General features: G+C 42.8%; 3 long non-coding RNA genes across 6 annotated transcripts in view, besides 11 other annotated features; 1 reads left to right on the top strand and 2 right to left on the bottom strand.

Moving 5' to 3' along the window:
* Positions 1–6,036, bottom strand: part of LOC124902794 (uncharacterized) — an 11,257-nt gene extending 5,221 nt beyond the window's left edge. Inside the window, exon 1 of the long non-coding RNA XR_007062956.1 lies at positions 5,846–6,036. This is a non-coding gene — a long non-coding RNA (uncharacterized LOC124902794). The remainder of the gene's footprint in view (positions 1–5,845) is intronic.
* Positions 35,943–36,480: an enhancer, noted in NCBI's record as "H3K27ac-H3K4me1 hESC enhancer chr11:131130939-131131476 (GRCh37/hg19 assembly coordinates)". NCBI's record gives its function as "activates a minimal SCP1, AML or CMV promoter by ChIP-STARR-seq in primed H9 embryonic stem cells {active_cell/tissue: H9 hESC(primed)}" and the evidence as "EXISTENCE:reporter gene assay evidence [ECO:0000049][PMID:30033119]".
* Positions 36,481–37,020: an enhancer, noted in NCBI's record as "H3K27ac-H3K4me1 hESC enhancer chr11:131130399-131130938 (GRCh37/hg19 assembly coordinates)". NCBI's record gives its function as "activates a minimal SCP1, AML or CMV promoter by ChIP-STARR-seq in primed H9 embryonic stem cells {active_cell/tissue: H9 hESC(primed)}" and the evidence as "EXISTENCE:reporter gene assay evidence [ECO:0000049][PMID:30033119]".
* Positions 40,535–41,034: an enhancer, noted in NCBI's record as "H3K27ac hESC enhancer chr11:131126385-131126884 (GRCh37/hg19 assembly coordinates)". NCBI's record gives its function as "activates a minimal SCP1, AML or CMV promoter by ChIP-STARR-seq in primed H9 embryonic stem cells {active_cell/tissue: H9 hESC(primed)}" and the evidence as "EXISTENCE:reporter gene assay evidence [ECO:0000049][PMID:30033119]".
* Positions 42,541–43,041: an enhancer, noted in NCBI's record as "OCT4-NANOG-H3K27ac hESC enhancer chr11:131124378-131124878 (GRCh37/hg19 assembly coordinates)". NCBI's record gives its function as "activates a minimal SCP1, AML or CMV promoter by ChIP-STARR-seq in primed H9 embryonic stem cells {active_cell/tissue: H9 hESC(primed)}" and the evidence as "EXISTENCE:reporter gene assay evidence [ECO:0000049][PMID:30033119]".
* Positions 43,544–44,044: an enhancer, noted in NCBI's record as "OCT4-NANOG-H3K27ac hESC enhancer chr11:131123375-131123875 (GRCh37/hg19 assembly coordinates)". NCBI's record gives its function as "activates a minimal SCP1, AML or CMV promoter by ChIP-STARR-seq in naive and primed H9 embryonic stem cells {active_cell/tissue: H9 hESC(naive and primed)}" and the evidence as "EXISTENCE:reporter gene assay evidence [ECO:0000049][PMID:30033119]".
* Positions 44,045–44,547: an enhancer, noted in NCBI's record as "OCT4-NANOG-H3K27ac hESC enhancer chr11:131122872-131123374 (GRCh37/hg19 assembly coordinates)". NCBI's record gives its function as "activates a minimal SCP1, AML or CMV promoter by ChIP-STARR-seq in naive H9 embryonic stem cells {active_cell/tissue: H9 hESC(naive)}" and the evidence as "EXISTENCE:reporter gene assay evidence [ECO:0000049][PMID:30033119]".
* Positions 50,831–51,476: an enhancer, noted in NCBI's record as "NANOG-H3K4me1 hESC enhancer chr11:131115943-131116588 (GRCh37/hg19 assembly coordinates)". NCBI's record gives its function as "activates a minimal SCP1, AML or CMV promoter by ChIP-STARR-seq in naive H9 embryonic stem cells {active_cell/tissue: H9 hESC(naive)}" and the evidence as "EXISTENCE:reporter gene assay evidence [ECO:0000049][PMID:30033119]".
* Positions 60,925–61,578: an enhancer, noted in NCBI's record as "H3K4me1 hESC enhancer chr11:131105841-131106494 (GRCh37/hg19 assembly coordinates)". NCBI's record gives its function as "activates a minimal SCP1, AML or CMV promoter by ChIP-STARR-seq in naive and primed H9 embryonic stem cells {active_cell/tissue: H9 hESC(naive and primed)}" and the evidence as "EXISTENCE:reporter gene assay evidence [ECO:0000049][PMID:30033119]".
* On the bottom strand, positions 65,280–110,714 carry LOC107984412 (uncharacterized). Of its 2 annotated transcripts, none has more exons than XR_001748463.2 (4): positions 110,397–110,714; positions 104,723–104,880; positions 67,050–67,191; positions 65,280–65,466 (listed from the first exon to the last, which is right to left on the bottom strand). It is a non-coding gene; the product is annotated as an uncharacterized LOC107984412 (long non-coding RNA). The 2 variants fall into 2 exon arrangements; XR_001748464.2 differs by lacking the exon at positions 65,280–65,466 and adding an exon at positions 65,552–65,711.
* Positions 73,938–74,439: an enhancer, noted in NCBI's record as "NANOG hESC enhancer chr11:131092980-131093481 (GRCh37/hg19 assembly coordinates)". NCBI's record gives its function as "activates a minimal SCP1, AML or CMV promoter by ChIP-STARR-seq in primed H9 embryonic stem cells {active_cell/tissue: H9 hESC(primed)}" and the evidence as "EXISTENCE:reporter gene assay evidence [ECO:0000049][PMID:30033119]".
* Positions 75,589–76,090: an enhancer, noted in NCBI's record as "H3K4me1 hESC enhancer chr11:131091329-131091830 (GRCh37/hg19 assembly coordinates)". NCBI's record gives its function as "activates a minimal SCP1, AML or CMV promoter by ChIP-STARR-seq in naive H9 embryonic stem cells {active_cell/tissue: H9 hESC(naive)}" and the evidence as "EXISTENCE:reporter gene assay evidence [ECO:0000049][PMID:30033119]".
* Positions 110,646–110,875: an enhancer, noted in NCBI's record as "active region_5758". NCBI's record gives its function as "activates an Ori minimal core promoter by ATAC-STARR-seq in GM12878 lymphoblastoid cells {active_cell/tissue: GM12878}" and the evidence as "EXISTENCE:reporter gene assay evidence [ECO:0000049][PMID:35858748]".
* LOC105369578 (uncharacterized) lies at positions 110,803–121,981 on the top strand. Of its 3 annotated transcripts, XR_948201.3 has the most exons (5): positions 110,803–110,893; positions 111,071–111,177; positions 118,135–118,172; positions 119,072–119,522; positions 119,722–121,981. It is a non-coding gene; the product is annotated as an uncharacterized LOC105369578 (long non-coding RNA). The 3 variants fall into 3 exon arrangements; XR_001748462.2 differs by having other exon boundaries at positions 119,072–121,981; XR_948202.3 differs by lacking the exons at positions 118,135–118,172; positions 119,072–119,522; positions 119,722–121,981 and adding an exon at positions 111,399–111,698.
* Positions 121,982–144,179: the final 22,198 nt, after the last annotated feature.

Below are 144,179 nucleotides of genomic sequence, written 5' to 3'. Positions count from 1 at the left end.
GGCGAATGCTGGTAAGGAGCCTGGATTTTATTCCAAGCATAATGCAAAGCCAAAAGAGGGCTGCAAGAGATAAAAGGTACGAAGCTAGTGCAGTTCCTCAAAAATGTGCTGGCTGGACTCTGGTTATTGGAGGCAGGGTGAGAAAGAACAGAAATAGGGACGCCGACTGGGAGGATGTTGCAGGAGCCCAGGTCATGGTGGAGGTGACTGTGGCCAGGCTGGTAACAGCTCTGATTCTGGGTAGGGCTGGGAAACGTGGGTGGTAGTTTAGAGACGTATATCTAATCCCACAATGCTGTGAGGTAAGTATTAGAAATCCCGTTTGCCAGATGAGAAAACTGAGGTCCAAAGAATTTCAGAAACTTATTCCTACTCTCAAAGCTTCCAAACCAGCTTCCCTCCAGATAACAATTCCCACAATATCTTCCCTACAGCCCTGAAAGGAGCATTTGTTTGGTAGGAGGGGCTGGACAGAGATGACCAAGGAAATAGGGGTAAATGTCTGTGTAAAAAGAGCCAAAAATAATCTAAACCTCCTTCTTAACCATCCGTACCTAACACATTGATCTTCTCTCTGCAAATGTATTTCCTGTATTCTTCCCTTTCTGACTTAAGCTTTATTGTTTATTACCGAAGTCTTTGAAATACCTTGAAGAGCAGAGAAAAAAGCTTCTCCCCTCAGGCTGTCAGAGGGGGAGCCCAAAGCAACGCACAGCAGAAAGAAAGTTTTGGGAAGTTACCTGTTTTATCTGAAAGATTTATATGAATGTTGTACTCTGCTCACAATGCAACTCTGCTTATTTCAATGTTTAAAACTATGTTTTAAATTGCAGCCAGGTATCACAGGATTAAACAGAAGGTTTACCTTCCCGAATCATGCATGGTAATATAATGAGTACTTTGTATTGCCGCTTACTGTGTACCAGGCACTAGTCTGAGTGTGTCAGATGCATTGCTTCACTGTGAACGTGGGTCTCGTTATGTCATTTGCAGTTGAGGAATTGAGGGCTCAGAAAAGGAAGTGACTTGCCTGAGGACACTGCCTGTGCAGACTCAGGACTCGAATCCAGTTATGTCTGTCCCAGCACCTGTGCATGTGGCCATATTCCTCAGGTATGGTAGCCCAGGGTATTACAGAAAGCTTGGCTCTAAATGTATCTGAAAGTTCATGCACGAAGATATGATTTCTCATGGTTCAGGTGGATTAGCTACAGAGCAAGCTCAGGCTTTTAGTTTTGGGGGCTCTGTAGAAAGAGGACGACAAAGGCTGACAGGAAGAAGTTCATGTGATTCTGGTAGCTGGCAGCTCAGCTGTCCTGTCCGTGTGCCCAACATAGGCACTGGTGGCACGTGCTCAGGATGACAATAGCAACTGGGCTTTCTGGGCACAGGGATCATCCACTCACAATGGGACCTAGCTCAGGGCTAAAGAATGAAGCCCGTTTCAGCCCTTGCTGGAGGAGGTTGGTAAGAAAGAGTAGGTGCAAAGCCCAGATAAACAGATCCTGGTTCTAAAATGAACACTAGCTCTGAATGTAAAAACCAGGAAATCCACCCTCCAGATTGAACACCGTGTAGGAATTGTTGGGAAGAGGGAGAGGAGGCTGAAATTTGGTGGGTATCTGGAGTTGCTGGTCTATCCCAAGCTCATCATTGCAGTTTCTTCTCCACCACCCAATGGGCCTGAGCTTGCCATTCCACTGCTGTTTCTAGCCAAGAGGTAGGGAGGGAGGAATACACTCAGATTAGGAAGCGTGAGTGGCTATAGCTAAGGGATGCTAAGAAAGACAATGATTGACATTACATAATAACTCTACTGTTTTAGGCCGGGCCCGGTAGCTCACACCTGTAATCCCAGCACTTTGGGAGGCTGAGGCGGGCGGATCACCTGAAGTCAGGAGTTCAAGACCAGCCTGGCCAACATGGCGAAACCCTGTTTCTACTAAAAATACAAAAATTAGCCGGCATGGTGGTGGGTGCCTGTAATCCCAGCACTTTGGGAGGCTGAGGCAGGCAGATCACCTGAGGTCAGGAGTTCAAGGCCAGCCTGGCCGACATGGTGAAACCCTGTTTCTACTAAACATACAAAAATTAGCCGGCATGGTGGCAGGCGCCTGTAATCCCAGCTACTCGGAAGGCTGAGGCAGGAGAATCGCTTGAACCCGGGAGGCAGAGGTTGCAGTGAGCCGGGATCGCACCATTGCACTCTGCACTCCGCACTCCAGCCTGGGTGACAGAGTGAGACTCTGTCTCAAAATAACAATAATAATAATAAAATCTCTCCCGTTTTATAGCAGAGGAGGGGTATGTGCAGCCTCTTTTTTAACCCATCCAGGGTTAAAACCCCTGTTCCATGGACCAGCCCTCCTGCAATTCTACCTTAAATTACAGTGTGCTCCTGTTGTAATTCAATGACTGTTTATATTTCTAATGAAGAAAACCAGCTTCAGACAAGTCTTCAAACAACAGCCTTCACATGTAAAACATTGTTTTAAGATGAAAAGAATTATGCCAAAAATCCTAAGGCAATTGGCAACCTTCTTCCTTTTCTCCCAGAATTCTAAAACATCTTCATGCAGGTATAATAGGGACTGACACAGGATAGAGGGGCCCATATCTGAGGGTCTCCCTTCTCCTGACAGGCCTCTTGACATTTTGTCATGTCTTATTCCCTGCTGTCCTCCAAGCCAGTTGAAAACAAAGCTAGGGCCATTTTCACTCAGTAAGTAACAAGGGGCCAAGATTCAGGCAAAGAGAGGAATGAGTTCATTTGCAACCTCAGGGCTGAAAACAGAGTCTCCTTGTAAATCCAAAACAAATCAAGAGACAGGAGGCAAAGACTGAGAGTAGATTGTCAATAACCATCCTGGGAAAAGATTAATCTGGAGCTTGGGGTAACTAATGTGAGTGTTGAGATAATTCAGGACATGTTCAATATGTTAAAAGGCCGTCACTACCCTGAGACACGGAACACCTGGCTCTAGAAGGGATGGAGGAAGCATTAAAGGGAGGAGAAATTTCTAGTAAATCACGTAATGACTGCTATTTGTTAATTAACATTTATTAAGTTCATCTCCAATGCCAGCCACTGTGCTAAGTGTTCTTTTGTATATATTTCAAGTGATGTAATACCTCAAAAGCATTGTGAGGCAGGAATTATTTCTGTTTTACAGATGAGGAAAGTAAGACTCAGAAAATAAGTGAATTGCCCAAGATCACACAACTCAGATGTGCTGAAATTGGGACTTCAACTCGGATATGTGTAACTATGAATCTCTTAACCATTATATTTTATTGTTCCTTTTTACTGCTTTTAATAACTTTACTATTGTTGTCTTGAGTTGATAGCTAAACCTTAGATTACTCCAAATTTTGCATATGAATAGCTTGGGTTTTCTATCTAGTTATGAGTCACGTTAGGAAGAGACAGTTTTATGCTTTTTAAATATCCCAAGTGAAAAAAATGCCCTAGATGTAATAATTTGCTTTTCCACAGTATGTTACAATCTTCGAAACATTTCTGCATATGTATATTTTCTCACTCCATCCCTGTGAGAGGAATAGGCTATTATTATCCCTAATTTATAGGTGAGCGCAAAGAGGCATAAGGAGTTTTACAATGTGCCTCAGTTAGCAAATGGAAGAAAAAGACCTGACTTTTGTTCATTTTACTTCTAGGCCAACGTCCTTTTGTGTCAGGTACTGCTAATTGCCTCCCCAAAACCTGGTTCTTCTTGCTAACAGGCAGAATTTTGCCCCATATTTATTTAGGAGTCAGAGGGGATCTTTTGATCTTAGGAAACATAGCTCAGCCCATTAATCCTATTTTAGGCAATAAGATGGAAATAGGAAGGGTTTTCCTCCCTGAGAGAAGAATACTCTGTGCCATGCTTCCTAACTGGAATGCAGGACATGATTTCTGGCACTGCTGCAGCCATTTTATGACCATGAAAAGGTCACTAGCATTGCAGACATACTGACCTTGAGCCCTGACATTATTAAGCTGCTAAATCTACATAAGCCACTACCAACCAGCACATCTTTGTTATAATAAAACATAAAATGAACCTCTGTTACCTGTCACTGAAAGATTTCCTGCTGATTTAACTTTGTACTGCACCAATGAAATAGCACTCTGTTGATGTGAGTTTGGAAGAAGGTGATCTACAAATATACTTTGTACAGCATGGTCAGTCAATGAAAGCCCTACATGAATGCAAGTGTCATTATTATTGTTACTATGTTATATTAAACACTCTTTGATATGATTTTATATTTGCATTTAGATTTCTGGAACTCAACTCCCCACAATGGAGAGTGAATGTCCTTGACTGAGAGTAAAGGCAGCTCTGATCAATTGTCACCGAGCCAAGTGCTAGGCCTGTGCTTTGAACTGTTATGAAATCATACCAAAGGCCAGTCTTTCTCTGCCTCAGTTTTGCTTTCTGTACACTAGCATAACAACTTTCATTCTCTCTGCTCGGAGTATAGAGTCAACAGGAAATAGAGATGGGAGAGAAAAGTAAGGGAACAGCAAGAAAGGATTTCAACACTTTCAAAATTGATTATTATGCTTGGGCATTGCGTTTGGCATTGTACTGGAGCAGGCTCACTAACCGACAGCTTTGCAAGGTAAGTATTGTCCTCTCTGAACACTGAGGGACACGCCTGGGGCATGATGGGGAAACTGAGATGTCTTGATGAATCCCACGCCCACCAAGAATTTGAGGTGCATTATTTGGGTCCTCTACCCTTCCCTGCCACCCGCAAGAGCTGCAGAATATAAAAGCAGTGTGAGGAGGACCTCTCTGAGGCGAGGGTGCTAGCTCACAAAAAACAGTCAATGGAATTGATTTCCTGGATGGAACAAATGGGGGTCTTTGAATCCTTACAGTGACAGTGTATTGAATTACAGGCATAAGAGGAACTTTGGGGGAAAATGAGCTCAGCCCCTCAGTTCTGTACAGTCAACAGTTACATCAAAACCAGAATCTCCCTTTCTCTCTTCTAAAGACAACAACGTTTGATCAGAGGAAGCTACAAAATTTGCAGGCACAAGCAGGGAAAGGATTGTTCAAAGTGCAGGGAGAAGAAAAAGAATTTAGAAAAAACAAGATGAATGTGGAACCACCTTCCAGAGCCCTTGCAATAAAGGAAGTAGTTCAATTAGGAGCTCCACACCCAGCCTTCCACACTCACTCCTCTCAGATACTACGTGGCTTTGAATCAATCCCTGGACCATTGAAAGAATTGCGTTTAAACCTTCCTCAGAGACTAGTACAGATTTGATATATAGATGAAGAAAGCATGGCCCCGTCCTCAAAGTGCTCAGTGTCTACTATGGGCAAACCCTTTAATATCCAATGTGACAAGCATGGCATTGCCTCAATGATTTGTAGCTGGAGGCTCTGACCTTTGCTTACTCCTTTATTAGTAAGGTCTTTGTAACAGACTGAGATATCGTTTCATTTGGATGAGAGATAGAAACATGAAGTTCTTCAAATAGGGCATACTATCACTGAAATTTAGGTAAGGCATAGAAAAGCATAGAAAGCATTGAATGCTTGCCTATTGCATAGTAAGAAGGTGATTGGTTTTCAAAAGTTCAGGCTCTGGAACCAGAGTGACTGGGTTGAATCCTGCCTCTTCCACTTACTAGCTATATGGCCATAGTCAAGTGCTCTGTGCACCTTAATTTTTTTATCTGTAAAATGGGATAATAATTGAACCTATCAAAGTGTCATAGACAGGACTAAATGAGTTAACACACGTAACGTTCTTAAAATATGCCTGGCACATAGTAAGTGCTCAGTGAATTTTAGCCATTAATACAAACTGCTCTTACCTGGCAAATAGTTGCAGTAGTAGTAGGAGTAAGCTGGAGTTGAAAAAGCAGACACAGATGCAACTGGTAGGTGATTCATTATCCGTCTGGAAGACCCAGAAAGTGAGAAGTGTCACAAGCTCCAGAAGCACTGTTTTGTCAAGGGAAATGTCTACGATTTGATGAAGCTTGAAAAATTCGTAAATGCCTGATGCTACTCAAATTTACTCCTGGCTATGGCAGCAGATCACTGTGCTTCCAACAAACTCAACAACAACAACAACAGAGAGGTGAAAAGGAAAAAGAAAAGGAAACCATTACGGAGCCACAATTTACTGAATCTTTTCAATCACAAAATTAAGGTGAATTTGGGATAGGGACAAGTATTCTGATGTAATCTGAAATGACTTTTCTGTTTGATATAAAGCCATAGGGAATGCACGGGGACAGTTTAAAGCACCAGCAAGGTGAGTGAGCTGCATTAAAATGGAAATGAAAAATAACCCAGAAAATGCTATTTATTGTAAAAACTGCCGGCATGCTTAGAGCTGCTTTGATCATCTTTGCCTCAAAGAAAGCAGAGCCAACAAAGTGAAGTTTCAGAAAAGGGCAGCGAAATGATCAGAGACATAATGGGTGAAAGGAGGTCTTTATCCAGAGAAGGAAAGAAACAATTGCAGAAAAATTCTTTGGCTTAATAGAGATCTATTGGATAATGAATGGCGAGGAGCGGCCATTCAGGTGCTGCCCTCTCCCCCGTCCCAAATCACAAGAATGAGAAGGAATTTGAAAGGACTGAAAATAGATAAATGGACATCATATGTTTAAAGCCTCAACTGGGGAAACTGGCAGCCTTGGGTCATTTTTGAAGCAAACAATAGAGAGCCTTTCTAAGAAGATCAAACGTTCTGTGCTTGCCCAATTGCAGCTCATCCTCCAGGGGTGTTTGCTGAAAAACAGAGGGGCAACGCTGTGCTAGACCCTCTGGAACACACAGAGCCCTCCCCCATGCTGTCCACAGGGGCAGTCTGTTGAGACGGAGGCAGAGAGGGGAAAAAAAAAAGACTAAATTTATTACCCCTTAAGGATTTAGAAAATGCAATAGGGTAGGACTAGAAAGAAACTTTCGGATTTTAGTTGATGTGAGGCAAATTTTCCTACCCTCCATTCCCCCCACCCCATTCCTGAAGAAAGAAAGAATTCCCTCTTGGCCTTGGGCAGTCAGAGGTGATCCAGGACCAGTGACGCCATCCTCCCCACAGAGTGTGTTAAAAATGTAGACTCTCAGCCCATCCCAGATCCCAGAATCTGCATTGTAATAAAACTCACAGGCACATCAAAGTTGAGGGATTTACTACAGTCTCTCTGCAAGCAGGAAAATAGAGAAAAGACTGGGTGTGCCTCCCTCACAGCTGTGCCATTAACCTCCTGTGGGGACAGTCAGTGTAGTACCTCCAAAGCCTCCATATCTTCATCCAAAAACAAGGAATCAAATTCCCGTGAGTATTACATTAGACGATTCATTTAAAGCATTTGGAAATGTATTAATATCTGACATACAGTAAGAATTTAAAGGCATTAGTGTAGGTTACAATGACTGATATGGATAATGACCCAACCACCAAGAAATGGAAAGAAAGATCCACTCAAATAATGAGCCATAATGGAGAACAGAGAAGCTGTACAAGCAGTAAGAAAAAGGGACAAGGACACCGACTCTGAACCTACCAGCCTGTGAATGACATGTGTAAGAGATGGAGCAGGGGACAATGGAAGCTTGCTACCCAGCTCCAGAGTATATAGATGGCTTTATAGAAAGCCCAGCTGTGAGCAGTCTTGAGCGACAGGTAAACGGGTTACAAGTTAATTAAGAAAGACAATGCATAGCTCATGTGTGTTTTCCTTGGCCATTTATCAAACATTTTGGTATTGTTTGATTTGTTCTTGTGGTAGTTAATTAAGGTACATTTTTTTATTTTATATTCTTCTAAAGAAGTATTATTTTACTTTTTAATTAAAAAAAAATACTGCAAGGTGGGCCGGGCGCGGTGGCTCACGCCTGTAATCCCAGCACTTTGGGAGGCCGAGGCAGGTGGATCACAAGGTCAGGAGATCGAGACCATCCTGGCTAACATGGTAAAACCCCATCTCTACTAAAAATAGAAAAAAAAATAGCTGGGCATGGTGTCAGGCGCCTGTAGTCCCAGCTACTTGGGAGGCTGAGGCAGGAGAATGGCGTGAACCCGGGAGGCAGAGCTTGCAGTGAGCCAAGATTGTGACTCTGCACTCCAGCCTGGGTAACAGAGTGAGACTCCATCTCAAAAATAAGAATAAAAAAAATAAAAATACTACAAGGTAATTTCTCACTTACTTTACCAAAATTCAACCTGAGACTCAAGTTATTCCTATAATAGATATTCTGTCCTGACAATGAAGAAGAAATAACTCAGCACTGGTGAAGTATGTTAGAGAAAGGCATACATTTAGGAGATCCAAATACCCAAAATACTGGTAAGGATACGTCACAATAGTAGAAATGATACAAGTTGCTTTAAGAGTTCACTTTATGTGGAATTCTGGGAGAAGATGCAATTTGAGTTTAGGGGTAGGGCATTCAGGTGACGTAAGGTCTCTTGTTATGTCTGTGCCCATAGCAGAACAGGAGCAGCTGATATCCCATCTATGAAAGAGTCACTGCAACCTCTTAGCTCATGCTCTCGGCCATTTAGACACTCTTTGGAGCATGCACCCCACCCCATCTTTAATCTTAGTCTAATTAATAGCTTGGGTGATAAACAGAGACCTATTATTCACAGACAGGTGTATACCCTTGTCAAAGGTCTTGGCTAAATCATGCTGATTGTCTATAATAACAATGTTAATGACCCTCTGCATTAGCTTTACATTGTAAAACATCTTTCCTTGATGTTTGTTCAATAATTTCATGAGAATTAGAAACATCTATTACAAACCCTAGGACACTAAAGGGCTCCTGAAACACGGGGCTGTAATTCATGTTGGAGTCTTAGCGGAAACGACAATTACTTGGAGCCCTGCTCTAGCAACTCTCAGAAAGAGAGAAATGTGGTTCTGGGCTACCATTAGACTACCTAGAATATTTTCCACAGAAAATATAAAGGCCCACAATTGGAAATCATGAATTTAAATAAATTTAAATGGTTCAATAACTTTCAACACAATGTTTACCATGCCACATAGGTGAGTTTTGTGGCCAAACTGCATATTCTGGTACTGAATTATGTATTTGATTAACATGTAGATGTGCAGTAAGGCAAATATAAGAACAATTAAGGTGATCAGGAATGTGGACTAATCAAGACCTTAAAAAAATACCCAAGAGCTTATGTAGGGAGTACTGAGGAAGCAATAAAGTGATTTCTTTTATTTAAAAAATGTTTCCTTTTACCATGCTTAGTGGTCCTGGGACTGAGGGATCCAGGAGGGTAAGCAGGGAAGACAGCCCCTTAAGGGGTTTCCTCTCAGAATAATGAACAAATATCTTCTGCTTGTTCATTCAAAGTCTCTTTGAACTTAGAAGGGAACTCAAGTCATAGCTGGACTTTTCAAAAGGCAGAACTTTCAAGTTTTAATTTTTGTTTTCATTTGGTCCAAATTTCCTCTTGCTATATCCACAAATGTCATTCTAAACAGCTGGCATATCTATATAAACTTATAAAATTGGCCCACTCTGTAACTTTCAGGCTGGGGGTAACTTGACATCTTTCTCTCTTTCAGTTCAGAGCACTGATTCATATCCCATATATTTAGCCATCTACCATAAGTCTGCAGTTAGATTATCTGATATCACCCAATGTTATCTAGCTGAAAATGGTACTCATATTCTGCCTTATTTCCTCCCTCGAACTGTCTTCATTCCAAATACCTCCATTATGCTTCCAGTGACTGACTCTGCTATCAGTAGTACGAGTACTCACAGGCTAGAAACTTTTTACCATGGGTGATCCCTCCTCTCCTTTATTCTTGAACCATATTTATCACTTGGAAATGTTTATTTTCTCATCGTTCTTTTCAGAGTTACCCTCCTCCTTTATTACCAACATTCATTTACTTATTCATTCATTTAATAATGTGTTGGAGGCACTTGCTATATTCTGGATCTCAGTCAGTATCTTTGAAGGGCTAGATCCTAGGAGTAAGAAAGACCCAGAGGTGGCTTTGCAGTGGGGAACCTTGCCTTTGTTAGCTCACTTTGTGATTGGATTGATGTGTTTTGTTTCTATTCTAATGGCTGTCAGAGAGTAAAGTAAACTGCTCTGTAGAAAGACAACATTAGCCAGAGCCATTTAATTATTTATATGAAATGTCTGATATTTTTTTAAAATACCAAACATATTAATTGACAAAATAAAAATAAAAATAGTAACAGAAAAAAGTCACATATGATACAGATTGGGCTTTTCAAAACTGAACGTAAAATAGTTGTAATTAATATGTTCAGTAAAATGAATGACAAGATGAAGAATTTCACTGGAGAATGCAATTTCTACACCTATCTCTAACAGAAATTCTTGAACTGGAAAATAAACTCTGAAATTATAAACCCAATAAATGTGTTACACAGCAGATTGAACTTAATTAGTTTTATCAGGCCAACATAACTTTCTTATCAAAACATGACCCAAATATTATAAAAGAGATAAAAGTACATGCCTTCTTTCTCAAAATCAGTTTCACAAATCTAAAACAAAATAATATAATTGAGCACATTGTACACTAAATAAAAGATATTATTTCCTTAGATGCAAAAGACTTGATGGCATTCAACACCATTTATGATATAAAATGACACAAAACTCTTACGAAAATAGAAATATAGGAGAGCTTTCTTAATTTGATGACAATTATCAACAACAACAACAAAAAAAAAACAACTATGGCACTAACATGTAATGGAATTTTGAAAACTTTCCTATGAGTCTAAGAACAAGACAAAGATACCCATTCTCACCATCTTTATTCAAGACTGTACTGAAAATTACAGACTATGAAATAGGCAGGGAAAAAAAGGGCATCATAATCGGAATGAAAGAAATAAAACCATCATTATTCACAGGTAGCATGATGAGGAGCCTAGAAAACATAAAATGATCTACAAAAAGCAAGTATTATAATTAATACACAGGTATAGCAAATCAATAATTACCAGATTAATTACACAAAAATAGTTATATTTCTACATACCACCAATAATGAGATTTTTATAATACTATATTGTTTATATACCATCAAACACTAGGAATAAACTTAACAAAAAGATGTACAATATTTATACAAGAAAACTATAAATTTTTACTAAGAGAAATTAAAGAAAATCTGAATATATGGTGAAATAGACCACGTTATTTATTGGTGACTTAATGATTTAATATTTTAAAGCTGCCAATTCTTCTTTAATTAATGCATAGATTCCATGCAGTATGAATCAATATCTCTGCAGTAGGTTTTGGTGGAAATTGACCAGTTGATACTTACATTATGAGAATACAAAGGGCTAAAAATAACCAAAGCTATCTGGAAAAAGAAGAACAATGTTAGGAGACTTAACTTGCTAAATACCATGACTCATTCACTGCAGCTATAAAGGTACACTAATTAAGAAAGTGCAGTGTGTGCAGTGATTGGACAGAGAGCCCAGAAATAAGTCTACATAAATACAGTCACTTGGTTTATGAAAAAGTTGGTACTGTGGCAGAGTAAAGGAAGGATAATCTTTCCAATAAATGGTGCTGAATGAATTTAATATCAACGTTGGAAAGAATAAAATTTTGCTCTCTACTTCATGTCATATACAAAAGTAAATTTCAGATGGATTTTAGTTTCTAATGTAAAAGGAAAACAAAATAAATTTTCTAGGAGATAGAAAGAACACTATTTACATAACCTTGATTTATGTAAATTTTTGAAAGGATATAAACAATACTATCGTAGAGAAAAATGGACTGTATTAAAATTAAAAATGTATGTTTTCACACACTCAAAAGTAAAAATCAAAGCCATAGAGTGGAAAGAAATATTTGCAATATATATAACTGATAAAGAACTCATATCCAGAATATATTCATTACGCCTTTACATCCATAGAAAAAGACATAATTTTGATTTAAAAAGTGAGCAAAATTTTAATTTTAAAAAGTGAGCAAATGTTAGATAACATTGGGTGATATCAGATAATCTAATTCTAACTTTCTGAAAGTTCTGTCTAAAAAGATTTGAATAGGACTTTCACAAAATAAGAACTCTAAATACCAAATAATCATAAAGTGCTTAGTTTCATTAGCAATCACAGAACTATGACTTAAAATAATGAAATATGACTACATCTTACATCAAAAAGACCAATACCAAGTGTCATTGAAGAGACGGAGCAACTGGAACTGTCATACACTGATTGTGGGAGTATAAGTTGTCACAACCACTCTGGAACATGATTTTGCAGTATGTACAATATGTACTGAAGGTAGATGTATGACCCAGAAATTTCTCTTCTAGGTAGATGACCAAAAGAAATGTGTGCATATAGGCACCAAAAAATATGCATGATGGTTTTCATAAAAGTAGGATTCATAGTAGACACAAATTGGAAATAACCCAAATGTCTATTAACACTGCAATGCTCCATTAAATTTTATCTATGGAATGAAATACTACACAAGAATAAACAAACTACAGCTATATGCAAAACATGGATGAATCCTACAGACCTACTATTTAGCACTGCAAGCCAGAAACAAAAGAATACACAATATGTGATCCCATTTTTGTAGAGCACTCAAACTGGCCAAGTCAACTGATGGCGTTAGAGATCGGGCTAGCAGTTACCTTTGGAGACGTGGCAGGTGAACAGGAAATGATATGAGGGGACTCCTGTGGTGTTGGCAGTGTCTTATTTCCTTGGTGGTGGTTCCATGCATATTCTGACCTTATGAAAACTAATTTATATATACACTTCTAATTTGTGCATTTTCCTGTATCTATATGTATATATTACACTTGAGTCAAAAACTTACTTGAAGACCAGTTTCAAAAAGAAGAAAGTGAATGACAATGCCCAAAATATTAAAGAATTAAATAAACTGAAGACAGTCAATGTATATGATCTTTTTTTTTTTAGTGGAGTTATTGCTAATCTTGACAAGAACAATTCTAGTTTTCTCATACTAGCTAAGTATCTGAGCTCTTTTAACTTATTTCGCCATTGATACCAGCTGGAAAATTCTCCCTACTTATAGAAGAGCTCCGGGAAGTGTGATTTTTTCCCCCTTTTCTCTTCTACTTTCAGAATACTTCTCTCTTATACACTTACACACCAGACTGCAACAAGAGAAACTCCCTCAACGGGCTCACTAAACAGGGCAAGGCAAAACCCTTTGCTGGGTCAGAGGTATGATGAGCATGTCAGTGAGTGAGCACCTGCCCGAGGGCACTCATGCCTGTCACTGTTCACCATGCTGTGGGTCTGGAAATTCTGCCCGCCTCCCAACTCACCCTACTATGGGTCTGAAAGCTCTGCCTGCCTCCCAGCTTGGAGCCTCCCTCCTGTCTACTCTTCCTGAAGCACCTCCAGGAGGCACCAAGGTAAAGCTCTTTGCTTCCCACGTGGCTGCCCTCTCTGCGACACAGACACAAAGATGCTACTGGAGATGTAACCCATTAATGAGCAGGCTTGAAACCAGGCTCCTGGCTGCAGGCAGCTCCCAATCTGGCATCTATTAGTAGTGGGATGCCCCAGACTTCCACATCAAACCTAAACAGGAGACAGCTGAGGAACCAGCAGATGTGAGCAGAAAACAGAAGGACGCAGCATAGAGAGTCCAGTTCCAAAAAAGCATTGTTCTCCTCGCTGTCCTGCCCTGCGACCAGGAAATCCACCAGTGTTCAAAAGAGTGAGTCTCTTTGCCGGAATGCCCTTCTGTTCACAGACCCCGAAGTGATATGCACCTCTTGGCAAATGTGATATAGAATGATCCTCTGCAGGCATTTGAACACAGCTCTGTGACCTGTTTGCCAGGCCCTGGGTGACCAGTCTTCCCTCCAAATGTGTGTCCCCTCCCCACCTCTAGCTGGACTCTGGGATTGACTCCCCACACTGTGTCCTTTCCAGCACAACACAGGCGGTCAATGGAGCATGTGCTATTGTGGCAGAGTGGCAGAGAACCTTGGAGTGGAATTGTATATAAATGAGGAAGTCACAAGGACGCAGCCTCGTGTTGTTCAAATCTGTTTGGCATGGCTTTCATCCTGCATGGAGCCTGGACAGCTCCTGGGAACCTCCTGTCTATTTCTTTCTCACCTCAGCCCCCAGTAGCCTGGAGCTCTTTCTCTTGGCCTCTTTGGCACTGAGAAGCTCAGCCCATCCTGCCTATGGCATAGGCCACTCTTTGTTATTCTCAGGTTAAATTGTTTTTCTAATTTTTAAATCACTCAAGGCCTAATTCAGGGTCATCACTAAGTTTTTGCTACAGAACTAGCATGAATTAAATTCATTTTCCTCTAGATCGCAGCCTAGAATAAGAGGTCCAATTAAGTTTCCTCTCCACAGGGCTCATTCTCACCACAACCCATGCACATCTCTGCTCAGCCTCTCCCCGCTTTCTCTCAAAGCAGTTTTGTTTTCTTTACAATTCTATAAAATAGCTCATGAGAGGACTACTTATTTCCAAGTTAATGTCTTCTCAAGTCAAATTTCAATAAAATTCACTTATCTTGGATCGAAAAAGGATTAAACAATTTTAGAATGTTCGTTGACAGTTTCTTCTAGAATAAATTGAATTTATGACTTGGATGATATATGTTAAGCATGACCATTTATGTTTTGTTCAACAACTGTAAGAGAAGGGGGACACTTTTCAAAGAGTAAAAAGAAAAAAATGAGAGAAAGGTTTGTTATTTTCTCCTGGGACAAACAATTTACAAATTAATATATATTAGAGTTCTCCAAAGCAGCAGAACTAATATGGGGTGTGTGTGTGTGTGTGTGTGAGTGTGTGTGTGTGTGTGTGTGTGTGTGTGTGTAGAGAGAAAGAGAGAAATTGGCTCACATGATTCTACAAGCTAAGAAGTCCCAAAATCTTCAGCCAGCAAGCTGGAGACCCAGGAGAACCAATGTGTAGCTCCAGCCCAAAAGCCAGGAGGCTCAAGACCCAAGGCGACTAGTGTTTCCGTCTGAATCTGAAGGCTGGAGTAAAAGCAATGTCCTGGCTCAAGTCATCAGGCAGGAGGAGTTCCTTCTTACTCAGCAGTCTTGTTCCATATTCAGTGGCTTGGATGAGGCCTACTTCTATGGTTTGGATATGCCACCGTTTCATGTTGAAATGTGATCCCCAGTGTTGGAGGTGGGCCTGATCAGGTGTGTTTGGGTCATGGGGGAGGATCTCTCATGAAGGTTTAGTGCAGTCTTCCTGGTGATGGCTGAGTTCTCTTCTCACTATATTAGTCTCCAAAAGAATTATAGTTGTTAAAAAGCACCTGACACCTTCCACCCCTTTCTCTCACTTACTGCCATATAATCTCTCCATGTCAGCTTCTATTCAACTTCCACCATGAGTGGAAGCTTCCAGAGGCCCTCACCAGAAGCAGATGCTGGCGCCATGCTTCCTGTACAGCCTACAGACCCATGGACCAAGTCAGACCCTTTTCTTTATAAATGATCCAGCCTCAGGTATTCTTTCATAGCAACACAAAAATTGACAAGGCACCCACCCACAATAGGGAGGGCCATTTGCTTCACTCCATCCACCAATTTAAGTGTTAATCCCACACAAAACACCCTCACAGGCACAACTAGAATGTGTGACCAGATGTCTGGGCACACTGGTCAAGTTGACGGACAAAGTTAGCCATCACAACAGGATTATTGGGACTATTATGGGCCTGCTCATTCAAAATGAACAGGGCAAGAGACATAGCCACCCCAGTAGGCTATGAGGAGAATGCAAAATTAATTGACCAGAGGGTCATAATAATGAGAGGAATCCTTGAATCTGAAGATGAGAAGAAAGGGCAGAAGGGTAGCCGTCGGGGGCCTCTGCTGTTCTTGACGGGGTCAAGTTAGCCAGGGGTGGGTGTAGTCAGTGTGCTTAATTTGGTCAGCACAAGCAGAACATGTGGTTAGGGAGGTGGACAACTGCATAGCCAGAGCAGAGTCCCTTAACATTCCAGGAAGTTCAAAACCTAAGTTTAGGAGGCAGATGACTAAAGGGAGATTGCAGGATTGAGAAGTGGGTGCAAACAGCCCACAGAAAGGTCATACAGCTCACTGTCAGTGGAGGTCAGGGAAAGCTGTCACCAGCATGGATCAATGCTATGCCTCAAGTACACAGCACAGCAGATTAAAGTAAAGTTGCTTTTCCTAACAAGACTGAAGCAAATGTCTCACACCCACAGTGCCCTGCAATGTGTGGATATACAAAGGCAAAAATAGAGGAATAGCTGAAAGACATAATAAACACTACTAATAATAACAGCATAACAGTAGCAGCGGCAGCTTTTAAAAGAAAATGGCTGAAACAACATAAATTTGACTTTAATTAGTTAAGAGGGATATTACAGAGCACTGGTAGCCAACATTCTCTAGAGACATTATTATCACTAAGATGATGACCAGGCTGCAGGGACAAATATGAAGCCCCAGGAGAAACCTGTACAAGATAGGACCAACTCTGAGACTTTGCCTGTAGTTGTCCATAGCTGCAGGAATCTGCTAATCCCTTTGTGAGATAGCATCACACCTGTATTATAAATATTTCAATCATTTATATACGTGACTAGGTTAACTATTTAATAAAACTCTGTCTAATTTAACCATAATCCCTGTAAGTTTTTCTAAATTAATTCTTTAGTATTTAAATTCCCTATTATATAATGAAGTTATTGCTGGGTTACATGGCTTTGGTATCCAAGCAGGATCAACTTCAAGTCATCCTAACAATTCTCCTCTCCCCAACAAAATACTACAACTTACTGATCTTAACTTGTGTATCAGTTAGCTTTTGCTGCCTAACAAATTGCCCCCAACCTGTGGCTTTGAACAACAAACATTTCTTATTTTTCATGAATGCTGGTAGGGTGCCTGGACAGTTTTGGGCAGTTTGTCTGGAATGGCTTGGTTGATCACTGTGACCGGCTGGTGGCTCAAACGAGGCCATGTGTTCTAGGATGCCTTCCCTCATTTGGTGGTTGGGGAAGTCTGCTGGGGCAATAAAGGTGACTTGTTCCTATGTCTCACATTATCCACAGGTTAGCCTGAGCTCCTTCTCATGGTGGTGTTCCCAGGATCCACCAGAGCAGCCAAAAAGGGCAAACCACAAAACATGAGAAATGTTCAGGCTGTTGGGTATGCCCGATTTGCTATTGTCTTATCAGCCATCAGAAATTGCATGGGCAGACCCAGAGTCAGTGTGGGAGGGGATTAACCAAGGAAAGTTATCACTGTGTTTTTGTAAATAGTACACTACAACTGGGTGTTGCCAGGCACTGCTGCTATTCCACTGGCATAGCTGCCACCACACTGCAACTCAATTATGACAGCCTCAATAACCAATCCGTATGAATTTTCAACAACAGCTTATGTATACCATCTTCAACTTTCCATGTCAGAGAATGCTGTCACCCCAATATAACACAGGGTGACTGCTACAAATGTATGAAAATTCCAGTCACTTTAGTACAGCCCCTTTACCTATTAACAGGGCTCTTCTTTTTGGTTACATAAAATTTGATTATGTGAAAACTTACATCCAAAGTCTTCCTTTCTGCTTCAGGCCCTTTGATGACTCAGCAGTATGTGGCTAATACACATAAGGGAAGAACAACTTAATATGCAAAATTCCAAACTTATAAAACAGATAAATCAGAAAGTAGAGAGTGATTCATCCCATCACAATAGAATTATTCGCTCTTACATCAGGAGTCTTTAAAATAGCCAACTCCCCTAGGGCCTCTAAAATAAAACTCATCTCCAAACTTACTTTACTAATAGATTCTCAGGACTACACCTTGACATAGGGTAAGTTGTGACTGATGATTCTCTCACTGGATTCAACTTGACTGAAGGGGCAGTAAAGAACTAGGTCCTAGGCCTGGCACGGTGGCTCACGCCTGTAATCCCAGCACTTTGGGAGGCTCAGACGGGCGGATCACGAGGTCAAGAGATCGAGACCATCCTGGCTGACAGGGTGAAACCCCGTCTCTACTAAAAATACAAAAATTAGCCAGGCGTGGTGGCGGGCGCCTGTAGTCCCAGCTACTCGGGAGGATGAGGCAGGAGAATGGTGTGAACCTGGGAGGCGGAGCTCGCAGTGAGCCAAGATCGCACTGCTGCACTCCAGCCTGGGCAACAGAGTAAGACTCCATCTCCCAAAAAAAGAAAAAAAGAACTAGGTCCTCCTTGGAAGAGAAGACAAACCAAAGCAGCAATATTATGTCCAGAGAACATTAAAAAAAAAACACACACACACCATTACATGATTTCAAACATATGAACATCTCATCTCACACCCTCTGTGGAACTGAACCTACGTCCCTTCCCAAAGGGGGAGAACCGAGTTCAACCATCAGCCTTCAGTTGGGACATGGTATGTAGGAGGGCGATGCCGGCCTGGTAGACCAGGGGCAGCGCTGGGGTGAGCACCCCGCATCGCCCAGGGCACTAGCCCAAGGGACCAGCCACCACAGAGAACCTATATCTTTCTACCCTGCTCTCTTTCCAACTTTGCCACATGTAATGTCCCTTGCTTGACTGACACAGCCCTTAAAGAGCAGGCACCTCCATTCCCATGTTGTGTGTTCAAGTATGGCAATGCAGGAGGCAGGGAATCCATTAAGGAAAAGAATAGCAGGGCCTTGTCCTCTATCCCGCAGCTGCTTCTCATTGGCGCTGCCCCCCACCCCCCCTGCCCCCCGTTCCATTCCACTGGGGCTGTTGTGAGCCAGCAAGTTACGTAACATCCCATAGAAAGCTCCTATTTAAAACTCTGATAGGTGACAGCCTGTTTGACAAACAGGCTTCAGTCTGTCAAGCCAGCATCTCCAAAGCATCTGCATTTTCCGGGCTGCTGTTTTCTTGCTTATAGTCCATCAGGGCTGCACTGGGCTATTCAGGCCCTTCCCAGGGATGGAAGCCGCTGTGTCTCAGCAAGGGGCTGTCAAATTGTCCCACTTTCCCTGCCTAGTTCATATAGGGGTATCCATATTTATATTGATCTAGGCACATGAATGGCATGCCATGCTAGGCAGCAACTTGGCGGAGATAATCCAAAACACTCTGCACTCACTTGAAATTTAAATTCACCCACAAAATGCATAGGTTTAGCCTGGTCACTGATGTCATTGGTTTCTCCACTATAAGCAGAAATTGCCTCAGTGACTGAATATGTGTGAGTGGTATGTGTGTGTGTGCGCGTGTGTGTATGTATAGTCTGTCTTCACGTTAATTATTTAAAAGTTCTGTCCATTGTCCAGTTTTCCAATTTCCCCCTACAGTTTCCCTATAAATTAAGTGATTATAGCTCTTGTTGTTAACACATCACCTTAGAGCTGTCATCTAGCACACATTCGGATGCAACCCCCCAATCCTGACGGTGGTCAGAACAAAACAGGATGGGGAAGAGGGGAGGCATATTACCATCCAGGACTATTGCAGGGGTTGCTACCTGGCTCCTTCCTGCCCTCCACATTTGTCAGTTACCTTTGGGATGTACTTGCCTCCTCTGGTCCTTGTCATTTTCCCCTAGTGTCTTTTGTTGATATCCACCATTCCAGAATGTTCTGTGAGATCCAGGAGCAAACACTGTGCATCCTCTCTGTTTTAGGCACAGGCTACTCCAGTTCTACCTACTCTCTCATCCCTTAGTGCCTTGCTGCAGGCTCAGGACCTCCCAGTTGCTCTTTTGGCACTGGACCATGCTGCCTGTATGCTGTGAAGCTGCCCCTGGGCCCATCTGTCTAGCACCTCTCTCAATGCAGACTAACCTGCAGCTAAGGCAGCCCCTGCCCAAGTACACCTGCAGCTGGGAAGGAAGGTAGAAGCCTCTCTGTCGTCCTCATATTAAGCTTATCTTCTTGGATATTCCACCCACCCTTGATCCTAGGATGGGATGGAGGGGAGGGGTCCTATTTCCTGATGTCGTAGCTTTGACATTGTCTTCATATTCACTTCCACACCTCTCTGGAAACCATTGCAACTGGAAAGGGTCACCTCTTCTGGTTGTGTGGAACCTAAATTTTTCTCTCTCATGCATTTTCCACCCAGCTGCTGGTGTGGCACATATTTTATGCCCTGAGCCTTTTCTTCTCTCTGAAGCCCAGCACTTGCAAATCAAAAACTTTCAAGACCATTGTTTCTGCTGCACATTAAATTATATATTTAATAACACAGAAATTTATACTTTTCAGTATTTATCTAAACTCCCCCAAGGACAGTGCTTACAGAAAGCTAACGCCTAAATCTTGGCAAGAAGGGTCATAGGCACATGAAAACTGGATCTTCTGGGGTCGGGGGAAGAAGAAAGAGTTTATACCTAAAATTTGTATTTACCACATTCTTATGAAAAACCTGCACTCATTTTCCTTCAGCATAAATAACCCTTGGTTTACATATGCTTAGTTATTTACTACCATTACCCACTGTATTTGTTTGTTCTCACGCTGCTAATGAAGACATACCCAAGACTGGGTAATGTATAAAGGCCCCCTGCACATAAAGGAAAGAGGTTTAATGGACTCAGAGTTCCACATGGCTGGGGAGGCCTCACAACCATGGCAGAAGGCAAGATGCACATCTTACATGGTGGCAGGTAACAGACAAAATGAGAACCAAGTGAAAGGGGTTTCCCCTTACAAAACAATCAGATCTCAGGAGACTTATTCACTATCAGAAGAACAGCAGAGGGAAAACCGACCCAATGATTCAATTACCTCCCACAACATGTGAGAATTATGGGAGCTACAATTCAAGATGAGATTTGGGTGGGGACGTAGCCAAACCATATCACCCACTATCAGTTGCAATAGTAATAATAAGGCATTTATTTAGCTCTTTTGTAAGGATGAAGTGTTCATATTTATCTTAACAGTAGTAACTTCACTAAATGTGCATGTCAGCAGGAGGAAATGCCATGCACAGCATCTACATAGGTGTAGGCAGCTCCTTGGGGCAAGGGCAGGCTCCGTCTGATTTGCTGCACACTGTCTGTGCCCAGCTCTGTTACCACTGGTTGAGTGAATGACTGACTCTCATTCTCTTTGCTGATGGCTCAGATGCTGCTCCAAGGAGAGCAGCATTAAAATATCCAGATTCACGTTTTGTCCACACTGATAAAAATGCACTTGCTAAAAAACATACGACATAAACCTATGACAAATCAGAATGCTTATTGGGTCTGTTGGCAGGAAACGTAAGGTAGCTTGTCAAAATGCGCCAGGTCTTCAGTTCAGAACCCCCCAACCGTGTTGACTCTACATTAACCTTCATCTCCAACTCCATGTGTCTACGTTATCATCTACTGCCTCTGAAATTCTGAAAATTATTTATTCACTGTGCCCTCTTGTTCAGCTAATGGTTTTCTTTAGGTTCTCCAAACCCTTGCCTTCTGGTTTTAAAAAATTTCATCCTGAGAAAATGGACCCAATTTAGAGCATGCTGCTTAAGAAACAGAGAAGGAACAAAACCCATTGTTTCTCCCAAGAGAAACTCAAGACCAAGCATGCCTGTGTTCCAGGATCACCTTAGCCTAAGAGCAAGAAGAAAAGCCGCTGCTAATAAAAACTTGGCCTTCACAGACCATGCCTGGTGCTCAGCTGCAAATCTGTCAAGTAGAGAATTTCAAAAGCAGCTCTCTCCGTGCTGCCTCTCAGAGAAAATACAGCCAGACCTCGCTCCCAACCTCTCCTTGGGCCAAGATTAGTGCGCGTGAATGAGCAGGGAACAGGGAAGCCTCTTTAATAATGCAGGGAAGGATTTCAGGGAAGGGCAAGCGGAAGCATCTTCCAGAGCTCAGAGGCAGCTGGAACAAATGGATCCAAAGAGCCGTCCCGAGGTGTGCCCCAGTTACGCACAATCATAGAGCCCTCCACACTTTGCTCTTAGAATAGCCCTTCAAGCGGAGCAGTTTAGAGAGCCAACACCTTACACACTCAGATCACTAACCTTTCCCTTTCATGCTTAAAACAAGGCCAAACACAGGCAGTTCATACTTTTCTTTGCCTTAGCCCTTCAATACAGCTCCAACTTTATTCCCATTGTTACCCTTACAATTTTATCCAGCTCTGTAGATAACATGTTCTATAATTTGTGAAATAATTTTTAAAAATAACTCAATTTGTATTACTGAGTTTTATGTATTTTAAAAATATATTTATATCAATAATAATGATAATACGTACCCATATCTTGGGATTTCTATGTGCTTTAGAAATAGTAAAATACTTCCTATCTACTTCAGGAAATGGCGAATACCTCTTGCATCAGACTTCCTGAGTCTGAATCGTGTCTCTGCTGTTTCCTAGCTGTGGGACCTCTGGGTCTCAATTTTATCTTCCACAAAATGGGAGTAATAGAACCTTACTTCAGTAAGTTATTATAAAGATTAAATTATTTCATAAAAAGTTCTTTAAAACATTGCCCAGAAGACAATACGTGCTTAATATGTTAATTAATACTGGTATTATTTATCCCTTTCCAACACTTATTCACCACCCCTTTTAGAACCCGAAGACATTTCTCAGGTGCCCCACTGGGCACTGTCAAAATCAGAAGAAATCTGAGTTGGAAAGATACCTGCCTGGTAGCTTCAACCCCTTAGGTCTTAGCTTGAATGTCACTTTCTCAGAACAGAAGCTTCCTTGGCCATCCTGTGTCCACTGTGCCACCCACTCCCCTAAATCTTATCAGAGCCCTTTGGTTCATTTAATTTACCAAATGAAATCTCTAGTGCATACAACAGTGTAGTGGTTTCATTCATTTATTTATTTGTTAAATATTTACATATTGTTTTTATCTAAATAAATATACACACACACACAGAGACACACACACACGTTTTGGTCTCCTCTAGGTCATAAAGTGAGTGCAAGAACTTTGTCTTTTCATGGCTTTATTCTCAAGGCCTTATGCACTAGCAGTGCATATAACACGAGACAGTAAATATTTGTTGAATGCATGAATAAATAAGTCAATGAATGCTATTGTTTTGCAAACAAGGAAACTGAAGCTCAATAGATAAAGTGCCCTCCCCAAGGCCAGATGGATTCTCAAAAGCAGGATAGTGAAGAAGAGGAGTGCTGGTGCTATTGTGACAGGCCACTTTTGCAATCGACTGGAACAGTCGTGTGTTTGCAGAAAACCCTGGGAGTCTTGGACACACTTTCAGGAGACTTTGCGGTCAAAATTATTTTAATAATCATACTAAGAAAGCTATTTCATTTTTAACCTCTGTTGACATTTGCACTGATGAAATAAAGTAATTGTGGGTAAAACTGCTGGCCCCATAGCACAAATCAAGCCAGGGGCACCCAAATTTATCAGCAGCCGTGGGGTTCTTCTTCATCACCACACACTCACAGTGAGGGCAAGAGAAGCCCGCTCACTTAAGCATGCTCTTTGATGAAACAGGAAAAATGATTAATTTTATTAAATCTCATTCCTTAAATACAGACCCTTTTCATATTGTGTGTGGCAAAACGATAAAGCACATACGCTGCTAACTGAAGTACGATGGCTGTTTCGAGGGACAGCACTCGTGCCACTGAGCTGTGCGCTGAACTAGCCACTTTCTTCCTTGTAACACAATCTTTGCTTAAAATAACAAATTCCAGACAAACTGTGGTTATTCAGACTTGGGCATTTGGCAGGCATTTTCTCAAAAATGAGCAAAGTGAGCCTGTCACTTAAAGGAAAACAGCTGAGAGTACTGGTTGCCAATGATAAAAGTTGAACTTCTGAGCAAAAATCAGAATAAAAAAAACATGTGTCTACGACGGTGAACTTGACAGCTTTCCGATACTCAGACTTTTCTGATGTAATCAGTAATTATATTAATAAATGTGATTTTTTTGATATTGTGTAATGGAATGTGTCAGCTTTTGGAAGAGCTGAACAACTCAGCACACTAGTATTTTTTAGTGTCCAGTGCCTGATGTTATGAAATTAGGCATAGGTAAAATATCTATTAAGAGTAGAATATAGAGCCAGACTGCCTCTCTAGATTTCTCCTCACTGGGCAGGTCATCTCTGAAAGGCAGCAGCCCCAGTCAGGGGCTTTAGATAAAACTCCCATCTCCCTGGGACAGAGCACCTGGCGGAAGGGGTGGCTCTGGGTGCAGCTTCAGCAGACTTAAACGCTCCTGACTGCTGGCTCTCATGAGAGCAGCACATCTCCCAGCACAGCGCTAGAGCCCTGCTAAGGGACAGATTGCCTCCTCAAGTGAGTCCCCGACCCCCGTGCCTCCTGACGGGGAGATATCTCCCAGCAGGGGTTGACAGACACCTCATACAGGAGAGGTCCAGCTGGCATCTGGCAGGGGCCCCTCTGGGACGAAGCCTCCAGAGGAAGGAGCAGGCAGCAATCTTTGCCGTTCTACAGCCTCTGTTGGTGATACCCAGGCACACAGGGTCTGGAGTGGACCTCCAGCAAAATCCAGCAGACCTGTGGAAGAGGAGCCTGACTGTTAGAAAGAAAACTGACAAATAGAAAGCAATAGCATCAACATCAACAAAAAGGATGACCATGCAAAAACCCTATCGAAAGGTCACCAACATCAAAGACCAAAGGTAGATAAATCCAAGAAGATGAGGAAAAACCAGTGCAAAAAGTCTGCAAATTCCAAAAACCGAACACCTCTTCTCCTCCAAGGGATCACAACTCCTTGCCAGCAAGGGAACAAAACTGGATGGAGAATGAGTTTGACGAATTGACAGAAGTAGGCTTCATAGGTGAGTAATAACAAACTCCTCTGAGCTAAAGGAGCATATTCTAACCCTATTCAAGGAAGCTAAGAACCTTGAAAAAAGGTTACAGGAATTGCTAACTAGAATAACCAGTTTAGAGAAGAATGACATGATGGAGCTGAAAAACACAGCATGAGAACTTAGTGAAGCATACACAAGTTAGCAATAGCCCAATCGATCAAGTGGAAGAAAGGATATCAGAGACCGAAGATCAACTTAATGAAATAAAGCACAAACACAAGATTAGAGGAAAAGAATAAAAAGGAGTGAAGAAATCCTCCAAGAAATATGGGTCTATGCAAAAGGACCAAACCTACGTTTGATTGGTGTACCTAAAAGTGATGGGGAGAATGGAACCAAGTTAGAAAACACACTTCAGGATATTATCCAGGAGAACTTCCCCAACCTAGAAAGACAGGCCAACATTCAAATTCAGGAAATACAGAGAACACCACAAAGATACTCCTCAAGAAGAGCAACCCAAAGACACATAATCATCAGATTCACCAAGGCTGAAACAAAGGAAAAAATGTTAAGGGCAGCCAGAGAGAAAGGTCAGGTTACCCACAAAGGGAAGCCCATCAGACTAACAGCAGATCTCTCTCCAGAAACTCTACAAGCCAGAAGAAAGTGGGGGCCAACATTCAACATTCTTAAAGAAAATAAATTTCAACCCAGAATTTCATATCCAGCCAAACTAAGCTTCATAAGTGAAGGAGAAATAACATCCTTCACAGACAAGCAAATGCTGAGGCATTTTGTCATCACCAGGCCTGCCTTGCAAGGGCTCCTAAAGGAAGCATTTAATGTGGAAAGGAAAAACCAGTATTAGCCACTGCAAAAACATACCAAAATATAAAGACCATTGACACTATGAAAAAACCGCATCAACTAATGGGCAAAATAACCAGCTAGTATCATAATGACAGGATCAAATTCACACATAACAATATAAACCTTAAATGTAAATGGACTAAATGCCCCAGTTAAAAGACACAGACTGGCAAATTGTCTAGAGTCAAGACCCACTGGTGTGCTGTACTCAGGAGACCTATCTCACATGCAAAGACACACATAGGCTCAAAATAAAGGGATGGAGGGATATTTACCAAGCAAATGGAAAGCAAACAAATAAACAAACAAACAAAAAAGGCAGGGATTGCAATCCTAGTCTCTGATAAAACAGACTTTGAACCAACAAAGATAAAAAACGACAAAGAAGGGTATTACATAATGGTAAAGGGATCAATGCAACAAGAAGAGCTAAATATCCTAAATATATATGAACCCAATACAGGAGCATCCAGATTAATAAAACAAGTTCTTAGAGATCAACAAAGAGACTTAGACTCCCACACAATAATAGTGGGAGACTTTAACACCCCACTGTCAATATTAGACAGATCAATGAGACAGAAAATTAACATGAATATTCAGGACTTGAACTCAGCTCTGGAACAAGTGGACCTAATATAAATGTACAGAACTCTCCACCCCAAGTCAACAAATATACATTATTCTCAGCACCACATAGCACTTATTCTGAAATTGACCACATAATTGGAAGTAAAATACTCCTCAGCAAATGCAAAAGAATGGAAATCATAACAGTCTCTCAGACCACAGTGCAATCAAATTAAAACTCGGGATTAAGACACTCACTTAAAACCACACAACAACATGGGAACTGAACAACTTGCTCCTGAATAACTACAGGGTAAATAATGAAATTAAGACATAAATAAATAAGTTCTTTGAAACCAATGAGAACAAAGACACAACGTACCAGAATCTCTGGGACACAGCTAAAGCAGTGTTTGGAGGGAAATTTATAGCACTAAATGCTCACAGTAGAAAGTGGGAAGGATCTAAAATTGACACCCTAACATCACAATTTAAAGAACTAGAGAAGCAAGAGCAAACAAATTCAAAAGCTAGCAGAAAACAGGAAATAGCTAAGATCAGGGCAGAACTGAAGGAGAGAGAGACATGAAAAACCCTTCAAAAAAATCAATGAATCCAAGAGCTGTTTTTTTGAAAAGGTTAACAAAATAGACAGCTAGCTAGACAAATAAAGAAGAAAAGAGAGAAGAATGAAATAGACACAATAAAAAATGATAAAAGATACCACCTCTGATCCCACAGAAATACCAACTACCTTCAGAGAATACTATAAACACCTGTACGCAAATAAACTAGAAAATCTAGAAGAAATGAATAAAATCCTAGAGACATACACCTTCCCAAGACTAAACCAGGAAGAAGTTGAATCCCTGAATAGACCAATAACAAGTTCTGAAATTGAGTCAGTAATTTATAGCCTACCATCCAAAAAAGCCCAGGACCAGATGGATTCACAGCCAAATTCTACAAGAGGTAAAAAGAAGAGCTGGTACCATTCCTTCTAAAACTATTCCAAACAATAGAAAAAGAAGGACTCCTCCCTAACTCATTTTATGAGGCCAGCATCATCCTGATACCAAAACCTGGTATAGACACAACAAAAAAAGAAAATTTCAGACTAATATCCTTGATGAACATTGGTGTGAAAATATTCAATAAAATACTGGCAAACCAAATCCAGCAGCACATTAAAAAGCTTATCCACCGCTATCAAGTTGGCTTCATCCCTGGGATGCAAGGCTGGTTCAAGCAAATCAATAAACGTAATCCATTACATATACAGGAGCAAAGACAAAAACCACATGATTATCTCAATAGATGCAGAAAAGGCCTTTGATAAAATTCAACACCCCTCCACACTAAAAACACTCAGTAAACTAGGTATTGATGGAACATATCTCAAAATAATATGGGCTATTTATGACAAACCCACAGCCAATATCATAATGAATGGGCAAAAGCTGGAAGTACTTCCTTTGAAAATCAGCACAGGCCAAGGATGCCCTCTCTCACCACTCCTATTCAACATAGTATTGGAAGCTCTGGCCAGGGCAATTAGGCAAGGGAAAATATTCAGATAGGAAGAGAGGAAGTCAAATTGTCTCTGTTTGCAGATGACATGATTGTATATTTAGAAAACCCCATTGTCTCAGCCCAAAATCTTCTTAAGCTGATAAGCAATTTCAGCAAAATCTCAGGATAAGAAATCAATGTGCAAAAATCACAAGCATTCTTATATGCCAATAATAGACAAACAGAGAGCCAAATCATGAGTGAACTCCCATTCACAATTGCTACAAAGAAAATAAAATACCTAGGAATACAACTTACAAGGGATGTGAAGGTCCTCTTTAAGGAGAACTACAAACCACTGCTCAAGGAAATAAGAGAGGACACAAACAAATGGAAAAACATCCCACACTTATGGATGGGAAGAAATAATATCGTGAAAACGGCCATACTGTCCAAAGTAATTTGTAGATTCAATGCTATCCCCATCAAGCTACCATTGACTTTCTTCACAGAATTAGAAAAAACTACTTTAAATTTCATATGGAACCAAAAAAAGAGCCTGAATAGCCAAGACAATCCTAAGCAAAAAGAACAAAGCTGAAGGCATCATGCTACCTGACTTCAAACTATACTACAAGGCTACAGTAACCAAAACAGCATGGTACTTGGTACCAAAACAGAGATATAGACCAATGGAACAGAACAGAGGCCTCAGAAATAACACCACACATCTACAACCAGCTGATCTTTGACAAACTTGACAAAAACAAGCAACGGGGAAAGGATTTCCTATTTAATAAATGGTGCTGGGAAAACAGGCTAACCATATGTGGAAAACTGAAACTGGACCCCTTCTTTATACCTTATACAAAGATTAACTCAAGATGCATTAAAGACTTAAATGTAAGGCAAAACCATAAAAACCCTAGAAGAAAACCTAGGCAATACCATTCAGGACATAAGCATGGACAAAAGCTACATGACTAAAACACCAAAAGCAATGGCAACAAAAGCTAAAATTGACAAATGGGATCTAATTAAGCAAACTAGCTTCTACACAACAAAAGAAACTACCATCAGAGTGAACAGGCAACCTACAGAATGGGAGAAAATTTTTGAAATCTATCCATCTGACAAAGGGCTAATATCCAGAATCTACAAGGAACTTAAACAAATTTACAAGAAAAAAAATCAAAAAGTGGGCAAAGGATATGAACAGACACTTCTCAAAAGAAGACATTTATGCAGCCAATAATCATGAAAAAAAGCTCACCCTCACTTGTCATTAGACAAATGTAAATCAAAACCACAATGAGATACCATCTCATGCCGGTTAGAAGGGTGATCATTAAAAAGTCAGGAAGCAACAGATGCTGGAGAGGATGTGGGGAAATAGGAACACTTATACACTGTTGGTGGGAGTCTAAATTAATTCCACCATTGTGGAAGGCAGTGTGGTGATTCCTAAGGATCTAGAACTAGAAATATCATTTGACATAGCAATCTCATTACTCGGTATATACCCAAAAGGTTATAAATCATTCTACTGTAAAGACACATGCACATATATGTCTATTGCAGCACTATTCACAATAGCAAAGACTTGGAACCAACCCAAATGCCCATCAATGATAGACTGGATAAAAAAAAATGTGGCACATATACACCATGGAATACTATGCAGCCATAAAAAATGAGTTCATATCCTTTGCAGGGACATGGATGAAGCTGGAAACTATTATTCTCAGCAAACTAACACAGAACAGAAAACCAAACACCACATGTTCCCACTCATAACTGGGAGTTGAACAATGAAAATGCATGGACACAGGGAGGAGAACATCACACACTAGGGCCTGTTGTGGGGTAGGGGGCAAGGGGAGGGATAGCATTAGGATAAATATCTAATGTAGATGACTGGTTGATGGGTGCAGCAAACCACCATGGCACATTTCTACCTATGTAACAAACCTGCACGTTCTGCACATGTATCCCAGAACTTAAACTATAATAAAAAAGTATAAAATAAGCCAATAATTTTTATATAACAGAGTATGAAAAGTTTCCTGATATTGTGTCAGATTCCATATCTCATTGGCCTTTAAAAAGCTAGTACTAACAGTCAATTACAGGTCAGTGTCAAAGAAGAATAGCCACAGTTACCTGAAAAGTCTGTTGGAGTATTTCTCCTTTTCCCTACTACATGTCTGTATGAGGCCACATTTTCAGATACTTTGATCAAAACAACTTATTCCAACAGATTGAATACGAAAACAGAAATGAGTCCCTAACTAAATTCTATTAAATCAGACATTAATGATACTGGCAAAATGTAAAATAATGACACATTCTCTTTTTTTTATTTGTGAAAATATGGTTATTCTTTTTTTGTTACTGTGTAAAGGAATTTTGTTGCTTTTACATTAATTGATACTCTTGGTTTTTTTCAGTTTTTATTGCTAATATGGCAATATTCACAGCAATAACCCACATGTAATATTAATTCCTTTTAAGAAGCTCATTTGTTTTTAGTTCTTTATTTTATTCATTTTTCTCTTTTTTTTTTCATAGGCTTTTGGGAAACAGGTTGTGTTTGCTTACATGAGTAAGTTCTTCAGTGGTGATCTGCGAGATTTGGGTGCACCCATCACCCGAGCAGTGTATGCTGTACCCAATGTGTAGTCTTTTATCCCTCACCCGCCTCGCACCCTGTCCCCGAGTCCCGAGTCCATTGTATCATTCTTATGCATTTGCATCCTCATAGCTTAGCTCCCACTTATCAGTGAGAATATACGATGTTTGACTTTCCATTCCTGAGTTACTTCACTTAGAATAACGGTCTTCAATTCCATCCAGTTTGCTGCAAATGCCATTGTTTTGTTCCTTTTTATGGCTGAATAGTGTTCTACGGTATATATATACACAACGTATATATATACACTGTATATATATACACAACGTATATATATACACTGTATATATATACACAACGTATATATATACACTGTATATATATACACTGCATATATCTGTATATATATACACTGTATATATATACACTGCATATATCTGTATATATATACACTGTATATATCTGTATATATATGCAGTGTATATATATGTATATATATACACGGTATATATATGTATATATATGCAGTGTATATATATGTATATATATACACGGTATATATATGTATATATGTATATATACATATATGTATATATATGTATATATGTATATATACACATATATGTATATATACATATACATATATACATATATAAGTGAACATTTTTACAAATGACTAACATTTGAAAAATGTAAAAGGGAATACTTTTATATATATGATATCTATACATCACATATAAGATATATATGAGATCTATACATCACATATAAGATATATATGGGATCTATACATCATCACATATAAGATATATATGGGATCTATACATCACATATAAGATATATATGGGATCTATACATCACATGTAAGATATATATGGGATCTATACATCACATATAAGATATATATGGGATCTATACATCACATATAAGATATATATGGGATCTATACATCACATATAAGATATATATGAGATCTAGATCTCATATATATAAGATATACATGAGATATATATATCTCATATATAAGATATATGTGAGATATATATATCATAAGTTATATGTGAGATATATATATCATAAGATATATGAGATATATATATCATAAGATATATGAGATATATATATCATAAGATATATGAGATATATATATCATAAGATATATGAGATATATATATCATAAGATATATGAGATATATATATCATAAGATATATGAGATATATATATGATATATGAGATATATACATCATAAGATATATATGAGATATATACATCATAAGATATATATGAGATATATACATCATAAGATATATATGAGATATATACATAAGATATATATGAGATATATACATCATAAGATATATATGAGAGATATACATCATAAGATATATATGAGATATATATCATAAGATATATATGAGATATATATAAGATATATATGAGATATATATAAGATATATATGAGATATATATAAGATATATATGAGATATATAAGATAAGATATATATGATATATATCATATATAAGATATATATGAGATATATATATCATAAGATATATGAGATATATATAAGATATATATGAGATATATATAAGATATATATGAGATATATATCATAAGATATATATGAGATATATATCATAAGATATATATGAGATATATATCTCATATCATAAGATATATGAGATATATATCTCATATCATAAGATATATGAGATATATATCTCATAGCATAAGATATATGAGATATATATCTCATAGCATAAGATATATGAGATATATATCTCATAGCATAAGATATATGAGATATATATCTCATAGCATAAGATATATGAGATATATATCTCATATATAAGAGATATATGAGATATATATCATAAGATATATATGAGATATATATAAGATATATATGAGATATATATCATAAGATATATATGAGATATATATCTCATAGCATAAGATATGAGATATATATCTCATAGCATAAGATATATGAGATATATATCTCATAGCATAAGATATATGAGATATATATCTCATAGCATAAGATATATGAGATATATATCTCATAGCATAAGAAATATCATATATAAGATATATATATAAGATATGTATATACATATATTATATACATATATGTATATGTATATATGTATACTATACATATATGTATATATATTATATATATCATATATATATGGTAGAATTTCTTTATCCACTTATTGACTGATAAGCATTTGGGCTGGTTCCATATTTTTGCAACTGTGGAATTGCACAGCTATAAACGTGTGTGCAAGTATCTTTTTTGTATAATGACTTCTTTTCCTCTGGGTAAATACCCAGAGGATTATCTGGATCAAATGTAGTGGGATTGCTGTATCAAATGGTAGTTCTACTTTTAGTTCTTTAAGGAATTTCCACACTGTTTTCCATAGTAGTTGTACTAGTTTACATTCCCACCAGCAGTGTAAAAGTGTTCCCTTTTCACTGCATCCCTGCCAACATCTATTATTTTTTTTATTATGGCCATTCTTGCAGGAGTAAGGTGGTATTGCACTGCTGTTTTGATTTGCATTACCCTGATCATCAGTGAAGCTGACCATTTTTTCAAATGTTTGTTAGTCATTTGTATATCTTCTTTTGAGAATTGTCTGTTCATGTCCTTAGCCCACTTTTTGATGGGATTGTTTTTTCTTGCTAATTTGTTTGAGTTCACTATAGATTCTCGATATTAGTCCTTCATCAGATGTGTAAATTATGAAGAGTGTCTCCACAATCTCCATAGATTGTCTGTGGGTTGTCTGTTTACTCTGATGATGGTTTCTTTTACTGTGCAGAAACGTTTTAGTTTAATGAAGTCCTACCTATTAGTCATTGTTTTTGTTGCATTTGCTTTTGGGTTCTTGGTTATAAAGTCTTTGCCTAAGCTAATGTCCAGAAGGGTTTTTCTGATGTTGTCTTCTAGAATTTTTAGGGTTTCAGGTCTTCGATTTAAGTTCTTGATCCATCTTGAGTTGATTTTTGTATAAGGTGAGAGATGAGGATCTAGTTTCATTCTTCTGCATGTGGCTTGCCAATTATCCCATCACCATTTGTTGAATAGCGTGTCCTTTCCCCACAATATGTTTTTGTTTGCTTTGTTGAAGATGAGTTGGCTGTGAGTATTTGGCTTTATTTCTGGGTTCTCTGTTCAGTTCCATTGGTCTATGTGCCTATTTTTATACCAGCACCATGCCGTTTTGGTGACTATGGCCTTATAGTATAATTTGAAGTCAGGTCACTTTTTTGGTTCCATATGAATTTTAAGATTTTCTTTTCTTATTCTGTGAAGAATGATGGTGGTACTTTTTTTTTTTTTTTTTTTTTTTGAGACAGAGTCTCGCTCTATCACCCAGGCGCTGGAGTGTAGTGGCACGATCTCAGCTCACTGCAAGTTCTACCTCCCAGGTTCCCACCATTCTCCTGCCTCAACCTCCCAAGTAGCTGGGACTACAGGTGCCCGCCACCATGCCCAGCTAATTTTTTTGTATTTTTAGTAGAGACTTGGTTTCACCCTGTTAGCCAAGATGGTCTTCATCTCCTGACCTTGTAATCCGCCTGCCTCGGCCTCCTAAAGTACTGGAATTACAGGTGGGAGCCACTGCGCCCGGCCATGATGGTGGTATTTTTATGGGAATTGCATTGAATTTGTAGATTGCTTTTGGCAGGATGGTCATTTTCACAATATTGATTCTACCCATCCACAAGCATGGGATGTGTTTCCTTTTGTTTGTGTCATCTATGATTTCTTTCAGTAGTGTTTTGTAGTTTTCCTTATAGAGTTCTTTCACCTCCTTGGTTAGATACATTCCTAAGTGTTTTATTTATTTGTAGCTATTGTAAAAGGGGTTGAGTTGTTGATTTGATTCTCAGCTTGGCCACTGTTGGTGAGTAGCACAGCTACTGATAAATGAATTCAGCAAGGTTTCAGGATACAAAATTAATGTACACAAATTGGTAACCCTGCTATACACCAAGAACCTCATGTTTTTGAAGGACATAAAGGGTTCCAGAGACCAAAAATTTTAGAACTACTGGCTTGGAACACACCAGTTGGTGTTCAGACCCTTTCATGCTTGCAGACATGCAAGGAGTTCTCCTAGGTGGTGGGTCTAAGGACATAAAGCTCATGGCACCCTGTGATCTGTTACAGCTCTGCAAAGCCATGTCAGGATCCCTTCAGAAGTAATAAGCTGTCTACAAAGTTTAAAAAAAACAACAACAACACACATATCTGTACTGATCGGGATATTGGTTAGAAAAAGCATTTCAGGGCTCAAAATAACAAAATTTTATTTTTCACACTTGATAAGTATACATTTCAGGTCATCTGGGCCTCTGTTTCATATCCCTTTACTCCAGAATTCAGGTTGACAGAACATCTAACATATAAAGTGCTGTCAGTTGTGATGGTAGCAAGAAAGGAATGTGGTAAATTGTCCATATGAAGAGAACTGGCTTCACTTTAAGAGAAAGACCACCCTGAGAAAAACCATGTGGCTCTTATGCTTACATGTTTTTGGCCTAAGCAAATCTCATGACTTTGCCTGACTTCAAAAGGGTCAGAAACTTGCCATCCTACCACGATACCATGATCTGGGAAGTAGGAAGGGTGGGATGTGAAGACAGTCAACATCAGGAGCTCTCGTGACTGCCACAATCCTCTTCCTCCACTTGAAACGAAATCCCCATTGATAAAATTCACTGATATCTGATTCTTAGGTTATTCATGCACAACTTTTCATACTTAATTATTATATAGATGCTATTTTGTATTCTTTCCATTTGGCATTATTTGTCATGTCTCTATAGTTCTCATATTTGTAATTTGGATTTCACTGTTAACTTTTATTCTATTAATAAATTATTCTAATTTTAAACATTGCTTGTTTGGGTATTTGGGTAGCAGGTAGCTAGTCTTTCACTATTATAGATGGTTTAGCAATGCACATCAATATATGAAAATACCTTTTTAATATTATTTACTTGTGGTTACTGAGTCAAGAAGTAAGATGGAGTTTTGTGATGACACGTTATGTATGCCAACCATTTCATAAGCTTTTGTGAATAAGGATCTGGCCTTATTCATTCTGTATCCCCAGAGCCTAACAAAATATCTGGTTGGTAGGCATTCAATACTTGTCTACTGAATGAATGACTCTTAGCAGATTGCTTTCTGGAATTCTTATACCAATTTACAATGCTGCCAGTACAGAATTCTGTTGCTCTAGAAGGCTCTTTAATAGTTTGAGCAGTGGTTTTCTCTTCACTAATTTAATGATTAGCAGGTTTAAGCATATTTCCAAAATTTTTCTTTTAGTGTTTGTGTTGTTTCTCACTTGTGCTCTACTTAGTAAAGTAAATCTGGCAATTTCTCTTAGGAATTGTCCCCATATATTTTGTTTTTTAAATCTTTGGGACTATTGTGGGGTCATTGAGAAAAGAGAATAAACTAGGAATAGGTGGAGGTGGAGGTGTGGGTCTAGCTGAAGAAGTAAAGCATATAATTATATTTACATTATTATCATCTTCCTCTTCCTCAACAGATGTCATTTACAGAACATATTTTGCAAATACTATATCTAGTCCTTATATTACTGAAAGGTAGATACAATGGTAACTCCATGATGGGGAGAAGATATTGACACTCAGAAAAGTTACAATTGCCCAAGACCTTACAGATAGGAAGAAGCAAGTCAGGTTTTGCGTCTATGTTTTTCTGCACTTGGAGCCTGAGTTCCTTCCCGCTGCTTCAAGCTGCCTTGCCACACTCACAAGAACACGTGGCGACAACCTGAAGCACAGGGTGGGGAGGACCGTGCTCTTGGGTCGGTGGGGACTGATGTGGATCCACCCACTCTGTGGGCAAGGCGTCTGCAGAGGCACTCAAAGAGATGCTATTCAAATACTGAGGACATCTGACCAGAGGCAGGGCCCTGGCAGCATCTGGGGTTTTGGACAGAGTGGAGTTCTCAAAGGCAGGCGTGTGCAGGAGAGGGGCAGGTTGTCACAGTCCTTGATTGCCAGGTGCCATTTTGGGGCTGGCACCACTCACTGGGGAGCAGGAGGACAAACCAGAGAGCAAGGTGGCAGCTCAGTCAGGGACTTGGCACAGAAGCACACGAGCAGGGTGGGAGGAGCCTGCTGGGCACTGAGAGTTCCCAAGGGGCTTGGACTCGGGACCCAGTTGCAGGCATTCCCTTCCATTGGCAAGAACTGGCTCCCAAGCTGACTGTCAGAGCCTCTTCCGCAGCTCTCCCACAGGCAGCCCTTAGTTACATATGGCTATTTACAGCTATTTACAGCCAAGTGCGGTGGTTCATGCCTGCAATCCCAGCACTTTAAGAGGCCGAGTGGGGCAAATCACCTGAGGTCAGGAGTTTGAGACCAGCCTGGCCAACATGATGAAACCGTCTCTACTAAAAATACAAAAATTATCTGGGCATGGCAGTGGGCGCCTGTAGTCCCAGTTACTTGGGAGGCTGAGGCAGGAGAATCACTTGAACCCAGGAGGCGGAGGCTGCAGGGAGCTGAGATCGCACCAGTAAGCTCCAGCCTGGGTGACAGAGACTTCCTCTCCAAAAAAAAATAAATAAATAAATAAAAAGAAAAAAAAAGAAAAGAAAAGGCCATTTACATGTAAACTAAGTGAATGAACAAAAGTTAAAACCCTGGCCCCTTGGTCACACTCAGCCACACTAGCTAGCTCTCCAGGCCTAGGTCGTGGCAAGTGTGTTGGGCATCACAGATGCAGAACAAGCCACCGTCTCAGGACATGCTGTGGGACGGGGCTCCAGACCTTGCTTCTCCAGGTGGGCCAGCACGGGCCACAGCGGCAGCTCCTGCTTTGTCAGGCCTCTGAGCCTAAGCTAAGCCATCATATCCCCTGTGACCTGCATGTACACATCCAGATGGCCGGTTCCTGCCTTAACTGATGACATTCCACCACAAAAGAAATGAAAATGGCCTGTTCCTGCCTTAACTGATGACATTATCTTGTGAAATTCCTTCTCCTGGCTCATCCTGGCTCAAAAGCTCCCCTACTGACCAACTGGTGACCCCCACTCCTGCCCGCCAGAGAACAACCCCTCTTTGAATATAATTTTCCTTTACCTACCCATATCTTATAAAATGGCCCCACCCCTATCTCCCTTCGCTGACTCTCTTTTCAGACTCAGCCTGCCTGCACCCAGGTGAAATAAACAGCCTTCTTGCTCACACAAAGCCTGTTTGGTGGTCTCTTCACATGGACATGAGTGAAATTTGGTGCTGTGACTTGGATCAGGGAACCTCCCTTGGGAGATCAATCCCCTGTCCTCCTGCTCTTTGCTCCATGAAAAAGATCCACCTGCGACCTTGGGTCCTCAGACCCACCAGCCCAAGGAACATCTCACCAATTTTAAATCAGGTAAGTGGACTCTTCTTACTCTCTTCTCCAACCTCTCTCACTATCCCTCAACCACTTTCTCCTTTCAATCTTGGCACCATCCTTCAATCTCTCCCTTCTCTTAATTTCAATTTCTTTCATTTTCTGGTAGAGACAAAGGAGACACGTTTTATCCGTGGACCCAAAACTCTGGTGCCAGTCACGGACTCGGAAAGGCAGACTTCCCTTGGTGTTTAATCATTGAAGGGATGCCTCTCTGATTATTCACCCACGTTTCAGAGGTATCTGACCACACGGGGATGCCAGTCTTGGTCCTTCACCCTTAGCAGCAAGTACTGCTTTTCTGGGAAGCAAGAACCCCTCAACTCCTTCTCTCCATGTCTCTACTCCTTCTCCACTTTTCTGGGAGGCAAGAACCCCCCAACCCCTTCTCCTTCACCCTTAGCGGCAAGTACCGCTTTTCTAGGGGGCAAGAACCCCCCGATCCCTTATTTCCACACCCCGGCCTCTTATCTCTGTGCCCCAATCCCTTATTTCCATGCCCTAACCTCTTATCTCTGTGCCCCATCCCTCATTTCCATGCCCTGACCTCTTATCTCTGTGCCCTGATCCCTTATTTCCATGCCCCACCTCTTATCTCTGCACCCCAACCCCTTATTTCTGTGCCTCAACCCCTTTCCCACTTTTCTGGAGAGTAAGAACCCCTGAACCCCTTCCCTCCATGTCTCTACTCTCTCTTTTCTCTGGGCTTGCCTCCTTCACTATAGGCAACATTCCACCCTCCATTCCTCCTTTTTCTCCCTTAGCCTCTGTTCTTAAAAACCTAAAACCTCTTCAACTCACACCTGACCTAAAACCTAAATGCCTTATTTTCTTCTACAAGGCTGCTTGACCCCAATACAAACTTGACAATGGTTCCAAATAGCCAGAAAATGGCACTTTTGATTTTTCCATCCTACAAGATCTAAATAATTCTTGTCATAAAATGGGCAAACAGTCTGAGGTGCCTGATGTCCAGGCATTCTTTTACACATTGGTCCCTTCCTAGTCTCTGTTCCCAATGTGACTTGTCCCAGATCCTCCTTCTTTCCCTCCCACCTGTCCCCTCAGTCCCAACCCCAAGGGTCACTGAGTCTTTCTAATCTTCCCTTTCTACAGACCCATCTGACGTCTCCCCTCCTCCCTGGGCTGCTCCTAGCCAGGCCAAGCTAGGTCCCAATTCTTCCTCAGCCTCCGCTCCTCCACCCTATAATCCTTTTATCACCTCCCCTCCTCACACCCGGTCCGTCTTACAGTTTGTTTCCACGACTAGCCCTCCCCCCCCTGCCCAGCAATTTTTCTCTTAAACAGGTGGCTGGAGCTAAAGGCGTAGTCAAGGTTAATGCTCCTTTTTCTTTATCCGACCTCTCCCAAATCAGTTAATGTTTAGGCTCTTTTTCATCAAATATAAAAACCCAGCCCAGTTCATGGCTCGTTTGGCAGCACCCCTGAGACGCTTTACAGCCCTAGACCCTAAAAGGTCAAAAGGCCGTCTTATTCTCAATATACATTTTATTACCCAATCTGCTCCCGACATTAAATAAAACTCCAAAAATTAAATTCCGGCCCTCAAACCCCACAACAGGACTTAATTAACCTGGCCTTCAAGGTGTACAATAATAGAAAAAAGCTGCAATTCCTTGCCTCCACTGTGAGACAAACCCCAGCCACATCTCCAGCACACAAGAACTTCCAAACACCTGAACCACAGTGGCCAGGCATTCCTCCAGAACCTACCCCAGGAGCTTGCTACAAGTGCCGGAAATCTGGCCACTGGGCCAAGGAATGCCCGCAGCCCAGGATTCCTCCTAAGCCGCATCCCATCTGTGCAGGACCCACTGAAAATTGGACTGTTCAACTCACCTGGCAGCCACTCCCAGAGCTCCTGGAACTCTGGCCCAAGGCTCTCTGACTCCTTCCCAGATCTTCCCGGCTTAGCAGCTGAAGGCTGACACTGCCCAATCGCCTCGGAAGACCCCTAAACCATCACGGACGCCGACCTTCAGGTAACTCTCACAGTGGAAGGTAAGTCTGTCCCCGTCTTAATCAATATGGAGGCTACCCACTCCACATTACCTTCTTTTCAAAGGCCTGTTTCCCTTGTCTCCATAATTGTTGTAGGCATTGATGGCCAGGCTTCTAAACCTCTTAAAACTTTCCAGCTCTGGTGCCAATTTAGACAATACTCTTTTAAGCACTCCTTTTTAGTTATCCCCACCTGCCCAGTTCCCTTATTAGGCCGAGACACTTTAACTAAATTATCTGCTTCCTTGACTATTCCTGGACTACAGCCACACCTCATTGCCAGCTTTTCCCCCAGTTCAAAGCCTCCTTCACATCCTCCCCTTGTATCTCCCCACCGTAACCCACAAGTATAAAACACATCTACTCCCCACTTAGTGATCGATCATGCACTCCTTACCATCCCATTAAAACCTAATCACCCTTACCCGGCTCAATGCCAATATCCCATCCCACAGCATGCTTTAAAGGATTAAAGCCTGTTATCACTTGCCTGTTAGAGCATGGCCTTTTAAAGCCTATAAACTCTCCTTACCATTCCCCCATTTTACCTGTCCTAAAACCAGACAAGGCTTACAGGTTAGTTCAGGATCTGCACCTTATCAACCAAATTGTTTTGCCTATCCACCCCGTGGTGCCAAACCCATATACTCTCCTATCCTCAATACCTCCTCCTACAACCCATTATTCTGTTCTGGATCTCAAACATGCTTTCTTTACTATTCCTTTGCACCCCTCATCCCAGCTTCTCTTCGCTTTCACTTGGACTGACCCTGACACCCATTAGGCTCCGCAAATTACCTGGGCTGTACTGCCACAAGGCTTCACAGACAGCCCCCATTACTTCAGTCAAGCCCAAATTTCATCCTCATCTGTTACCTATCTCGGCATAATGCTCATAAAAACACACGTGCTCTCCCAGCTGATCGTGTCCGACTAATCTCCCAACCTCAATCCCTTACAAAACAACAACTCCTTTCCTTCCTAGGCATGGTTAGTGTGGAAAGAATTCTTACACAAGAGCTGGGACCGCACCCTGTAGCCTTTCTGTCCAAACAACTTGACCTTACTGTTTTAGCCTAGCCCTCATGTCTGCGTGCAGCAGCTGCCGCTGCTTTAATACTTTTAGAGGCCCTAAAAATCACAAACTATGCTCAACTCACTCTCTACATTTCTCATGACTTCCAAAATCTATTTTCTTCCTCACACCTGACACATATACTGCCTGCTCCCCGGCTCCTTCAGCTGTACTAACTCTTTGTTGAATCCCACAATTACCATTGTTCTTGGCCCCGACTTCAATGCAGCCTCCCACATTATTCCTGATACCACACCTGACCCCCATGACTGCATCTCTCTGATCCACCTGACATTCACCCCATTTCCCCACATTTCCTTCTTCCCTGTTTCTCACCCTGATCACACTTGATTTATTGATGGTGGTTCCACCAGGCCTAATCGCCACACACCAGCAAAGGCAGGCTATGCTATACTACTAGCCACTAGCCCACCTCTCAGAACTTCTCATTTCCTTTCCATAGTGGAAATCTATCCTCAAGGAAATAACTTCTCAGTGTTCCATCTGCTATTCTACTACTCCTCAGGGATTATTCAGGCCCCCTCCCTTCCCTACACATCAAGCTCAGAGATTTGCCCCTGCCTAGGACTGGCAAATTAGCTTTACTCAACATGCCCCAAGTCAGATAACTAAAATACCTCTTAGTCTAGATAGACACTTTCACTGGATGGGTAGAGGCCTTTCCTACAGGGTCTGAGAAGTCCACCACGGTCATTTCTTCCCTTCTGTCAGACATAATTCCTCAGTTTGGGCTTCCCACCTCTATACAGTCTGATAACAGACCAGCCTTTATTAGTCAAATCAACCAAGCATTTTTTTAGGCTCTTGGTATTCAGTGAAACCTTTATATCCCTTACGGTCCTCAGTCTTCAGGAAAGGTAGAACGGACTAATGGTCTTTTAAAAACACAGCTCACCAAGCTCAGCCACCAATTTAAAAAGGACTGGACAATACTTTCACCACTTTCCCTTCTCAGAATTCAGGCCTGTCCTCGGAATGCTACAGGGTACAGTCCATTTGAGCTCCTGTTTGGATGCTCCTTTTTATTAGGCCCCAGTCTCATTCCAGACACCAGACCATCTTGGACTGTGCCCCAAAAAACTTGTCATCCCTACTATCTTCTGTCTAGTCATACTCCTATTCACCGTTCTCAACTACTCAGACATGCCCTGCTCTTGTTTACACTGCCGGTTTACACTACTTCTCCAAGCCATCACAGCTGATACCTCCTGGTGCTATCCCCAAACTGCCACTCTTAACTCTTGAAGTAAATAAATAATCTCTGCTGGCAGGACTATGCTGAACCTCCTTAGGCACTCTCTAATTAGATGTCCTGGGTCCTCCCAATTCTTAGACCTTTAATACCTGTTTTTCTCCTTCTCTTATTCTGTTTAGTCTTTCAATTCACACAAAACCGTATCCAGGCCATCACCAATAATTCTAAATGACAAATCTTTCTTCTAACAGTCCCACAATATCACCCCTTACCACAAAATCTTCCTTCAGCTTAATCTCTCTCACTCTAGGTTCCCACGCCACCCCTAATCCCGCTCGAAGCAGCCCTGAGAAACACCGCCCATTATCTCTCCATACCATCCCCAAAATTTTTGCCGTCCCAACACTTTACTAGTATTTCATTTTATTTTTCTTATTAATATAAGAAGACAGGAATGTCAGGCCTCTGAGCCCAAGCTAAGCCATCATATCCCCTGTGACCTGCACGTACATATCCAGATGGCCAGTTCCTGCCTTAACTGATGACATTCCACCACAAAAGAAATGAAAATGGCCTGTTCCTGTTTTAACTGATGACATTATCTTGTGAAATTCCTTCTCCTGGCTCAAAAGCTCCCCTACTGAGCACCTTGTGACCCCCACTCCTGCCTGCCAGAGAACAACCCCTCTTTGACTGTAATTTTCCTTTACCTACCCAAATCTTATAAAATGGCCCCACCCCTATCTCCCTTTGCTGACTCTCTTTTCAGACTCAGCCTGCCTGCACCCAGGTGAAATAAACAGCCTTGTTGCTCACACAAAGCCTGTTTGGTGGTCTCTTCACAGGGATGCTAGTGAAATGCTTCACCTGGGAGCCTGTGCTGGGATCAGAACCTCAGGCTCCTCCCAGGCCTCCTGCCCTGGAAACTTCAGGCGACAAGACCCCAGGTGTTGCACCAGCACATTCAGGCTCAGCGACTCTTCTCTCTTCCCAATGGGTCCTGCGCCTCTGCTGTTGTTGCAGAGGGCTGTGTACCCAAGTGAGCTGCGCGTGGTGGGGAAGGGGGGCAATGAGAGAGAAAGACTAACCTTTAATTTTTCGTCTTTACAGCAAACGTTTCCCCAGTCTATTGCTCTTCCTTTTATTTTAGTTTTGTTCATTTTTTATGAATATATTTTTGGATCCTATTAATATTTAAAAGATTGTGATGGTGGGAGCCTGCCTTGGCTCTTACTTGGGAACGAAGCGCATCCCTCCACCCCCCACCCCTCCCGCTTTGGCTCTGTTGCCAGCACCTCTGCAGGCAGCCCTCCCCTGAGTGTGTGATTTCATCAGCTCAGAGACATGCAGTTTCAGCAGCATCACAGAAGGGTGGAGTGGAAAGACGCTGCACCCACCTTCTGCAGAGCAGCTCCACGCACTGGGGGAGAGCAAGGAACTTATATCTGCCCTAGCAGTGATCGGGGCCCATCTTGCAAGGCTTCATAAATATTTAACAATGAGCACTTTGTAAAGAAGAGTGTTATTAAGGGTGGTGCCGCCAGCCGCTTCAAATGTGCCTGTATATCAGGAGCTGCTAATGCTCTGTGGACAGAACCCTTTTGCAATAGCCCTAGGCAAATCAACTCCTTATCTTTTAAGGGAGTAGGGAAATAATTTAGAGGAATTTGTAAACATTTCTGACCCTCAAAGGAAGAAAGCTGGATCCTCTCCTAATAGAGAATGGCGTTCCAATGAATCATTTATCTAAGACAGAAAAATCAGTGACCAGAAAGAAAAAAAATATATACATACCTCCCCCACGCTTGCATCCCCGGGATGCTCACACCGAGCAGCAGCTGCCCGGCCAGTGTTTAGTGAGACTTCTTTTACTCTGGTGCTACCAGATGAATCTTTTATCACCGTGGAAGCCAGTCCCAGGCCACTTATTTCAACACTTCAAGCTTTAATGATACTGGTTCAGTTTTCTTTACTCTATGGATTGGATACACCACATTGCAATTCAAATCACCCCAAACACCACAGTAAGCATGAGGTGATCACATTTCTTCCTAAGTGTAAATGGCTCTCCACAGGGGACTCATTCTGGGAGCTGGGGGCTGGGACAGCATTGCCCTGGCAACTTCTTTTTTCCCCAGATGATCATCACTGGAGGTAAATGCTTGGAAGATTAAAGTCTCCAATCCATGTGGCACAAACTCCTGTTAGCTCAGGAAAATATCCTCCATTGACCAACTTTAGTACAACCAATAAATCACAAGGATTGTAAAATGAAAGGTGTGTGTGTATGCATATCATGCTTATTACACTTTCCCAGTAAAAGTCTGCTTTCTTTTTTCTCATGATAAACCTCCTTGTGAAGAGTCTGAAAAGTTAAATTGACTAGTTTAAGATTACCCATATAAGCTCGCAAAAGAGCACTTGGGTGTTGGCTATTATAAGACGCTTCCTCCCAAGGCCTACCAGAAAAGAAATTGACTTCAGAGCCCTTCTGTAGATTGTATTTCTATAAGAATAACCATTTCCGTGGAACTCACCTTTCACAGGATCCTAGGACTATGCACTTGAATGTGAGCCCCTTAAGTAAAGTAGGGGTCCATCTACCTTGTCACCAGTGGTTCTGCATCAGTAAATTGCCCAGAGCATGACCAATTGCCATTTGTTTGCTGAGAACAGGTAGGAGAACGTAGAGAAAATGCCAGTGTGCTAGCTGAACCGTATACCAACTTACCCCACAAACCTAGCCTACATATTCATGAGCAAGCACTTTCCAATGTATATGCTTTGTTCCAAGTTGTAATCAAAAAGTTCATTTTTAAGTTAGTTGCTTGGGACCTGGAATAAACTTTCCCATAGAAACGATGTTATAAATAGTGCTCTAGCCTAGCCCACAAATGCACATCTAACTCAAAATGTGCTACTGGTATTATGGAGTTGCAAGGAAACTTTGTAGAAAACAACAGTTCAATACCCATAATTAAACCAAACAGTAGAACAATAAAAATGTTTCTCTCCCTCTCCCTGTCTGTCTCTTTCTCTTTCACACACACTCTTTCTCTCTCTGTCTCTCTCACATACATACACACACACGGAAGTTCATTCTTGAGGAAAGTAAGATTAACTGGACAGGAATGAGGAGGTAGTGGAGACGGTGCAGTGCTCTTGAAGGAGGCTTTAGGTTATGTCAAGAGCTGTTGAGGCTGATGGTTCAGGCTGCTGAATGCACCTCATTTCACTTCAAAGCTTATGCCTTGACTTTTGCTTGATACAGGTATATAGCTGGCACTACTTCTACTTATCCCCCGTAATTAAAGTTGGTTTTTGCTTTTCCCTTCTGATTGAGAAAGGGAGCAAGAGAAACAGGGTGAGGCAGGGAGGAAAAGAAGAAGTTGAGAGGCCAGGAAGACAAAAGGGGGGAGACATTTCTTGAAGCAACTAAGCAAGGGATCCAAATGAAGGGGAAAAATTAGAAGTTTAAAGAACATCTGTATTTGTGAGTGAAAGATCATCTCAGAGGTGTCAGATGAATCAATCACAAGATGGAGAGTGGGGAGAGAGGAAGAGAGAGAAGGAGAATATGTCTACTCCCATGAAGAGGGGGCGACACCTTAAGTAGTGTTTTTGCAGGTAGTTAGAGGACAGGATCTTTGCTGTTGATTGACACCAGTGAGACAGGGGACCACCTTGGGGTGAAGCGGAGTAGGTAAGGATAATGAACAGCTGCCCCTCCACTCATAAGGGCCTGTGCTAACTTCAGAACCTAAAGGACAGCTCTGATGTTACTGGAGGTGAATTATTTCCTTGAGGGTTTTCATCACCATCATTTCTTCCATCATCGAAGTATGCCCCAGTCATCCAGTCTTCCTGAGTGGCTCTCTCCTGTTAGAAAGTCCAGCACAGTCCTCCGGATTTCCGAATCCCCTGGGCTCTCAGTCTCCCTCTTCTTCCCTCCGCCATCCTAGCTCTGCATTTCTTCACCTCAATCTGCTCCTCATGCCCCAAATATCCATTTTCAAGGACGGCTGTTTTGGAGAAAAGAGGGAAATGTTAGGCTCTAAGAGAAACTGTATCAAATTTAATTCCAGATGCCACTATTCCTAAATAGTCACTGATTTGTCTCGGAGCACAGGGGCTCCCCTCTCCCCTGTCTTTGGGAATTGCCCTGAAGCCACAGGGCATGGTCTTGTCCTGTCCTCTATCCCCAGAGCACCTATCATTGTCAGACTACCTAGGCTCCTGGGGTGCCTAAATTCCATTCCTTTCCATGCAATTTCCAATAACTTTCAGGACAATAGCAACTTATTACTATGTAAAAGCATATAATTGTCCCAATCATGCCCATGTGGGGTTCAGCAGGTGCATGTTACCAAGCTTCCCCACCTTCCTCTGCTCACTGGAAGAGAAAAGACAATAGCCATGTGGAAGAATTCTCAGAACTGCAGTCACCATGGAGTACGGATCATGCCCTCCAGGGCCCTTGCTCTGGGGGCTTGACCCATTAGTAGGAGGTCCTGCAAGATGACGGGAACTGGGAGCGAGATGAATATGGACTTTTATCTTCCAAGCAAGATGGAGACGATGACATGGGATGGTTTGTGTGAAAGAAACAACCTTGGAGGAAGGAAATCTAGAAGCTCCCAAGGGTCACTGAGTGCTCAAGCACCTTGGGCTCTGTTGAAGATCTGGCAAAGACCTGGAATTCCAGTTTGGACTGTACTGCTTTAAATGTGACACAGCTCTCTGGTCCAGGTTTTTGTTTTATTATGCAGAAGGATTTAATTCCTTTTTGTCTCAATCCTCCACTGCAGACTGGGCTTTGGAGCCTAACCCAAAGGCCTATTAATTGCCTTTCCTAAACAAAAGAGTCATCTTCCCTGAGATAAAACCTCTACTCCCTTATAATGCACAAGTGGATGAAGTCATTTTTTAAAATAGCAATCTTTTGCCCTCAGCTTACACTTATTCTCTGTGTTCCTCTACAATTCACATAGAGCTCCCATATAATCTCCCCCGATAACCCTCACCCCAAAAATAGATTCTTATTATTCAGGTAGTAGCTGCTTAATAGTAAAAATATTTTAATCTCCACCAAAAGAAAGTAAAACAGGAAAATATTGCCACCTGGAATGCTGGATCAAAGCTGAATGACAGTTGTCTTCCCATGACTGGCTGTTAGACCTGGGGAGGGTGGGAGCAAGCAGGAGGCAGGAAGACTAGGTACCTGTGGGCTGGACACACAGGGTCACCTGGAGCCGGGCTCAAGTGCACTAGGAAATTGACTGTACCTGCCATTGTTAAGAACACAGAAAGTGGCAGGTCCTCTTGGCAGCTCTGCCAAGTCTTCTTATTCTCTCCAGCCTGATGTCCTGAACCTCCAGCCTGATCTCCTGAACCATGGTGGGTCCTTTATTTTCCTGACTTTATGGCTTAACTTGGCTGTGTTATGAACTGAATGTTTGTGTCTCCCTCAAAATTCATGTGTTGAATTATGACCTCCAGTGTGATGGAGGTGGGGCCTTTGGGAGGTGATTAGAGCATGAGGGTGGAGAACTTAGGAATAGGATTAGTCCCCTTATAAAAGAGACCCCAGAAAGCTCTCTGATCCTCTTTTGCCAGGTAAGGATGCTGTGAGAAGACGGATGTCTAAACCAAGAAGCAAGAAATGGACCCTCATCAGAACAGAGTCTGCTGGCCCCTTGATCTTGGACTTCCAGCCTTCAGAAGTGTGAGAGATAACTGTTAGTTGTTCATAAGCCACCCAGTTTATGGTACTTCGTTATGACAGCTTGCAATGACTGGCAGCTGCCTTCCCTTTTCCTCCCCTTACTTCATACTTAGCTTGACGAAGTTGGGTGTGGCAAATAATTTGGGAGTGGGGATTTTTATCTTGAACTTCCCTGACCCTCCAAGTCCCATTATGGTAACTGAGCAGAAGGCTACCCAGTCTCCTTTTTTGGAATATCTACTTTAAGATTTCATTTGTGAAGACTGAAAAGAGTGAGCTGCAGATTTCATTTTGCTGTTATTTTAGTAGTGAATCCTAAATATAAAAGGATTATTCTGAAACAAGTTTACATGAATTTTGTAAAGAAAAAAATACAACAGATCTATTGTCAAGAAAGATATAATTAAGTGATGCAAATGCAATTGACGAATTTGAAATTAATTAATTTGACCTGGCTTACAATAATACAAAGAGTTACAATGCCCCAAAAAATTCCGTTATGTTTTCTTCATAGTCACATGTAACTTTAAATGCTCTTCACAGAATGACAAGATAGAAAAATTGAAGTTATAGCAGAGATGCCAAGATGCAGTAGGTAGAAAATTCCAAAGTAAGTGGTCAGACAGTGTAGATTACACAAGGAAATTAATAAAAACTCTGTACAGTGCTACACTTTTCCTGCTTTCAGGACATAAAGGGTCAAGGGAGGATATGATGGGTTTTCCTTTACCAATAGCTATCACTGTGCTTTCAGACTCAGCCCCTGGGGGTAGTGGGTGGAGGAGCTTCCTTCTTTTCCCAAGAGAGGTTGTAAGGCTGAGTTTCTAGTGGTCAGTGTCAGGGCAAGTGGCCAGAACCTGACTCACAGGGAAAGGTGGAATAGGAAGGTGGCCCCAATTAGCCTGCACTCCCAGTTAATCTGAGTGAGCAATGCTTCCTACACTCAGGCATGGCCATGCCAGAGCAAGAGAGCTGGGCCTGACCTCCTTTGAGTCTTGCCCAAGAAGGCTCCCGCCAGAGTGTGAGAGAAATACAATGGCAAGGAGGATCCGTGGGACCTCATATTGTTGTTTTGCCATGAACATGCACCTTTCCTCAGCTGCCAGGGCCTGATTGCTCTACGGGGAAGGGAAGGACGCCCCTATTCCTGTGACCATCCTTCCTCCTAGGTTCCTCTGCCCAGCCCCATCAGAGGCTGTCTTCAAGTTCCAAGGGGGTTGGGAGGAAGGTTACTGTCACACTGGTGCAGGGTTGATTTAATGTTAAATTCAGTTCAGAATGGTGATGAAAATCCTAGACTGCATATTCTAATTTCCAAACTCAGATTGCATTTGTAACTTAAATAGAAGATCTGTTGCTTAAGAACTAATCTGGTATTGAACCAGCCAGCCACAGTACTGTCACAGAGATTGCCTACTGCCTGTGTTCATTCTGACTGGCCAGTGTGTATACCTGCTTAACAGTGAGCAAAAATGTCATGAGCCTGTCAGGATTTTCTTCACATACAGGTAGAGATTACAATACTATAAGGAAAAACCTTTTAAAATATTGAATAAAATGTGAGATTTCAAGCTTTTTAGACCAACTTAATGTACTTCAAACTTGTTTGCATGCTCTTTTGTATTTTTTTATCTGCTCTTTAATCTATGCTATCGGTGTCACCATTTGGATTTCAAGAAAATAATCCAATCAAGCATATGCTGAAATTGGGTAGGAATGAAAGACCACTAAGAGACAGGAGTAATTCAGGAGTTAATAATCATTTAAAACAGTTTTTCAAATTATCAATTATGATCCATTAATTAGCTATGAAATAAATCTAGTGAGCTATGGTTGAGTGTTTTTGTAAGTGAAATTGAATAGATGAAATAAAATAGGAAAAGACAGATTAGAATATAAAATGTCAGAGTACATCCTCCATCTTAAGATTAAATGTTATTCAGTGATTCTTTTGTTTGTTATGTGAGTATGTGAGTGTATAGTTCTGTGTGTGTTCTGAGCTGAAGCTATAAAATCTATTTCATACAGGGCTTCAGTCAAAAAAATGTTGAAAGCCTCTGAATTCCAGCATATACAAAATCCATAAAAAAAAGTCAGGAATCAAAAGCACAAAGGCAGCATGAGAAATAGCATAGAACAAGGAAAAGGGAATAATACACGTAGGGATCAGACAAGTTCCTGGTTTCTGCAGCCAGCCCATTTTCATTCTATTTTTCTAGAGTAGAAGGTAGTGCACTCACCCAGAGCTCCTTAAAAGGCATCTTACTCATTTCACCTTTGTCAACAGAAGGAAGAAGGAAAGGAGAAAGAAAGCGAAGGATAAAGACAAAAGAGAAGGAAGAAAGAAAAAAATTAAAAAGCAAGCATGTTAGTGAAGACAGGTGGGGAAACTGTCACCCCCATCCCCCTTTTAAAACAATCTCCACCTACTCAGGATCTGGAGGACGTGTGCCTATAAATGACCACTTTCAAATGAAGGAAGTTCCAAGTTACAATTAATGAACAGTACAAACCACTTTGCAGTGTTGTCACACATGACATATAAAAGGTTGTGATACTAACAAAGTGATCGCACTATGTGGAATGCCCTGGTAATTAACCTTATACGCTGTTTTATTGAACACTCCTCTTGTGCTGATCGAGGAAAACTGACATGTGTCGATAGAGTTTGCAGGAATATTTCACTACACGTGGCATCTTCCCAGGGTTTATATTGACTGGAGAAGACACTATCATGCAGGATGAGCTACACTCGGGGCCGCCACTTTGTGCCGACTTTAGGTGGCACCTTCCCAGTGTACGCGACGGGAACGGCACTCCCTGGAGTCCTGAAACGCAGTGGCCCTGACTACGCACAGCTGGGGCTCCAGGGCTTCTGCTACAGTGCCCCCTGACGGCCAGAACCCCATCTGCATCTGGGCATTGAGTGTTAGGTATTGATTTTTGCCACTACAGGTGGTCCCAGCTTAATCTTCGTGTGCTCCCACCATGGCCTTCTCCTGGGCTGCTGAGGTCTCTTGACTTCCAGGTAGCGAGTATGGCCTCATTTTTATAGTATCCCTAAGTCATCTGGTGGGGCTGATTCCAAGAAAATCTTTTTTTTTTTTTTTTTCAGTACGCTGCCAACAAAAGCCTCATCCTATCTCCTCCCTCAAGTGTACTTTTTCAAGGGCTGGGGAAGCCTGCAGAGCATCTGCAGTCAAACCCTTTCTAGCGCACCCAGCTGTCATTGACCTTCCTCTCAGCACTTAGGTTTTTGCACCACCTAATTGAGCTCTCATTAACTGCTATCTGTGCTGCTCACTGTAGTCTCGTGTATTCCTGTTAGTCTTGGCTCCTTAGAGTGTGAATTCCACAGTCTTTGGTATCCTTTACAGCAGCCAGCCCCCTGCAGTGCCTGAAAGTACTAGCCACACTTAGAGGTCAGTTGCAAGAAATTAGTTCTTTGAGCATCCTCCTCTTTATGTGTGAAAAGTGCTTTGAGGACCAATGGAACCCTTTTGGAGAACTTATGAATGCTTTGATCATGGTTTCTGAAAACATGAAACAGACAAAATAAAAATAAAAACAAAATATATATGTGCTTTGCACACATCGGTTTTCTTAACACTCACCATAACCCTATTTGATAGGTATTTTTTCACCACAGTTTAACTGAAAAAGAAATGGAAAACCAAAGAGGTTAATTTCTCCAAAGTTGTAAATCTAGCAAATAGCAGAGCCTGGACCCCAAGTCTGTATTCTTCAAGAAAATAGTCTCTCGTGTAGGTTATCCCTGTCTTAAACTTTAAATAACTCAGATAGATTAAAAAATGCTTCACCTCTGCCAAGGAGTCATTCCAGTCCTCAGGAAGCCTGAGGGCATTCCTTCTAGGGAACTATTAGCTAGTTATCCAGGAGCTAAAGGGCTTCGGGCTGTGTCCCATGGCCTCACAGTGGGCACTGGTCTTTCATAAGAAAATCACCTACAACTATCAAGATGCCAGAGAGGCAATGGAAAAAGACATGATTCAAGTGAGTCACAAAATCTGGAGGAAAATAACAAAGAAATCCAGATTCAAAAGATTTAAACAAACAAATGAAGATACAATAGTAAGGCGAAGTAATTGAAGAAATACACAAAGCAGGTCAGAATATACGGACAGCTTTCTACAGACCTGATATTCTTTTAGAATATCAGCACTTAGGTTCATTGCTATGGGCTCATTGCTACAGGAAACAGAACTCAAGGATTACATGGCCAGAAGGTTAAGTACTGCCAAACCCAAGTGAAGCTACAATAATGATTTTAAAATTGTATTGAGCACATATTATGCTCAGCACTGCATTCAACTTTTAATTTATGTATATTGCCTAAACTAATGAAAACCTGGTGAGGTTGATTGCATCAACAAATGGTCATTGGTCTTCTAGCCAATAGGAGTAGAGCAGTGAACAAAAGAGACAGCACTCTCTTTCCTGTTGGAGTTTACATCCTCATAGGAATGCATTATTAGAAGTAGGATTATTCCTATATGACAGATAAGTAACCCAAGGCTTACAAGGGTTAAGCAACTTGTCCGAATCACACAGCTACTTGATTGCAGAAGCCTCAGATTTAAATCCAAATCTGTCTGACTCCAAAGCCCAGATCGAGGCCCACCCTCCAATGCCTGCAGCTGCATTTGGAGTACATTGCCAGTTTAGCCACCTATAAGATCCCATTGTTAATTATCTTACTTACTGGAGCATTATACACACAGTCTTTATTGTCCATTCTGGCCCTTGATCATATTGTCATTTACTATTTTCTAAAAGTTTCATGGATGTAAGACTCGCTTGCCCACCTAAATTGAAAATTCCTAGAAGGTTGGACAAGATAATATATTTTGTAGTATTTCCCAGAGGACCTAGAATCTTACAGGGCTGGGCAGATGCATTTCACACAGGTTTTAAGCACCTGTTAATCTGCCAGGGCATAGTATTCAGCACCATGGAGAATTTTTTTAAAAATCAAATAAAATATTGTCCTTGCCATCCACAGTCTTATAACTTAGTGGACATGTCATTAAAAACTGACTGATGGAATTGTAGTTTCAACAAATCCTGTTTTTGAGAATTCATGAAGGACTGGATAAGGTTTCCAAACACAAGAAACAAATAAATGCAATGTATGTTTTAAAAAGGCAGGAAGGCGACTTGGAAAGTTAGAGATTGATAACAAAACCTGATTTTCCTATGAGAAAGACTCTCAGGGCAAATCAAAAGAGAATCAATTGGGAGACAGACAAACCGCAGAGTGCTGGGAAATACCAGTGTGGCTTTGAAAGAAGCACATTGTGTCTGACCCACCCAGGTTACTCCTGTCTCAAAGAGGAAGATGATTCTTGTAGAAGTGATGACACAATAAACATATTAGAGCTCAAGAACAGGAAGGTTGTTGATTCTGCCTATGTGACATCCTCATAAATAAGCTAACCAAATATAGCCTAGGAGACTGCCCTAGAAGGTGGGTGCACTCAGATGATTGTGATAACCAGCCAGCTGTCGGCCCAAGAAGACAAGAAAGAGGCACTGGGGAGGAATGTGTCCTGAGTCCTGAAGCATGTACAACTTCCATTGATGACGTTGGTGACAGGAGCAAGGAAGGGCTTATTAAGTCATGGGTGGCACTGGAAGTGGCATGCAGGCAGCTTCCTGTTGAACTGGACTGGAATTCTCTATGGCTGAGGCAGGTTATTAAAGAAATAGTTGAAAATGGGAACAGGTTAAATTTTAATAAAGAAAGCACGTAGGGAAAATTTAACTTCTGATCCTTCTCTTTCTCTCTCGATTTTACTCCTGGGAGCCAAGTGCGAAGGAAGCCTTCACTTGAAGCCAGGGACTCAGATGTGCAAGGGTTGCCTGGCTTTCAATTGGGAGTTGCTGTACTGGGACCTTGGTTTTCTCATCTGTGCAATGGGGTAACAGCTGGCCTGCTGCACAACCATCACCATGTGTGGATTAGCTCATTACTGATCATTCGGGACCCTAAAAATGCAAAGTGTTGCATAAATGCTAAGTATTATTATGCTTCACATAAAGGGCAAAGATTTTGACTTGGAAAGAAAATGGGAGGAAAAATTACAGAAGACAGAACAAGAATACACAGGAGAGAAGCTATTAGCCAGTTTAGGGCGTACAACTGCAAGGGCTTGATAATCATAAAACATCTGTGGTCATTTCCACTCACCTCTAGTTGCCGTGAGGGAGAAAGCAGTCTGTTTTCTTTAAGCAAAGAATAAGGAAAAGCAATAAAGTGAGCATCTGCCCTTGACAAGGTCAAGGAAATCTCTCAAATGTCATGCAATTTAGGATGTTCTAAATGAAGAAATTACTTAATCAACCTGGGGGACTGTAGCTATTACATAAACCAACGTAAACAAGCCTCCAAAATCCAGCAACTAAGGATGCTTTGGCTCCACAGCAGACAGCTTGAAATTGACAAGTTTCCTAGGCTGCCCTTGAAACTCAATTTTCTGACACTCAGTTCATCCCAAATTAATGGAGACCCCGTTCAACACCCAAAGCTGCCCTTTTGCGTTGCCCTCAAGAGCCCTTCCTGGGGTATAAAGAAGGCCATAAAGACAAATTCTAAATGTTCTAATATGATGGGGTGACGCCAATTAAATAAAATGCATTGATCTCAGTTAGAGGAGGGGAAGGGACACTATAAATAAGTATTCCCCTGTTGGTCAGCTGAGCTACAAAAGGGTCAAAGGGATTAGGGGTGGAAGTAGCTTCACAAGCCAATGCCATATGCAAAATAGAAACACTACTCCCCCATTTTTTTCCTCCCTAGTACCAACCACCTGTTTTCTGAGGCATCCCTCTAATAAACTAAAAGAGCCTTGTCAAGTAGCTGATTCTATTATTAACTAGACATGTGTCTCTCCCAGGCTTCCTGGCAGATCAAGAAGACTGTCAGCCTTCTCCACAGGGTCCCAGGGCCACTTAGCTGAGCTCAGCAGCCTTCATGAAAGAAGGACAAGGAAGATAATGGCCTTAATTTGGCCAAGTAGCCCAGAAGAGGTCCAGTGCTAAACTGTCTGATCACAGTCAGCGTCATCTTGGTACTGTCCCTCCCAGGCCACTCAAGAAAGCTGGTGCTGGCTGTGGGTCTGGGCAGTGGGTGAGTGCAAGTGATACAATTTGGGCCTTAAATATCCTATCTGAAGACCCATTGGACTTTTTACCTGACTACGTAGCTCTGGAGACCTGACTCATAGAGAATTAACTTTCTGTCCTTGCAACCGAGTTGTCACAGGATAATGCAGAACAAATTAGCGCATGCCCAGGCTGCAAGGAAATCAGGACAGACAAAAATGAGACAGGCAGGATTCTAGACTACTTTTTTGAAACGTGACCTCTCCTAAGACAGTTTCATGGGTCATTTCTCGGTACTTTGGTTTAGAAATAAATGTCTATCTTCTTATATCATGTTGGCAGGAAGAGAAAGAGGAAAGAAACAGTCAAGACGTCAGGAATCAGAAATGAATGCAGATGGGAACATTACTCATATTAACTCAGTGACACTTGAGAAGCCCAACCACTTGAGCTCCATCTAGTCAGCTAAAGGAGCAGAAGATAACAAATATAGAAAGAAAAGAACTTTAATACTTACATGTCTGAGAACACTGCCCTCCCCCACTAAACTGGGAGCATCTCCAAGGTAGTGGCCGTTGAAAAAAATCTCTTCTGAAGCTTCTAGCACAGCATCTTACACGTAGTAGGTCTTCCACAGATGCTTGGGAATGAGCAAATGGTTAAATGTAGACTACAAAATGCCCAGAAATTCAGCATAGTAACCTAACAGTTGTTGAAAAAATAGAGGAAATCACGTTCTAATTTCATAAGTGCAACTTAAGCAAACCTACTAACAAAGGTAACCTATGTTAGGGCCTTGGAGCCCTCTCCTTTAGAAGTCAATTTCCACAGTCCCCCAGTCGGGGAGGGCACAGTGTGGAGCTGACAATAGCTGCTCCTCTCTCCTCCCTACTCATGTCTACTTCTCAGGAAATCAAAGATCTGTGCAGCTGCTTAGGCCACCCTGAGCATAATTCATGTTGGTTTAGGATTTAGGCTTATAAGATTAGACTGATGATCATAAACCTTGCCCATTATAAAATTCTAAAATCATTATTAATTTTAAAATGAGTATAAAACCTTGGGCAAAACCAATAACAAATGCCTGCCAACTCTAAGACCAAGAAGAAGCCTAAATCCTATCTAATTTGGAGAGCTCAGGCTGGAGCGGATTATGGAGAGAGGCTAAGGATGCTCCCTCCCTGGACAGGATGAGGATGAGGATGAGGAGGACAGCATCACTGCTTCTGCCGAAAGCCAAGGACTGGTAAGGATCCTCCGGGCAGCTCTCTGGTCTGCAGCCTGAAGAGAGGACTGGGGGAACTACTGTAGAATCAATACTACCAGGCTGAGGAATGCCCAAGGGAAAAAAGGAGCTGGGACCAAGGACAGAACCCAGAGAGATGACGGCTCTGTGACCCTGCTTAGTTACGGGCCTTGCGATGGCTGCTTGCTTTTCATAGAGTGAAAGGTAAGAAATGGAAGAAAGTCATACATTGGCATTCCAAGGATGAGGAATATAATCAAATACGAAAGTTGCTTCCAACAAGATGGAATGTGAATTTGCCCATGCAGACAAACAATCCAGTGCTGGCACACAGAGCAAGATGCAGAAATGAAGGGGAGGAGAGGCCAGTCTCAACTAGGGGTCTGTGATTTACAACTGAAGTTCAAAGTGATGGTAATACCATGTTTTTACTTTTTAAATGGTTTTATCCTATTTTTCTAGCCCATAAGGAATGCACCTTGGTGTCAACAAAACCCCTTGGTCTTTGTAAGCTGTTTTGAAGCAAAATATCAGTAAATTACTTCCCAAACCACCACACAACTAGATCACGCTGAGAAAATGGGGGCTCTGCAAGAATGCAGTCAATTGTTTCTGTCACAGAAGAAAATACAACCAGTAGAAATCGTTATGGATGAGTCATTATGAGAAGGGGCCAAAAAAATTAACCTTCATCCGTTTTCTTTGTCTTTGCGCATGTAAGAGAGGTGGGGGTGTATGTGTATGTGTTTATTTGAATTCACCAGCCACATTTAGAACCGGAGCTGGGAAGGATTTTAGAGAGAAGCCAGGCCAGCCCCTTTGCTGACGACAGTGGAGGACGGGGAGGAAGAGAAAGAGCTGACTCCAGAAATGATATTGCTGAGAAGATACTTAGTATGATCGAAGGACAAGTGGCTCTGTGATTAAAGGAAGAGAGAGAAGAAAACTTTTATTCTAAAATATTTATTGACGTTTATGAAGTAGCACCAAGCACAGAATTAAATGCTTTTATATGTTTGAGCTTTTCTAATTCTATTTCTTCCAAGGCCAGTCCTATTGGGTAGGACCCCCATTTAATAGATGAAGACATTGAAGTTTAAAAAGGTTGGGTGACTTGTCTGAAGCCCCATAGCCATGAAGTGACTGGGGCTGGGATTCATGTCATTATGGTCTGATTTCAAGCCCATTTCTATTAGTCCATTTTCATACAACTGTGAAGAAATACCCCAGACTGGGTAATTTATAAAGAAGTTTAATGCACTCACAGTTCCACATAGGTAGGGAGGCCTCACAATCATGGCGGAAGATGAAGGAGGAACAAAGGCATGTTTTACACAGCTACAGGCAAGAGAGGGTGTGCAGGGAAACTGCCCTTTATTAAACCATCAGATCCCATGAGACTTATTCACTATCAGAAGAACCACATGGGAAAAACCTGCCCCTCGTGATTCAATTACCTCCCACCAGGTCCCTCCCACAACACATGAGGATTATAGGAGCTACAATTCAAGATGAGATTTGGGTGGGGACACAGCCAAGCCATGTCACCATGCCTTCCAGAATGACACTGTTCCTCCTCAGGTGAGGAACGTGCTGTGTGAAGCCTACCATGAGCAAAAGCCAGCACTAGGCAGGATGGCTGGAGAATGTGAGTGTGAGCCGAGGTGTACATCTATGAGATTCAGAGGAAGTGATTGGCATTCCCCAGATTTGCACATGGACTTTCAGAATTTTCCAGTGAATCCGCACTCCACGTGCAGCTTTCTCAACCTCTTCAGCCACTAGGAGCCCCGGCATAGGGACTTTGTAATGTTCCCTGGGGCATTCTAAATTCACTTCACTAAGCTCCAGCCTCTCCTCTCTGCCAATACAAAATCCATTGCTGGTCACTTGGTAATGATTCCTCATGTCCCCTCTATGCAAACAATGGTAGAGAAAAATACTCCGTTAAAGTGTTAAACATCCGCTAATGTGTGGTAATTGATTTCATGTGTGGAAATCAGGGACAGGGCAACACTGGGAGACAGTGGATTTGACACAGGCACTGTCTGATTTGATGAACACAGCTGTAAGGTGCTGGTTTTTATGAAAGTGTTAATCATCTGGTAGACCTGGCCAAAAGGCCCGCTTCCATGTAGCAGTGCCCTAGGTGGACAAGATAGGACACAGAGGGCCACCTTTGTCCCTGTCAGTAACTATTTCATTTCAGTAACGATATCAGTTTACAAGCCACATGAATTTGAGGGCTGTGTCCTGCTCCATGGATCTGCAGCATGAAGTCACCTCTGAAGTCAGCCAGGCTGGGGAGACACGCTGAGGCAGATGGAGGTCCACACAAGTTGCCCAGGGAGAGTCAGAGAGGAACGGAGGTTGTGGAAAGCAGCAAGTGGGGAGATGAGGACTGACAGCAAAAACTGTTCACTGCTCACCTGCAGCAGTGCATCTGGAAGCCAACGTGTAGATCTGTCTAAAAGCCAAAGGCAACAAGAGACATATGTATGTATGTTGCTGTATAGCTAGCTGACAAGGAGCTTCCACAGACATGATCTCAGTTTGGATTTCCTCATCAATCTTGCAAGGCTGGTATTTTTGCCAACACAGAGAAAGAACTAGATTACTAATTCTCAAATGGGGTTGCATAGTTACCTGGGAAGCTGTAAAAGAGAAACCGATACCCAAGACCCCTCCTTCCCACCCCCAATTCAGATTCCTATGTTTAAATTCTCCCAAGTGATTCAAACATATGCTAGGTTGAGAGCCACTGAATTAGACAAACGTGTGTAGATGGATGGATTGAAGACAAATATATCCAAAATGGAGAAGGGCATAAAATTTAAATAAATAAATTTAGGACATAGGAGAGGAAGGACTAGAAACACAAAAACCTCTCAGTCTGGCTTGGTCTGAGAGACAAGGCTGAGGGATATGGATAAAGCCGTGGGGCTAGTGCAAGGTGATCACATTCTGCACTCTTATTAGCAGATGCTTCTCAGGTGACGTGCAAGGACCCAGAGTCATGCGTCCCCAATCCATATGATTTGGAGAAGAGAGGAGAAAGGCACCTCCTCAGATGGAAGCTGTGCTCAGACCAAAGTCAAAACATAAGCACAAAAGAGGCCTGAGGAAAAGACTATTTTCTGTCCTTGCTTTATACTCCATAGACTGACTTGAAACAATTTTCAGAAGTGTCCTTAACTCCTAGGGGACTCATTTAGCAATACACCGCTTCCTCTAATGAACTATGAATTGTGCTGATATTCTCATCTCCAGGCAATGAAGATGCTCTCTGCAGCTCCTAGGTTCAACAGGAACTTGGACAACACCTACAGATTTTTCTGATGCGTAAGCAGTACAAGCATAATAATGATGATAACAAAAATAGCTGCTGTTTATTGAGCACCTACTCGGTGCCATGACTTCGCACTGTGCTTTAGATGTGTTCTCTCCTCTTTCCTCTTTACCTTTTCTGTTTTCTTTTCTTTCTTTTTTTTTTTTTTTTTTTTTTTTTGAGACGGGATCTCACTCTGTCACCAGGCTGGAGTGCAGTGGTGCAATCTCGGCTCACTGGAACCTCCGCCTCTCGGGTTCAAGCGATTCCCCTGCATCAGCCTCTCCAGTAGCTGGGACTACAGGTGCGCACCACCATGCCCCGCTAATTGTTTGTATTTTAGTAGAGACAGGGTTTCACCATGTTGGCCAGGATGGTCTCAATCTCCTGACCTTGTGATCCACCTGCCTCAGCCTCCCAAAGTGCTGGGACTACAGGCATGAGCCACTGCGCCCAGCCCCTCTTTCCCTTTTCCTATACACCACCTTAGACGGTAGAGACCATGAAGTTCCCCTTTTGCAAATGAGAAACACAGGTCTCAGGGAAGTATGGTACTCAATGTCACAAGTCTGGCAGGTCCAGATGGGATCTAGACACACCCGGCTCCAAGCCCTGGTGCTTACAGGTGCAGAAGTGCAGCAGGAACTGCTACTTACCACCTGGAGAAGGAAATAATTAATAATGCTAATTACCCTTTCCTGAGCACTTCTTTAAGCCTGGCACTGTGTTCAGCCATTTACATATATTATTTTATTTAATGCTCACAAAACCCAGAGAGGCAAGTATTTTATCCTTAATTTACTCTTGAATCATTTGAGCCTCAGCGATGATGTAAGCACGCTGGCAAGGAGCAAAGGCATCCCGTGGGCCTTTGCCTACCATTTGCTGTTCTTCACCTGGGCCCCGGTGCACACAGGTACATTCAGATGTTGTTGCTTTGCTCTTCACGGGACTCTCTCTCATTAGCATCACTTCACCCACCAGTGAAGGAATGAATTCTGTCCGTTAGTTGGGGAAGGAAAAATATTCTTGCCCTATCCAAAGTCAGATAAATCTTCAGTTCTGGAGGACAGAAGAAGCCCCTCATTCTAAAGGTCCTCCCAGTCGAGGCCCCTCAGGGACCACCATTCCTTTTGCATCAGCTCATGGCCCGAGGAGTGCCTAACCTGGACAGCAGGCTGCATCAGAGTGGACTGGTTAAGCGCAGGGCTTTGACAGTAATGTGTTCTGGGGATCAAGTTCTGGCTGTGTTGCATGAATTGCGTGAGTCATGTTCCCCATGAGCCTCAGTTTTCTCATCTGTAAACTAGTGATTAGAATAGCAACTTCTCAGGGTTGTTGAAAGATTATAAGAAATAATGTATGCAAACACATAAAATGCTTAGCCTAGTGCTTGATTGCTTGATTAATGGAACCTATTATTACTCTTAATGGCTAAGGGCACTGGGGCTGAGACGGTTTTCTGGCTGCCTCCAAGCAGAAGGAGAAATGGCATGCTCCCCCATGCTGATCGTACATTTTACCCCCATTTCCAGGTGTGGGAAAAGCTCCATCAAAGCTCTCCCATCAATAACAGTCGATTCCAACCCCGAGAGAGCCCAGCTGCAACTTCCAACTTGCAGTTGGAAGGATGCTGAGGCATTAAAGTAGGCATGGAGGGAACCAAGGACGTGTGGCCCTCCAATGCGTGGTAGAGCCTTGAGTTCAGCAGACCCCTGCACATGCCAGCATGTGTGGCCCAGGCAAACCAGCCTGCACGAGGCCAGCAACCCTGTACCCTGTCAAGGATCCGATGTGTGTCCAGGATCCCTGTGGAGGCAAAGATCCTGCCCCTCTCTCCATCCACCAGCACACCACTCCCACGTGCATGCACACACATGCACACATGTGCACAGGCATATGCACACGCAGACACATGCACACACACACATGCCTCCCACACACGCACACACAGCAGTCAACATGCCCTGCAGAGAGACCTCCCTGGTCAGGCGCTAGAGCCTCCTTGGGGGCGGGGTGTCCTCTGAGGCGCTTGCAGCTCCTCCATGGCTATAGAAACTCACTTTCCCCTCAGCCCTCTTTCTGCCAGTCACCTTCTGTCAAGGAGTGATTATGCTCCTTTCTGTCAGGAACACGGATTGATTGTGGCAAGAAAATTGCCTTCAGCGATAGGGATTTAAGAAACGCTTTTCCTGAAAATAGTGCTCAAATTAATTAACTTGGAGGAAAGGGTTGCGTTTTGTTGTTGCTGTTTTTTTTTTTTTTTTTTTTGGTCTGGATTTAATTTATTTTTTCCCAAAGAGTTTTTTGTTATGTGATGAATAGTGAAGAGGGTGTTACCTCCTCAGACATACACCTGGAGTCAGGGAGGCATTGCAGGCCCCCATCCTGTGAGGCACCAGGGATGTGCTCCTCCCAGCGGAGCAGGCAGGGCAGTGGGAGGGACCAGCCGGAAGCAGGATGTGTTTGCAGGAGGTAGTGGGTGTCCGCAGTAGGAATGTAAGGTAACAGTGGCAGTGGAAAGCACACGGGGTAGGCATAGAGCTGCCTGGGTGCTGGCACTGTCCCTGACACTAACTGGAAATGTTCACTCGGCTTCTCTACAGTAGAGATGTGATTCCGATTGCAGCTGCCAGTTGGGCTGGTTGCTGGGAGGACCAGATGAGGCACACCTGGGGCTGTATTTTGTGCTCAGTTCTGTGATTCCTTCGTGGCCCCTGACAGGAGGGTGGTTCAAGGCCACGGGGCAGAAGGCAGAAGGCAAAGAAAAAAGGCTTTCTGAAATCAAGACCAGTACCACTGTCACGAGCTGCGTGATCTTGGGTCAGTAATCTAAACTCTCTCAGCTTTTACGCCCTCGTTGTAAGATGGGGGTAAAAAATAAACACGTCGGCATCACTGTGAAAAGTAATGAATCAGTTAAAAGACTCAACCTATAATTGACTGATAAATAGTAATTCCTTTCTCCACCACCCTAGTCCTATGCAATACACTAATAGGCACTCAAAAAATGTATGTGTATAATATATTTTGAATGGACAAAAGTGATTAAATATTATACATGCATTAATTTTTAAATAATGATTTTTTTTCATGCACACTTTGAACCCTGTCAGGCCAGAGTGAAAACGATTAAAATATCACATAAAGGAACTCCCAGTGTCCGTAGAACTTCCAGTTTAAGGTGGTGCAAATCACCTCTGTGACTCACCCACCTTTCTGAGAGCTACCTTTTCTAGGCCTTGTCCCCCACTTACATTCAAGAAATACAAAGATATTTCTTCTCCACCTTGACCAGCATTTCTTACCTGGAGTACATGGACGGGCTTACTGGGATCCACAATCCATACCTGCATTTGATTCATTGAGTACGCTTGGGGATTAAATCCATAGCTTTCACTGGGGCAGGGATGGGCACAGCTGTGACTACACACACAAACGCACGAGTGCGCGTGCGCGCGCGCGCCCACACACACACACACACACACACACACACACACATTCCCCAGTCCTGATGCCCCCACCTGGCAGCTGCACACTCCCGAGGACTGAAGAGCTGCACTCCCGCAGCCTCTGCCTCTCAGGAGCCTGCGGGTGTTTCAGAGCATCTGACCAGCCTGGCTCTAGGCTGGGTGTGCACAGTTCGCAGGTGAAACAAAGGGAAGGAAATTATCTTGCCCTGAGACATGCAACAAGAACATTCCACTCATCTTTGACTACTAAACCGTCATTGAGAGGAAGGCAAGAAGCAGATCTCATGCAATCAGGGTGACTGCTGAGGAGTTTTAAAGCCATCAGAGGAACTCTCCCAGTGGGAGCCACTGGGGCTTAGGCCCACCTCAGGGATGCAGCCCTGAGATCCCTGCTCCGAGATCCCAGCTGTGGTCAGAAGCAGAATGGCAGGCATGCAAACACCATTTCTGATCAAAGGCAAGAGGGAGGCATGCATGATATCTTTCCTACGTTCAAAGAATTTTAAAAGAAAGGCCATGCTATGAAATGTGTTTAGCATCATTTTCATATAGGCCACAGGACATCTTTCGGTTGGACATAGCCCAGGACCTGCATTCAGCTACTCCTACTATTACTACTACCATTAATAATATAAGTATTACCTTATTTTCCTGATTAGTTTCTGTGTTTATACAGTAGTCAAACACCGAATGTAGGAGGCCTAGGAAAGCGAATGCAGAAGTGGGTACCCAAGCACATTGTGACATGGATAAATTAGCCCTGTTTCAAAACTTGGAGAAGCAATTAAAGACAGATGGAGAACTGCTGATACGGACCTCGGCATCTATTTCCTCGCCTCCCACTCAGTGCCTAGCACAGAACTTTACATACAGCGAGCACTCAATACTTGTGTGATATCAGGGAGTAGTCACGATTTTTTTCCTCACCTTCATCTCAAGAATAATGACAGCTTTTATTCATTTAAACTCGGCTTCTCAGAGTGCAGTCCGTGAACCTTCCGCTTCAGAATCACCTGGGGACCTTGTTTAATATGCAGCTCCCTGGCTCCTTTCTCAGATACCCTGAGCCAGGCTCTTTAGAGGTGAGGCCTGGGAAAATTCAGTCTACTAAGCCCACCAAGTGCGCCTTAGGTTCTTTGAAGTTTGAGAAATACTGACTTAGATAAATGAGTGTTTGTTCAGTAGTAGCTTTAAGTCCTTTTCAGAAGCACTTCGTAAATTTACTAAACCATGTATAGAGGCATCTCTAAAATCACATTCTACAAAGCCTTTCTTCTGACTGATTCAGAATTAAGTATAGGAAGGTTTAAGCAATAAAGTGTGGGGGTAAATTTTTCTCGTACTTCCAGTTACTTCATTAAGACTGTCGGCCTGCATGTCAGAGGATGATCCAAGAATGTTCTTAGCTCCTAACTCATCTTCCTAGCTGACCGAATAGGCACCTGGGGCCAGGAGAAATCTGCTGGCCTCTCTCACTGGGTTTCCCTTGGTTTGTGACATTACAGATGGACTGTGGTCGTCACTGCTATTATCTTGATAAAACATATTATGGGGCTGGGCACTGTGGCTCACACCTGTAATTCCAACACTTTGGGAGGCCGAGGCGGGTGGATCACTTGAGGTCAGGAATTTGAGACCAGCTTGGCCAACCCCATCTCTACTTAAAAAATACAAAACTTAGCCAGGTGTGGTGGCACGCACCTGTAGTCCCAGCTACTTGGGAGGCTGAGGCAGGAGAATCACTTGAACCTGGGAGGCAGAGGTTGCAGTGAGCCAATATCGCGCCATTGCACTCCAGCCTGGGTGACAGAGGGAGACTCCATCTCAAAAACCAAAACATATTATGGGAGGTATCAGATGACATGAAGAAACAGAAGGAGATGAAATGAGTGAAAATGAGAGAAGAGAAAAAGAGAGGAGAGGAGGGGAGGGAAAGGGAGGAGAGGGGAGAGGAGGAAAGAGAGGAGAGTTGATTATCTAGTTGGAATAAAGCCCTGTTGCCTTGAAAGTATTCTGCGTCAGCAAGGCCTTTAATGGAGTGGGGATTGAAGGACCGGCCCAGAGGAACAAAAGGAAGGAATAAAGAAAGGTGACAAATCGAAGAAAAGAGCAAAGAGAAATAAGGACTGGCAAGAGCAAAAAGAACGTGCAGTACAAAGACTCCAGAGGAGTGAGGGTTTTTTTTTTTTTTTTAACTTTGCAAACACTTCATTTTACTACACTTAATTAATCATAACACAGGAACATAAATGTTTAAAGAGTGAAATAAAATGTACAGAAGTATAGTCATACTCAACAAAAATGAGAACACATCAATGTAACATAAGGTTGTCATCCCTGCAGTCTCCAAGCTCACGGGAGTCAGCGTCTCCACTTCAATTCCTCCAGCCACAAGCAAGTTCATAGTAATGAAGCTCTTTCTTCGTCCTGGCTGAAATCAGTGAGGGAAATGCAGGAGGAATGAGAAAAAAATGTTCCAAAGAGAGAGGAAAAGGGCAGAGAAAAAAAAGCAAGTATGACAGCGACAGAAATAACTTTATTCTCTCATGCTGGTGCCCTTCAGGCCAGGAAGTCCTCTGACGTGTCTAACTCAAATATCTCCTGCAATTCCAGCCAGTTTCATGCTTTCCTGGGTCCAGCCAATAAAAAACTGTGACAATTTACTGATTCAAAATACTGCAACATAAAAGAACAAAAATTTAAATAAAGTTCGGCAGACCCTCTTTCTGAAATCTTGGATCTGCATGAAAGCAAAATAGAGGCAGAGAATACACCAAGAATGAGAAAAATCTCTCCCCTTTTCAACTATAAAAACCATCTGGATTTTCTGTCTCCTGGCCCCAAGCCTTCTGCCATCAATATCTGGACATTTTGATCCCTCTGCATGAATCCGCAGTGATTCAGGCCTGTGTGGGGGGAGTGGAACTAATAAAGTCCTCTGTTGGGGGAACTGAGGGATCATCACGTGACAACCTCAAGCTGACCTTATTCTCAGGCTTTCCCTTCTGATGGTCTGTCTTGGTTCTGGTAACTGAGGTTTTGGGGAGCTGAAGGACACCATTCTCTAAAATCTGAACTCTGCCCATGTCTCAGCTTCCACGTTGGGGACCTTTTCACACCAGGCAGGTTGCTGTTGCTGTCCCAGAATGATCGACCAGATGGACTTCTAGGACCTGTTTACATTTCCTTATAGTATTTTTCCTCCCCTGCCTGCTCTCATACACACAAGCTCCCTTTCACTGGACTCGTGTAATGAGCAATTCTTCCTCTATGAAGCCCCAGGGAGCTTGTCAATCTCCAAATCCCACCTCTGTAGAGGCTTTTCGTGCATCTGAGCCCCGAAGCCTGTTCTACTGGTCCCTACAGACACCCTTCCTAGTCTGCCTGTATTTCAGTGGGCTGAGTCCTCCTTGGTTGACCAAAGCACATTGGGAAGACTACAGGGGGTCTGTTGTGCCTTCTATGGACTACAGAGGAAAGTGGCTCAGGTTCATGGTGTGCCTGTGATTTAGCTATGGCTGCTTCAACCTTCCCTTGTATCCAAAGTCTGTGCAGTTCATCCACCTTGGAAGTTTGTGTTTATCTCTGGGACAAACAAAACTAACCCCTGCCTTTTCCACAGTTCTCAAATCCTTACAAGGCCATAGAGTGTTAGAAATGGTTAAGGATATAAATTTCAGCGTCACATATCTGAGCTATATACTGACCCCTGTGGAACCTTGGGCAAAAAACTTCTTTCTCAGCTCTCTCTAACATGTGGCTAGAGTCTCACAGGAATGGGGTAAATGTTCATAATGATTGTGTGACGTTCTTATTATAGTGTCTAGCACAGAGATACTGCGGAGGAAAAGGTGATGAACAGTTTCTGCCTTTCTGAAGTCCCCAGGGTTCCATAATTGTTCTTTGGAAGCTTTGTCATTGTTATAGAGGCAAACCTCAGAGAATGCCAAGGTAGGGAGACCTTCTCCCTTGTCAGGAATTCCACCCCGCCCCCACCCAGTCTCCATGGCTCACCAGTGCTGGCTCCCCATGTTCTTTGATCCTGGGAGGCCACTCCTATGGCCCAGTGGGTGAGGACATCATTCCTGTATCAGCAAAAGCCTCATCGTACCTCACAACTTCCAGTCCCCATGCCTTCTGCTTATTTTCTCCAAAACTATGGGAGAACATACACAAAACGATTTTATGAATACTTGGAATTCAGACCCAGTGTGTGACCTAAAGCATTCAGCATCCTTTTATGCCATTCCTGAGAACTTCTATTATTGTAACCACATCTATTATAATTGATAACCTCAAAACTAACAGAAAAACACTGTGTCTTCACCCAGAGAAGCTTGGAAGACCCCAAGTGCAACCTAAGGCTACTTGTCCTATGTGGGAGAACATATTTTCCTTGACAAATGTCTGGCTGTAATCTGCTTTTCAATAGGTAGTAGATGCTCTCGGGCCTTGTAACTGGGCCACAGTAACCTGTGAAGGGTCAAGATTTATATCTGAGAGGGTATGGTCACCACCACCTCTAACCACCAGTGCATGTCCCGCACCCTCTGAAGGGGCTGTGGGACTCCTGAGCCACCTGCTGCGTGTCCATAATTGTAGTATTGAGTGATAGATTTCAACACATAAATCCAATTCTGAAAGATTCTAAAAGCCACATTCGAGTTAATGAGCAGAGTACACGAATCAATTAATTGTGTCTATTTTGGTTACTTGAAGGAAAGGGGCAATATTTCATCAGCAGTCCTTAGGGTAGGGATGACAAGCACTAGCATCTGGAATCTGAGATCACCCTGATATCGCAGAGAATGTGGAAGCTCAAACAATGAGCCAGGTCCTGGTCAGCTGTTTCAAAATGGCCCCAATCCTTTCCCTTTCTTTATCCATTGCCCTTTCAAGTGGAGCCCACTCCTCCACTCCTAGAATCCAGTCTGGTCCTGCAGTAAGAATGACTGCATCCCAGTTCCAAGCCCAGGCCTCGAGAGGCCTTGCATTCCTCTGTGTGCTCTCTTGGAACCCTGTGACGGTCATAAGAACAAGGCCAAGCTTGTCTGCTGGAGAATAGGAGACCACAGGGACTGGGGCCAGACAATTCATGAGAGGCCATCCTAGACCAGTTCCTCCCAGAGAGCCACTAGCTGACTGCAGAGACATGAGACTCCAGCCCAGAAGAGTTGCCAGTGAGGTAAATGAATGTCTATTGTTTGATGCCACAGGGCTTTGTGTGTTTATTTGCTTTTCTTACACAGCATTATTGTAGCAATACACAACAGATAAAAAAGGTAGCACCACATTATATCCCGATGAATCCAGCCGTAACTACTGACCATGACCTTAAGATGTTTTTTCTCCTTTATAAGTTGCTCTTCCCACGTGTAGCTGATTGGGTCCAAGGCTACTGATTCTCTAACTATCTGTGGTCAAGGACCAGCTTTTTATTTACATTTTCTTTTGTCCTATTTTGGTTTTGTTTTTACTTCTTATTTGAAATAATTATAGATTCATAAGAAATTGCAAAAAAATCAAATAATACAGGGAGGGCCAAGATGTTTTTTTCTTTTTGTTCCCCCAATCCATTGTGGATCAAATACTTTTGTAAAATCAAAAAAGAAAGAGAGAGAAAAAGAAAGGAAGAAAGAAAGAAGAAAAGAAAGAAAGAAAAAGAAAGAAAGAAAGAAAGAGAAAGGAAAAGAAAAGAAAGAGAAATAAGTTATCAGGAATATGAAACAAAATCTTAAAAGATGTGTAAAGTACTAGTCCAAATTCTTTATGATTAGATTAAAAGGAATAGACATAAAGTTACAAACATTTTTATGAAAATTTCTAAATGCTTATTTTTGGTTTGTACATGTAGCTCACGTTTTGTGGCTTGGCCCCAGTCCACAGACCACTTCTAAGTAGTATTACTTTCAACTTTTCTGGAGATGAGAAATGGAAACTAAGCTTAAGTACAGTGGGAATAATTTTGGTCTCGAATGACCTTAAGGTGTTTCACAGAGGATATTTTTACAATATCTTTTACCCTAAGTGCTATAAAAGAGTGCTTTTATGGTTATCTAACCCTGGATGATGGGAAGAAAAAACACAAAATACACTTCAGCCTTTATACAGGAATTTTCCTTACTGATTTTCTTTCTTCTCTTCATCACTAAAACAAACAACAAAAACAAAACACAAACACTGACCGGGCACCGTGGCTCACGCCTGCAATTCCAGCACTTTGGGAGGCCGAGGTTGGCAGATCACTTAAGCTCAGGAGTTCAAGATCAGCCTGGGCAACATGGTGAGACTCCATCTTTACAAAAAATTAAAAAATTAGCATATAGGCATGATGATGTGCGCCTATAGTCCCAGCTACTTGGGAGGGTGAAGTGGGAGGATCACGAGCTTGGGAGGTTGAGGCTGCAGTGAACCTTGATGGCACCACTGAATTCCAGCCTGGGTGACAGAGCAAGACCCTGTCTCAAAAAACAAAACAAACAAACAAAAAAAACACAATGCAAGGTCACACCAGCATTGAGGTTCAATATTCAACATGCTTGGCTTCTCTACTTGACAACTCTAGCCTTGCACTTTTGATAAAACCAGTGATGCCTTGGTTGTCAAAACAGTGACCACCTGCAAAACTTCTGAAATATCCTCTGCAGAGAAGCCCCAATATGACTGTGTACCCAGTGTATATACCCTTTTAGAGACAGCCCCCTAAAGTATCTTGTTTGTCAAAAAAGAGACCTTCCAAAATAAGTCAGATGCCTTGCTCTTTCCTTCACCATCAGGACGATGAGCACCAACTCTAGGTCCAGACAGTCCCCAGTCCTAGCTGCTTCCAACATGGAGGAACTAAAAGACAAAGTTGAACGGATATTTATTCTTTCAGCTACAACTTGCGTGGCTGCTCAATATTTAAGTCAAAGGAGAATCCCTACAGCATGCATCAAACTTCAATTACTAGGCTTCATTTAGAATACCTGCTTATGCACACTAAACCCTCACCCAGAAACACACCTCCTTTGTCCCTCATAGTTTCAGTCCATTCAAAATATATACCATAAATGTATTTAAAATAGTGTTAATATGGAAATAAATGAGTCTAATTTTGAATTCATACTTGCTATTGTCATTTTGAGTTTTTAGTAAAAATTATTTTTTCAATAATATTTCTGCCATGTGATATAACTGGCCAGTATTCAGCAGAATGTTTTCCCAATGTATTTTAGTGAACATTAATTCTCCATTTAAAAAATTCAGATTACAACTACTATTTCTGTATAATCTCATGATGTCAACCACTACTGAACCTAGAGTAGCATCATTCCATGAAAAAGGTCAGACATCACCAAACCTACCAGGATTCTTTCACTTATTATACATCTATTAGTTAGAGGCTTAAACAATTAGCCATTTTGTCATAGAAGAATATATTAAGAAGCTGCATGTAAATATACAACAGGGATTCTCTTGTGACTGCTCCTTTTTGGAGGGCTGAGAAGGCTGCTGCTTCCTGCCATGATGGGGTAACAAAAATTGGGCTTAACTGACCATAATAAACAATCAGAAAACTAAACAAAATGTATGAATTAACAGTTTTCAGACATTAAACAACAAAAACAAGAAATAATAATTGCTGAAAGAAGAGAACATTTCTGGAGGAAATTTCTAAACTGCATTCAGGAAGGGTAACCCTAACAATATGTAATAGCCTTCACGAATCAAGGAGAGAGAACAGAGTTCAAGAAACCTGTGGCAACTGAATGTTGTAGGACAGAGTTCCAGAAAGGAGGAAACTAGCCTGGGAATCCTAAAATATTTATTAGCTTGTTTTTTAGAAAAAAATTTGCCAACCCTTGCCGTGGAAATAAAAACTACAATTTATAAAGTAATAGTTTTACTGGGTGAAAGTAACAACAGATTAGACACTGTGGAAGAAAAGACCAGTAAACGTGAAGACAATAATAGAACCTACCTAAAATAAAGCATCCAGAGAAAAAAGACTGCTAAGAAAATAAATAGAGCCACAGTGATTTGGGGACAATATTTAGCGGCCTAATGTACATGTAACAGGAGTAGTAGAAAGAAAAGGAAAAGAGAATAAGGTATAAAATTATTATTAAAATATAATGGCTCAAGTTTTTAAAAAATTTTATAAAAACTATAAACTCAGAAATGAAATAAGGTCAATGAACTCCACACAGAATAAACACAAAGAAAACCTCACTGAGGCACATTGTAATCAAATTGCTTAAAACTGGTGATAAAGACAAAATATTAAACAAATATTAAACACTGCTGGAGGAAAAAGAAGTCACTTTATGTAATAAAAATTGGAGCAGGGAACTATGCAAGCTTTAAATCAATAGAATAACATCTTAAAACTATTAAAAAGAGAAAAAGACTACATTCAGTGAAAATAGTCCCTAAAAATGAAGACAAAATAAAATCTTTTGCAGACAAGCAAAAACTGAAAGAATTTATTACCAGTAAATCATTCCTATATGAAATATTGAAACAAGTTGTTTGGGCAGAAGGAAAATAATGACAGATGGAAACATAGACCTACGCATAAAAAAAAGAGCACTTAAAGAGGCCAATATTTTCTTTTTTCTTTTTAATTTCTTTATCAGATAAATGAATGTTCAAAGCAAAAAGAAACCAATGTATAATGGGATTTTATAATATATGTAGAAGTAAAATGTATGATCACAACAGCACAAAGAATGGGAGGGGGAAATGTAAGGACATTCATTTCATTTTTTACATTACACAAGAAATAATATTATTTCAAGGCAGTCTATGATACCTTAAGTGCATATTATAAACCCTAGAACAACCATTAAAAGAAAAGTAAACAAGATATATAGCTAATAAGCCAACGGTGGATATAAATGGAATAGTAGAAAATCTATCTTTTATCCAAATAGTAGCAGAAAATGATGAAATAAATCTAAAGAACACATGAGACGAATACAAAACAAGTAGTAGGATGATAGGCTTAAAACCAATTATATCAATAATTATATTAAATGTAAATGGTCTAAATGCACAAAGAAAAAGGCAAATGTTGTCAGACTGAATACACAAGCAATACCAAACTACATGTTGTCTACTAGAAATCTTTTAATATCAAAAAAAGATGTGCTTTAAACATATGTCATGCAAAAATTAACCATAAGGAAGCTGGAGATGCTATATTAATATAAAAAACGAAGTAGAACCAAAGATATTACCATGAATAAAGAAGGGCATTTCAAAATAAAGGGCTACAGAATTATAGATTTTCAATTCCAGCCCAATTAAAATGAATTTTCATATGGGATTCCTATTATCAAGCATCCCAGCTGATTAAAGTTAAGCCCTGTTTCAGCTACTTTGGACTTGAATTTTTAAAAACTAGAAAGTAGACTATGTACTCCTTTCCTGTTCCAATCCTTCCTTCCAGTATATACAACTTTGTTTGCCCCTCTTCATCTAATTTATTTTATTTATCTAAAGTTCTCTTTAGTCCTTCTCTTTTATTCTTCAGTTGCTATCTTGATCCAAGCAGATTGATATGTTAGTTTGAGTTCCATTTTGTCTTACTTTACTTCTACGTGTGGCACAGCCTTCAAATTGTCCACCAATATCACTTTATCCTTCTTCCTTTAATAGCAGAACTCCTGTCTTTAGTCTCGGAACATTGGTACCCAGCGGAAGGCTGACTTTCCAGCCTTGCCTGGCTGTGCGGCCATGTGACAAAGCTCTGTCATTTCCTGGTTGTGCTTTAAAAGGAATCTGTATGTGAGCTCCATGCTTCTGTCCATCTTCCCACTGGCTGAGAAACACTGTGATAAAGTGGCTGAGATTTCCATTTTTGTTTAAGCTCTACATTACTGGGTGGCCTTCTTTGTAATAGCAGCTTACAATAAATCCTAACTAATACTGTATAGTACCTCTTTAATTTTCTTTGCCCAAGAGAGCTGATAAATTTGTGTAGTAACTCAAATTTCTCCTGCAATCCCTGTATTATCCCTATTTAAAGAAAACAATGAGAAATTGCTGTTACTTTTTAAACTGGGAACAAGGACTCTGGAAAAGAATCCAGCCCCTACTTTTACTGTCGCGAACTTTATCCATGATAGAGTCCACTTACTTCTTTAAAACACATGCAGTTGATTGTTAGTCTCTAAAGAAGTGAAGACCCCCTAGGGAAAGCTGTTAATGCGGATTTTCAGTAAAAGAAAACAATAGACATATATAGATTCCAGTTCTCCATACTACACAGGCTTTCCTAAGCCTGGCCCCACACCTAGCTTCTTCTGGGCTGCAGATTTTCTTGCCTCCCAGCTTCAGCTGCCCCTGTTTTCCTGTTTCTAACACTCTCCTTTTGTCCTCAGGAGTCATTATGGAGACATAACTAACCTTCAGTCCCTGTATATTAGGATTAGAATAATTAAGATCATATGAAGGGTTGGAGTTTGGAACACTCAGCAAAGCTGAATTGGATTCCTACTATCAAGTTATTTGAATCCTTTCAAACAGCCAGTGGTATAGCCTGTAGAGCCTCCCAGCCCCTGCCTAACCTCTGGAAAAATCTTGTCTCAAAATAAACACTATTGCAGATTAAAACCAAGATTCTCAGGAGGGACTGCTTAGCATCAACATGTTGCCTTGCTTATGTTAAGCCATCCCTGCTCTGGTGCTGGGATGGAGAATAATTGCCAGGATTGTGTGGAGGCCCATCATTTTGCTTTCTCTGAAGCAGCTTTATCAGGAACAAGCCCCAGGGTGGCATTACTTAATCAATAGCAGAGATACAGAGAGAGAAAGAGAGTTCACAATAAACTGATTGCTGCATCTGGTTTCCTATGAGCAGTTACAAGACAAGTGAAAGTCCTCTAATCTCATCAAGCAACCAGACAGATTGATTTTGAGTTCATTAATAGTTGCTGGGGTGAAGAAGAGAGAAAGGAAAAAGAGAAAATGAATACATCATTGGGATCTACACCCTTAATGCAGATCAAGAAGCTCTTTCAAAAACCATTCCTGGCTAGTAGAGAGCACTGAGCAAGGATCTGGTGCCTGGCCTGGAACCACAATTAACACCCAAGGCCTGAGAGTAACATCTTCCAACCAGGAAACCACATGTTTTCAATTCATCTGCAAAGCACCCAAAATACAAGTGAAAAGAAAACTCCTGTGCTATTTATGCAGATATTTTACTTACATAATCTCAAATAGCTTTCATCCAAATACTTGGCACCATTTAGATTTATAGAGGTGCTTTAGCAAACTCAGAGCTACCTATCAGCCTTACCTACCACAGGAAAAAACAAAACAAACTGTGACTATGCCTGAAAAGAACATGAAATAACAATAAGTCAATTTGACTTTGGATGTAGGTGCTTCTAACTCAGCTAATTCAGAATTGGTAGAGGGCCGGCATATCAAGATTACATTGTCCCTCCAAGCTCCTTGTACTCCCTTCTCTGATAACCAACATGCTAATATTCGAAAGAGCTAGTGACCCATCAAAAAGTGGGTATTTTTGATACAGGTGTCTTGTTGTTTTATAGAACTGGTATATTCCTTGAAGGCTGTATACAAATTGATCCAATAGTAAAATACACGGAAGTGGCCAGTTTTGCTTAGAGGAATCACAATCCTCATGAATAGACAACTGTCTCCTAATATATCAAGTTTTTAGTACTAAATTTTAAAATATTGTGCTTTCTTGCAGCAGTCACACCTATTTCCTGTCAGTGTGAAGTTCAATCAAAGGCAAGCAAGGTGCTTTCAGACAGGCAGTTAGAATTTTACAGCAACATTTTAGTGGGCGACATTTCTCTGAGCTCTTTTTCTTTCTCAGTAGTCCATGGTAACTTACGAGACTCCTTTATTAGCTACACAAATATTTATTGACTATCTATTATGGGCTCAGCATTGAACTATTATTAGTGATATAATAGACATCGCGTGGACATGGTTTTTCACCTGCAACGACTCAAGACCACTAATGAGGGTTGTGAAATGTGTTAGCTTCAAAAGGTATGGGCTGTTAGAACTTGGATGAGGAGGGCCTGCCCTGGGAAGGAGAGGTAAGTTATTCCAGCAGAACCAACAGTTGAGTACAACCTGAGGGGAAAGAGCAAGGTGTGTTTGAGGAACTCAAAGATGTATGGTAAGAGTTTAGGGAGAAAGGCAGAGAGCAACCGGATTTGTGGCCAGGAAATGTGCAGGGGGACAGCAGCTGCAGCACTCACAGAGAATGTAGATTGATTTAGATACTCCAGAGAGGACGAGGAAGGCCCAGAAGACTTCTTCACAAAAGTCTTAACACATGAGGGTTGAGAAGATATCTTTTTTTTTTTTTTTTTTTTTTTTGAGACAGAGTCTCACTCTGTCGCCCAGGCTGGAGTGCGGTGGCACCATCTCTGCTCACTGCAAACTCCACCTCCCGGGTTCACGCCATTCTCCTGCCTCAGCCTCCCCAGCAGCTGGAACTACAGGAGCCTGCCACCAAGCCCGGCTGACTTTTTTGTATTTTTAATAGAGACGGGGTTTCACCGTGTTAGCCAGGATGGTCTCGATCTCCTGACCTCGTGATCTGCCCGCCTTGGCCTCCCAAAGTGCTGGGATTACAGGCGTGAGCCACCACGCCCAGCCGAGAAGAGACCATTTTGATGATAGACTGGAGAATCCATTGTGGGTGGAGCATGGAAAAGAAGAAAGTTGGAGACCCGATGGAAGACGCTGCAGCCGCCAGGGAGATGCACAATGATGAACCTGTGTGCAGTTGGCTCACATCTTTTGTGGTTCACCTCACCCACCTTGTGCTTCCTACTGCTCAGAGCCCATTCAGGCTTCCCCCATCCTGACCCAGCTTGGTGAATGAGCCGGGTCATCAGATCCTTCCATTCTCCCATTTGCGAGGCTCTGTTAGGAAGGCAGTGATGTTGCTCAGCCATTAAAAGGGTAAAGACAGTAACAACAACCGTGAAACTAAACCAGGTACGTTCTAAATCTTCTGTGAAGTAGACACAGTTTTTCCTTGTAGAGAGGAAAGTTTTAGATAAACAACAGAGAATCAGTAAATAATTCAGCCTATGACCTTGATGCTTATTGATTCCTGCAGCTGTTTATCTTTCTCTAGGCTACCCAGGAAAGAAAAAGCCCTCCAAGAAAAAAAAACAGTTACCACTTAATTATAAAATTGCTTGGCTTCGGAGAGCCTTCTGGTTAGTTTCTGAACACTACAAGGAGGTTAAGTTAATCTCTGTAAACCACCCAGCCTGACCAAAGCTTCTGTTTAAAAATTTTAAAGACAAGCTTCATTATTCTCTGGTACGGATGAAAACATAAGAGAAAGAAACACTCAGATATTCTTCTCATTTTCAGACATGTAGTATATTCAGCCATTCAAATGACTTGAATGGCTGGTTATTTCTCACTTATGGGATTTGAATACAGGTTGATTCTAGCCACAGGGGCGCCAGATGTATTAAGCACTTGGGGTGCATATGTGAGACGCAGTAAGCCCTTGATCCATGTCTGGGGATAGTAACAGTGACAGTTAGAGGGAAATGGTAATAATTGCTGGGGTGGCTGTAGTGGCAATGCTTCAGATTGGGCCGAGAGGGCAAAAGGAAAAGGACGCGTCGTTGTTTGTTGTTGCGTTTTTAACACAAATAATTTATCTTTCAACCTCAGTTTGGATAAAAGCTGGGGTCCTGAAGTCTGCCCTGGTTTCCTGGTTTCACCAGTCACTCCTTTCTCACCATGAGCATCCACAGCCACCCTGAGCATGAGGCTTGATCATGGCGGTGAGTTGGTGAGGAAGTCACCAGCTGGAATGTTGGAGTCTGAACAGATAAACTCTTAGCCCAGCTTGGCCTATTTCTTTATACTTATTACCTTAGCTCAGTGGTCAATAAAAATGCTTGGCTAGCAAACAGCCAGCCATATTAAAAAGTGGACAAAGGACTTGAGTAAACATTTCTCCAAAGAAGGTACGCAAATGGTAAATAAGCACATGAAAAAAATGTTCAACATCACTGATCATTAGGGAAATGCAAATTAAAACCACAACAAGACACAACTTTATACCCATGAGGATGGCTACTATGAAAAATAATAATAATAAACAGAAAATAAGTATTGAGGAGGATATATCGATTTTAGGACCCCTGTGAACTGCTGATGGGAACGTAAAATGGCATAGCTGCTTGGAAAACAGTATGGAGGTTCCTCAAAAAATTAAAAATAGAATTACTGTATGATCCAGCAATTTTCCTTCTGGGCATATACCTAAAACAATTGAAAATAGGGATCCAAACGGATATTTGTACACCCATGTTCATAGCAGCATTATTCACAATAGCCAAATGGCAAAAGCCACCCAAGCTGCATCCTTTGACAGCTGAATGGTTAAACAAATATATCTACAATTGAATATTGTTCAGTCTTAAAAAGGAAAGAAATTCTGACACACATTGCAGCATGGATGAATGTGAATACACATTACAGCATTGAGGACATTATGCAACATGAAAAAAAAGCCAATCACAATAAGATAACTACTGTATGAGTCCACTTACATGAGGTGCCTAAAGCAGTTGAAGTCAGAGACATGAGGTACCTAAAGCAGCTGAAGTCACAGAGACAGAAAGAAGAGTGGTTGCTAGGAGCTGGGGGAAGGGGGAATGGGGAGTTGATTAATGGGTGATTAATGGCTTTCAGCTTTGTAAGATGAAAAGACTTCTGGAGATTGGTTACACAACAATGTGAGTGTACTTAACACTATTGAATTCTACACTTAAAAATAGTTAATATGAAAAATTTTATGTTACATGTATTTCACCACAATTAAAAATAAAAAAAGAAAGCTTATCTAACTTCTGGAAATGAGTCGTTTTCAACAAGAATATGAACAGAACCAGGCAGTTCTATCTCAACCCTTCTTCCAAGAGCTGATTTGCCGAAATACTTCGAACATCTAAGTGCTCTCATAGTTCCCCACTTTCTAAAATATGATGGACAATAATACCTAATTAATATCTCATTAAGGCGTTGGGATTGAGAGAAGCCATTTAGACCAAGAAAAGCATACACCTGTCACAGAGACCAGCCACCTGCCTCTCCCTAAATCAGGAAGGAAAACTGCAGCTCATACATTCACCTCTGGTGCTGGGGAAGTGCTGGATCCCTGAGTCACCTGTTTCTGCAGGGTCATTGATAAAATCTCCCTCTCTTAATAATGCACTCTCACCTTTCTTTAGCACGTGCCATGCTGGCACACAATTAACTGCATATCACAGGGAGGTCTGTGCCACTCTCCCATTCTGTCATTGTGGACGCTGAGGTACACACATGGGGCTTGAACCCACATCCTATGAAGCCAAGTTCAGAGGACACACTCTGCTCTCAACCTTCCATCTTTCTTCATGACTGTTGCTCATGTCTAGAAAGCTTTCTTTCTCTTTCTTTCTTTCTTTTTCTTTCTTTCCTTCCTTCCTTCCTTTCTTTTCTTTAAATATCCACACTCTACCCATCCTCCAGACGTGATTCAACTCTTTCCTTCACTCCTGACCTCCCTGCCTTCTCCCCACTCTTGAAGCCTCTTCCAATATCATTTCAATATCCCACTCTGACCATTGCCTCCTTTATCCCTTAATCTCCTCTCCCCACACCCCACCTCTCACTTGACAGGCTCCTTGACTTCCTTGCAATCCTTCAAATGCAGCAAGCACATTCCAGCCTCTGGAACTAGGCCCTCAGGGATGTTTCCTCTGCTTGGAATGCTTTTCCATCCAATGACCACATGGCCAATCTCCTTCAGAAAGTTCCCTGACCACTCTATGTAAAATATCAGTCCATCACCCTCACCCTTTGAACCCCTGTCCACTTCACATCAGGTAGAGATTACTGCTGTCCACCATACGCATCACCATCTGATGTATCAAATGTTTTACATATTCACTTATGGCCTGTCTCTACCCCCAAGAATGCAAGCTCCACGAGGGAAAGAATTGTGTTCTTCTCATTGCTGCATCAGGGTTTAGTGCTCAGCAGGTGCTCAGAAATATGTTTGAGTGGATGAATGAACTCCTACAGTTTTACACACAATCTAGCATAGAGCTGTGTATAACTCTGTATTGTTTACAATATGTTCTGAGAAACAATAGCTCTATGGAGTGTTAATAGCGGTTATGCAGGAAAAAAAAAGCATTTTCCTGCCAACCTAATTTGATGAAAGCCCAGCTAAAGTTAAGCATGTTTTTCCTTCAAGATTCCTGAGACCCTTTCATATTATGCTTTGACATGTTGATGTGGTCCCAGAGCTCTGTGGGGCAGGCACCCAATACAGGACTCTCCCAGCCGCATGCCCACAGTGATAATTTTGGAGGGGCATCTGCATAACAGTGCTGACATGCTGTGTGGTGTTAATGACTTCTGCCTGCTGGTGAATTTCTTCCTCCTCTGTGGCCTCAAGTTTCTCAATTTCTTTATGGTTAAGAACAGGGTTCTGATTGGCCAAAGGCTTGTTTTGATAGTAGGATTTTAGTCTCAAAGAGGCACTCTTGGTTTTGTTTGATTCCCATTCACTCAAAGGTATTCTGCTCCATAGAAACACTGGCCATGCCCCCTCAGCACACCCAATCCATCTGGTAATCAGGAAAACTGCTGAAAATAGGGGAGACCTGGAGCTTAATAAAACTGAACTCTCCAAACCAAACAGAGCCTTCGTGCCTTGCTTGCCACTACAGCACAAAGCAGGAGTTGGTGGGAAGCATGACCAAGAGCCAAGTGAGAGTCAGGTTAGGGTTTCTTCTCCGTGGTTAGGAAGGAGCCGCCAGAGATGTGTGAGAGATCTCGCCTCAGGACTGAGCTATGGAGCCACACAAGCGAGAAATCCAAATGCTTACACTCAGATTCAGGCAGACATCCAAGCTGCCTGCCTCAGGAGCCCCTGGGGTCTTGGTCCTTGTGGGGCACCCATCACTGCTTAGCCCTTCACAGCTGTCAGCAGGGAGCCCACTAGATGGCAACCTCATGTCAGCTGTAATGAAAGAGAGGCAGAGTCCGACAGAGAGATTCTAAGCAGTTAATATTTATTGAGTGCTTACCTTGTGTCTGGCACAGTTAGAAGCTTTTTCACTCCTTATTCATTTGATCTGCATAATCGTTGTGAAATTCATATTATATCCCTATTTTACAAATTTGAAAACTGAGACTCAGAGAGGTCACAGCAATAATTTGCTCAAGGTCACGTGGCTAGTAAGTTATCCAGCCCGACCTCCTTGCTGGAAGACAAGGTTTACTATACCCAGCAGTACCTGAGAGACAGTGAGAACAGGAGCAGAGCTCTGAGAGACACAAAATTGGTGAGGAGTGGAGTAGAGGGTAGAGATGCAGAAAGCAGGTCATTCTGCTTCTCTGAATATCTACATTCTACTCTCTTGAGCCCAGATGAGAGCCCTGGAACTTGTCTCCAGAAAACAGAAGGCAAATAGCAAAAATTCGGGGGATTATATTAAACCCTGGTGAGAAAATCCTAACTTTGCAAAAGGAGCCAGGGAGAAGCTGGGGATACAGAGTGGAGAGTCTTTCAGTTTTCAGCTTTCTCAGACGACCCATTGACTTCTCAATGCAACACAACCCTAGGTCCAGGCATCCATCTGGGAGACTTGGTGAAGAGGAAACAGCTTCTTTGGAATAAGGCTGAAATTTAGGACGATGGCATTTACACAATCAGTAATGGTTTCTTGAGTTCCCAACATATGCTAAGGTTTTTTCCAGGAACCATTGGCTAGGAAGCATTTTTGCTACTAAGGAATATGCAAAATGGCCCCCACTCTCAAGTAGCCTACAGCAGGGTTGGGGGAATGGAAGGCGAAGTCGCGAGTGAACACCTAACAACGCAAGAGAAGATACAGAGAATGTGGAGATGATAAACACTAAAGAGTTTTAGCAAAGTGTGTCCGAGCGTTGCAGGAAGTTCTCACATAGGAGGTCACAGGCACCATAGCACATCAGGAAAAGCATGGGAAGCAACAGCAGGCAGTGAGTGTATCTGGAGGACCACACAGAGAAGCCACACAGAGACAGAGGGGAGAGGCCAGGCCACTGTGCTGGGCTTCTAATGCTAGTTTAGGATATTTGGACTTTAACCTCTAAGGACCACAGACTTACAAACAGGAAAGTAGCAGATCAGAAGGGATATTTAATGAGTTCAAAACAATTGCAGGATGCAGACAGGATGGCCCTAGGGAGAAGAGGCTTGGACGCACTTGTGGAAGGGTTTGCAGGGTCTAGTGAATATGGGTTCTTTTCACATGTTCAGTACTCATTTCCTCTTCTCCTAATGGGTGGACTGGGCCTAGATTTTCATTCGGGACCCATTTCCTGTCCATCTCAAGCCCTGTGTTTTGGGAGGAGCTGATTCTACTCCCACTTCCTTTCAGAGACAGATGTGAGGCCCAGGCCTAGTTAGGCAGAATAGTCCTCCCCGCTCACCACGCAGAGTGGTAAACAGGCCCCATCTCAACGTGGCCCCGTGGGAGTCAGCTCTTGTGTTTTTCCAGGAACCATTGGCTAGGAAGCATGTTCTTGGCATGGAGGATGCTGGGTGGGGGTGAAAGCCGAGAGAAGCAGGTGGCCTCTTGCAATGCTGGGGAAAGAGGAATGACACTGGAACAGGGCATGGCGGGCAAGATTTCCAAAGTGACAGAGCCCCTGGATTCAGCCGTGTCTGATATGTGCTCTGGAGAAAAACACTCAAACCAAGTAAAGAGGCTGCAGATAACCAGACATGTTGAGGAACAGTGCTCTGAGAAGGTGACATTGGCCGTCTTTCCCATCTTCTCTCCTTGGGAGCTCTCTGTCTAACCCAGCTGGTCTCTAGTGAAGGACACTAAGGAGCGAGAGCTACGGGGAGTGTGCAGCAAGAGGGAAGAGCTGAGCGCAGCCCTTGGCCAGGCGTGCTCACGATGCCTGAGGGACAGCAGGAAGGCCAGTTTGGCTGGAACTGGCTGAGCAGGAGGGAGCGTGACAGCTGGGGGTCAGGCCACAAAGCCTTGTCATCCTTTGAAAGGGGCTGGAGTCTACTCTCAGGGTGGATGGAAGCCATTAGAGAGTTCTGAGTTGTGGAATGACATGATGCAACCAATGTTTAAAAGGGTCACTCTGGTCAGAGGGCTGAGAATAGACCAGACAGGACAAGGGTAGGGGGTAAGAAGATGAGCTGAAAGGTGGGAAACACCCACCCCTGGGCTGCAGCCAGTATCCTCTGAGATTTTGTCGTTAGAAATCAGGGTCTGGAGTAGGATGATGGCTAGGAAACAAGGCAGAAGGGAGGGCTGAGCAGGAACAGTGACAGAAGAGTGGGCACACAGAGGAAGAAGGCAGGGGAAAGAGTGCATGAGCTCTTGGCCAGGCTCAGGAGGGGAGTACATACTGAAGACAGCCACCTCCTCCCTCACCTCCATTCTGCCAGCCCGGTTTCTTCTTTCTTTTCCCCAGGGAGTGCTGAGAATCAGAGCATGCTCAAATGTCCATTTGAAGGGAACCTTGGCCGTGGAAGAGGGCAGAGGCGCGTGTAAATTCCAGCTGCAAATATGAAGCCCCCGTCAGTCCTATAGCTCAGGGATCCTCCATTGAGGTCAGGAGGCTTCTCCTGCACAGTGGAAAAGTCAGAAATTGATCTCGCTTTTAGCATTTACCAGGCATTCTCTGAGGAGGCCGCTTCATCAGCCTCAGGGTTTGTCTTTGCAAAAGACAACTTGTTCTTCCTCCTCCCATCCCCAGCCATGCTCCTGCTGCTCCCAACTGTCCTTTGTCTCCTAGTGTTAGTTTTGAGTGTGCACATCTTTTCCCAGGTTTTCTTACTGACACTTGGACCCTAGAACCCATCTCAGCATTTGGCATGCAGGGGGTGCTCGATGAATAAATATCTGTTGAATGCTGTTGAATAAATAAGTTATTGTCATTGACTGCCTACCACCTCATTGTTTAACATCACCTCACATCTGCTCTGGGTCCTGAGAAGAAGCCAGATTTCAGCCCAGGGAAGTGTGTGAAAGATACTTTTAATCTTACCTCCCACAACTCCCTGCTTGAGGAAACTAGACCACACCCCCTGCTCTTCTTGCCCTGTGACAAATGCAGATGCATACTTTTGTCTCAAACACTATCTAATTCAAAGGCTTTATATGCAGATGCATACTTTTGTCTCAAACACTATCTAATTCAAAGGCTTTATACTAATTGCTATGGGGCTACAAAACTGTGAAACAACCCCCACCTTCTAGAAAACAGGGCTAAACAAGGCTTCAACGGACTGGCAATTAGGGAACTTCACTTCTCATCCCTCTTCTGCCAAAGATCTGACTTTTGCAATCTTGGATAAGGTATTCCCATTTTGAGATCTCTGTTTTCTCATCTATATAATGAGAGTGTTGGGAGGGACAATCTGCAGGCCATTTTCAATTTAGGTATTTTATGATTAGAAATGAAGTAAAATCTGAGGCAATGAGAGACAGGAGATATCACAGCAAATGGGAGGTAGGACAATGACTTATGTAAGAGCAGAGCCTTGGAGTCAGGATGGGAATTATAAGAGCACCATCCTCAGTTGGTTGTGTAAACCGAGTATCTGAGACAGGTCTCAATCAATTTAGAAAGTTTATTTTGCCATGGTTAAGGACGCGCCCATGACACAGACTCAGGAGGCCCTGACAACATGTGCCCAAGGTGGTTGAGGCACAGCTCTGTTTTCTACATTTTAGGGAGACATGAGACATCAATCAATATATGTCAGATGTACATTGGTTCGGTCCAGAAAGGTGGGACAGCTCGAAGTTGGGAGGGGGCTTCCAGGTCATAGCTAGATAAAACACAAATCGTTGCATTCTTTTCAGTTTCTGATTAGCCTTTCACTGAATACACAATTTACAGGAATAGTCACTTATGCCTTAATCTGGCTTAGTGAAACGATAGGGCAAAGGAAGCAATCAGATAGGCATTTGTCTCATGTGAGCAGAGGGATGACTTTGAGTCCTGTCTGTCCTTTGTCCACAAGGAATTTCCTTATGGACAAATTGTGAGGGAGGTATGTAGCTTCCTTATCTTAGTAGTTACCCTTTCCAAAAATGTAATGGAAGGCAGGTTTGCCCTAAGCAGTTCCCAGCTTGACTTTTCCCTTTGGCTTAGTGATTTCGGGGTCCTGAGATTTATTTTCCTTTCACAGTTGTTAGTAAGAGTAAATGAGTTAATGCATGTTAATATGGCAAAGTATTTAACTACAGTAGAACCTCAATACATTATCATATCTAATGACCAAGTCAATAGTCCATAGCAGCACTATCCAATAGAACCTTCTATGCTCCACATCTGGGCTGTCTAAATGCGGTAATCACTCACCACTTGTGGCTATTGACAGTTTCAATGACTAGTGAGACTGAGGAACTGAATTTTTAATTGTGATTAATTTAAATTATTTTAAACATAAACAGCCATATGTAGCTAGTGGCTCCTGCATCTGACAGAGTAGGTTTAGACAGTAAGAACCACCAGAGATTTAAAAGGAGCAGTGAGGTGTGGTATATACCTAGATAATGGAATATTATTCAGAGCTGAAAAGAAACGAGCTATTGAGACATGAAAAAAACCTGGAGGAAACTTAAATGTATATTACCAAGTGAAAGAAGCCAATCTAAAAAGGAATCTGTATGAGCTGTATGATGCTAACTGTATGACATTCAGGAAAAGGCAAAACTCTGGAGACAATAATAGGATCACTGGTTGCCAGGGGGTAAGGGAAGGGAAAGATGCATAGACAGAGCACAGAGGATTTTTAGTGGAACTACTCTATATGAGACTGTAATGGTGGATGCATGGCATCGTACATGTGTTCAGACCCACAGAATGTATAGAATCAAGAGTGAACCCCAGTGCCAATTATGGACTTTGGGTGACAATGATGTGCTGATGTAGGTTCATCAATTGTAACAAATGTGCCACTCTGGTGGGGGGTGTTGATAATGGGGAGGCTATGCTCGTGTTGGGACATAGGTATATGGAGACTCTCTGTACCTTCCTCTCAATTCTGTTGTGATCTAAAACTACTTTAAAAACTAGTGTATTTAGAAGAAAAAACAAGCAAGAGGATGCTTGGAAAAAGTGGGGTTTGCAGTAACTTCTCAAGAATGGATTGGTATGGACAGCAGGGATTGTGTTTGTAAGGACCGGTAGCCTTCAGGAGCTATGAGTTAGCCAATGGGGTCAGAACAGAAGGTTTCCATGAAAGAGAAAAGTGAGATAGGCTGGAAGATTCCTGAACTCAGGCTGGGGAAAACTGTGAATTCCAGGTTAAAGAGCCTAAAATGTACTCAACAACCCATTGAGTTGCTCAGATTTTCAGCTAGTGCTGTGAGAGATCAAAAACGTGTTTTGGAAATAAGAGTGTCCTCAATAAGCAATGTTCTTTGGGACAGTAAGTTTTTCGAGGGTCAGTTCTATGACTTCCAGTTAAATCATGTGAGCTTCCTGCCATCGCACCAGGAACTCAAAAGTACTTAAAACAATTTAAATCAAATAAATAGATAGCTTTGCTCAGGATCATGCTGCTTTACAAGAATCTTCCATTACCAATGTGGTGTGTTGCCCATATTGGCTGGAAAATTACAGGCTTTTAGGGACTCCTGCTTGATGGATTTGTCTAAATGTGTCTAAAAGGAAGTGTACAATGTAGACCAAATCAGCACTGGGGGCTCGGCATTCATAACGCTTAAGTATCGAGGAAAGATTTTCATTTGTGCTCTCCTGCAGTGCACCATCTTCAAAGGTCCCAGATTTATTATTTCATCAACAGATCGGAGAGGGGAGTTTGTATGAGATCAAACAAACACGAGTACTATGGGAAGGCTGGCAGGTGATAGTGTATAAATTGCACGATGGAAAATGTCAAAAGTTGACATCAGAGCAGTAGGAGGGTAGGGAACACACAGAACTGAGAACAAATGATCCTGCCTTTCTGGGAGCCAATTCCTTACACAGTCCAGCTAATGCACTGCAAGCAACTCGGGGCTCAAAAACCCACTGAGAATCCACTGCAACCCATTAACTCAAAATACATCCTTTATTTTGAGTTATATAGTTTATATTTGTGTTTATTATTTTATATTTATTAAATTTTTTAAAAAGCGTCTCTTCATTTCTACACCTGTTCCCATCTCATTTCCATTGTTATCTTTGCTTTCTTCCTCCTCTCTGTCTCTCTCACTCTCCTCCCCCGCCACACACACAAACATGCTTTCTTTTTAATCTTCCCTGTGTGTATCCCCTTGTTTCTTTTACATCTCATTCTTTGTATTTGCTTGTCCAGTCTTTCAAGAGCCATGCCTTGATAGTTAAAGCATCTCCAAGGTAGAAAATTATTATGCCCTGTGTTAATGTCAGAGGCCTGTGGACTTACAGACTTAGATACAAGAAAGACAGTAAAAAGTCTATCCTACCAAGCTCTATGTTCCTGAACAGACACTTTGTCCTGAATCAGATTCTGTATATCTGAGGAACAGGGCAGCAGGCAGTTATGGGACATTCACTTTGTGCGGGAAAGATAGTCTGGGCTTTATGTGTATCGGCTCATTTCTGCACTGCCCCCACCACCTCCAGTAGTCTCTGCCAAAAGGCCATCTGAGAGTGAGCCTTTCTTAATTTATTTTAATTTTATTCTGTGTTATTTTTATGGGTACATAGTAGATGTGTATATTTATGGGGTACATGAGGTCTTTGGATACAAGCATACAATGTATAGTAATCACATTAGGGTAGCTGGGGTATCACCTCAAGCATTAATCATTTCTTTGCATTTTAAACATTCCAATTACACTCTTTTAGTAATTTTCAAATTTATGATAAATTATTATTGACTGTCGTCACCCTGTTGTGGTATCAAATACCAGATCTTATTTATTCTAACTAAATTTTTGTACCCATTAATTATCCCCACTTCCCCCTCCCCATCACCATTACCCTTCCCAACCTCTGACAATTATCATTCGACTTTCTATCTCCATGAGTTCACTTATGTTAATTTTTAGCTCCCACAGATAAGTAAGAATGTAGGAAGTTTGTTTTTTTGTGTTTGGCTTATTTCACTTAACATGATGTCCTCCAATTCCATCCAGCTTGTTCCAAATGACAGGATCTCATTCTTTTTTATGACTGAATAGTACTCCACTATGTACCACGTTTTCTCTATCTGTTAGTCTGTTGATGGACACTCGGGTTGCTTCCAAATGTTGGTTTTTGTGAACAGTGTTGCAACAAACATGTGAGCACAGACGTCTCTTCAGTAGACTGATTTCCTTTTAGGGGGATATATACCCAGCTGTGAGACTGCTGGATCATATGGTAGTTTTATTTTAGTTTGTTGGGAAACCTCCATACTGTTCTCCACAGTGGCTGTACTAATTTACATTCTGGAAGTGAGCCTTCCTTGACCGCCTGACATAAAGAACCACCGCTCTCTGCCCAACCCTCTAATCTGTTGCCTGACTTATTTTGTATCACTTTTCATTACTTAAAACTAGAGTAATATTTCTTTATTGACAGAAATAAGTATTTCTTTTCTCCTCTATTAAAATGCAAGTGCCAGCCCGGCATGGTGGCTCACGCCTGTAATCCCAGCACTTTGGGAAGCCAAGGTGGGCAGATCATGAGGTCAAGAGATCGAGACCATCCTGGCCAACATGGTGAAACCCCATTTCTACTAAAAATACAAAAATTAGCCAGGCATGGTGGCATGATCCATGATCCTGTAGTCCCAGCTACTCGGGAGGCTGAGGCAGGAGAATTGCTTGAACCCAGGAGGCAGAGGTTGCAGTGAGCCAAGATTGTGCCACTGCACTCCAGCCTGGTGACAGAGCGAGACTCCATCTCAAAAAAAAAAAAAAGAAAAAGAAAAAGAAAAAAAGCAAGTGCCATCACATCTGAACCCTCCACTGCACTGTGAAGTAGGGACTACTAAGAACTGCATTTCCCAGATGGAGACAACATGAGAGTGCAGAGCTAAGGGACTTCACCAATGTCCTTCAGCTACCAAGGTGCAGAGCAGAGATGGGAACCCAGGCACACGCCTTTTACTCCAGAGTGAGTGCTCTTTAACCACAGCACTTGGCCTTCTTCATGGCAGTGAGACATGGATTCTAAGATTAGACCTTTATCTCCAACAAGAGGCAAGCTTGAATGTGGCTTCCATATAAAAACCAAAATAGACTGATGATCCCAAATTACTTCTCTATTCTCTCCTTTCTTAGTGAGGAAAGCTAGAGAGCAGCAACAAATTCTAAACCCCTATAAAAACATGGACTATCAGAATTTTTCAGAATACAAGTTTCTAATGTTATGTACAGTTGCTGGCATGACATGGAGTTTCATCAACAATCTGTTTATTTTTGCTCCCATGTTTCTATGACGTTCCGAGCCTCTCCGAGAATATGTAGCTGGTATGCTACCAGAATCCAATAAATGTCACTTTACTTTATTTCTCAAAATCAGACTTAATCTGCTCTAAGCTCCCAGCTACGAATCTCAATAATTTGAGGCCTCCTCTCTCTCCTTCCATAGAGTCAAATGATTGTCCCGATATTTATTTTTTCTATTTCTGCAGCCATCTGCAGACATCTCTGCCCAGCACTGGCCCTTGGTACTTGTCATCTGCTATCCCTCTCTCCGGCACTCTGCTTTGGGTATACTTGTCTATGTTGTTCCCCACAGCCTGTTTTGAGGAATACAGCCTTGCACCTGGGGATGCTGAAGAATGGGTCTCTCCCTCAACTGTCTCTGGGAAAGCTCCAATTCTGTCTCTGAATGTACAGTTTTTGCTTCTGCAATGCAAACAATACTATCTAATCCTTCCTCTTCAGGGACAATGCAACACCATCTTCCTCAAAAAGACCTTACAAACATTATCCTGCCCCTTCTCCCTGGACTTAAATAGGGAAAGGAGATACTAATTCAGTTACTTTTGTTTTTTTTAGTGAACACAGCCCATTACCTATAGTGTCTGTTTCGGATTCATTTGTGCTACTATAAAATTTTTATTAATTCCCTTCACATCCTGACCATTTGGACTGCCAAGTTGGTGCTACATTTGGCTGACAAATGGATTTACTGTAGCCAAGGGAGAAGAAAACTCCTTTCCTTCTGCAGATGACATCAGACACATGATTTCTTCCAGGATCCCATGACACAGGACCCTTCCCTTAGGTGGCTAGCAGCACCCCTGATAAACCCTCACTGAAAGTGAGGTCCACGGGCATTGGGCCCAGAGGCAGTGCCCATGCCACCATCTCTAGCTCAGTGCCTGCTGCTGCTATGCACGCTGACACAACTCACAAGTTATTAACAGCTGAACAGAATTCCGAACCTTCTGTTCCTAACACATTTCTAACACCCTTCATAATCCACAGTTGTTATCAAAAGACATTTGCAGCTGTGAAGAAAGGTGGGTGGGCAGACAAAATAAATTAATAAATAAAGAGTTTCCGTGTAGCATGCTCAGCTTGGCGCAGACTGAAATCTTACCACGACCTATGTCAGGATAAGGCAACCTAATCGGGTTTCTTTTCATTCTCTGCCCTCATGCAGAAGAACCTGCTACTGATGTCAGTCAGATAGTGGGTCCACAATTATACAGCACCTACAGCATGCAAGGAAACATCTTGCTGTTAGGAAAGAGACAAATAGCCAACCAGGAAGACAAAGACCTCATGGTATGATTGAAACCCAATATCAACAACTCTCCATCATTTTGAACCTGTAAAGTAACCATAAATGATAATAAACAATGCACATGTATCAGAAGCAAACTTCAAATCCAGCAAAAGTGGAAGATGCTCCCTTTGCTTTAATCCTGACATCCACTCTGCTTTCCAACTTCAGTCCCTCTGGCTTTTAAGCATCTGAATGGTGGAAGAGGCTGAACATGGAGGCTTAATTGATTAACACTCCACAGAGGGGTAATAAAAATAGCTGATCCCCCCAAAATAATTTAACAGTTCTGAAGATCTGATTGAGAGGGTTTTCAATAGATTTAAAAATCTGAGTATTATCTAAGTCAGGGTGTCAAAAGAAGAAGGAAAATGATTGGGCTAAACCACAGCCAGCTAGCCGGCCATCTTGCAAATATTGATTGAATATCTCTTCCATCTCCTTTATGTCAGGCATGTGCTAGGCACTGAGGATAAAATGATGATACATTCCCTGCTCTGGAGAGGCTCATAGGCTAGTGAAGGAGTAATTTTCCTGTGGTAGGACATGGGATCTCACTGTGGCCTACATGGGGTGCTGTGGAGGGCAAATGGAGTGGACAAGGGAAAAGGGAGTTAGGGAAACTGTCTGGAAGGAAGAGATCCTTGCTAAGTCTTCAAGGACAAGAAAGAGTTAGCCAGATGGAGAAAAATGAGAAAATTATTCCAGGCAGAGTGTATAGCAGGTGCAAAGGTTTATAAAGGAATGAGGAAACCAAATGCATTTGGATAATTTCCATTAGTTCTGTGTGATTGAAATATAAGCTTGATGTGGGAGTAGCAAGGAGTAGGGCTAACGCACATTAAGAAAAGTCTTGTGAGTCATGCCAAGGAATGTGAAATTTATCTCGAGGTTTGAGAGGGAGCCTTCCAAGCATGGAAAGCGGAAAGGCATGGGTGGATTTATAATATGGGAAGTCAGTCTCACATCAATGTGAAGGGCAAAGATGGGACAAATGGATAGGCTGGAGACTGGAGCCAGGGAGACCTGTTTATGGACCATTCAAAATTTTCAGGCAGAAATAGATAAGGCCCTTAACCGAGAAATAAAAATACATATCAATGATGACCACTTAGAAACATTTCAGTTCTTATGCACTGTTTCCTCCATTGAGAATACTACTAGTGGTACTAATTCTACCATAATGATAGTATTTCTACAAAGATTATCATAGTGAGCTACTGGAAACCTAATGAATGCACACAGTATTTTTATTTCTAAGGTTTCTAATACCAGGAAGGAGGGATATCCCATTGTGCTTTTGCTTACAAAGTCTCCTACTTCAGCATTATTCTGATTGATGTGGGGGCTGGGAGGAAAGGGCACTTCCAGTTTGGGTCTAGTAAATTTATTCACACTGAGATATGAATCAGCTTAATGGATCATCCCTTCCAGGTTCTTCCCTCTCCCATCCCCTAACCTACCCCAGCAGACTAAGGTTTAACTTAAAGCTAAAATATAGACTCTCTAATCATAGACTATCTGGTGTGGTTGAAGTTAAGATGAGGGAAGAGGCCGGGCGCAGTGGCTCACACTGGTAATCCCAGCACTTTGGGAGGCCAAGGCAGGCAGATCATGAGGTCAAGAGATCGAGACTATCCTGGCCAATATGGTGAAACCCCGTCTCTACTAAAAATACAAAAATTAGCTGGGCATGGTGGTGCACACCTGTAGTCCCAGCTACTTGGGAGGCTGAGGCAGGAGAATTGCTTGAAACTGGGAGTCGGAGGTTGCAGTGAACCGAGATCACGCCACTGCACTCCAGCATGGTGACAAGAGCGAGATTGCATCTCAAAAAAATAAAACAAAATAAAATAAAAATATAAAAAGAGGAAAAGGAGGCCTTCCATATATTCTTGAAGTCACACCTGAAGTCAAACTGGACCCAGAAGGGCTCCCCCATTAGTGACTGTGATGCAGAGGACAGATCAGTCAGGAATAGTGGAACAGACTCTGCTCCAGTGGAGAGGCCCGTAACAGAAAGACTCCAGGCCTTGGAATCAGGTAGACCTGGAAACTAGTCCCAGGCTGGTTTCTTCTCTGTCAAATGGAAGGGAAAACTGTGCCTGCAGTGAGAACTGAGCCAGATAATACATGTCAAGTCCCAGAACAGAGTATAGCTCAGGGTTCCTAAACCAGGGGCAATTCCTCCCCCACAGGGGACATTTGACTTTGGGGGACATCTGGAGGCATTTTTGGTTGCTACATCTGGCAACAGGGGAACCACCGGCATCTGGTAGGTAGAGACTTTGGACACGGCTAAACATCCACCAAGGCACAGGCCCCACAACAAGAATGATCCAGCCCCAAATTTCCATAGTGCTGTGGTTGGGAAACTCTTGTCTAGCCCAACAAGAAGAAAAAAAAAAAAAAATATATATATATATATATATATATTTTTTTATTTATAGCTCCTCACTCCCCTATGCTATGATCCCCCCAGAATACATATTAAAAGGAATACCTTGAAGCAGAGCTATCCAGCCCCAGGACGGCCTGTAGCTGCTGGCTGGAGGGATTAAGCTCGCTAATTCCCTCAGCTGCCTTCTCCATCAGGAGTAGAATGGCTGGTTTGCAAGGAGCTGGCTCATTCTGGCTTTAATCTGTTTATTTTCCCCTTTATTGTATTTTTTTAGTGAATTTTATTTTCCACAAAATAAATCAGGAAGCCTGACAACTTGTGAGGCTCACCCCTTCTCTGTGCTTTTTGGTCTGCCCCAGCCGCCACCCTTGTCATTTCCTGGCTGCATTCCTTCGCTGTACTGTGGCCCGAGCCCGAAGAGCACCATTAACTGACCACGGAGCTGGTGTGTATTCTCAGCAAGTGTTCCCAGGCAGCGCTGAGGGTTGGTGTTCACGTTTCCCAGTCAGCCTGTGGAATGGGCTGCTCTGATTAGGAGTCCGCTCTGCAGATTGCGTTTGAGCCCCTCCCTGCCCTTCCTTCTCCACACACACTCAGTTTGGCCCCGGGAAGCTCCACACCATTGTGAGCCAGGCATCCTCCAATTGACGCTCCCTTCCACACAAAATGAGGGCAAACACTTGAGAGAGAAGAAAGAAAACAACACGTTTTCTTCTCTATGTTCTTCATCCATATATATGCATGGACCCATTGCAGCACACATCATGCATACACTCGCTCGGAGCTATGCGCCCACAAAAGCAGAAAGGATGCTCAGAAGCGACGCCAGTGCTGATGGAAGACTGGCTTCCAGCCACAAGGACCACCAAGAGCGGATGAATATTTGCCTGCTGCCTGCTGCCTGCAAGAGGAGGCTGGGAGCTTATGCCATCTCCCTCCAAGGAACAAACCCCCTGGATGCCCCATGCCAGCGTCCCTTCTGCACAATCGTCTGTGCAGCCTCCGTTTCCAACCCTTCCCAATCTAGTCCTCAAAATCAAGCAAATGTGGTGATGGACACTGATCAGAGTCCCTAATCATTATCAGCTCAAGGTTTTCCAGTCTAAGACCTCCCACCCCCATGTCCAAGGGCTGGCTGAATTATCTGGTGACAATGCGAAAGAACTTACGGAGAGAATGAGGGATGGGAAAATGGAAATCACACATAATGGTCTATGGCTCCCTCCCTCCTCTTTCTCTGGAGCTTGTTACTCCTTTGGGGATGTGGGGGTGGGGAGACTTGTCTCTCTGTCTCTCTCCCAGGTTCTAGGACTTGCCCAGAGGGAGCCCAACCCTATTAGACCTCAGTGAAAAGAAGGACCCACAGGCCCAAGTAAAGGGAGGAAACTTTATTCCCAAAGTACTAACCTTTCTTGCCAGAAGTCACTTTGGCTAACACCTTATTTCTTGATCTTTCATTTTAAGCTACTGGTATATATTTTTCTGTGCTAGCAGCCTGATGGAAGCCAACCCTCGAAAGGCCTCAAATTCATCTCTACCCAATGTGCCCTCCGTGCTGTAAAGAGTGGAGGGGCAGGTTTCTCCTGAAGGACCATCTCTGCCTGTCACCAGCCTGCGCTGACACATCATGGCCTGGCCCAGCAGCCTGGCCCACTGAACGCTAAGCCCACCGTGGAGCTGCCCTGCAGCTTGACAGCTCTGAGAAGTTGCCATGGGAGGTGGGTCAGGGCCCAGCCCGGGGAATCAGGCAGGGCTTTCTGGAAGAATTCATGTCTGAGGACAAGAGTTTAAGATCGATTGGAAGTTGCCCAGGAGACAAGGGGATTGGGAGAGGAGAGCTGTTGTCTGATAAAGGGCATGGAAGGGCATGGGCCTGCTGCGGTTGGTAAGTGATTCCATGAAGGGAACAGAACAGAGAGGCTGGCTAGTGAGGAAGCAGGCTGGGGAGACAGGTGGCTGGGGCTGAGGCACCCAGGACCCTACTAAGACTTGTGGCCTCAAATATGCAGACATGCAGAGGTCCTGAGGGTTTAAATTTGGGAGTGAAATGATGAGATGCACTTCCTGGCAAGCCCCCTCTGGCTCCTGTGGGTGAGGGTGGTGCAGGGAGAGGAATGAGGCTCTGCTCTGTTTCAACATGACATCTCAGTGTCTCTCAGATTTATTGATAATACACGGAGCTAGTATCTGGGAACTGCAGCCACCAGTTTAGATGCATAAGACTGATCACATTTTTGGAACTCCCTTTAAGTGTCCTGTCTGATAAAGTTGTTAGAAAACTTTAACCACAGATTTTGAGGTGATGCTGCCTCACAGATTGAGCCAAGGATTGGGAAGTGCTCCAGCAATTCCAGGCAGCAGGCGGACCGTCCCCCACTCAGGGGTCCCCTCATGCCCATAGTGCTGGCCAGTGCTTCTGACTTATTGTTTTAAGGAGGAAAGAAAGTGGATAAATAAAAAACAGGAGAAATCATTATTAATAGCTAAAGTTGGTTACTCCACAACAATGGCCATTTAAAAAATTAAATAATATACACATGGAAGGAAGAGACACCAGTATTTCATGTAAGAAATTATGAGATCCTGAATGAACTAAGAAAGATGGGGGAATAAGAGAGGAGGATGGACTCCAGATTCAAGAAAAATGTAAGATGCTCAAAAAATTAAAAATAGAACCACCATATGATCCAGCAATCCCACTTCTGGGTATTTATCCAAAATAATTGAAAGCAAGATCTCAAAAATTATCTACACACCCATGTTCATTGCAGCACTATTCACACGAGCCAAGATATAGAAACAACCTAAATGTCCATAGACAGGTGAATGGATAAAGAACACTGACCTGGAACATTACTCAGCCTTTAAAAAGTAGGAAATCCTGCCATACGTGGCAACATGAATGAACCTGGAAGATAATGTGTTACAGGAAATAAGCCAGACACAGAAGGACAAATACTGCATGATCTCACTTCCATGCGGTATCTAAAGTAGTCACATTCATGGAAGCAAAGAGCAGAATGGCAGTCGCCAAGGCATGTGGGGAGGAAAGAGGAATTTGCTGTTCACTGTGTGTAAGGTTTTGGTCCTACAAGATGAATAAGTTCTAGAAATCTGCCGTATGGCATTGTCCTTAGAGTTAACAACATGCGGTACACTTAAAAAATTTTTATGAGACTAGAACTCATACTTTTTGTATCACAACCAAAAAATAAAAAAGAATAAATATTCCAGATACAGCTCTTGAAGAAAGCAGTTGTGAGACTAATAATTCTTATTAAAGTCGTCTAAAAAATGGAGAGAAAAAATAAGAGCTGTTGACTGAGCAGACTTGGAAGGGAAGACAGCAGGACACTGGGCTTCGGGACAAGGCACCAGGCAATGGCAGCCCCACTCAGGAGCAGGAATGTGGGGTGCTGGGATGCAGAGATCCCCTGCGGCATGACGTGCCACGTGCCAGGGCCATCCCTGACGGCGGTGTCCCCAGCAGCTGAGCCGCCCTGTGAGCCTGCGCCCCATGACTGCTGCTCAGTGCTGGGGATGCTGAACCTGGCATCCCCAGGGTGACTCAACTCCTGCAGCAACCCAGGCCGTACCTTCAGGATGTCTTTGCCGGCCTCTCTACCTCAGGGTCCCTGAGCGTATTCTTGTACACTGACTCCATCACGTTACCTCCTTCACATGCTTCATGTACATGCCGACACATTTGCCCTACACGTAAAGGTTGTTCTCCTTTAGCCTGGAGGTTCCATAACAGCCGAGCTGTTCTGTCCTCTGTGTATCACAGGAGCCAGCCCAGTGTAGGAGACTAGGATGAACACATGCTGGGTAAAGGGCTGGGTGTGGCCCTATCAGCTAGAGGGTCTTAATCAAGGCCCAAGCTTCCTTAACCACCATGACCTGTTTGTAAATGAGGAGCTGATACATGCTCCAGCCAGCTCCAGAGGTCGATGATCAAAGGACATAATGTACGGAAGAGTGTTCTTCCAATGGAAGATATGCTGTTCAAATGGAAATTATGAAGGTGCCTTTCCATGACACGTCCTGTTTATCTCCCACCGTTTCTTCTCCTAGCAACCCTTCACCCTGTAAATCAAAGCTTAGAAAACCATCTTGGGAAAGGGGGGTTGTAGGTGGAAATGTTTGGGGCCATGGAAAGGGGTTGGGGAGGAAAAATCAGGATCCTGCTTTCAGGAATGCATGATGCTCATCCTCTGATGGAGCTACCTTAGAACCCTGAAATTGGCAGGCACAGCCAGTAGACCCAGGCTCTGGACTGAGACCTTCACTGGGCAAAAGATTTTTTTTTTTTTCATTTTTCTTTTTGACTCTTGGCAATGTGGCAGAAATGGCACTTGCTCATCCCCAATCCAACCCCAGCAAAATACAGCTTTCCTCGCTTGATAGAGTACATGCACAACCCAAGCGGAGACCCAAAAATCGGTGTGCATTGATTCCTAAGCTAGGAATTCATAAAGTTCTTTAAGGTCATGGATTGATTTTTTTACTTCCAGTAAAAAACTGTGAGGCTCCAGGTCATTCCCTTCATTTGTGCCGCCTTTCTCATCTGCAGGGCCACATGCTCTCTCTCACCTGCGTGTGCCCTGCCTCTCCTTCCCCAGTACCACCAGGAGGGAGAAGCACTTCAAGGGGGAGAGAGAAATGCTTAAACACTCCTCCTGCCACATCAAAGCTTCTGCGCATTGGCTTAATCCCCTGGATTAATCAAATAAGGGAACAAATGGATTTGAAGGATGACACTGCAAAAATGAGCAGTGATTGGAACAGACTCATCAGCATGCACCGGGTCAAAGCTGGGCAGTAAGGGGCTTGAAAGCAGAGCAAAGACCTGGGATAGATCGGTGCCCATCCCAACACCGATTCTGCCAATGGCTCCAGGTGCCAGGTGGGAAGCACACTTGAGCCAGCACCCAAAGGTGGGGGCAGGCTGTGCGACCAGCGAGCCTCCTACTCACCTGGACCTTGGGTTTTAGGCACACCTGAAAAACCTAGAAAATACGCACCTCATGAAAGTGGTTATGAGGATCAAATATGATGACAGATATAAAGGCATGCTTTACACTTATCAGGTGAGTACAAGATAACTACTACTCTGCTCTCCCCAGTATTCCTTATATTGAGAATCATAATGTTTGAAGGAAATTCATGAATGATATGCTGATGGGGTCATCATGGGTTCTTTCCTTCTTTCCTTTTTTTCAAAAAAAAATATTGTATTGTAATAAGAAAATAATGTGAGATCTATCTTCCGAATTTAACAGATGTTTTAAGTGGAGAATACATCGTGGTTATCTGTAAGCATATTGTTGCCCGACAGACCTCTAGAACTTACTCATCTTGCATAACTAACATTTATACCCCCACCCTACAGCCACCATTCTATTCTTGCTTCTAGGAGTAGGACTATTTTAGATGCCTCTAGGGAATCACAGAACCACCACACGATTCAGCAACCCCACTTATGCCTGTTTCTCCAAAAGAGTAGAGATCAGGATCTGAAAGAGTTATCTGCACTGCCATGGTCATGGCGGCGCTACTCACGACAGCCGAGATGTGGAGATAACCTAAGGGCCCAGCAACACATGAATGGGTTTTAACATGTGGTCTACGCATACGATAGAATATGATTCAGCCTTCAAAAAGAAGGAATCCTGCCGCACGTGATAACATGAACAAACATGTTGGAGGACACCATGCTTAGTGAAAGAAGCCAGGCACAGAAAGACAAGTCCTCCTTTTGTCTTTTTTTAAGCGACACCATCTTCAAGTCTGTCAAGTACAAACTCTGCAGCCAAGAGCCCCTGGGGTCGCTTCCCAGCCTTGCTGCCTGTGAGCTGTTTCTCGGCTGTCTCCCCTTCCTCAGCTCCATTCCTTTGTCCGTAAAATGGAGATAACAGCATCCAGCATGTGCAGGCATGGAGAGGATTTGAAGCAGGATAATGAGGCTGGGACTTCATCCTTGCTCCACCTCAGGAGATCTGGGTGCAGCCAGCTGTGGAGCTCCGTGGCACCCGAGCTGGGGAGCCAGGCCTCCCTTGGCCTCCCTCGGGCCCACAGCCAGGCCCTTGCCCCTCGCTGGCTGGAGGCCCTGCCAGTCAGCTTCGGGGTAGGCATGGCCGTGGGTTCTGTGGATCCCTGTGAGCCAGGGGCTGGAGGCTCTGGTCTCAGCTGCTGCGGGCCCCATGGTTTGGTGGGTGTCGGCTGCTCATTAGCAGCAAATCAAGATGTTCAGATGGTGCAGGAGCCAGACCCTGCCTCTCAGGCAAGGGTGGCAGACTGTGCCCGCACCCGCTACCAACTTCCTGTCAGCCCTGCAGGCCTCTGTGCCATGTGCCAGTCCCTAGGAGCTGGGCTCAGCTGTGCCTGACAACAGGTCCCTCCCATTAGCAGAGGCAGCCTGTGGCTGGACAGGCTCCTGCCCCAGAGCCACCCCCTGGACTTCTCGGCCTGAGGCTGGGCCATCTGACCCCCTCCCCTGGCTGCTTGCATCACAACCAGGTGTCCAGCAGGGCTTTGATAGTTATGCTGCCCAAGTGGGAACTAAAGGACTACCTCAGGCATGACCTGAGCCCAGAGTCCTGATCAGAAGATAACTCTGGCAAAGAATGGTAACTTGGCGGTGACCCAGGGAGGAGACAGGCACGTGTCCAGCCAACCAGCTGATGATACTAGCAAAGCCGTTGAAAGACGCATGATCATTTATATGCAATAAGCTCCTTCGTCTTTAGAGCACAGAAATCGGAGTGCTGTCTTGCTGCGGGCACATCCTGTGTGTGCCCCTGTGTCTTCGACCTGTAGACAAATGCTCAGAGCGGTGGTGAGAGGAGCACCTTGGGAAGGGGGAGGCACCAAGGAATGACTTGCCCTGCCCCCTTGCTGCCTGGCCCCCGTCGCTCCTCAGAGCCCTGTGCTAGCCACATGTGGTGGAGGGAGGAAGGCATGCAAAGCAGGTTCCTGCACCTGGGAGCCTGAGGTGGAGCAAGGAGGCAAGGCTGGTGCACAAAGAGTGCCAGACAGGTGGGATGCGTCTAGGTGCAGTGGGGCATGACCTGGTCCTAAGGTTAGGGGAACCGTGTTGGGGCAGAGGCCTCACCTCCGTTAGGCTTTAAAAAACATGTTTCATCCTAAACTACCTCTTCCTTAGATTGTCTCCCATAAAGTGAGTGCTCCAGAAATACCAACTTCTTCAAATGTGAGTCCTTGGGAAGCATGATCAGGAAGGGGAGGTGAGGAAATGCACAGATATGCAAGACTGGGAGTCGGGGCCACCTGCACAGTTACTGTCCCCTAGGGCGGTCAGAAATAAACACAGTGACGACGCAGCCGTTCCCCTTCTTCCCCTATTTCTCTCTCTTCATCCAGTTTCAAAGAGAACAGACCCAGCAGCAGCACCCATACTGCTGCTGCGTCCTGCGCCTGTGTCCCCGGCTCCCAGCCCATCCTTCCAGGGACACGGAGAGTCACAGGCAGCTTCATCGCTTCCTTAGTGGTTGGGATGGGACTGAAGCTGAAGCCCTTGGGATTAGCCACGCAAACCCCTCTGTGATACCCCATTATCGCCTCTCTCTTCTCGCCCTTCAGCATCCAGCACAGAACTTGCTGGAGCTGCTTCCTGCAGAATATTGCTGGGGTCATGCTCTTCTCTTCACTGTTGCAGTGCCAGCACAGGTCCATAGAGATGTGATTCCTCAAGAGGTAATTCCAGTTCAACTTCAGCCTAGAAAGTGCTAATCCCCTCCAATGACCTTATCACAAGGTATCTGGTATCTTCCTAGCTCTGGGTGAAGGCATCGTGCCCCAGCCCTGGCTATGGGCAGCACCTGAGCAACAGCTCTGTTTTGGGGAGGCAGCTGAAAGTGGAGGGCTGTGGGAAAAAGATCAGGATGGAGAACGGTGAGGACACACAACAAAGACTTGGAGAGTTACTTTGCAGTGCACAAAAGAGATCCTTCCTTCAAGAGTTGCTGAGGACTCCTTTATATTGGCATAAAAGTTTTAAACATTATTACCACTAGGATAGCATCTCCACACCCCATGCATTGCCTGGCTCCCCTCCGGCCTCATCTACCCATGCAGGTGGAGCAGCACCCACCCAATCTGTTCTTCTTGTATCCAGTGCTGTGAAACAAAACGCAGACATACACTGCCTCTCTAGCTCCATAAAGTTGGAAGTTTATTGCTGTTTTATTCAACTGCAATAGCACCTAATCTCTTTCTACTCCAGTGGATTTTTTCCAGGGAGTAGCCAAGCCCATTGGAAAGCAGGAGAGATACACAGGGCAGTGGACACAAGCCATGCCTCAGGATTTTGCAGGATCTCAGACCAAAGCAAATGAGCTAAAGCTGTCACCAGAGGCTCCAAGGCCCAGGATGTCCGGAAAGAAACCCCAAAGGCACAGAAGTCAGTGAGACCAGAGCCTGGAAAGTTTTCCGAACAGGCAATGTGGAGAGAAAAAAGGCACTGGTGAATCCTTTATGGAGCAGCAGCTTAAAGTTTTTAAGTGCAATTGTCCCCCATCCTGCCTTCACCCCAAAAATGTCCAGGTCTTGTTGGACTACCCTTAAAGAGGCCATGTTGATGAGTGACATTTGACAGCAATAATGAGAATATGGGTGGGATAAGGACCTCTTTAGCCTTTCTCTGTTTGACTAAGAATGGACAAAGTAGTATAAACAAATAACAGACCCTTTGAAATTCTAATAAATATTTGGATCTTCTCACCAGAAAAAAAAATGCATATACATAGAACAATTTTATACATATACATATACAATGCGTATACATAGAATAATTTGGGGTGATTCATTGTCCCCCAAAGGCAAATTCTCTAAAGTATTAATGTGTGCCAGGCTCAAAATCCTGATGTGAGAAGAGAATCTGGTCAGCTCTAACATTCTGGACTTTACGCTCTTGGGCAGCCAGGGACTGTTCTGTTTATGTGTCGCCTGTGATGGCTCAGTGCTGTCCTGAGGGCAGGGCATGAACCCAGTAGGAGCAGAAGCCCTTCGGATCTCAGGTCTGGTGTTGGATTTGCAGGGAGCTGTCAGGTGGGGAGATACCAAAGATGGAGTCATCTCCCCTGCAGCAGACCAGGGCTCCCTGCCCTCCTTTCTACCCTACTGGCTTCTGGAGCTTCTCCAAAGACAGCAGCAGGCACCAATGGCTAATTGCTCCGAAATAGCTAGTCTCCATTTCAGGGTGCTGCTTGCTTTTGCTTCAGTAGCTGGCAAATGAATCCTCCTAGGGATTATAATAACCCTGTCCTGGCTGTGTTCCCTGGAATCTTGGCCTCTTTCCCTGGCACTCATCCCAAAAGGGTTGGAAATCTCTGAGTATTTATCCCCTTGAAGATTCCCCGTGCCCGCCTGGCACCTAGCCACCCTGCACACATACGGCTGGCTTCCTCCATTTCTCCGTGGAGAAGGCTGTGCCCTGACTCTCCCCCCATGCCCACCACCCCAGACCTCTGCTCAGTCCTCGACCTACTACCCTGAAGGCGGCTCTCTTCATAGGGCTGCCTATCTGCCCATTTAGGACCTGCTGCTCTGTTCCCTTTTATCTGTCCTCTCTGACGATGTTTTTATTCAATTCTGGCAGATCTACACTTTTCCTCCAGTATCTTTTCTGCCAAAAAGCCCAAAGTTCTGAAGGAAGAAGCAGGATGCCTTCTCTGACTGAAGGCAGAGACTAGTAACCACTGGAACTGTGAGCAAGCGAAGTGGCTCCTTCCTCAAAGAGCTGATTTTTAGCTCATCTTTTCTGAGAATAAATATGTGATTCTGGGGGCAGGGAATGCATTGACATTTTGATTCTGCAGCTCCGAACGTGAATGCAGACCACTTGGTAATGACCTAGTATTATCAGAGTGTAGAGGGTGATGAAGTCAAACCCTGAACACCTATTGGGTGACGTTGTTGTTTTCGGTTTCTGTCTACCCCCACCAGATGCTGAGCTCCATGAAGATAGGCGCTAGATCTTTAAATTCCTTGTAGCTACGACCATGTACTCCTTATCCCTAACTACTAAGGTTGGCGGGTGGGAGAGAGGAGTACCTACCACAGGACGGGCGTTTATGAAAATTTCAATAAATCAGTGGCCAATAAGCGAGCTGTGATGGTCCAGCGAGTACAGCTTCTAGCAAAGCCCTTTCACAGAGCATTGAGGTTTAGTGTAAATGAACCCTGCCTGCTGGTGGCCACTTATAATATGAGGCTGATGAGTGGAGAGCAATGGTCCTCATGTGGGACAGTTTCTTTCTCTGGATCTGTGGCCCTGATCACAGTGGGAATCCGGTGAAAAGGTATATATAGCCGGATCCCAGCACAGGCATCATTATTGCTGGCAAACACACTGAGAGCGGGCTGCTATTTTTGTACGGGAAGTACAGCACATTTCACTGAAGTCCTACCAAGTGCTACACAACACTGGGGAAGATTCTCAGCTGCTTCCTTCTAGGAGCATTTACTCCAAACAAAGGCCCCATGAGCAACCCACTGCAGACTCACAATTACACGCCAGCCACACCAGTCAGGAGGACCGTCCCTTCCCTTCAGTTGCTACTTAGCTTTTCACACTGTAACCCAGGCCTACTGCCTTCCTGGTAATGATATTATAATATTGTCTTTGTGTGCCCTTTGCCAAGTCATTCTTGGCAATCCATGGAAATTCGAATACAATCATAATCAATAAACAACAGTAATTAAAGCACCACATAATAGATCGTATAAAACCTGTATATGGCTGAAAAGCCAAATAAGTGGCATTTTAACAAGAGAGAAGCGGGGTGGGCCAGCTCAGAGGGACTGTTTTCAAGCAGCGATTGTGAATTCCCCACATTCAAAGTGAATTCGTGGAGTTTCCACTCCAGAGCCAGGCAGACTTTCTCCATACAACCGATTGCAGACGTGGCCGGAAAATAGAAGACAGTGCATAACAGAGAAACTGGGATTTGGTCAGAAATTGTTTGTTTACATCAGAGACTTAAAAGAGGTACCCTGAAGGAAGGGAATGTACCCGATCTCCCCCATGCAGGGTCCATCAATCTCTGCAAAAGGGATGGACAAATCCCCATGAAGCTGGAACAAAGTAGGTCTCAGAAGTGGGTGCTCCTGGCGAAGAGGAAATACTCTTTTCCTGCTCAGCTCCCTGAGGAGACAGCAAAGGCTGGGAAAACATACATCCTTTAGAGCCAGAGAAACGTGGGTTTGCATAGGAAATCTGCAATTTTTCAGCCTAAGCTACCTTAACCTCTGTAAGTAATTCTGCATCTCTTAAAAAGAATGAAAATGCCCATTTCACTTACTCTAAGAATTAAGTGAAGGAACAGGTGTAAGGGACTTATCGCAGCGTTTAGCACATAGTGGGTACTAATAGATGTCAGTCCTCTTCCCACAAAGCCCTGGGACTGTGTTTAGAAAGGTCAAGGTGACCCTTGGAAAGTGCTGGCTTGCTTTGGGAGTTACATTCACTCTGGCCTCATTCAGGACCTACTTTGTGTCTTGGTATCACTCTTGGCACTAGGAATGTTAAGATAAATGAGAACCAGATCTCACAGACAAGCCTGCAAACTAGTGGAAGAACCACCCCCTGTCCCCACATGCTTTGTCTATGGCTAAGGGCAACAGGGAATCACAGGAGAGAGGGATTAAGTCAGCCTCAAGATCACTGGGGAAAGCATGAAAAAAGGGGTTAACCCTGAATGATCCATGAATGAGAACCAAGAATATCTCCCCACAAAAAAAAAGTAGAGAAAGAAATCCCAGGCAGAGGAAAGAGCCTGAGAAAAGGCACGGAGGAGTGCGTGTACTATATGTGGTGTACTTGCGAGTGCCTTAGAATCACCTGCAGCCCAGAGAGTGGGGATTAAGCTGCGATGCACACACCTCCTTCTACCTCAACCTTCTGCACAGGCTTTCCTTTCTCAGAGCTCCCTGACCCACGCAGTCAGAGCTTCAAGATTAGGGTGCTAGCGAGATCCTGCCTGTTTCTTTAGAGCACCAACCACAGATCACGAAATTGGGGATAACTGGGAGACTTAACAGGAGAGATCTGGGGGTATGCACCGCAGAGAATGAGGGCAAGCGGGTTGGTGGAACGCTCCAGGTTTAGAACTTGATCTTGGGGCAGGGTGAGGAATGGGGGTGTTGCTGTCGGGAGAAAGCTGACTCCAGAGTTCCCTAATTGAGCTAAGATCCACGCCCCCACCTCCCTGTTTTTAACACCTCGTAATATAAAGAGTAGAAATTTTTAAAGAAAGCCAAAGATGACAGTTGTAGGGTAAAAAAGGTGTGGGAAATATGTGAAGAACAGAAGGCTCGGGATTCTGGTCTGCTGTCGGTGATATGTGAGGTGTCCGCAGGGAAACCACAATAGCTGGGGCTCAGGACCGGAAGAAATGGGGGTCAGAGAGTCTCCAGCGAGCTTGGAAAGGACCCTTTCATGTCAGGCCTGGGGAGGGAGGGGCCAGCTGTCAGGACGAGTTCTGAGCCCTGTGACGTGGCTGGCTTTTGTTCTTACTTTGCCTTTTCCACTTCTCTCTCTTTAGTGTCGAGTTCGCAGGCTGTGATGGTGATGCTGACAGCAAAGTACTTAACACTTTGAAAGGGGGAAGCGTTCCATACATCTTCAGTGAAATGATGAGACACGTGAATTAGAAGGCAACCTCGTGCTGGTTCCTGGAAGAAAGATAAAGAAGAACTAGGAAATAGAGTTTGGTCTTCCTATCCAAGATGGCCTAGTATCATTAGCCAAGCCCATTTTCAACAGAGTAAAGCAGGAAGTTCTCAGTCATCCAGTCCACAGGCCAAGTTCCCCCTAAATCATAAAGCCCCTTTTCTCTCCTTAATTGAGAATCTAGCTGTCTTCATGTCTACAGAGAGCCCAGCTCTCCCTAACCCGTGGGTGGGTAGACAGCAGCCCACTTCCTGGCCATCACTCCAGACCATGGTTCCTGCCCCCAGGGGAAGCCAATCTGATTTCCCCCATGGACACTCCTTCCTTAAGTTGCCAGACACATGCCTGCCATCTTGGTGTCCTCCTTCAGGAGACCAAGCAAAAACAAGGAGAGTCTCTCTGCAGTGACATAAAGCTGTGAAAGATGAACAGTTATTTCCAGAGATGAAGATGGACATTTGAAATCTAAGGGAGCCTTATTCCATGCAAGAAATATCTCACCATTGGTTTTATACGTTCTTGTGGCCATGATAAGCCAGCATCTGCTCCAGGAACAAATGATGTGAGGGCTGGGCATCTGAAGGAATGAGCGGGGAAGGTCCCCACCAAGCTGTCTCCTCCTCCCAGCATTTGGAGGCAGGACACCTCACAGGGCTCACACCACTGCTCCCTGCCTGACTTTCAACCAACTTTCAATTAGCTGAACAAATGTGTTTAGTGTTGCTACAGATAATCTCAAAGCCGTTTATATCGGGCTTCATAATACATGATGGCAGGGAGGTGGGACGGGGGTGGGAGGTGGCAGTGGAGAGGCCTGGGTAGGAGAAAGTTGCTGAAGATTTATCTTTCTAATTATGCTTTGCTTAGGGCTAATATGAAAATTAGTTTCAATTCCCTGAGCACACAGCAGCTGAGGAACATGCTGGGCATTGGGAGGCCAGCCTAAGGATTTTAAATTTGCTGAGGACAGACCCGTATGGGTCATGGCCACATGGCTGTTAAGGCCAGCTCTTCTGCCACCAGGGCTGGCCTGAGACCTCCAGTATCCCCCCTGGTCTGCCTGTTCACGTAGTTCACACAAGGAGAATGAGAGGCCAATCACACCCACACCGCCCCGTGCCCAGCTCTGTCCTTGACTTGCAATGACAAATGGCTTCAGCAGATGGACCACACAGCTCTTTCTCATTGTTCTGAGATGGAACTAGCCTCAGATAGGGTGAATAATAAGCAGTTACTAAATTAATACAACATGGTCTGCCTCCTTTACCCCCAGTGCCAGGGATGTGTTGTGGTTAATGACTTTTGCACCTGCTGAGTGTAATTAGTAATTCACATGGGTGTGTTATTACTGGGTAAACACATGATATTTACCAATAACTTCCTGCTAGGTAAGCACCAATGAACACTAACAGGTAGCTATTAGGACTAACTTCAGGTGAAATGAGAACTGGCCCCAAATTTGGCTTAAATCTAGGCTCCAGTGAAAATGTTCTTCAAGGAATATAATTGAATCTGTGAGCAAGCTCCCTACACTTACCATGTTTTCCTGGCTTCTGAATCAGACCATGATGCAGAAATACCAAATATCCCCAAACCTCTTATTCATAGATGAGAAATAGTGTGAGTCTCAAGACTTGATATTGAAGGAGACTCTCGAGACTGGCCCCAGTTTCTTCATATGCAAAATAAAGTTAAGCCTATGTCCAAGGGTTGTCCAGTCCTAGTGAATGAAACAGTTAGCATGGGAGCAGGGCTAGAAAAATAAAGTTTTACAAGTGTATGTTATTAAAACTGTGATTCCAACCTGGTTGTCACTATGCGAGCCTGGGACTCTTATGTGGGACTTTGTAGGGGGCACAGATATGGTTAGACAGGGACTAGAACCACCCCCTCTCCCCAGCCCACTCCCACCCTCAGTGGTATCTAGAAAACTTTCAGTACTGAGAAGGGAGGCACAGCCTTCACATTCTGCATCTCCCACACACACGCCCCACACCGGGCATGCACACACATGCACATACACACACCCTGCATGACACTCTGAAAACTTTCTCATGTCTAAAATATCACAAGTGCTGATCTGAGGCAGAATGCAGAGGAGGAATTAATCCCAGACCTGCCGACTCCCAAAATGTGTTCAGATATCTAGTTAGAACTTCCAATAAAGCTCGGTAGGCATTTTTGCAACACCTCTACCCCCATCCCAGCCCACTTAAGCACTTGCACCAACTCTAACCACAAAGTTTAAGAGTCAAGAGTGTGAACAGAAGAGGGCAGTGGGCAGAAAATGGATTGGCAGACCTATCCCTGCTGCAGGGGAGCGCTGGTTTGTAAGTATCCCGTATATTCCCCCACCCTCACCCAGATTGCCTCCACCCTTACGTGGGCGCTCCCCTGACCTCCCACTTGTCGTTCTACTCAGAGATGAACTTGTATGGATTTCATCAGGCTTGCACCCAGGGTTGCCACTGCAAGCTGCAAGGCCAATGGCCACATGCACAAGCAGCTAATCAGGGTGAAAGGCACACTCTGTGCCCCCAGAACAGAGTGCAATTAACTTGTCATCTGCAGGTCAGACCCAAGACTTCAGCCTCATTAGGGCTGAGCCCTAGCCAGGGAAGTCTCTACACACACACACACACACACACACACACACACACACACACACACACAGAATTCACAGGGGTAATAGGACTACTCTGAGAGTTAAATCCTTGGTGAGCCAGCATAACAGCATAATAATGGGTACAAAATAAGGGGATTTTCTCTGGGTATTAACTAGAGTCGACATTGTATTTTTGAAGTACATTTGCCATGGCATAGTTTTACAAATATTTAACTTCTTAGAAATGAACAGAAAGTACATTGATTTTCACAAGATACAATCTCTACTTGAAGTTTTAATTTTCTTTATTTTTACTGTGAAGAGCTAATCAATACATTTGTAGTTCAAAATTCAAAAGGGCCAAAGAGCACCCAGTGAAATAGTTTCCTCTGATTCCCGATTCACACTAAGTTCTTCTTCCTGGTGTCACCCAGTTACCAATTTCTTCTGAATCATTCCAGAAACAGTCCATCATATATAAGCAAACACATATGGCTTTCCATCCCATTATTTCACATAGATGGCAAGATATGATATATACTCCCCTAGATACAGTATCTTTAATGGGAATTTACAAAATATTTTAAAAGATTTAAACATAATTTTCTTATTTACTTAATTTTTACATCCTAAAGATTGGACCTCTGAACAGAAAACCCCTAGAAGAATTTTTCAAGTCTTTGATGTTTTACTTGCATGACTATTCATTCACTTCCTGGGTGCCTAGTTGGTCAAATGCAGTATCTTTGCTTCTTCAGTGAACATACTATCTTGGGTTGTAAGTTGGAAGTGGTGAGTCTAAAAGCAGCCATCCTCCTTTACAAAAATAAACACACAATTAGCTTATATTGCCACGTTATTTGCTCTCTCCTTTAGCAGAAGCAGTGGCATGTGCTGACAACTTCCAGGAATAAGGAGCACAGGAAAAAAATTAATTCAGTGCCCAGGATCTGCTGAGCAAAGGCATGGTCCCCTACCCTTCCACAACACCGGCAGGCGAGGATTAGTATCCTTACTTTTAGGTAAGACCATGGGACATAGAGAAGAAAGTTTGCTTTAGGTCACATGGTTTACTGGTAGGGAAGTCAGGATGTGGAGCTGAAACTGTTCTAAGCCCACACTCTTTCTTTCTTACCAAGCTGCACCACTATGTCTTAAAAGTGATGAAAACTCAAGGAATGTTAGAGCAACATGTTTAAATGTTAAGGCAAAGAAGAGTCCATCTATATCAAGGTCTTGGTGAGGTGCCACAAATAGGTCAAAAGGCAGGTATGTTTAACTAGTTTGGCAGCTGTAGCATTAGGCTTTCCTGCAGAGTAGGTCAACTTAAAATCCCTAGTTTCTTTCCTCTGCTGGTCATCACCCACACTGGGGCCTAAAAGTGGAAGCTACATGACAGCCAGGAGTAGGGAGATGTTTTGAACTAATGCCTACTCATTTTTGCCTTGATGTAAAACAGGATAGCCTGCATCTATCTTGAATCCTGCTGTTTATTTTTATCTTCCTTTCATAGAATCTCAAAATTGGTTTATACATAAAAATATGGCATTTTCAATTCTATCCCTAAATTATTGTAGGGAAGAACTCCTTTCCATTTTCTTCATTTTCATCCACCTCAATTTTATGTAGAACCAGGAAGACAAAAGCTCAGCTGCTTTCGTCTGGGTAAACGACAGGAGGAAGACAGCTCTTTAGACCTCAAATCTCAGATCTTTACTCACTTTAGCAATCACAAAAAGATGTGCAGCTGTACAATGGCCTGAAACATACCTCTCTCCAAAATTTATATGTTGAAATCCTAATCCCCATAGTGATATTATAAGGAGGTAAAATCTTTGGGAGGTGATTAGACCATGAGGATGAAGCCTTCACAAATGGCATTAGTGTCCTTATAAGAGACGACCTAGAAAGTGCCCTTATCTCTTCCACCATGTGAGGACACAGTGAGAAGAAGGTTGCCCTCACCAGACACCAAATCTGCCAGTGCCTTGACCTTGGACCTCCCAGCCTCCAGAACTGTGAGAAATAAATTTCTGTTGTTTATAAGCCACCTCCAGTCTAAGATATTTTGTTATAGCAGCCCAAATGAACAAGCTAATATTTTTTTTCCTTTTTTGTTTTTTTTTGAGATGGGGTCTCGCTTTGTCACCAGGCTGGAGTGCAGTGGTGTGATCTCAGCCCATTACAACCTCTGCCTCCTGTGTTCAAGCGATTCTGCTGCCTCAGCCTCCCGAGTAGCTGGGACTACAGGCACGTGCCATCACGCCCAGCTAATTTTTGTATTTTCAGTAGAGACGGGGTTTCACCAAATTGGCCAGGCTGGTCTCGAACTCCTGACCTCGTGATCCACCCACCTCAGCCTCCCAAAGGGCTGGGATTACAGACGTGAGCCACCGCGCCCAGCCTCCTATTTTTCCAATAAAAAAACTAAGGCACAAAGGGCCTATGAGAGTTTCCAGCAACCACCAAGGCCATCCTTATGAGGAATGGCTTACTAGAATTGGTCTGCATCCAGGAGCTCAATCATACTAGCACACCTGTTGAACGATGGATAGAGATATAGGGTAAGCAAAGGTGAAATGTCTCCAGTCAGTACCCATCCAATTAGTACTCAACTCAGGGCCCCTAGAAAACACTGTGCTTTCACTTCATAACAGTAGCCAGAAACGATGAAACAAAACAAAACAAAAAAACACTGGGCAAATTGTCATGAGTAGCTAAGGATCCATTTCATTTAGCAAATAGTGTTGGTCCCAGGAAAAAGCACCAAGCCTGGGAATCCCTGCCACAATGACAGAATCACATTCAACAGCTGCTTCCAGCATAGGATGCAATCCCCGCCGCCAGCATCCCTCCCACCTCCAGAAATAGTAAACATCTGCCAAGAGAGAGCCCCATTAGTAAAATTCCCACCTTCTAAGGGTCATCGATTGGCTTTCTTCTGAGCTTCCTGCCTGCTTCCCTCATCTCTGCAGCCTGTTAGAGCCTGCCACGACCGCGTGGGCAACCCCTAGCTGCAGTTTCTTTCCTCTTCTCTGCCCTCAGCACTTTCCCCTCCAGGAGCACAACTCTGAGCTGTCATTCCTGTCAACCAGATGGGAGATCAGCCACAAAGCTGCTCCGCCTCTCGCAAGGACAGGAACTCTTGTGGCAGGCAGGCTTTCGGGGCGGCTCCAAGAGGGAGTGAGTGAGTCTGGGCCTCTTAGTCGCTGTGGTCATGGTAAGGGAAAGTGACCTGTTTGTCACCAGGTTTCCCTTGGAAGTCCCCCACCCTCAGGCCTGGCTCCCCGCACTTCCCCTTTTGGTCCCTTCTGCTCTCACAGCTTCACTGCAGCCAGCGTGGAGCAGGATGCTGACAGCAGAGTGGCTCCAGTGAGCTGCCATTCCAGATGTCAGGAACAAGCTCACAGGTAGGAGCCCTGTAGGATATTTATGACTTTAATTCCTCGGTAGAGGTTTTTGTTCTTTCATGCGGCGACATATGAATCGCTACTCATTTGCTCCTGTATTTCCACGTCAGTGGCAATTATGGAAGGGCTGCTGGCTTCTTGTACGAACCCACAAGTTATGATCCCTACATATTTCAGACTGAGTGAAGCCGAGAAGGATTGCAAACACCAGTGAGAAAGGGCTGGGAGACAACAGTGACGGAGAAGAGGAGCAGGCTTTCAGGCGATAAGGTGGCTGTGAACTGGTGAGGAGAGGCGGGAAAGTGCCCACTGTTTTGAGGGGCTGGTCTAGGCATCCTGGGCTTCCCTGGCCAGGTTGCGGGGGAGGTTTGGGGGATGGTGGGGGGAAGGTGGTGCAGGCCCAGCTGTAGAGGATTTGAGCTTTGCTCTGCCCAGCAGCTAGCACATTTGTCCGTCTGTGACCTTGGGAAAGTCACTTCCCTTATCTGGCTCCTGCTTTCCCCAGCTTTGAAATGAGGACAGGCCTCCTGGGAGGAGGGAAGAATGCACCGAAGCATGCACTGATGAAAGTTTCTATCCAAAGACCCAGAGCCACACTGCTCTTCATGGAATGGGGCTGTATCCTGGCTCAACAACCACAGCATTTTCACACTTAACAAAAGAAAAGGTCTGTCAAAATCCAGTATGCCACCAACTGGGGAATATAAACCCCCTTTCTACTTTTTTTAAGTTTACAACAAATTCATAAAGCAAAGAGGCTTTTTTATTTCATGTTTGTCAATAAACCTGGCAATAGAAATACCAATTTGAACAGCAATTTTCCTGCTGGTCTGAGCTGAAATTAGCTATGGATGAATTGGTTTTCAGTTTTTACATGTAAATAATCTCCACACCCCCTGCTCCTATAGACAGTTGTAAGACATTACCCTGTTTCATGGCCATGTCTCTGCCCAAATCTTTGGTTCTTGAAGGTGACACCCATTTTTGCTGCAATGACTCTGACCAATTCTGGTCTAAAGCCTGGGCACAAAGGGCATATTGCTGCAACCACATGGCCAGCAGGGAGGCGGAGGTGGCAGCCTGTCCAGACAGGGTGGAGAAAGGCTTGGAATATGGATGTCCTGAGGACCAATGGAGGCTTGCCCCATTGACCTTCATCACTGTGCCCCGCTGACCTTCATCACTGTGCCCCGTGCCCCGCTGACCTTCATCACTGTGCCTCACTGACCTTCATCTCTCCCACTTCCAGAATCACTGCTCAGATTCCAGCCAAGCCCTGAGGGGGGTTCTGGAAAACTCTATTTCATTCTAGGGCTGATGATTTCCTATATTGGCATTGCCAGATTTAGCAAATAAAAATATAACAAATAATTATTAGTATAAGTATATTCCAAATATTGTATGAGATATAGTTTAAAAATATTGTTTATCTGAAATTCAAAGTTAACTGAACCCCCCTATGAAAGGCCTTTGTCTCCAAAGATATTGGCCTGTGACCTTTGCAGAAACAAAGATCTGCTCACCCAACACTTCTGCTCCTCCCTCAGATTATTATAAATCTAACCACAGGTCTTTAAGAATACCAACCAATCATTCCTTGTGATGCTAGAGTTGAGAGACCAAGGTGGTTCAAGCTTTAAAGAGACAGATGGAAATTTAAGTCCTGGCTTCATCATGCAGCAGTTACACTACCTTAGGTTCATTCATTAATTTTTTAAGCCCCAATTTACTCATCTGTCAAATGTGGACAAAAATATTATCTACTTCAAAATGATACTCCAAGGAGTAGAGAATGTATATGACATCTTTAGTGCAATGCCTAGCACAAAGCAAACAATAAGTTACTCTTACTAATTTTTAAAGTTGCTATAGGTGAAACAGAGTTTCAAACACAAAAACAAGTAAGTCAACGGTTACAAAAATGTTCTCAGATATCATCATACTTTACCCAAACAACCATGAAATGTGTTAATTTTACATTTTATAGATTAAGATTAAGTACATTTGCAGAGCATACTGCAATTAAATAGCAAAGTGCTGAGTTTGAACACAAGTATTTTCAGTCTCAGATCAGACTCGGGTTATAATTTTCTCTTTATAGTTCAGTGGTCCTGATCCCTGCCCTCAAGTAGATTATTATTCAACTGGGAGGTGGAATGAAATACAAAGTTATTTCTAAACCAAAGTGTGTGATGCTCTCTTTGTTTACTCCTTAAACTGGGCATTGGAAGTCCTTTCAATACTTTCCCTTATATCTTCTCAGTCATGGGCTAACAGTCCAGCTGCGGACAGTGTGAGGATCATGGGAATGTAAATGTAAATCTGCAAGTTATACATATACATTGTAGGGGTACCATCCAGCTTGATCCAGCTTAGGAAGAAAGTCTGGATTTTCTCCTTAGATTCATAGGAATTCAGCTGTCTCCACCACCTAGACTCTCTTGGCTTCCATTCTGTAAGATATTCATTCTTGACAGCTTTCTACACACAATCAATGGGTTGAGACTAACATGTAAAGTAATCTCAGACATCCTAAGCTGCTAGTTATTTGCTCTCTTCCCAGATTCTAAATCTCCTTCTACTACTGGGGAATCAGATGTGCTGTTTTCTCCCCCACGACTGAGAAAAGAGTAGCCCAGAGGGGTGCACATGAAAGAAGGCACAATTCAGCTGCCTTTTGATGGCTGTATCTTCAACACAGTGGTGACCACTCCATTCATCAAGGCAGGAAAATGGTCCAGAATCACCGTAGATGTGCATTTGGTGATACGACAAATGACAATAACACCTCCAGGAGAAATGCCTCCTCTCTCTGGTTCCTAGATGTTGCTAAGGCTTTGATCACTCTATTATTCCCCACATCTTAGAACTTCCACAGCAGCAGTGATGGGTGAATGATACATTTATATACAAAAGGACAAACAGCATGGTGTGAGAAAGCCCAGCTTCCTGAAAAAATACTACACTCATTTCACATTTTAGGGAAATTCGTATCTAAAACCCAATGACCAGTTTATTTCCTAGCTTTTTAAGCCTAAGCCATTCTCAAAAATTTTCTCTACTTCCTACTTAAATAATCTAAAACCCTCCAGGTTCATCTTGTTTACTTTCCTAGACCTACTTCTAATCATTTTTCTTTCATACTTTTCTCTTCCCTGGATAAATCAAATGCCAACTGATCTTATTCTCCTCTATCTTCTGACTCCTTTCATTCCCTCTCTGGCATCACTAATCAACCTGTGCAAGCATCCACATGTACATTCAGTGTGTACTTGAATTTCTTGTTTGCAGCAAGAAGTGGTACCTCACATTCTTCAAATATCCAAGCAATAAGGAAGGACACTGATAGCTACAAGGAAACAAAGTAAAATATGTAAAGCGATTAGAGAACAACTTAAGCAAGCAATAATATGAATAACTAATAATATTTCTATGTAGTTTTACAGGGTAGGAAACCCAGAACAACCTGAATCTCATTTGGTCTTCACAATAATATGTGATCAAACCCAACAATAGAGCATATAGAATGGGAAAGTGAAGTGGAAATGTCACTTATCTGTCATCAGATGGATGTGGGTTTGAACTGCAACTCTGCCAGCTAATGTGTTGTGTTACCTGACTATACCACACTGCCTCAGTGTTCGCATCTCAAAAAATACAATAGGAATATCCAAAATGCAATGATAATGCATACAAAATGCCTGACTCAAAGTCAGTGAACTATTACTAATCTCATTTTACAAACAAGGAAATAGAGACCCAAGGAACTTTACAAGTTTAATCAAGGTTACAAAGCCAGTAAGTAGCAGAGCTGGGATTCAAACTCAGGCACTTATGAATTAGAGCCTCTACTTGGCCCATTACATCGTGACTAGAATCTTTTGCCCAGTGCTTCTCAAACTTAATATGCATACCAGTAACCTAGGGCCTTGTTAATATTCAGATCTTGATTAAGCCCAAGGTTCCCAAGATCCTACATTTCTTACAAGCTTTGATGTGATGTGTATCCTTCTGGTCCACACTTTGAATAGCAAAGATATAAACTGTAAGTATTAAACAGAATTTAGGATTATTCTAACATGGTGCAGTTGGCTCTTTAAAAAATTAGTCTTTTATTGATGAGAATGGAATGTAGAGGGTCATGAAAATGTGCTCCAAGTGTTGAGTGGTTTTCCATGTGCACGGCATGGAGCTAGGTTCTGGAGATACACAGATGAGTTGAGGAAGGTGGGACACATGCTTGCAAGTGCAGAATCAGGACAGATAATGGAGAACCTTGAAAGATTTATAGAGGAATATAACTTAGATCCAAAATAATAAGGATCCACCATAGGTTTAAAAACAAGGAACTGGAGTTTAAATCTGGATCACAATAGAGAGTCAGGAATCAAGGATGCCAACCACAAGGCTGCCGTAGAAAGCAGAGGTGAGATGGTATGGGTTGGAACTTGTAAGAAACTGTGGAAATGAATAAAGTAAGGCAGACATAGGAGACACTGAGGAAGACTATGTTACTTGGAACACTGGCCTTTAAACTTGGATGTGGGCGATAATACAACTCTTCTTCACACTAGCTATCCGACTTTGGTCTTCTCTGAGCTTCCATCTCTTTATCTGTAAAATATAGATCATCTATTTCAAGGGCCATTGTGAGGATTAAATAAGATAATGCACGTGAATGCTCTTTGAAAATCCAAAACACTATATAAATCAAGGAGCTATTATGATTAAGTTTCTCATGCAGTATCTGACATATTAGCACTGAATTAAGTAATGAAAGCAGAGAATTTGATGAATGCCTGGATATGAAGAATGAGGAACAGATAACCAAGGGTGATCTGAACATTTTCAGAGTACTACAATGAGAAAATAGTTGCACTAAGCAGAAATGGGAGGAGCAGCGAATCCGTAGGGGAATGTGATGGGTGAGGGGCTGGTGAATCTTGTAAGACTTCACCCTGAGAAATTTAAAAGTCCCAGAGGCAGGACATTTCTCTGACTTTCAAAAGGAGCAGTGGGGTTCCTAAGAGTTCCAGTGAAAAAAACGTTATTTAATTTTCTTCATCCTATGACCACCACAATCATTTGGTGGCCAGCTATATGGCCTTGAACAAGGCTTGGCTTAGCAGTCTCTCCTCATCCGTGAAATGGGGACACAAATAAGAGCCACTTCAAAGGGAGGTCATGAAGACCAGAATCAGTAATGGTTGCAAAGCCTCTCATCCAGTGCCCGCACATCCTAGGTTCTCAATAAAACCCCTCTTCCCCACCACCATTGTCTACGTCACTGTTACTGTGGCAGTGTTTAATACAGAAAACAGAGGAACCTAAAAAGAACAGGTGTCTGGACAAAAACACAAAAAATATTAAGCTAAAGGAACACAAGAGATTCAAATCTTTCCCATCCACAACACACCATTCCATTATTTTGCAAATGGGGAAACTGAGGTCCACAGAGGCAGCATGTGACCAACAGCATTTCTTTTGGACGGGCTGCTACAGTATGCTTACCCACTGGTTCTCCCAGTGATGCTGGAGTTGCCAAAATCTCTGGGAAATGGAAGGAAAACAAAATACCTGCTGAAAGCACTGATTTGAGAGAGCGTGCTCCATGGATGAGGCCATTCTTTCCATCAGACGGAGTAGTATATTTCTCCAAGCTGGACTATTAATTAAAATTCAGCGATGCTAATTTTACTGCCAACTTAGGAGATCCTTATTACATTTATTTTCCAGGTAATTGCTGCTTGTACAGGAGTTCAAATAGATGTCTTTTTTAGATGGTGCAATAGATCAGAATTATAATAGTTACATTCCTCACCCTTCATTTTGCTCCCCTCTCATTCTGAAGCCCGCTTCCTTAAATTATATGGAGAAGCCTCTCCCTCTCTCTCCCTCCCTCCCTCCCGTTCCTGCCTTAGCACTCTCTGGCTCTCCAGGGTGCTCTCTCTGTCAATGATAGACCCCACAGAGGAACGGAGGATCAAAACAGACTTCCTGGTTTGTTGCTCACAATTTTATCATACCATTTCCCCTCGAGGAAGAGTCAAAAGTAATTCCTTCCTTACATATGGAAATGTATACAAAGCACACTTCCTTACGTCGGCTGTTTTTTTAAATCCTAAGTTGAGTCCCCAGTTTACAGATGAACAAATTGACGCTCGGATTCATAATTTCCAGATTCTGGTTTCACCTCTTATTTTTCATCTTGACCAAGAAAAAAATTTTCAGGAAAATTTATAATACATTGTGCTTCAAAAAAGAAAATAAATGATAGTGAAAAGAAAGAAACTTCACTCTCCAGGATCAAACGCATGTGATGAGAGTAGTGGAGAAGGAGGAAGAAAACTCCAAGTTCTCTTCAAAGTTAGAGTGGTTCTTTCTGGAAACTTCCTCCTTGTCACTGGGCCTATGCATTTCTTACAACAGGAAGACTCTTTTCTCTGTATCATTGAATCCCAGGATGGTGACGCTGGGCAGGAGGAGGCCACACCTGAAAGCAACCAGGTAGTTTCCAGGGACCATCCTAAGAACTTGTCTGAGAGGCACTTCTCAGGACCTGGAGGCCTCCAGGGGGAAGCAGCAGGCACCAGAGCCCTCACAGCAGTGTCATAGCCCAGTAAGGGGCTTGGATCTTTGAGCCAGTCCAGCAATAAGTACTGTGTACTGGGGAAGGAGAAGTTTTTGGGGTGGAGTCGGGGCGGGGGCAGATTCATTTGAAAATGAATGGTAGTTGCCATTTATTATATGCTTACTATGCGCCAGGATATTCCTAAGCATTTTACATGCTTTACCTCCATTGTCTCAACAATCTTGGAAGATGGGTACTGTGATTATAATTAGGCCTATTTTTACAAGTGAAAAAACTGAGGCTTAATAAGTTAAGCAACAAATGGAGGGTCATGTGGCTAAACATGAATGGAGCCAGGATTTAAACCTGGGGCTCTCTGACTCCAGAGCTCTTGTACTCTGAATGGCTCTGCACAGTGCCCTCCTAAAAATTTTGTTTTGTCAAAATCCCTTTGGTACTATAAAGCAGTATTAGGTGAAACAGGGAAGGAAAGAATTTGCACCTATAGCAGTCGTATCCAAACTACAATATTTATACCTCAAGGGTGGTGTAAGTTTATTCATCAGGGACCTAGAAAAAAAGTTAGCATATGTATTTATATTTTAATGTCATCCTTTGCAAATATCTATGTATATAGTAGTACCTTCTTATTGCAATTTTGCTTTTCAAGGTTACAGTTTCCTGAGATCAACTGCGGTCTGAAAATCGGTGAGTACAACACAGTAAGATACTTTGAGAGAGAGAGAGTGAGAGAGGCACTATATTCACATAACTTTTATTAGAGTATATTGGAACAATTGTTCTGTTCGATTATTAGTTATTGTTAGTTTCTTACCATGCCTAATTGATAAATTAAACTTTATCACAGGTATGTAAGTATAGAAAAAAAATACAGTATAGCTGGGGCTCAGTACTGTTTGCAGATTCAGACATCCACTAGGGGTCTTGCAATGTATCCTCCTTGGATAGAGGAGGACTACTATATATGAGTTTTATCATGTAAACAATACATTAGTACTTTCTTAAATTTATTTTATGAACAGGGATCAAAAGTATTCTGTCTTGAGATTTAAAATTGCATGACCTTAGAGCTGGGAAAGAAATTTAGAGAACATCTAATCCAACTTCCTACTTTCCACCCACTCTGGCTAAGCTTTCTAGGATTATCCTCCAACCTCTGGTCTTCTCTTAAATGCTGTGAGTTTGCAACTTTCCAAAGGTTTGTTTTGTTTTGTTTTGTTTTGGCCACTATTTCATGGCAACGGAGACTCAACCGCTTCTTTCTAAAGACTCAGATCTACATATTCCAGCTGTAGACCCAGCTGGCTCAGTAAACACAGCATGTGGGCCATGCAATGGACATAGACTTTCATATGAATGGTGTCCCAGGACTAGTCAACCCAGTGACCCGGCATGCTGGTGAAACCAACCAAAAATAATCCTGAGACATCAGAGACACATGAATACCCTGAATGCAGAAATCCTTGCAATAGCGAAAGCTTGCTCTCTTAAGGCTGTTACCTAGTAAATTATCTTGGAGCTCTTCTCCAAGTTTCTCTTTCCTGACCTCCCCATTGGTTTTCTTTTTTTGTGCTTATGAATTGCAGAAGTCTTCAATCAACACAACTGAGCTGAGACTCCTCTAGAAGAGAGCTATCAGGGTCCTGACAGACAGCTGGTGAGGTGCAGAATGACATGAGTGAGGGGCTTGGCGCTGACGTGAAGGTTGAGGAGGCAGTCACCGGAACCCCACGCAGGCTAGAGCTGTGACCGACAGAAACGACGATGTGTGTTCCTAGAGGCTTAGGCAGTGCCAGAGAAATCACTCAGTGCCAGCTGGCTCCTGCATGAATGCTTCTCTAGACAAGCTGACCTTTGCTACTTAGTAGGGTGTACGTTGCCTCTAAGCCCATTTCCAATTTACTGACACCTGGTGGATTTTTATTCACCACTGAGCTCTGGCCCGAAGAGAGCTGCCAAACGTCCTAGGCCATCCATTCACTCAGCACTTATAATCGTGATAGTCACCACCCATGAAAGCTTTAGGACCTGTTTCAGGTAAGAGCACTAACTTTTGGGACAGAGCCTACCAGTGTTCAAATTTTGCTTTGATGGCTACTAAATAGCTACAGTTTGGAAGCTCTTGAGCTTCCTCTGGTCCCCCTTCCTAGCCTGTAGAAGAGGATATTGCTAAAGGGCTATTGTAGGTAAAATGAAATGGGATCAGGGTTGCAAATGCCGTTTTTTACTGTTGCAGTGTTTCTGCATCGTGTCGCCTGAGGGCTTTCTTCTGTGACCAGAAACTGCTCTGCCCCCAAGCAGCACTGGCCTGGAACTGGAGAATTAAAGACCTCCCTAATCCCACACGCAAACTTTGATGTGATTGGCATATAAGTATCTTAGCACCCTAGTATCATGAGTTACATGGCGCTGAGGCACATATTCCACGCTGGGCCCAGCACTTCCCAGAGGGACTGAGTCCCAGGGTGGCATCTCACTTGGTGATGTGCCTTGTACTGGTTACCTTCCCTTCCCATGTCAGCTCACTCTTCTACTGGCGTGTGCTGGAATCACCTCCCAAACCAACTATTTAAATCTTTGCTTCTGGAGAGACCCCAACTAAAATAATATGTATTTGCTCTAAGTAGTTTGATACAGAGCAGATAATGAAAAACAGGAGCTGACAATTATAAAGTGGAATTCTTGAGCAAGTGGTAAGCTCCATTTCTTAGCCTTCTACACCCTCCTCCTCACAACACCAGAGTCAAGAATTCCTGTCTCCTAAGGAAATGTCTCTTATGGCTTGGGTGGATGCTGTTGTAGGGGTATGAAACAAGCCAGTTCCCTTAGCCAGTGAGTATGCACTGGCTGTTTAGAATGTGCCCAACAGGCGCCAGCCTCTGGAGAGGTCATTAATAGCCTCGGGCATGGTCCCTGCCTCAAGTTGGAGAGTTAGGGCTCATGAAGTAAGGAGCAATACATTTCCAGCCCGTGCTGTTTGACAGCAGTACTTTTCAACACTCGGCCACATGTGCTGAAGCCTGCTGGTGTCTGCCCAGGTCCCCTCGACTGGAGGGGACCCTGTGCCCCCTCTAGAGCATTGATGAGTAACTCACAGCTGTCTCTCCAGAGAGTCATCCTTGGCCAAACCTTCATGTGGGCAGCTACCACCCACCACACCAGCCCCTCTTCCAGATCAGACCTCAGCAAACCTGACTGGCCTAGGGATACAGAAGACCAGCCTCTTGCGTCCACGTGGGACCAAGTCTGCAGTGTGACTTGTGCTCCAGAACTCTCCCACAGGCTCAGCCTGAAGTCAGGCTCCAGCGAAGCCCATCCCTGCCTGGCTTCTCTCCACAGTCCTATTCTGCTGCCCTGACTCCTCTTCCCTAAGGGCTATTGCCCAGCGAAGCCCATGGTCTCAGACTGGGCTTCAAAGAAACCTGACTCCATGTTAGCATCTTCTGCGGAGTTTTATAAAAACACATACACCTGAACTTAACCACCTAGACTTACTGAGCCAGAAGCTATAGAGCTTCAAGAGTGGGAACCAGACAACTGTATGCTTTAAAGCCTAATAGATATTTCTAATTCACCAGTTTATCTCTCAACTTTTCATTTTGAAAATGCCAAACTTACAGAAATAATGAAAGTATAATGTAGTGATAAATATCTACATACTCAGCATCTAGATATACCAATTATTAATATTTTGCTCCATTTTCCTCTCTCTCTCTCACATATCAAAAATAATTTGCAAGTAAATTGTAGACATTATGACACTTTATCCTTCAGTTCTTCAGCAGATATTATCCAAGAATAAAGACATTCTCCTACATAACCCCAGTGTCATAATCACCCACAGGAAATTAATACTAACTTGTTAACATCCCCAGAGCATACAGTCCATAGTTAAGATGTACCCTCTGTTTTAGGCCAAAGGTGGCAATTTTCTCAACTTTAGACTCAACAGAAGTTTGGAGAAGGGAAAAATCTGTATGAGTTGAATAGAAAGGAAAATACTTCATGGAGGAAAGAGGATAAGAATTGGGCTGTGAAGGATTGACATTAGAAAGAAGGGGTGGAGCAAATGCTCAGATAGAAGCAGGTAAATACCTATGCAAACATGCAGACATGGGCATTGGAATTGCCTTTTGTGGGAGGAGAAGACTGAGCAGAATTTGTGGACTAGGATAGGTAGGCTGTGCAGCTGGACAGGCCTCATGCAATCTGAGTACAGAGAAATTGCCAATCCAAGCAATCAAAAAAACAGTGGCCACACACCAAGAAACGTTAAAGGTGACTGCACTTAGGAGAGTGGCATCAGATTTGTGGGACACATTCAGGTGAATTCTAGTCAGGACCATGGCAAAGCATTTGGGGTCAGAATTAAACTGGGGAGTTAATTACTGATTGAAATTCATTTATTCATATATTCGTTCTACCAGCATTTTCTGAGTACATATTATGTGCCAAAATACCAATGTGAACACAGGAAATAAAGCACTGAAAAAACAGACAAGGTCCTTGCTTTCATGAAACTTAGGTAGGGGTGTGTGTGTGTGTGCGCGTGTGTGTGTGTGTTGGTTGAGTGGGGGTGCAGGAATCATTCAATAGTCAAGTAAGTAAGTAAGTAAATGAAGAAGAAAAGATTCTATGCTAGTGATATGGTTAAGACAGAAATTTAAAACAAACAAACAGGTTTAACCATCATTGGAGCTTACTTCAGAGGAAAAACATCATCTCAAGCACTGCTAAACTGGAGGCAGCTAACAGCTCAGAAGAATGAATTATTAAAATTTCCACAAGTTGGTGAGCTGATTGACATCACTCCCGTATCTTTAGGCCATGGTGGAATATTTACACAAATTGGTAAATGCCCCACATCATGGCTTCCTTTTTCCCGGGACAGCTGCCTGTTAAACATTTACCGGCACACCACCGCGTTCAAACCAAAACCTGGATGACAGGGAGTCCGCAATAGAAAAACCCAGGAGAGAATATTCTGGGCAACTGCTGCCTCACCCTACAACATAGAATACACTTGGCATGTTTGAGAAACGCAGAGAAGGCTGGAGTGTGGTGGCACAGGGGAGGGCACAGGAGAGGAAGGAGGTTAGCAGCAGCTGGTCATTTGTACCACATGGTCCTGGCATGGGGCACTGGGCTTTTATTTTGAACATTATGGGAAATCATTGGAGGAGTTTAAGCATAAGAGTAGCATTGTCATTCTAACTGGTGTGAGATGATATCTCATAGTGGTTTTGATTTGCATTTCTCTGATGGCCAGTGATGATGAGCATTTTTTCATGTGTTTTTTGGCTGCATAAATGTCTTCTTTTGAGAAGTGTCTGTTCATGTCCTTCGCCCACTTTTTGATGGGGTTGTTTGTTTTTTTCTTGTAAATTTGTTTGAGTTCATTGTAGATTCTGGATATTAGCCCTTTGTCAGATGAGTAGGTTGCGAAAATTTTCTCCCATGTTGTAGGTTGCCTGTTCACTCTGATGGTAGTTTCTTTTGCTGTGCAGAAGCTCTTCAGTTTAATTAGATCCCATTTGTCAATTTTGGCTTTTGTTGCCATTGCTTTTGGTGTTTTGGACATGAAGTCCTTGCCCACGCCTATGTCCTGAATGGTAATGCCTAGGTTTTCTTCTAGGGTTTTTATGGTTTTAGGTCTAACGTTTAAATCTTTAATCCGTCTTGAATTGATTTTTGTATAAGGTGTAAGGAAGGGATCCAGTTTCAGCTTTCTACATATGGCTAGCCATTTTTCCCAGCACCATTTATTAAATAGGGAATCCTTTCCCCATTGCTTGTTTTTCTCAGGTTTGTCAAAGATCAGATAGTTGTAGGTATGCAGCGTTATTTCTGAGGGCTCTGTTCTGTTCCATTGATCTATATCTCTGTTTTGGTACCAGTACCATGCTGTTTTGGTTACTGTAGCCTTGTAGTATAGTTTGAAGTCAGGTAGTGTGATGCCTCCAGCTTTGTTCTTTTGGCTTAGGATTGACTGGGCGATGCAGGCTCTTTTTTGGTTCCATATGAACTTTAAAATAGTTTTTTCCAATTCTGTGAAGAAAGTCATTAAACAACAGGTGCTGGAGAGGATGTGGAGAAATAGGAACACTTTTACACTGTTGGTGGGACTGTAAACTAGTTCAACCATTGTGGAAGTCAGTGTGGCGATTCCTCAGGGATCTAGAACCAGAAATACCATTTGACCCAGCCATCCCATTACTGGGTATATACCCAAAGGACTATAAATCATGCTGCTATAAAGACACATGCACACGTATGTTTATTGCGGCATTATTCACAATAGCAAAGACTTGGAACCAACCCAAATGTCCAACAATGATAGACTGGATTAAGAAAATGTGGCACATATACACCATGGAATACTATGCAGCCATAAAAAATGATGAGTTCATGTCCTTTGTAGGGACATGGATGAAACTGGAAACCATCATTCTCAGTAAACTATCGCAAGAACAAAAAACCAAATACAGCATATTCTCACTCATAGGTGGGAATTGAACAATGAGATCACATGGACACAGGAAGGGGAATATCACACTCTGGGGACTGTGGTGGGGTGGGGGGAGGGGGGAGGGATAGCATTGGGAGATATACCTAATGCTAGATGACGAGTTAGTGGGTGCAGCGCACCAGCATGGCACATGTATACATATGTAACTAACCTGCACAATGTGCACATGTACCCTAAAACTTAAAGTATAATTAAAAAAAAAAAAGAGTAGCATTGTTAGAATTACGCTTTTAAAAGATGACTTTGGTTGTTGGAAAATGAATTGGAGAAAGTGAAGAGTGAAAGAACTCCGCAAGTGCTCACGAAGCAATGGATGTACAACATTGTCCACTGCAGCATTGTGTGATGGCAAAATATTAGAAACAGCCTAAATGTCCATCAATGGGTGAGACGGTGAATTAATAATGGTATAGCCATACAATGGGACTGATAAATAGTTGTTTAAAAAACAATTCTTTCCTTACTGTTAACAAAATGTCTCCAGTCTATTATTAAACGAAGAAGTTGGGACAAACCAAATCTAAAGGATACTGTTTTTTGTGTAAAATAGTGGGGACATAAATTATATTTTTTATGTATTCTCATGTAGCTGAAAGAAATTATAAGAAACTAGTAGATAAAACCATATTCAACTGACATTTTTGAAGGTCAAAAATGATCAAAATTGGTCATTACATATGTTTTGGCTTAAAAGTTGCTATTTTTAAATTTCATATTTGTTACTTAGAGAATAGATGTGGTACAGTATTGTGAGGTGCACTTTTTACCATATGTCCTTTTATGTTTTATTAAGCCATGAGAAAAGTCATTTTATTAACTATTTTAAAATTAGACAAGTGTAGATAGGTAGATAGATAATTACATAGATAATAGATTGATAGATAGCTCAATAGATGGATTAGATAGATAGGTCAATAGATAGATAGATAGATAGATAGATAGATAGATAGATAGATAGATAGATAGATAGATAGATGTAGATAGATAAGAACAAGAAAGAGATGAAAAGCTTTTGCAGAAATGCAAGTAAAAGTTTACGGTAATTGAGACTAGAGTAGCAGGAGAGATAGGGAAAGACAGATCTGAGATAAATTTTTGAGACAGAAGTGTAAGGATTGGCCATTAGATTTTATCTTTGGCAGGATGCAATGGAGATAAAAGGAGGCAAGGACAGCATCCTCTATTCTTGCTTAAGCAATTCAATGTGGTTGCTTGAGCTACTAAGTCAATGGCTCCTTCATTTGTTAAGATAAGAACGAGGGAAGGTGTAGGTTTGGTGGCAAAATCAAGATGCATGTAAATGCTAGCTTTGAGAGGTCTGTTAGATGCCTGAGTGGCTATGTCACTTAGGCACTTAGGTAAACAAATCTGGAATTCAGGACAGTTTAGGGCTTTGAGCTACAAAGGTAAAAGTCATCCCAACTGTGAGAAGGGACAGGAAGATATTTTCAAAAGGGATTCTGGCAAATTTTAGGGCTTTTTCTTCTTCCATCATCCGAGATCACCATACAGGTTACACAATGGGTAAATCAAACAGGGTATTGGGGAGAAATCAGTAAACTAAGAAAATTCTAACAAGTTTCATACATTTAAATGCTCTGGTGCTTACATAGCATGTATTATTCAGGCCATGTGATCCTACGAAAGTCATCTCGAAAGTTAGGAAGAAAGGTTTTCAAGGCTGACACAATCACCCTGGGGCCAATAGGAGCTCTCCATCGACACAAGGTCGTTCTGAATGTCAAGCACCGCACATCCTCCCCCTGCTTCAGTGGGAGGTACGTAGGCACAAAATAAGTTCAAATAGGGGCAAAACTGAAATGATTCTATTTTCCCCCTAAAACCGGCAAATCCAACCATAAAAAATAACTCAAAGAGAAATAGAACTCAGCTATTGAAGATGGCAATACAGTGACCTGGTCATCTATAGGACTGGGAATAAAAGAGTAAGTGACAAAAACAAGATAAATGGAAACATGATCAAAATAAAAAGCTTTTGTGAGATCTAATGACTGCAATTCTCTGCCTGGGATTCGGGCTCAGTACCCAGCAGGGTTTGAAGTGAGTCTGGCAGTGGGAAGAGGAGCAGATTCTCTGTGGGTTTGCAGAAGAAGCATGAAAACCCAGGCTCTGAACACACCAAGCACACTCATCTTCAGAGAAGATGGTCCCCGGGCACTTCTGGCGAGCGTGGAGCTGTTAGCCTTGCATCTTCGCTCAATGCTAAAAGTGGATAATTAAATTCTATCACCCTAACGAAATTCCCCCTGTCATTTACACTGTAAATTGTTCATGGAGCCTTCGGGAGACTTGGGAGTACAAACCTAAGCAGGAGATCATCCACTAGCACAGAGCTAGATGAAGACCAGTCATTCACGGAGGAGTGTGAGCCCCAAGGGGAACTCGGGTGAGAGATTCAGAGAAACTCAGGAAGGAAAGTGGACAAGACTACATCAAAACGGCTCACATTCTTTAGGCCCAGAGCTGTCCCCACTGAACAAAATTCACCAGATAATTACCAAATGTGTACTTAGTTTGGTGTGATGAACATCTGGTCTCAGTTCACCCTGGAGAGAAATACACATAAATTGGCGGGTTAACAGCCCTCTTGTCTACTCAGAGATATTCCAGAAAAAGAGGACATGCCTGTGTATAAATGTTGTTTTTATACTCACTACTGCTATTACTGCATCCCTGACTGACAAGGAGGGAAGACGGTATAAAACTTTTGCAAAATTTCAAATATACACATATTTATTAATGTACATTTGTGGGGTCTTGTGGAAAACCACAAGTTGCTGCATTGAAAGCTACGAAAACTCCTGCAACAAAAGGAAGAAAATGTTGATTCATATTCCCTCTGGATGTGAAGAGATCATCAAGACCCTCAAGATGACCTAGTGCCTTTAGATCAGTCTGTGTTGCTCAGTGGGACAGCACAGGCCCAGGGCAAGTCTGGTTTTATAATCCGTTTTAGGTTCTTATTCTCTTTCAAACAATGGAAACTTGTCACTGACCCTTACAGGGAGTTCATAAGAAAACTTTGGGATCCAACAGACACCAAAAAATGTACATTCATTTTATGAACCTAAGACAGGAGCAAGGGGTAGGTGGGGGAGGAATGAATTAAGGCAGCGATGATGACAGTGAAATGCATTATTACCTAGTTATTCATGCACTCTTGGCTTTTCAGTTGATGAACTTTTCACACCAGAAGTGGGGAAGCTCATCAACTTTTCCTCTCCATATGTCTTCTTCTATCTTCTCTTCTGTCTCACCTAATTGTTATGCACTCAATATGGACAAAGACATTGTTCTCATTTTAACTTTCTCTACAAAGCTCAGGTGCCCTTATTTGACTCTGAAACACATTTTCACCTCATCCGGCATAACCTGCCTTTAGTTTCTGCAGCAATTCCTTATGTGTACATGAATGGGGAAGCTCCCTGGCTTCTTTCATGATACAAGTGCAATATCAGAGTCTAGCCTCTCCTCCCGCTTTATCACACTAGTAAAAGCTTCTCAGTTTCCCCTGCTCTACTCAGCTGCCTCTTCCTTCTCTCCTTTCCAGTCACCTAAAAGAAAACTGAAGAGTCCAAAGGTGTTGGTGACCTTGTGAAGAACCCCCCAAAAGTCTAATTGCACTTAAAAAGCAAAGACCACCCTGCAGAAATGATTGCAGATGTTTCTAACTCTATCTGCAGGCCTAAGAAAACACCGAGATCAGAGGGGACCTTTTTGGATGGATCAAATTTCTGAATAGTTCATGATATACAGACTTAACTTCTAGAAGGCTAAACTTTGTAATTATTAACAAGGTTGTTCACATAATGTAGGTAAGCTCCTCTGTCCTGTGAAACAATCCATTTACATGCTTCCTGAATCATCCTGGGAATTTAAGATCTTTACAACAGTAAGCTAACTAAGGCCCTGGACATCAACCTTCTGGTTTGACAACCATTTATTTGCAAGCTGTGTTGACATCACTCCTATGTGACAAATTTACAAAGGAAGAGACACAGCCTAGCACATGAAATATAAGATGATTCTATGTCTTAAGTACTTAAAGCCTATTACCAAAATAGGTGTGCAATGTTGCTGTTATAAATATCATCCTTAACACCTTTTGATTCTTTTACTCTGAAGTGTCCAACCTATTATGGAACAAAGAAAGGCCGCCTTTTAAATCTTGCTCACTTTGGCTTCCTCAGAGATGGATGTGCCCCCTCTGAGCTCAGTCTCACATAAAAGCACGCAGTGCACTGCTGTAAATCTGTTTTACATCAGCTTTTATGTGAACCAGGCCTGAGCTCGGCTTCATTATCCTTTCTTTCTTTTTTCTTTTTTTTCTTTAACAACAAAAAAAGTGTGGTCTCCAGCTAACTCTGATGATTTGCTTTGTAAATAACACCAACTATTCACTTTCCTTTAGAGAAATCTCTTGGGAAACCTGGGACCATGGGTCTCTTGTCTGGTATGGCAGTAGGAGCCATTGACTAGTGGATGTGCCCTCCTTGGGCCACCTTCAAGGCACTTGCTCCCCGTTGACAGCAGCCAGGATCTCTGGATCGCACTGCTTTGCTCTGGTGGGGCCATTGCAGGCCATGATTCTGCAGGTCTAGACCCCCCAAAAATGCCATATTGAAACCAGAGAGAAAAGTTAATATGTCTTCATCTTGAATCTACCATGTGATCCCCACAGAAACATACTAAAAAGTTTGAATTTTATTTTAAAGTAGCTGTTACAAAATTATGGTTTTCTTCTGTGATCACATTAGTCTTTCTTGAGCTCTGCCTATTCAAATACGGCCTTTTAACCACCAGTTAAAGGATTGCGATTATATTTTAATCAATAGCAATTTAATTAAAATTAAGACTGGTATAGTGGAAATAACAGTGGAATGAGAGTTTGTAGATTTGGCTTCATTGCTGCATGATTTGGGCAGGTCAGTGTCCCTAAGCTGGAGCTTACTCATTCTTATAATGAGAAGCTCTTACCAGATAACCCAAAAGGTTCCACCTGATTCTAAAATTCTCTGGAACTGTGGTTTTATAATCAGTGTGTGCCCATCATAGAAGAGATGATCCTACAGTCCTTAGCTAGGTTTCATTTGGCTTAGGTTAATATTGTTTGGATTTCTGACAATTGCCCAGAAAATACTTTTCTTTGCCGATAGCTGTCCTACCCGGAACAGAAATTCAGAAAAATTACGGTTATATGAGAATTGAGGAACTTTTATTGAGCAATAATTTGACAAATTGTACTCTGCTAAGATTAAAATGGTGGGCTAGGCACATACCCATTTACCTCCAGTCCCATCTAAAGAACAATTGAAACAAAAGCGTAGAAGTGTAAAAAGAAATAAACTAACATGTAAGCTAAGTAAAGAGGGCTAGGACATGGGGGCATCACTAAGCAATAAGAAGTTTTAATATATTTCTTGGAGACAGAAAGCAGGCTGTCTAAGGACGCAAGTACAAAACGCCATTAGCTACAAGGGGCCAGCAGGTGAAGTGGGGTCTAGACTGCCCCATGAAACTCTACAAGGGTCTGGGCTGGGAGTGAGCAGGCATAGAAGAATGAAAAGTTAAACTGAAAAAAGGAGGAAAAAAGTTCCCTAAGGAAATTGAACAAAATGTGGAAAGTTAGAGTTTTTAGTTAAGCATGCTTGTACTCTTCTTCTGGCTTTTCTCCATGCCATTCAGAGCAAAATTCCCATTATTCTCTCGTCAGTGTTAACAACTAAACAAGGAGTGTTTGTATATAAGGAGAACTGCAAGCAGGAAAAAGACAAAATCAAAGGGCTCTGGAAGAAAAAGACATGATTTAAGAAACAGAATAGAACTTTCACCATTATCATCATCATCATCACCATCTCAGAGAGATTGACAAAGATACTTTCTCCACGATGAAAAGGGAACAATGGGAGCATAAGAATAAGCTCATAAATATTAAAATGCAACTGACAATTTAAAGTGCTATGAGTAGAAAACAATATTAAGAAAAGCTCCTAGAACACAAAGCACAGAGTCAAAGAAAAGAAATTATAAGGACAACTAAGCTACAGAGGAGCAATTCAAGAGATGTAACATCCAACTAATGCACATCCTACATAGAAAGAGAGAATAAACAAATTGAAGGAAAGGATTGTCAATGAAACAAGAAATGAGAGTTTCTGCAGATCAAAGACATGAGACTTTAGATTAAATGAGCTCCTAGAGTATCCAGCATACTCCAAAGAAAAAGAACTGCAACTAAACATAATGACACAGACAAACAGAAAAGCTTCCAGATGGACCAAAAAAAAAAAAGTTACCTACAAAGAATAAGAATCAAACATGCATCCCATCTGATTCTCAATTAGCAGCAACCTGGATTCAGGAAAAAAATGAAGGGGTGCTTTCAATGTTCAGGAGGAATATAATTTTAATCCAGAATTCTATGCTCATCTAGACAATCAACTAAGTCTAGATGATTGCTACTCAGATGATATTCTACTATCAAGAAGTAGAATAAAGTTGCTTTTAGAATGTAAGAATAAAAAATGTTACTTCTCAAACACCTTTTCTTGGGAAATTGTTTGAGAATGGACTCCATCATAGGGATGATCCCAGAATAGAAAAACTTGATCCAAAAACCAGAAAATCCCACTTAAGAGGGCAGCAGAGGCCATTCATCATGACTGCTGTGTATGGAGCCTAAAGGTGATCCATAGAGATGGGGGGAGAAGGATGGTGCTCCAGGACGGGAGTGGAAAAGACAAACAGAGGACTCATGAAGACAGAGGGTCTCATTGAGAGTTTGAAAAATAACCGAGGGCATGATAAAGACAATGGCACAACCATAAAAAGATATTAATTTCTCTCAAAACAGCATAAAAATGCACGTTCTAAATAGAAAACAGTATAAACTAGGCATGATTTTAAGCAAATGATGGGGTGTAAGAAAAGAATCTATTTGACTTAGAATCTAGGAATAGTCTCCTAGAGGGACCTCCCATAGAGAAGGAAATGTAATCCCAGCCCTCTCCTTGGCCAGAGATTGAATAATACGTTTCGTGGTCAGAATAATGTAAATGCTGTTTATTAATTTTCAACTTTTAAATAAAATCTGTGGACAAAGAACAGAAGCCTTGCTTGTGGCTGCAGTGCAGCAAGTGAATGATTTATCAGCCTTGACAAAGCGAGAGAAAAAGAGTGTGATATAGAAGGGGAAGAAAATAAGGAATAACAATTTAGAGACATTAATACCCTCATGTCCACTAGAGAATAATCAAATGATAGCATCAAAAGTTGATGTTGTAAAAATCCTTATTTTTTTAAAATATATTTTTAAGTATATATATTTTTATTTAAGTATATATATATTAAGTATAATATAAAAATATATTTTTAAATATATTTTTAAGTATATATATTTAGTGTAACCAAATAGCGTAATCTCTTAAAAAACAACAATAAAATTTTCAAATATTGAGAAGGATACATATATACATACATTATATATATATATATATAATGTATATATATATAGTGTGTGTGTGTGTGTGTCTAGGAGGAGCATTGATAACCTAAATTCTCATCATTTATATAAGAAGTAGATTAAGATTGACTACAACTGGTAAATGAAGAAAAAGTTTTAAGCATACTTCCTAGGTTCTATTGTGAGGCCCTAGATTAGGACATGGTTTCAACCCTGGCTACACAACACAAGGATCTGGGGGCCTTAAACAATACTGATGTCTGTGTCCCACCCCTGAGATTCTGATTGATTTAATTCCATTAGGATGAGGTTGGAGTGTTGAGGTTTTTTGAAAGGTCCCAGGCCAATGGAAAGTGCAACCAGGAGAGAATCACCACTCTAAAAGGACAGAACATGACTGACAATAGAGGGAATAGGGGGTGGGGCCAGGGGCTGTTTATAACACTAGATTTATTACAATATGCGTATATTATCTTGATTAAAGCTGAATAGACAATGTTCAAGGTGGATTTGTAGTGATAATAGGAAGCATCGCCAAGGTATAGGGCCTGGGTGAGGAACACGTTGGGATTCCAGAACACTGTAGACTTTGGGGCATTGGGGTTGAGGTGTCATCTCTCCATTTCTTCCTTATTTTAGAAAAGAGGACCGGGCCAAGAGAGACTGAGTAATAGTTGGTATTTATACACAATAAGACACTGTGCAGCTGCAAACAGAAGGAGATCCTGCCATTTGGAACAGCATAGAGGAGTCTGGAGGACATCGTGCTAAGTGAAGTAAGTCAGGCACAGAAAGACAAATACCACACGATCTCACGTATATGTGGAATTTAAACAAGCCAAACTCATAAAAGCGGAGAGTAGAATGGTACTTACCAGGGACTGAGGGACAGAGGGGGTTGGAGAAAGGGGAGATGTAGGTCAAAGAGTGAAAAGTTTCCATTAGATGGGACAAATGAGTCTTAGTGATATATTGCAGAACATAGTAACTATATTAATAATAATGTCGACTGGGCGCAGTGGCTTATGCCTGTAATCCCGGCACTTTGGGAGGCCAAGGCAGGCGGATCACGAGGTCAGGAGTTTGAGGCCAACCTGGCCAACATAGTGAAACCCTGTCTCTACTACTAAAAATAAAGAATAAAATTAGCTGAGGGTGGTGGCGAGCGCCTGTAGTCCCAGCTACTTGGGATGCTAAGGCAGCAGAATCACCTGAACCCGGGAGACGGAGGTTGCATTGAGCCGAAATCGCGCCACTGCACTCCAGCTTGGGTGGCAGAGTGAGACTCCGTCACAAAATAATAATAATAATAATGTCTTGTATATTTCAAAATTGCTAAAAGAGATTTTCAATATTCTCACCACAAAAAAATAAGTAGGTGAGGTGACGAATATATTAATTAGCTTGACTCAATCATTCCACAATGTATACATCTCTCAAAACATCACATTGTACCCCATAAACATATACAATTAATACCGTCACATAAAACTAAGCTAAACTAAAATAATAATAATAAAAACAAACAAAACAGTCAGAAGAAGGGGCAAGACTCTTGATCCCAGCATGTTTCTGTCATCAGCATCTTTCCCTATGCAACCATCTCTCTCTCTGAGCTCCATTCTGTCCTCGTCCTGCACATGCACTGTTTGTCACCTTTCCTCCCCTGACACCCTCCTGCTCCCCTCATCTCAACAGCACTGGAAAGGTGCACTGTGTCTGTACATACACGCACATCTCAGAGCACACGGCGCAGCCTCACTGAACTGGACTATGCTTTCTCATTGTTAAAATGGGTATGCTTAATGAGCTTCAGGACACTTTCTGTTTCAAAATAAACTAAATTATCTTGCATTTTACTTCTGCTTGGTCTTCAGTTTCCTTCCTCTGTGGGTTGCAGAGCCTCCATGGATAAATGGTTCTTTAACCTAGCTGCAAAGATACCTTCACGTCACAGAAGCAGCAAGACAAGTGAGTGACCTGCTTAGCATTATACATCTTATTACAGAGGAGCTGAGTTCACTGTTTTTCTGGCAGTTTCTGCTCTTTGTTTCTTCTTTTCACTTATATCAATGTGAAGGACACATATATCTCTATCCTGTCCCCACGGCCATGGAGAAATATGACAGGGCCAAAAACAAAGGTAAGAGATTTACAGACCCCACGAGATCCCAATTAATCGAAACCGTTGGTACTATCACCGCCTTCTGCTTCTGAGGCCTCTAAACACGCAGCCGTATCCTCCCATAAAGCAGAGTGTGTTGACACTAGAAATAAAATATCTGTACTGGTGCTCAGAAAATGCTTTATATGCATTCCAGACCCATACTCTGTGTTTAAACTCTAGCTTTTTAGTATAATTTTAGCGTTAGAACTTAACATTTTTACTGCCTTTTTCTCCAAATAATCAATATTGATTTTACTGTATCTGTTATTATCCAGACATTAAGATTTATTTTCTTGCTTTGCTTCATCTGAGACTGTGGTTTGTAGAATGCACATTTATTCTGTTCTTTCAGGAAAGCTCATGGGATAATTATCTTGCCCCACTGGCGAATCATTCAGTTTATATTATATTGAAAAATAATCATTGGCTTTGCCCCTCATCAGGTTTGAACAGCTTTCTTATTATTATGTTTACTGGTACATTGCGATAGCATCTTTGCAGGCTTTGGAACTGTTAAGGACTCAGAAACTTGAATCCATTTAAGTAAGATCCCTGCTCCCAGCTTTCTCAGGACTCTGCTGTGCAAAGTACAAAGCACACTGATGTTCCACTTTTCAGATGCATTTTCTACCATTGCCTTTTATCCATGCTTTTATAGACACAACGAACTTACCTTAGACCGAGTTGTCAGGAATCTTGGGTGGAAGTCATAAGAAATGAGCAAGGGAGGAACGGATAACCCAAAGAAAATTCATTTTTTATATCCATATAGTCACTGTGACTTATGCACTTGAGCCTTTCACAAATCATCTAACTTTAGAAGAAGCTGCAAGATGTAGTCGAGAAAGCATAAAATCAGAAGCCTAGGATCTACTCTTCATGAGCTGTATGACCCTAAACAAATGACCTAAGCTTTCTGAGCCTCAGAGTCCTGCCTCAGTGGAAATAATAACACAGGAATATGTCATATTGTTTGGTTTTATGTAGTAAATAAATGATATTACATATAGTGGTTTACAAATGTTACATATATATACAAATGTGTATATATACACACACAAATGTATATATACACACAAATGTATATATATATACACACAAATGTATATATACACACAAATGTGTATATATATACACAAATGTATATATACACACACAAATGTGTATATATACACACACAAATGTGTATATATACACACACAAATGTATATATACACACACACAAATGTGTATATATATACACAAATGTATATATATACACAAATTATATATATATACACAAATGTATATATACACACACACACACACACACACTCACATTTGTGTGCATGTTTAAATGATTTCATAATGTAGGAACTTATACAAAATATCCAGAGGGAACATATTAATAGTTGTGAGAGGATCCACTTATTTATTCACTCATTAATTTATTCACTAAACACACATTTATTTGCACCTGCTATGTGTCAGGCTCTGTGCTAAATGCTAGGCTTCAAGAGGGGATAAATTACATGGATCCTGTCTCTCATGGATCATCCAGTTAGTTGGACAAACAGACATTGGTCTGATAGTCCCACAGATGAATATCAAATGACAGTTGTGACGAGGTCTATATGAGGCACATGGTGCCATGGAAGCCTAAGGTGGCACCTGAGCTGTGACTGGAGAGAGAGAAGAAGGGAGCTGATGGCTAAGGTTGAGGGGACAGCAAGCCAGGCCAAGGAATGGCATATTCAACAGCCCCATGGCTGGAAGGAGGAGCTCATAGAGCATCAGGAATGGAAGAAAAGTCAGCGACTCCACTGGAATGAACACGTTGGACAGTGCTCAGTTCAGAGGCAGGTAGACAGGTAAGGAAGCCAACAGTGATACTGATGAACCTCAAAGGGAGGGTTAAAATGACTATGTCTGTCCTCGGTTTGTAGATTGTTTGTGCTTCGGTCTTTATAATTTGTGTTAAAGAAAACTAAAAAACACAATCCAGGAGGTAAAAATGGAAATGAGCAAACACGTGGCAGGATAGTGGCCAATAACACTGAGAGAAGGACATGCGGGGACGGGCTGAGGGGGAAGCTGGAGCTGAGGCTGAAAGGTCAGGGTGCCCATGGTGTCTTTATAAATGTCCTGTGTGCGTTATAGGACTTACAGGTGTCATGATGGGCTGGAGTCACACATGGACATGATGTGTTTATGGAGAAGGAAAAGCAAAACAAATAGAAGCAAAACCAGGTGTGGTGTAGTTTTAAATCACACTGGGCTGGGTATAAGGGCTTGTTCCATAGTATCTCTAGTGATTCCTAGAATTCAGTCATTCTATAACTCTACTACTCCCATCTCCAAAGAAATCGTCAATGCTGGCAGAGACAACTCTCTGTCTTAAGGGATCCCTTAACTCCCCTCCTGGTGCTGATGTTTTTGTCCCAAGCCCCTGTCCTGTCCGTCTCCGTAGGTGGGCAGGAAGCTGTGAGAAGGCCCCGCGTTCCCGGAGCTTCCCTGTTGCTGGATGATCTCGGTTCTGGAGTGGTGTTCGGTGGAGACTTTGGGAAGTTATCACGGCTCACAGGCACGCTGCTCCTGCTGACCTGCCAGGAGAAGGAGCATCTGACCCTGACACTCAATTAGCAGAACAGACGGCGTGTAACGTATGCTTGACACTGATATGATTTAACGTTAATAACTGGTTTTCAAATATTTATTACAATGGCTGTTTTAATAAATATTTCATGAACACTATTTTTTTCAAAAACCCTCTGTTGTCGGCTTTGCTGCCTTAATTTGCCTTAATGAGGGTTTTTTAAAATGCAGTGATAAATTGCTTCTCTGCCAACGTACAGGAGGCAAAGAGAGTGCTTCTGGAATATCCGTCATCTGGGGTAGCAAACCAGGAAAGGATGAAGACCCAGCACAAAAAGATCCCAAAAAAGGGACAGGCAGGTGTCCTGCTGCTCCACAGCTTCTCTGATACCAGGAAGTGTGTCAGTGACAGATAGTGGCACAAAGCCCTTGGACAGGCAACTGAGGAGTATAGGATCTTCTTGGGAAGTCCTGGAAAATGTTGAAGCAAAGGGAGAATCCTGGCCCAGCCCTGCTTGGAGGGCAGAGGAGAGCAGAGCCACTCTGGGGCTTTGCAGTCTAAGTCAGTGCTTCAGAACATAAGCCGAGCAGGGAGGGATGAGGGTCTCCGTAGGGATGGGGTTCTCTGCCTGCCCGCCAGGATCCTCTGCAGTCCTGGGCATGCACAGCTGGCTGAGGGCTGCCGCCTCTGCCTTCCCCTAAGTGCCTGTCTGCGGGATTTGCCTTCCCTACTTCCTGAACTACTCATTTGAATATTTCTGAAACAAGGACACCTCTTGTGATCCATGTGTACATTCCATGTGGAAGGGGTCTTGTTTTCCCTGGAAAACCCTTCTAAAATGACACTGCGTCCTCTCACTGAGGATGCGAGGTGCAGAATAAGCTGCCTTCCCCAGCCAGCATCCCAGCACCCAGGCCCGGCTGCCTGAGGACCCTATCACTGCTGACAGCTTCTAAGTTCCACTCCCTCTTGGGAGAAAGCACCTGAGGATGGCCTGGGTACCCATGGCCACTGTGACAATGCCTCCCTCACCCCACTACCTGCCCCACAGTGTTCACATGACCAAGAGGTGCCCACGTCACCCCTCCTTGGTTCCGGTGGGTCATCCTTCCTGGCAGGACTTGAGTCTAGCCCTCCACACCCCACAGAGCCACAGAGAGGCACCGTTACCCGGCATTGCTCAATTTCATGTTCTTTCTTGGACTGGAAGGCTTATCCGTTATGACTGCCCAGAGGCAGAAGCAGGCAACCCAGCTGAAGTCCCTGCATCCCCCACCATCTACCTGGAGCAAGGACCCTTCTGGACCTGTGCCCATCCCTTGCAGCCATGCCTCTGGAGGCCACCTCCACAGACGTTCTAGTCCCCAAGCCCTGTCTCCTTCCAGTGTTTCAGTCTTCTGCCCTCTGGTCCCAGCATTGTACCACCTGGACTCTTTAGCCTTAACTGACCTTAAATGTTTTGTGTTAACGGTGTTCAGAGCAATTGCTTCCTAATGATGGTGTTCATATTGCCGTGGCCTCTCCAGGAGGCCACTTTACCACCGAGTTCCAGGAGCTGCCAAACACACTATCTACCCGCGTGGAAAGCCCTGGAGTTGTACAGGTCTCAGCATGCGTGGTAGAGCATGGCAGGCCTGCTCTCTGGCTTTCCAGATTCATCAAAGTGGCAAAGTTATGGCTCCTGTGAACCCACTCTGGAATTTTAGCTAATCCTAGACAGAGGAGACAATTAAGCAGAGCAAGCATTTTGGAAACATTGACTATGTCCCATGCCACACACTGGGATCCAAAGCAGAAAAAGATGTAGAGGAGATAAACACATAATACCCTCTGCAGCTGGTTACATTCTATATCAGCATGCTCAGGGCTGTAAGTTAGGGGCACTCGGCCCCGTATCTAAAGATGGTGAGAAAGGGTACAATGGGCACGTGAACTAACTCCCAAACTGATGAGGGTCAGCCACTGGGAGAAAGGTGTGGGCCGAAGGTGGGGTTGGGCGCATCAGCAAAAGAGCTTGTGAGCACAGGCACCTACCTGCTCCCCGAGGATTAAGTGATTTTTTACATGGTTTAGTGCAGATGGAACATAAAGTGTGTCAGAAAATGCTGGGTTGAAGCTGAGGAGTCGAGCAGTAGTCATGTCACGGAGGGGCTCATTTACCTTGTTAGGAAACTCTCTTATCCTGTAAGTAATGGGGAAACCATTGAAGAGGTTTTTAAAAGGGATGATATGATTAGATTTGTGTATTAAATCATCAATCACTCTGGTAGCTCTGGAAAAAATAGATTTGAACAGGACAAAATAAGGCAGAAGGCCCAATCCACTGTCAGTCACCCAGTAGTTTAATATATAGAAGATGATAAAGATTTTAATATAATACCACTAATATTTATGGAGTGTTTGTTATGTGCCAGACACCATTCAAAGCTCTTAAAAGTTTTTCATATTTAATGTTTACAATAACTCTACCAGGAAGCCACTATGAAGATTTCTATTTTATACAAGAGAAACTGAGTTATAGGGAGATGGAGAATTTGACTGAGGCATATGGCCAAGGGAGCTGTAGCACTGAAGGGCAGGCGCGAGATTTAGGAAGCCTGCAGAAGGGACCCCGGAATGCTAGGATAGGGGTAAGGAGAGAGGGAGGAGTCAAGAGGTTCCCTAGGGTCCAGCATCGGCCGCCAGTGGATGGGGTTGCTGACTAATAAAGTAAGTAATTTAGGAAAACATTTTAAATAGAGGGGAAGAAAGAGAATTCATTTCATTTGGAGCCTGAGCCTGAGGAGTATGCAGGGTATCAAGGCAGGAGCGACTTTAGGCTGGAGTTCAGAGGAGCTGCCTAGGCTGGAAGTAAAGATCTGCTAGTTGCGCACGTGATTATAGCTGATAGCTCGTCCTAGCCCGGGAAGGCTGTCTGAATGCTGAAAATACCTACATCCTGTTTTTGGCCTAAGTAAGTATAATCAGAGAACTGATTCTGATTCCCAGCTTTAAGAGTTGATAGAAGGTGACTAAAAATATAAAGGCTGGGCCTAGCCTGTTATAGATAACAGCACTTCCCGGGCTCTGGTTGCAGCTGTGCGGTTCCTCCCACCTGTTGCTGAGCTATGAAGCCACCAGTCCCAGGCTCACCCCTTACTGGCTCTGCTCACAGCATCGTGCTGCCCCTTTCTTACCTGTTAGCAACAGGCAGCATGAATACTGAGGGCATGGTGTGCCCAGGCAAGCCAGTGGCTAGGGGGCTGGTCTCCTGCTGAAGGAGTGGCCTGCATTTTTTCAGAAGCCATTGGATAAGCACTGGAATAACCTGGTAGAAAGTCTGAGTGAGGCCTATATATGACCCCCAGGGACAGAGAACCCTTTTCTGGTCCCAGCTCTGGCTGTGTTCCACAGTGTAAGACAAAGAATGTTTGGAAAGCCAGGACAGCAGCCAATGAGGGCCTTGATTAAAGGCCTGCACAGGAGCCCTGCTGTGTCAATGGTCCTGCTGTGTCTGATGCGCCTCTTGGTTTAGTGGCCGTGGATGATTGCTACTTTTGATTCTAACAAAACCAAAAGAGGTAGAGTCAGCTTAGGTTGTGGGAGTTGGGAGCAGAAGAGGAGAAGTAGTGATTGAGGTTTGGAATAAGACTTGAACACAGCCCTTGCCGACGACCACGGGTCTTAGTCCACTTGTCTATTTGCATTGCTATAAAACACTACCTGAAGCTAAATAATTTATCAAGAAAAGAGGTTTAATTGGTTCAAGGTTCTGCAGGCTGTACAAGAAGCATGGTGCTGGCATCTCCTTCTGGCGAGGACCTCAGGAAGTTCCCAGTCATGGCAGAAGGGGAAGGGGAGCCAGCATGTTGCATGGCAAGACAGGGAGTGAGAGAGAGAAGGGAGGAAGGTGCCAGGCTCTTTTTAACAATCAGGTCTCCTGGGAACTGATAGAGTGATAACCCACTTATCACTGCAAGGATGGCAACAAACTATGCATGAGAGCTCTACGTCCATGACCCAAACACCTCCCACCAGGCCCCCACTCCAAAACTGGAGATCAGATTTTAACATGACATTTGGAAGGGATGAATATCTGAACCACATCAATGGGCCTTCTAGCTAAATCTTACTAGTAGGCGATGTGGACATAGAGGACAGTGAGTCAACAAGGGGAATCCAGATGACAGCCAGTGCTTCAAAGATTGACAGAGAAATGGAAGCCCAAAAGAAAGGAACAGTTACACAGAAAAGATGGGCAAAATTAGAAGTAACATTGGAGAGGAAGGAAGCTGCATGGAACACCACAGGCCTGGCCTAGACATTAGAGAGTTAAGAGGCTGCAGCTGGCCTTATCAGGGCATTTGAAACCAAATTTCAAGGCAGAGAGATGATACAGGTATGAAAGAAATGCAGCCACTGCAGGAGAGAGCCGGGGCTCAGGGAGGAGGTGTATTCACCCCCCAGGGTTGCCATAACAAATTGCCCTAAACCGGCATCATCAAACAACAGAAATTCATTCTTCCATGGTTCTAGAAGTCATAAGCCCAAAACCAAGATGTCGACAGGCCATACGCCCTCTGTAGCTTCCAGAAGAAAGTCTATTCCTTGCCTTCTGCAGCTTCTGGTGGCTGTGCGCACTCTGCGACTTGTGGCTGCATCACTCCAGTGTCAGTCCCTATCTTCACCTTCTCTGCGTGCCAGTCTCAAAACTCCCTCTGCTTCTCTCCATAAGGTCACTTATGATTGGATTTAGGACCACCCTGATGATACAGAACACGTTCCTCCTTCCAACAAATTTAACTTAATCACATCTTTTGCCAGTGAAGATGATGTTCACTCCTCTGCCTTGTAAGGCAATATTCACAGGTTCCAGGAATTAGGACATGAATACATCTTTAGGGGGGCATTTTTTTCCCACCTACCACAGGAGGAACAGTAAAATTCTGGGCAGAAAAGAAGAAATCGAAGGAAATAAATTGTTAAAGAAATGGGAAGCGATGACACATTGGAGCAAAATTCTGAAGAGTTGAGAATATCGGGAGAAGAAGCAGACCAAAAGCAAGTCAAAGGACTGATTGATGAGTGGCACGAAGTGTGGAGAGCATGAATCTTTATTGCTGCTGGGCTAAGTGCATGATGTGCCTCAGCTTGTTGGCCTGGGTAGGAGCAGGAGCCGTGTGTCACTAACTCAGGAACTAGGGCTTTGCTGTTTGTTGTATTGCCTGTGTCATGTTTGCTAAGTGCCCTCTTGCCAGGGAAGAGGGGTGCCATCAGGTGGCCGGAGCCGGCCCACTCTCAGCTGCGCAGCAGCGTGGACCAGTTTATCAGCCTTTCTCCCTGTCACTCTTGTCACAGACAAGAGGCAGTGAAAGTGGGACATGCAGCTTCTGATGGCTAAAGGTGGGGAGATATTCCTAAGGGGAAAGAACTGGGTACAGGAACCAATACTTGGTGGGGTGGAAGAGGCTCTAGGGTGGGAGGAAAGCGCCCACAAAGAGGGCAGCAGAATTCCCCTAGGTGCTGAGGGGCAGGCTGATGTTGCCAGGAGGAGGGCCTGCCAAAGAAGAAGAGACCTGCTGACCCCATCCCTGTTGCTTCAGGTGCCCATTCCTGTTGCTTCCCAATCTGCAAACACTTGCATTCCCAGGATACTGCCAAGTCTCTTCAGTTATCATGGGCTCCACTTACCAGCTGCGTGTTCTTGGGCAATTCACTTCACCTCTCTAGGCCTCAATTTTTTCACCAATAAAATGGGGCTAGAAAAGCATCTAACTTACTTCAAATAATTGCTCTGAGGATTAACGGAGTAATGCAAATAAGAACCAGGCACAGCCCCCAGCACTTAAATGCTCTTGGCAAGGGACAGCTTTTAGTTATTGTTACTAGTGTCTGGAGCTCAGCATGGTGGCTCACACTTGGAATCCCAGTACCTTAGGAGGCCGAGGTGGAAGGATTGCTTGAACCCAGGAGTTTGCAACCAGCCTGAGCAATATAGCCAGACCCTGTCTCTACAAATAGCTGAGAGTGCATGCGTGTGCCTGTAGTCCCAACCCTTTGGGACGCTGGGGTGGGAGGATCACTTGAGCCCGGGGAATTCGAGGCTGTAGTAAGCTATGATGGTGCCACTGCACTCAAGCCTGGGCAACAGAGCAAGAAACTGTCTCTAAAAATAAATAAATAAAATAAAATGAAATAATGACTACTGTCTGGGACTTGGAGCCACAGCGTGATTCACATGCTCTGGAGTCCATAGTGAGCCCCACTTCCCTCTTCACAGTGAACATTTTTCCATTTTCCCTGCAAAACTCTGCTTTCTGGGTTTCTAGCAAGGGGGCTTCTCCTCCCAACACTACCAGGGGAATGCTGCTCCCCACAACTGAACAGGGAAGCCCCACAGCATCCCAGGATCCTGTGGCTGCCCTTCCCTCGCCTGCAAGTCAGGATGCTGTTTATTTTTATTTTTATTTTTTCAAAGAATAGCAGCCTTTTCTCACCTGATCCTCCACAGCCCAGGTATCCATACAGCAATTTGTTCCAGATGCTGGGCAATTTACATAGTCCTGCTCAGCATGAAAAATATTTCCCCAATGCTTACCAACCTCTGGAAAAGTGGGTGTTTTCAAGCCTGCCAGCCAATCGTCAACACTTCGCTGGAAACGCATGGGCCTTTAATCATTGTCGTCCAAACATGGGAAGAGCTGCAGCCAGCAGAGATAGAATTCTTGCTGGTGCAATCCAAGGAAGTCGTGCAATCTCTCACCTGCTGAGCTCCAAATAGAAGCCCACGAGGAGTCATTGTTCAGTTGTCTCTCTGGGAGATGTGTTTCTAGGAGGTTGGAGAGAGTTTACCTGATGAGTCAAGCGGGGTTTTTAGCTGAAGCAGGACCAATGGGATAGAAAATGTAGTCCAAGAAGGAAGTTTCATGAATCACACCCACCTTCCTGCTGATAGAGGGGCAATGCTCCCTCCCTGCAGGGGTAGACATAGCTACCGAAATGTTGTGTTTATTACCTTGTTACTCAAAGTGCAGTCACAGGACCAGCGGCACCAGCAGCACCGGGGGACTTCAGAAATTCAGGCTCTTAAGACCCACCTCAGACCAACTACAAAATTTGCATTTTAACAAGATTCCTGAGTGATGTCTGTTCACAGTACAGTTTCAGAAGCAGGGATTTATGGGACACTCGTAAAGTCTCCATTCCCTCTCCCACCCCAAAATATCTTCTTCCATTAAGCTCTGCTATGGATGCCTGAAATTTATGTATTAATCACTTCTCAATTAAGACTGAACAATTCTTTTAAGAAATTACACTATAGAGTCATTATTACACCAAAGTCCTACTTCTTCTGCAGTCCTTCAAGAAATGACAAGACGAGATTTTCCTTAAAATCTTTTGCTTGAAAATGCCTGCCTACATCTTGTGCTATACAACCACCTCAGGCATAGCTGATGCCTTTGCAGAGATCATGGTGTAGTCTGTTGTTTCTATATGCAGGAGATTAAAAATAATGTTAGATTCCCAAACAGTTTCTTCCTAGGATGCATATATTTTATTTTTGCTACCTCAGTACCTAGCTCAGTGCCAGCTTAGAGTTGGCACTGTGTTTGCAGGGAGGCTGAACACTACTACCTGTTCTGAGTGTCGGTTATGTGACCAGCGCTGAGCAGGACCCTCTTGTTTGCTCTCTCTTTCCATTTCTCTATCAATGTCTGATATGGTTTGGCTGTGTCCCCACCCAAATCTCATCTTGCATTGTAGTTCCCATAATTCCCACGTGTTGTGGGAGGGACCTGGTGGGAGATAACTGAATCATGGAAGCAGTTTCCTCCACACTGTTCTCGTGGTAGTGAGTAAATCTCATGAGATCTGATGGGAAAACCCCTTTCATGTGGCCGTCATTCTCTCTTGTCTGCTGCCATCTGAGATGTGCCTTTTGCCTTCCGCCATGATTGTGA

Source organism: Homo sapiens, chromosome 11 (genome assembly GCF_000001405.40).
Source record: "Homo sapiens chromosome 11, GRCh38.p14 Primary Assembly".
In the NCBI taxonomy this organism is placed as follows: Eukaryota; Metazoa; Chordata; class Mammalia; order Primates; family Hominidae; genus Homo; species Homo sapiens.
Note: the sequence above shows the minus strand (reverse complement) of the source record. Positions and strands in the feature narration are given on the sequence as shown.